Here is a 114795-nt window from a genome sequence, read left to right on the forward strand (position 1 = left end):
CAAGAATAAGTCTCTAAGAGTGAGAGACTTTGTACCACTCCGTTAAGTGGGATGTCTTTATCAAATCCCTCTTCTAAGGGCTCAAGAATCTATGCAGAAGAGGTGGAAAGATTATAAGAGCCAGAGATGATGGACCACTCCTGGAAATATTGTTTTCCAGACACAACACAATTGACACACATATGAATTCATAGATACTGTGGCACCACACACAAGACCTGCACAAGTTCAGGCCAGATAGGGTCCCAGCACTGAAAGTGAGAAGTGGATTAGGATCCCAAGTCTAACCAGGGAGATACCTGTAACCAATACTCGATGGCAAAGGGAAAAATCAGTTTTCTCCAGATATATCAACCACATTTCAGAGTAGGTCTCATGCCCAGTAGTAGATGGCCAACACAAGACAAATTCAATAGTATCTTTGTAGACTTTTTGTCTCATTTTTGTTTTCTTTGGGCATTTTTCTAACCTTATTGATTTTTGGCCTCTGTATTTTGGTTTCTGGTTTTTATATTTTTGTGGTGGAGGGGTGTTGTGCTTCTTATTCTTATTTGGCTGCTTTTGTTTGTTTTTTAAAGAGGGGGTCACAGAGTTGAGTAGGAAGGTGGGGAAGATCTGAGAGGAGTTGAGGGAGGGGAAAATCATGATCATGATGCATTGTATGAAGAAAAATTCAGTAAAAAAAAAATATGTTTTTTAAAGTAACAAATGAATGGCCAGATCTAAAAACAAAGGTAAAGCAAAACAAAATTCCTGAACTATGATGCTCTAAACCAGGTCAAAACCTCTTGGCTGGGGAGCTCATAGAGGGGAAGAAACGGCTGTTGTTTTGCTAACGGAACAGGATGTGCCCATCAAATTCAGTTCTACATAACTGTTTATGTCTGTGGAGGAATGCTGCTGTCAGCTTAGGTCAGAGACCTGCCTTTTGCAGTCATCAGTGGTGATTGCGGAGACTTGTAACTGGTCAAAATGCAGATAACAAATTTCCTTGTATTTATTTATTTCTATTTTATGTGCATTGGTGTTTTCGCCTGCATGTATGTCTGTGTGAGGGTGTCAGGTCTTGGAGTTACAGACAATTGTAAGCTGCCATGTGGGTGCTAGGAATTGAATCCATGTCCTCTGGAAGAACACTCAGTGCTCTTAACCACTGGGCCATTTCTCTAGCCCCCAAGATAACAAATTTCTATTGAGTGAATACTGAGCCATGAATGAAACATCTCTACCAATCTCCCACTCACCCAAAGATCAGGCAACAAGGCAGAAGAAAAATTATAACAGATAAAGAATCAATGTGGATCACTGAGTTCTGGTCCAGACCTCACAGCAACTGTGATTGCCTGCACAACATCTGCATACAATTAGGCCCATTAACACATTGCTTTAAAAGGGAAAAAGGTTCGTGGTGCCCTATCCCTTCCTGAGGATTTGTATGTAATTAGCAAATAATGAGGAGGAGAGATCTTCTTCAGCCTTTGCTAAGGTATCCATACTCCTGTAAGCAATCCTTTAGCCATGGTCCTGTGATCAACACTCATTGGGTCAATGAAAATTTTAAAAAATTAAAGATATGAAAGAATTACAACTTTTGTTCTAAGTGAAGGCTGCAGGACTCAGACTTCAGGCATGCTCTGTGCCATGGGGTCATTTAACCAACATTTGTTTGGGGCCTACTAAGAGGCAGAAACAATCCCAGAGAACAGAAAACCAGGTTCAAATCCCAGGCAAATCATGTACCAATTCCAAGGCCACTGGCAATTGACAATCTCTGAAACACCTGTCAGGCCAAGTTGTTTAAGGTTTAAAGTGACCAATTTAATTATGTCTAGAATACACTTTGTTCAGTAAATGTCTGTCATTTATTATCTGCCTAAAACTCTGCTAAAGTTCTTATCACATGCAGCAAGAAGGAACATAAACCAAGCTAAGCTAGATGTTTCTACATTTCAGTGCTTCCATCTGCTGGCCAAAATGAGAAAGCTCCACTGGGGAGAGAATAGCAAGATGCTAAAGCCAGGCATCCCTCTGCTGGCTACCCAAATCCCTCAAGGAGGCAGATGTGGTGTAGCAAGCATAGCCCCGGCTACCCAGCAGCAGGATAAAGGTACATGCAACCCTTTGCCTCTCTGAGCCTGTCTGCTTAGCAGTAACATGGAGTGGCAATCCCAGAGATACTGTGAATCCCAAATGATGATGCCTCTGGGACACTTTGGAAACCCTAAGCTAACCTCAAATACTCGTGGTCAAGTAGTTTCAATGCTTCTTCTCCCACCATTCTGGCTACTGTGAAACTTCAGGAAGATCTGACAAGTTGGCTCTGCACTTGAGTAGTTCCAACGCAGTGGAAGACGTAAGTCACACTTCAGGGAGACACTTGGGCAGAATGGAGACGGTGTGTGCCCAGAGAAGTCAAGGAAGGCTCTTCTGTTTACCAGCCTGCTTCAGGGCTCCCAGTTTTTCAGCCCCTCCTGGGCAAAGGCCACATCCAGAAAGACCTGTAGGTGCACAATCATTGTACCTCGTATAGTAATTCTTCAAAAAGCATACAAAGTTCAACTCCAAATCTGTAGCTGGGGTCTGTGGTGAGAATATGATCCCTGGGGGGATCAGAGCTGAGCTATCTGTCACTCCTGAAACCAGGAAAAGTCTTAACTCACACCTCCTAAGTTGCCTGAAATGGTAAGGATTTTATAGATATATAGAGATATATTACAAATGAATAAATATTCTTCAGACCTTTCAAAGACCTACAGAATATGGTACTTTAAATGGCTTGGGGTTTTTCTTATCAGTGAGGCACAACTGCTCCTTGCAACACCACCTACCTCACAGCGGAAGATGGACATCGAAGAAACTGGTTATAGAGTTTACTTTTAATATGGCAAGGCTAGCCATTTGGGTAAGAAACTGCTCTTGTCTGGACTGTTTAACTTTATGCTGTATAAACTGGACATGCAGGACCCACAGAAAAGTGACTGCTGAAACAAGGTGGACATTGCTGTAGGGTTCCTGCTTCATGGAAGAGTCTGCCAGACATTCTACAGGACACAGAAAAAAGTGACTAACAAACTTCAAATACAGATGGACAATTTAAAGTTCCCTGCTTTGCTGAGGAGTCTGCCAGACACACTATGGCCTGTGGGCTGAAAATGGATGTGCCAATTTATAGAAGAACTTTGGATGACTATCCAGGTAGTGAGATGTCACTATCATTTCTAGAGTTTATATATTATCCTTCTGTGGTCTTTAATGGAGTTGAAGCCAGATAGAGTTATAGTTTTCTTTAGTTAGGATTAAAGATAACTTACATATAAGACTTTAGACTCAGAAAGATAGGATAGATTATAAAATATTTTTTAATTCTTGATAATGTCAATAGGCAAAATATTGTTAACTATAGTTCTAATTTGATAACTGTTTTGTTATATATTTTACTATGTTATAGTTAAAACCCTTCTTTTTATTTTAGGCAGAAAAGAGGAAATGATGGGAGATGTCACTCTGTAAATATGTTTCTCTTATTGGTTAATGAATAAAACACTGCTGGCAAATAGGAAGGCAAGATAGGCAGGACTAGGAGACAAGGAGGATGCTGGGAGATATAGTAGAGGAGATTCAAGATGTAGGAACTTGAGAAGAAGGTCTGGACCCTCTCTCCAGTAAGATAAGACCACGTGGAAATACTTAGATTAATAGAAATGGGTTAATATTTAAGACAGAGCTAGCCAGTAAGAAACACTAGTAACTAGCCAACAGATTTATATCTAATACAGTGACTCTGTGTGTTATTTGGGGCTGACGAGGCTGTGGGACCAGGCTGGTGGGAAAACTGCTCGGGTAACAGGAAAGAATGGGAGAGGGATGAATATAGTCAAAGTACATTATATACTTAGGAGAAATTGTATGAAACTCAACAGTGTGTACAATAAAATACACTAATAAAATATTAAAATTAAAAGGAAAACAGAAAAAGCAGCAATGAACAATATTTGAAAGATGCCATCTGTAACAGCAAACCAATTACTGTTACTCCCCAACTCAATGTTCCTACACCTCAATCACTAAAACCATCACAGGTTGAAAATGTTAAAGGTTTAAAATACACAATACTCCTATCCAACTGAGTGTCCTGGTTCAGCCATAAAGACAACAACAGATTATTGGTTCTTAACACCTGTGATCCTATAGCTAACAGAAGTTAGAACTTATTGTCACTACATCATCAAAAGAGAATACCAAAGCACACAACACAATCTGTGATATGATTTGCACTGGATGCAAATCACTGTCCCACCACTGAAAAGTCAAATATAACAAATTGAACCTTCCTAAGCTGGCAACTGCCTATATAAAATAAATGGGCATATGTAAAACAAGCTTGTGAATGGTCTATCTACAAGTAATTACAATGCAGTACAAGGAACTTTCTTAGTTAGCCAAGTCATCAAGGCTAACATCACCCATAATTAGAAAAATGTTTTGTTTACCCTTAGCTAACATATCACTGATACAACATTCCTGCCTAACCTGAATCTGTCATGAGGTTATAAATAATTGTTGACAGGATAGTAAAGAGACCAAATGTCTTAAATCCAAATTGAAAGAATTTAAAAGAAAAAATAGCTATCCTGTACTTTCAAAGATGTCATTGGGGTCTGGAGAGATCTCTCAGTGGTTATGAGCACTGGCTGCTCTTCCAGAGGACTCAGATTTGAGTCCCAGCACCATCTGTAACTCCAGTTCCAAGGGATCCTGTGCCCTCTCCTGGCCTCCGCAGGTACCAGGCATGGAAGGGGTGTATAGGTATATATGCACACAAAACACCCACACACACAAAGTAAAATAAAAACTTCAAGAGTATTTCATGAAATCCAAACCTTATACAGACCACTAACAAGCTGAGTAACTGTTCCAGATTAGAGGAGAAAAATAAACAAAGCAACTGAATACAATGTGAAATCTTTGATTGGATCCTGAAGGACATAAATGAGACTTGGGGGTGTATTAAAGAGTAATAATGAATCAGTGTTAAATTTTCTGCCTAGTAAGTATGTTATAGTCATTCAGAAGAATGCCCTTCCAGCTAGTGTAAATTTTATAATACTTCAGAATAAAATAAGATACTGATATTTATATGCAAGTAGAGAGCTAAGATAATGTTGTAGGAGTGTGTGGGTGTTGGATTTAACTCTTATAAATAGTCTATGGCACTAACATTTTCCACAATAAACAATTGAAGGGGAAACTATTGAACGATATTAATGAATGGTTAAATAAATGAAAACAATGTTTCTCTCAAGTTTGTAAACACATGTACTTAATATAACTAAACATTGACTCAGTCTCAACAGTAGAGAAATGAAAGTCAAGGACTCCAAAAAAAAATTCTGGTTGCTTTGATTCAACGTACAAAGACTAAGAAGACTGACAAAGCCAATTAGAGACTAAGTTGACCATTCTGCACCACTATATATTGTGTTATGCACTGACACAATTTATTGTTCTTACAAAGTTGAATTAGCACTAACTAAATATTGCAGCCACTATGAAGATCAGTGTGAAAATCCTTCAAAAAGTTATCAATACATCCACCATATGACCCAGCTATACCACTCCTGGGAATACACCAAAATAAAAAAATAAAAATAAAAAAATTCTGTATTCTCCTACAGAGATACATGCTCATCCATGTTCATCACTGCTGTACCCACAACAGCTAGGAAATGGAACTAGCCTAGATGCCTGCCAACTGATGAATAGATAATTTAAAAAAATGTAGTGCTTACACAGAATAGAATTTTTTTCAGCAGTAAAAAAATGAATTTTTGAGATAAATAGATGGAACTGGAAAAATTATACTTAATGAGGCAGAAAGACAAACACCACATATGCTGATCCTAGAGTCAATGTGTGTGTGTGTGTGTGCGCGCGCGCATGTGTGCGTGTGTGCGTGCATGCGTGTGTGCTGTGTGTGTGTATGCATTAAGCTAGAAAGGAGCCATGGGGGGGGGGATATCATAAGGAAGGTAAAATGGGAAATAAGAAGGAGGGAGATTTAAGTGGGGAGAGAGATGGGAGAATAGAGACTAGAATGGAATAGGGAAGGGATAATTAACAGTAGTGATGTTTGAAAATGCCATATGAAAACTTATTTCATAAACTTCATAGACACAAACATTTGTTTGTTTTTAAGAGAGTTTAATTGGAGTTACCCTGCATATGGGGATAATGCTCCTTCCAGAAGCCACAGGTTGACAAATTAAGAAGCCCAGTGCCAGGTATGAAATAAATCCTCTTGAGTTATTGGTCATGGATGTCCTAGAGACTCCCAAAACAATATAGGCTATTGCCATTGTTCCTGACTGCCCACCAGAACTAGATAATAAAAACCTATCCCTGAAGACACCACACACTTGGGTCACAGCACGTGGAGAAATCAGAGTGGCACAGATCAGGAAGCTTCCCCACTGCTGGCTAGCTTTCATAGTATCAGAAGGTGCTATGTAGGCAGCTGTGAGAGAGAAGTCACCAACACTTTTACCCAGCTGTAAACCCTGTGAGCTACAATAACAACTGGCCTGGCAAGGCATACCCACACGTGCAATAGGAGTTGCACTCCTTGAACTATAGGAGTGACCAACTACTCTGTTTAGATTTAAGGCCCACTCCCAAGAGGAAATGAATGCCTGGTACTGTAAACATGACTAAGAATATATATGGCTTGGAAACTCATAGACCCTGCTACTGTTAATTTACTAAATGGGCATTGTGAGCCTGCTACTGTTAATTTGCTAAATGGGCATTGTTTTGTGTTCTGGTTTATATCTCCATGCCCACAGATGAATGCAATTTTTAAACATCATCATAGAACTTTCTACAGTGGATGCTGGCTAATGTAGGAATGCAAAAAAGGACAGGAATTAGTACCTATGGCATGCTCAGACACAAGTAGGACAACTGTATCACACTCTCTACCACCAATGTTCAGGAAATATCATAGAAAAAAAGAGCAGAAAGGTGCAAAAGCCAGATGTTAAGAACAACTAGGATTAAACAGTATTTAGAGATATAACAAGACCAGAGTCCTCATCAAGTCACAAAAGCTGTGGTTGCCTGTTTAGGCCTTGTACAAGATCAAGCCAGTCAGCATTCCAGCATGGAGGTGGGAAGTTTCATGAGCCCTGACTCCTACTAAGGAACTATTTATTGGTGGTTGATGGTTGCTAGGGGGTAGAGGGTCTGTCTTTTTTTTTTAATGGATGCAATCCCTGTTGGGTGGGCCATGCCCCATTGGGTGGCTCCACTTTCATTTATATAGAGCAGAACAATTTTTTTAAGTTGTCATGAAGTTGAGAGGCAGGTAGATGATAAGAAATGGATCTAGGAGGAGTTAGAGAAAAGAATGGAAGATGAATATGACCAAAATACATTGTATGCACATATAAAATTTTACATAAATACTAAAATAATACATTTTAAAGGATATGCATACCAAGGAACATGTACAATCATACTTTATAGCTGATCTACTTATAGTAGCAAAATAGTGATGACAACATTGATGAATGTCCACTGACATGAAAATAGTGATATATTTATACAAAAGAATATTTTCTGCATATCAGAAAAAGTGAGTGGACATAACAACTTAATATTGGTAACATTTTGAAATAAAAATGCAAGTCACAGAATAATGAATACAACAAGATACTTTTAATAACATCAATAGAATCTAAAACAAAAAAATGCTAGGAGTATATTATTTTAAATGAAAGAAATTGCAAGTGCAAACTTCAAGGTGGTGTTTGCCATGGGAGAAGGTACTGAATGCTCAAACATAAATTTGATTGGTTGATATTAGTTGTTGCATTGGGTTAAAGTGTTCTCTCTCTCTCTCTCTCTCTCTCTCTCTCTCTCTCTGTGTGTGTGTGTGTATGTGTGTGTGTGTGTGTGTGTGTGTGTGTGTTTGAGAGTGGAGAGAAGGGAAGGGAAAGGAAGGGAAGAGACAGGAGAAAGGAAGGAGTGGAGAGGGAGGGAGGCGAGAGGAAGAGATCTATGTAAGGACCAGTGGAGACAATTTCAGAAGCCAAGATTGTTCATAGTATCTGTTGTAATTTTTAAAAAGCAGCAAAAGAGAAAAAGATGCCATGCTATGTAGTTCAATTGCAGGGGTTCCTTTTATCATGGAAAGGGATAAAAGGGGGAAAGGGAAGGGAGGAGATCAGCCTCCAGGGAGAGAGGAAAGTTAAGGTGGAGAGAGAAAAAAGAGACAGAGAGAGAGAGAGAGAGGAAAGAAGGGAGGGAAGGAGGGAGGGAGGGGGAGGGAGAGATAGAGAGAGGGGAGAGGGAGCCGAGAGGATGGGAGGTAGGCAGGGCCCTTTTAAAGGGGAATGTAGTGAATGTGCATAGGTGGTGCTCTCAGTGGCTACAGCTCAGGGCACACCTTGTCAGAATCCCAAGGACAGGCCAGTACAGATGCCTGAATACTAATAGTATCAATTAACAAAATAAAAAAAGACACCCAATTAACCTTGGAGTAAATAAGGAAGTTGTCCCGGGGGGGGGGGGAGCGCACTATGTCTTAGTCATATGAAGGGAGCCTAAAGAGACTTTCCAGGAAACACTCACATACAATGGAAAATTGCTACTGATCTGAATGGGAATTAAGCATCATGAGAAGCAAGACTAAGTAGCTAGCCATAGTGATATTTGGAGCCTAGGAAAGTGACTATGTCTGAGCCCCACAGTTCCCTTCCTCAGTCTGTCTGACTAGCTGGAGTCCATCCAAACAACTATGTCCTGGGGAATATGCATAGAAATGAGGCCACTACATATCCCTCAAGTCTCTTTACCATGTTACCAAGTCTTAAAGTCTCTGAGCAACACATCATCACTAGGTGATGCTCGATTTGTTGATTCTTTACCAGTCCTAAATCTGAGAGAGGACTGCAGGTTTGGAACTTACTCGTCAGCACCATGGATAGATCTCCCCCTGCTTTGACTCTGGAGGAGCCCTGGGAATAGGGAAAATCCCAGATTACCTTGCCTTAACTTTTGCTTCTTACTTGACCTCCAGGTCTGTCTGCAGGCTCTCTATACTCTAATCTCTACCACACTCCATGCTGACAGAGTATACCTTCTAAATTGTCAATCTGACCACAATTCTATCATTAGAAACTCATCATCAATGCCTCTAGCATTGGCCCCAACAGGAATGGCACTATTAGGAGGTGTGAGTTTGTTGAAGTGTGACCTCATTACAGAAAGTGAGTCACTGTGGGGGTGGGCTTTGAGGTCTCATTTGCTCAAGCTTCACTCGGTGTGACACTCAGACCACTTCCTGTTGCCTGTAAGATGTAGAACACCACATCTGTCCACATTGCCATGCTCCCCACTATGACAATAATGGACTGAACCTCTGAAACTGTAAGCTGCCACCTCAATTAAATGTTTTCCTTTATAAGAGTTTCTGTGGTCCTTTTGAAAATCAGTATGGTGGTGTCTCAGAAAATTGGGAATCAATCTACCTTAACACTCAGCAATATCACTCTTAGGCATATACCACAAAGACATTTGCTCAACAATGTTCATAGCAGCATTATTTGTAATAGCAAGGATCTGAAAACAACCTAGGTGCCTCTCAGACAAAGAATGGATAAAGAAAATGTGGTACAATTACATAATGGAGTACTACTCAGCAGTAAAAAATAATGGCATCTTGAAACTTGCAGGGAAATGAATAGAACTAGAAAAAAACATCCTGGGTGAAGTAATCCAGCTCCAGGAAGATAACACAGTATGCAGTCACTCATAAGTGGACATTAGACACAAAGGATAACCAGCCTACAGTCTACAACCCCAGAGAAGCTAGGTAACAAGGACATTGACAGAGACATACATGGATTTCCTCTAGGAAAGGGAAATAGACAAGATCTCCTGAGTAAATCAGGAGTGTAAGGAAGGAGGGATGGGGGAGGAGGAGGGAAGGGGGAGGAGAGCATGAAGGAACAGGATGGTTGAGTTGGGGGGAGGGATAGAGAGGGAGAGCAAGGAAAGATATATCTTGATAGAGGGGACCATTATGGGATTAGTGAGAAACCTGGCATTAAGAAAATTCCCAGAAATCAACAAGGATGACTCCAGCTAAGACTCTAAGCAATAGTGGAGAAGGTGCCTGAATTGGTCTTTCTCTATAATCAGATTGATGACTACCTTAATTGTCATCAGAGAACCCTCATCCAGTAAGTGATAGAAGCAGATGCAGAGATCCACAAATAAGCACTGGGTCGAGAGGGAGGAACAATAATATGAGCAAAGGGGTCAAGATCATGATGGGGAAATCCACAGACAGCTGTCCCATACTAGTGGGAGTTCACTGACTCAGGACTGACGACTCGGGAGCCTGAATAGGATCAACCTGGGCCCTCTGCATGTGGGTGACAGTCATGTGGCTTGGGCAGTCTGTGGGGCCCTTGTCAGTGGGACCAGGATTTATCCATAGTGCATGAACTGGCTTTTTGGAGACCATTCCCTATGACGGAATACTTTGTTCAGCCTAGTTATGATTGAGGAGGGAGGTCTCAATGTGACAGACTCTGTGGACTCCCCATGGGAGGCCTCACTCTCTCTGAGGAGTGGTGGGGGTAAGGAGAGCAGGAGGAGGGGAGGGAGGGGGAACTGGGATCAATATGTAAAATAAAAAAGATTATATATATGTATATATGTGCATATACATACATACATACATACATACATATATATATTAGACTTGCCATGGTCATGGCATCTCTTCACAGCAATAGAAACCCTAAGACAGAAATGAAGACCCATTAGGACACCCCCTCCCCTATTTCCTGCATTATGGATAGTTTCTGTTCCTACATAGTTTTGTTCAGGGCAAAGCTTTGTATTCTACCTCTCTGATGAATTCTCCTTTCCCTCTCCCCTGTCCCCTCTCCCCTGTCCCCTCCCCCTCCCCCCTGTCCCCTGTCCCCTCCCCCCTGTCTCCTGTCCCCTCTCCCCTGTCCACTCTCTCCTGTCCCCTGTCCACTCTCCCCTGTCCCCTCTCCCCTCTCCCTTCTCCCCTCTCCCCTGTCTCCTCTCCCTTCTTCCCTGTTCCCTCTCCCTTCTCCCCTGTCCTCTCTCCCCTCTCCCCTGTTCCGTCTCCCCTGTCCCCTGTCCCTTCTTCCCTGTCCCCTCTGCCTTGTCCCCTCTCCCCTCCCCCCTTTTCCTTCCCTCCCAGTTCCCAAGCTGAGAATTGGAGGATTCCCAGGGCTCAGTTCTTAAATGTGTGTCCTTTATACCCACCTATCTCATCAGTGGTATCATCTCATCCCTAGGTTTAAATGTATCTTGAACTTAACTGTCTGCCCTGAACTTTAGACTTTCACCTCTAACCATTGATAGGTCCACTTGAAGACTCAATAGTCGCCTCAACATTAACACATTGGTAACACACTTATTTGTTTTCTTGTTTTTGTCCTGTGATAATGATTAGGAATTTGGTACAGTTTCAAATGGGAGCAATAAGAACAGACATCCTCGGTTTCTCCCTAACCTAAAAGAAAAGTATTCTTTCAGCATTCAGTGTGCTATCTAGCTGTAGGCTTTGTATGCCCATCTTTTGCCACACTGTGGAACTTCTCTGCTTCAAAGTTACCAACTGCTTTTTTTTCTCTTTCTTTTTTCTTACATATAGTGGAATACTTATGTAGTTTTCCTACATACAATGTAATGAGCAGTTTTGATTTTCAAACCTAAAGTACATCTTTCATTTCTAAGATTAACCTCATTTGGTTCTGTTATGCCCTTTTATATATCACTTTGTGTCTTTTTTCATAAGAGAACATGGATTCTAGTTTTCTTCTCTTGTAATGTCTTTGTCTGATCTTATTATCAAGTTAATAGTGGCCTAAAAATATGGGCTTAGAATATAACCCAGTGTTTAACTGTTTGCCTAGCATGTGTGAATATGTAAGGCCTCCTAAGTTCAATTCCTAGCATACACACACTCACAAAATTTGGGAAATTTCTTTCATGTTTTTTTTTTATCTTTGTTGTATTGTTTGTTTAAGGGGGTTGGAGACTTTGAGGGTTGGGGAAAGAAAATGGGTTTATTAAGTCTACCAAAGGGACAGCTAGCTGGGCAATAGCAAGGGTCTTTCTCACCTTTTTGGATCTTATTTTTCATTATTATTATTTGGGGAAGTGAGAATTTTGATAACAGTCTTACTTAATAATATTGAAGTCACCCATCCCAGCCCCAAAAGTTTTAGTAGTCTGTGCTGGTCAAATAATTTGCCCATTTCATCTCTAAGGTGTCAGATTTACTGGCATTAAGTTTTCCAAGAATATTTTTCTGTCCTTAGCCTTCCTGAAGCCTCGGTTATAAATATATGAGAATATTTTGTGCTGACCTGCAGGTTCTAAACCTCTGTTTTGCTCTCATTGCTGCTGCCATTGTTTCTGTACTGCAGATGGGATGTTTCCTATTGCTAAGTCTACAGGCTCACTGATCTCTTCTTCTTCAGCACCTAATCTTCTGATAATCTGAATACTGCCTTTTTTTTTTTTTTTTTTTTTTTTTTTTGTTCAGGTGCTACAGTGTTAATCCTTGCTTCCATTGTCATGCTCAAGTTTTCATTCAAATCTTTTCATGTGTATTTAGAACACTGGATTTAAAGCCGTGTATTTTAATTCTATTATTTCTGTCATCCAAGGTCATGAGGCAGTGTGTGCATTTCTGTGTGTGTGTGTGGTGTGTTGCATGTGTGTAGGTGCATGTGCCCATGTGGAATCCAGGAGCCAACATCAGATGTCTTCTTCTATTGCTTTCCATATTATCTTTACAGATAGGGCATCTAACCAAACCAGGTGATCACCAGTTATCTAGATTGGCTGTCCACTGAGCAGCAGAAATCTGCCTGTCACTAGCCTCCCTGCTGCCATAAAGTCCAGCTATTTGCATGGATGCTGGGGATCTGAACTCAATTAATTCCTCCTCATGCTTGTGCAGGAAGCACTTTACCCATGGTCTCTATTTCTGTGAAGTGAATTTTCTCAGAACCGTAAGTTATGTTTTCCACCTTCTTTAGATTTCATGTTATCACTTTATTGGGCACTGAACATTGTGAACATGCAGAAAGCTCTTAGCATCATGTTTCCTGTATTCTCCTCCCTTGGATATCACACTCCTCTGCTAACTAACATCCAATGTCTACATGGTTTTTTGTATATTTTTCCAGTTTCTAGTTATTTTTGCAAGTGAAAGCCCTGTACCTGTTGTTCAATAGTGTCAGAAGCTAAGCTTCCTCTCCCTTGGATCATTATTCAAATGTTACCTCAAGCGTTGCAGTCTTCCTAGCAATATTCACCATCCTCCTTTTCTGCTTCATTTCTCTCTAATTCTCATCATTTATTGCTTACGTGTTTATCCATCTCATTTAATAATCATTTTTCTTTGTTGGAATGTATGCACTACATAGGCAAGAATTTTTTATCTTTTGTAGATTAGAAGAAAGATTAGAGCTCAGAATATATTAGGTGATGAATGAATTAAGAATAAAAGTTACCATTTGAAAATTTTCCTGATGCCATCCCTGTCTTTTCTGTATCTTGTATCAAAATATTGATCATATTTCTATTGTTGGAGAATGTGTTTCTCTTTCACCCACACCCCACACCAGGAGTGCTTAAGCAGTTTTCATTGTATGAGAATGGGAATTATTTCTCAGTGAAGTGCAGTTGCCCAGGAAAGCAGCAGAGGGCAGCAAAGGGCTACCATTCCTGACTCAAATTGCCTTAGGTCAACAAAGGATGTTGTTATTCAAGGGTACCTCACACATTCAGTGTGATTGGATTTATGTTGAGGTCTTCGATCCATTTGGACTTAAGTTTTGTGTATGGCAATAGATATGGATCTATGTGCAGTCTTCTACACGCCAGCATCTAGTTGTGCCAGCACCATTTGTTGACGATTCTTTTTTTTTTTTTTTCCCACTATATAATTTTAGCTGCTTTGTCAAAAATCAGGTGTTCCTAGGTGTGTGGGTTAATATCAGGGTTTTTAATTCAATTCCATTGGTCTACCTGTCTGGTTTTTGTGCAAATACCAAGCTGTTTTCAGAACTATAGCTCTATAGTAGTGCTTCCTGAACATAACACCAGTAGCACAGATACTGAAATCAACAATTAATAAATGGGACCTCCTGAAACTAAGAAGCTTCTGTAAGGCAAAGGACACAGTCAACAAGACAAAATGGCAGCCCACAGAATGGGAAAAGATCTTCACCAACCCCACATCTGACAGAGGGATGATCTCCAAAATATACAAAGAACTCAAGAAGCTAGTCACGAAAACACCAAATAATCCAATTAAAACATGGAGTACAGAACTAAATAGAAAATTCTCAATAGAAGAATCCAAAATGACAGAAAGACACTTAAGAAAGTGCTCAACATCCTTAGCCATCAGGGAAATGCAAATCAAAACAACTCTGAGTTACCATCGTACTCCTGTCAGAATGGCTAAAATAAAAAACACCATGACAGTTTATGCTGGAAAGGATGTGGAGAAAGGGAACACTCCTCTACTGCTGGTGGGAGTGCAAACTTGTACAGCCACTTTGCAAATCAGTATGGCAAATCCTCAGGAAAATGGGAATCAGTCTACCACAAGATCCAGCAATTCCATTCTTAGGCATATACCCAAAAGATGTGCATTCATGCAACAAAGACATCAGTTCAACTATGTTCATAGCAACATAATTTGTAATAATCAGAACTTGGAAGCAACCTAGATGCCCCTCAACTAAAGAATGGAAGAAGAAAATGTGGTACATTTACACAATAGAGTACTACTCAGTGGGAAAAAACAATGGAATCTTGAAATTTTCAGGCAAATGGATGGAACTAGAAGAAACTATCCTGAGTGAGGTAACCCAGTCACAAAAAAAGAGGAACATGAGCCCTCATCCAGTAGCTGATAGAAGCAGAAGCAGACACCCACAGCTGAACACTGAGCCAAACTCCTGAAATCCAGTTGCAGAGAGGGAGAAGTGATGAGCAAATATGTCAAGATCAGGCTGGAGAAACCCACAGAAACAGCTGACCTGAACAAGGAGGAGCTAATGGACCTCCGGCTGATAGCTGGGAAACCAGCATTGGACCTACTCAGTCAGACCCCCCTGAATGTGGATCTCAGTTAGGAGGCCTGAAAGTCTATGGTACCTCTGACAATGGAACCAGAATGTATCCCTAGTGCAGAAATGGACTTCAGGAGCCCATTCCCCATGGAGAGATGCTCCCTTAGCCTAGAGACACGGGGTGGGGGGAGGCGCAGGTAGGCCCTACTCAAAATTATTTGACTTTGATGACCCCTCATGGAAGGCCTCACCCTCCCTGGGGAGTGGATGGGGGGTGGAATGGGGGGATCTATGGGAGGTATGGGAAGTTGGGAGGGAGAGGAAACTGGGATGAATATGTAAAATAAGAAAAAATATTAAATAAAAAGGAGGTAAAACCACAACAAAAAATAAAACCCTACATATATATAGAGAGAAAAGAGAGATGTTATTTATGACAGGTAACTGAACCTGAGACCAGCAGAGCCAGTGTGGTTCCCTTAGAAAGAACTCAGGGGGCCTAGGAGGTCCCACACATACCTTACTAATTCAGTATTTCCCACCACTCACTGGCACCCACAAACATCATTCAGGCTGCACACACACACACACAACACACACACATGCATGCCCAAATGCACACACATAGTGCAAGGCCCTTACTCAGTTAGAATAGCCCTCCCTTTCTGACCTACTCCCATTTTCTCTAGCTTGTGCCAAGTTCCCTGGTTCAAATGAGATTCCCCAGAAGTTTGTCTCCCACCTTCCCAGCTCACTGACTGTAGATAGCAAACCTCCCGGGGCCCTTTAATGCCACCTCTTCAATTAAATTCTTGCCACAGGCACTGCCAGAAAAAGAACATTGCTAGTTCCAATTCATGGATGAGGTAACAGGCTCTAAGAGGAAGAGGAATGTGCCTAAGGTCACTGAGATGAACACCCAGTGCTACTTGCCATTCGTAGTCCCAAGTCCCAGGGGACAAGCCAGGTGCAAAGTTGGATGGATGCCTTGATACAGGTTCTTTTCTCCCTGAATTATTATTCTCATCCTAAAGTAAGCTTAACCATGACAAGCTTGCTACACACACACACACACACACACACACACACACACACACACACACACACTAAACCTTTCAGTGGCATGTACCCTAAGGTTGTGAGATGGGGCCTTGCCTGCTTCCTGAGAGTACACGCATGGCACCAGTGTACTCAGTGCAGCATACAAGACCTTGCAAACAAGGAGCAGCTCACTTGGAACAAGATGTGTGGGTGCAGATGGGATCTTAAGATCACTAACAATACCTGGACATTCTTTAGTCTCATGGACTCCAGTTGCTCACTTCAGCAAGCAGCCCTGAGACTCTCCCACTGGACTTGGCTCTAGATGCCAAAGACACAGTTAACAGATGAGAAAACCACAGTTAATGCTGAACAGAGGCACGAAAGCTTGTAGCACTTGAAGGAAGACTGTATAGAGTAGGAGCATCCTCCTGGGCAGTCCTCATACCCACCCCCAATAATGCTGGGAACAAGCTGCTGCTTCCAGCTGCCTGGGGTTCATGGGAGAAGCCATTGTTTAGCTTGGTACTTGTTCACTTTCCTACTTTTCGGTCCTTCCCCTTCCCATTGTCCTTAAGCCCATCATCTGGGTAGAGGATGCAGCTGTTGGCAGGAGAAAAAAGATGGGAGGGGGCTGGGAAAATCCAAAAGGCCTGGGAAAGGTAAGAGGCTTTGGCAGCTGGCATCTTTCCAGATGAGCTGCAGACAAAGGTGCCCAGCAATAATCTCTGCTGTACCTGGTGCAAAAAAGTCAGGCTTCAACAACCACTGTTTTCCTGTGTGTCCCTGAACAAGTCTTTTTTCCATTTTTGAGCATCAGTTTGCATCACAGTTAGATCAAAGATAAGATACTTATCTAAAGAAGAGTCCCTTACTGCTGTGAGTACTGATACCTAAGTACTTTAAGATATTCATCTCTATTGCTTCCTCCCACTACAACCATAGCAAAGCATCAAGAAAGATAATGTCAAACAGGGATTTTTGCAACAAATGGAAGTTCCTCTTTCTGTTAGGTAAAAAGAGATGTATCCCCATAGTGGAAGTGTCATCAAAAATCACATTTGATGAATGGACAATATATTTAATAATTTATAATCACATTAATGGAGCAGCTGATGTTTGTGAACATTTATAATGTGTCAGACACGTGACTTTGGCACAGCTACCCTGTGGGGTAAGTATAGTAGAGGCCAGTTTGATGTGAGGCCGTGTGAACACACGGGACACAGAGGACCTTACATTTGGGGCCTATTGTTCTGCTTCGGTCATCTAAAGATTAGGAATTATCATACCCTGAATATGTTTTATGTGTGCACAGGGTTATGTAAAGCCTCAGCTCACACAAAGAGCTACCTCTTATTCCCTCTAAACTTCCACCTATGAGATAGATTCCTGGGTGCCTGCCTCATCCTTGCTCCACAGACACTCCTGCCTTCCACTCCTGTGAGGCCTCAATGCAAAAAGAAGGAGAGAAAGGGAAGTGTGTCTGCCCAGAAACAGAACAGGGTCCTATAGCTATCCACACTGCACCCATGCCATACTTCCAGGACAATAGCACTAAATGGAGAACAAAAAACAGCAGACACACCAAGAAAAGTCACAGGAAGAGGAAAACTAAGGCCTGAAATGAAAATGCTTTATTCCTCATAAATTATGTAGCCAATTGTGAGTGCTGTTAATTAAAACCACTTGACAGAAATAGATATTGAAGTTGAGAGAGGCTCAGAGATTTGTCTATCACACAGCTGCCAAGTAGCAGCATTCAAATGAAGACTTAGGTCCTGGGAAGAGGATGCTGTTAGAGTCTGAGAGAAACCCCCAAGAAAAGACCAACAGCCACATACATAATAAACAAGAGTGCTTTATTTATTCAACATTGGGGTGGGAAATACCAACCCCCAAAGAAGGTGGCAAGCTCATTTTAAATGGAGTTAGGGGAATTTCAGGGAGGAGGAATTAATCTGGGATTGGTCTGGAGGACGATTGGTGCGAGGCTCTGGTGGTTAGGGACCTTCCAGAGGTAGGGTACAGAAAGCTATCTTTAGCTAGCAGAAGGCTAGGGAGTGCTTACTGAGCCACCAGAAGTGGTTGTGGGGTGCCTGAGCTAGCAGAAGGCTATGGAGTGCCTGCTTATTGGTTGCCCCTAAGTTGTGGTTCAACCCAAGAACTGTTTGCTCAGCTCCAGCCACCTCCAATAAACTGAAACAAAGGCCTGGGCCCTGGCAGGGGCCATTAGAAACACGTCATGGCTCTGGTCTGGCTCACTGGTTTTTCTCGGATGCTAAGATCTTCAAGAGCTTCAGCTCAGGAATTAGGAGACCTGCATCCAACTTGTGACCAGAATCCAGGGCATGCTGTCCTCTCTCCTCTTTCCCAGATGAAAAAGACTCCCTCTGGGGAGTCTTCCAAGGCAGTGCGGCTCTCAGGTGTGGATTCGACACTTTGCACAGGCAGTGATTTTTTTTTTTTAACTGCAATGATCCTGCCTCTCCTTACCCCACCCCAGAACTGTCAGAGCATGTGGCAGGTAAGTCACCCATTCTACATGACACATCATGGCATACAAAGCATTTATATGCTGCTCCCTCATCAAGACAGCACTGAGTTGAAGACTGGACAAGAAATATTAGTATTCTCATTTTACAGACAAGAATGTTGAGGCCTCAGAATGGCAGTGGCAACATCACCACCACACATTCACATTGCTTTTCAGAGAAGTTTTAAATAGATCAACAGGGATCCAGAGTATCAAGTTGACAAAATGACCATCCCCAAAGGAGAAGTAGCCACCTCCTTGAAAGTTCTAGTGAAGCAGGTCAGCATGGGCCCCTCGGGACAGGAGCCCATGCTTGATCTCTGAACATGAGGGTCCAATCTCTGAGGAAAATGACCAGAGAAGTAGCCAAATGCTCCTGAGAAAAAGAACTACTAGGTATGCAGTGTTTGGACAGGTGACTCAGCATCCTAGGGGATGTTTGCCCAACACAGGTGTGGTCTCCAGAACAGGGACAGACAGAAGAGCAAACAGGCAGAGAAACCAAAAGCAGACTCAGCAGAAGGACCAGCTTCACCAGCAGCAAGGCTGGAGGGCAGAGCCTCCTTGGCTCCATCCCCATTGCCCTGAGATCCTCAGCCACAGTTCCCTTGGTAAGAACTGAATGTCTTACCAACAGAAACACTTCCCGTCCTGAATAGGTACCTTGCTTACCTCTGGTGATCATGGATAGGATGTGTCTATGAAAGGGTTCATGAAGTTGGTAACCTCATCTGTCCATTTCCAGTCCATCAGGGAAGCACCAGGGCTGAACTGACCAATAAAACTATGATAGTAGATTGAGACTTATGATAGTAGATTGAGATGACCCTGTGCTCCCCTATAGCCACTAGCCACACATGGCTACTGGGCAAGGAGCCAGCGATGCCAAGGGAACAAATGGAACCTTTTCATTTCGTTTCAACAGAGCTAAACTGTACATTTGACGTATAAGGATAGTAGCTACTATGCGTGGTCAGAGCAGCTCTAGAAACAAGTAAGAACAATAAAAATGGAGTATCTGTACCACAAAAACATCACCACTCTCACTGTCTCTTGCCATCTACCCTATGAAGTAAAGTCTTATTTCAGGTACAGCGTGGGGCAGGGGTGGAGGGAGGGGGGACAACTCAGGAAAGTTAAGCAGCAGCCATCTGGACAGACCTGGTATCACAGGAAAGATTTAACCACAGATCTCATGATTCCAGACCTCTGTGCAACACTGTTCCCTTACGTAAACACGTCACCTCATATCTACTGGATGGTTGTGATTGCTGGGTTAAACACCTAAAGACGAATCAAGACACACACCTAAGCTGTGTGGGAATCCTCAGAAAAAGTTAGTGCAATTGCCACAGTAAGAATATGGGGGTTTAAATTAATTTGATTTTCTTCCAGGTAGCTCAAAGCACTATGTTATAAATATTGATGTCTGATGAGTTTCCAGTTTATATTTCAGGCCACAGTTCCTACCCAGAATTCCCTATGGAAATATCAAGCAGCCTACCGGAGTCCAAATGTGGATATCAGATTGGCTTCCTGAGTTTGTCCCAAACCTTCTCCCTCTCAATAAATGACAAGGCCATTGGAAGCTTCTAGAATCATCCATCACTCCCCCCCCCATCCACTTTATTAATCCCTTTCATCTAATCCACCAACAAATATCCTTAGCTCTGTCTCCAGGAGGCCTGCAGAATACTAGCCATCCCCACTGCTGCCACCCCATCTAACCTCTTCATCTCTAGCCAGACCAGAGAAACTCCTGGGATCTGCTCTTCTTCCTCCTCTTCTCCCCTCCTCCTCTTCCTCATTTTTCCACACAGTAACCAGAGTCATCTTTTGTAAACTGAAAAATCAGGGCATGTCCCTCAGTGGTTTCTCAAACTCCTAGAAGACCTGCAAGGTCTAGCCCCTGACATCTCTCTAACTTCATTTCCTGTCAGTCTTTTTGCTAAAGCAGATATTTCTGACCACTCCTTCCAGAAACCAGTATTTTGATCACCCCCTCATTTCCTAAGGACTTCTGCCTAAAAATCTCTTTATCAAAAAAAAAAAAAGAGCAATCTTTCCCTTATTTGTTTCAGTTTCTCTCACAACACCCATCAACTTCTAATGGTAATAAGTGTGCCTAGTATTGCTTCATGCTAGAATACAGTCTGGAGTAGGTAGGCAGATAAAATAGAGGAAGAACCGTTGAACTTGAACTTCAGATAAACAAGTAAATCTTGTTATATATTCTTTTTTTTTTTTTTTTTTTTTTTTTCAAGACAGGGTTTCTCTACATTAACTCTGGCTGTCCTGGAACTCACTCTGTAGACCAGGCTGGGCTCAAACTCGGAGATCCACCTGCCTCCTCAGAGATCCACCTGCCTCTGCCTCCCAAGTTTTGGAATTAAAGGCCAGTGCAATTATTTTTCAGTATGTGGTTGCAATTGATATTGGAGACCTCTTATAATTTTTTTTTTAAGGTAGCTAAGCCAGGCATGGCAATGCACATCTTTAATCCCAGCACTCAAGAGGCGGAGGCAGGCGTACCTCTGCAAATTCAAGGCCGATCTTATCTACATAGACAGTTCTAGAACAGCACAGACAACATGGAAAGCCTCTGTCAAAAAAACAAAAACAAACAAAACAAAACAAAAAACACCCGCTGTTTATTCTAACTTTACTAGTGTTCTGTGTTTGATTTGCCAAACCTGGCAATTTTACACAGGAAGGTTATTGGTTATCCACAGAGCTATAACAGTCTTGGAATGTTGCCCTCAATAAACATTTATTGGACGGATGGATGGATGGATGGATGGATGGATGGATGGATGGATGGGTGAATTATTCAGCTGGGTCATTAAAACGACAAGCCTAAGCAGCCTAAAAATAAGGAGATAGGACCTCTGAAGAACTTTTCAGCTGGTGGAGCATGAGAGCCTCGGGTGCCAGTCTCCACCCCTGCCACTCTGCAGGTAAAATTCCACCTCGCTCCAGGGAGCTGCAGTCTCGGCCTTCGTGTCCCCACGCCCCCAGGAGGCGGGGCCTATTTAACCTGACACCAGATCCAACGCGGGCCAGAGCCGCGGCCCCTTTAACTCTCCACCTCCCCAGAACCGCTTTCGCACTTCTGAGTGACGTCACCAGGAGCGCCCAATGGGGGCGCGGCTTACTGGAAGGCTGTGCCCGGGGCCGCTGCCAAAGGGGAAGTGAGCTGGGGCTGGAGCGATGGCCCGGGTCTGGAGCCTGCGGCCGCCGCCGCCGCCACCGCCAGCGCGTCCTGAGCAGCCGCGGCCGGAGCTGGGGCCGGAGATGCGGCTGGAGTGGCCGCGGCGCGTGTGAGTTGCGGAAGTCGCCGGTGGCGGGACACCTCATACTCGGAGCACTTCAGGCTGGCCAGCGGTGGTCGTCCCTCATCACCCGCCCCCCCCCCTCCAGGCCCCGGCAGCAGGGCTTGAGTTTTCCCCAGGCTCCGGCTCCTCTCTCGCCGGTCTTTCTTACTCAGGACAGAAACTACAGAAAGGTGATCATCCCTAATCCCAGTCGGCTTCCTGGCCTGGGCGTTTTCTAGCCGCCCAGGCAGTGCCAGTGCCCTCTCCAGTCGCCACCTCTCCAGCCAAGGATTAGCGAGTACCCACTGCCTGCTTTATAAAGTCTCCTGCCCCCCCCCCATTCGAGGACAAGTTTACTTTTCCCTCTGCATTGGGAATCTTGTCCCAGAGATCCAAAGGTACCTTTGTTTTATGTATCTTTCCCCAGCTTCTGGAGCACTCCTAGAAATACTGCCTGCCTACAGGGCTAAGAATCTTGTCCTTGCCTTAGTGGGTTGTCTTGTTTTGTTTTATTTTCCTTTTGGCGGGTAATAGTTGTTCCAGGAATTTATTCATTTGGATTTCCTTGGCCATCTCTATGTAATTTCCTCACACCCAAGTCCAGCTTCCTCTGGGCTCCATTCTCCACCCCCCACCCCCAGTAGATCTGGTCAGTCCCACCTCTGGGTGGGAGTGATCAGGGGGCTCTGGCCCAGGATTCCCAACCCTGGAAGGCAGTTCCAAGGCAGCGAGAGAGTTGGGCGTCGGGTACGAACCTGGCAGCTCAGGAGTGGGCGCTCCACTCACCCCCCACAAGAAGATGAAAAAACGAAAAGAGCTTAATGCGTTGATCGGCCTGGCTGGTGACAGTAGGAGAAAGAAGCCCAAGAAAGGCCCGAGCAGCCACCGCCTGCTTCGCACTGAACCTCCTGACTCAGACTCAGATTCCAGCTCAGATGAAGAAGAGGAATTTGGAGCAATTGGAAATCGCTCTCGTTTTGTCAAGTGAGTGAAGTAGTGGCGGGAGCTGAAATGGGCGAAAGGCATCTTGCACTCAGCTGGGCAAATAATTGAGAAGGAGAGGGGAGTCCTTAGAAAAAAGGAAGTAGGCCTTGGAAAACAGAGAGAGGAAGGGTGTTGGAGAAAGCAAATCCTGAAGGAAGAGTAAGAGGTCACTTTGTAAGAGATCTATCATGTCTCAAAATCCAGGGTGGAAGTGTGAACTTGAGGAATGGGCCCACAGCCCAAGGAGGAGTGAAAAGGTTACTAGCGGAGACAGAGAAGAGAGGCGCAGGAGCCTAGGCATTTTTAAAAAGTAGGTCAAGGGACCTTAAGACCTGTAACTATTTTGTGTTTTCTCAATGAGCTTGATACTGGTGATGGGAGAGTAGAATGAGGGGGATACTGTAGAAAGTGTGAACCCTACAAATATGGAGGGTACCAGAGAGAGAGAGGGCGCCTTCTTCCTCCAAACCAACCACTAAACAAACAAGCTTTGAGGATTTGGGGGGAGTTAAGAGATTATTTTGTGAGCCAGCTAAAGGAAACTTCAGGGTTTAGACCTTGGTCCTGTCAGACACCAAACTAAAAGAAAAGGCAATTCTGTTGGGATGTGGAAACAGGTGTTAAACAGAGGACCTGGGTGCCAAAAGAGTTCTGATCTCTTCGTGTGTTCATAATCTCTATGTCTTTTTGTTAAGACTTTGGTCTCTTTACCTGACTTTGTCAGAGAGTAGTTAAGGACCATTCCGAGTTTGTTTTGTGAAGGTGATCTGATATCCTGCTAGGTTCGTTTAGGCCTGCAGGCTAGGTGAAGTTTGGTGTGAAATCTAGCATGTTTCTATTTCTGTCCTCCTAAGTCAGTAGGTTAAAAAATATCAGGTATCCACTTAAGCCAACAGGTCTTGTCTTCTTTATTCCATTTGCAGTAAAACTTGGTTAAAAGTTTATGAAGTTTCAGTAAATAAAACAAGGTCTTCTAGGGCAAGTGAGCATATATTTGAGAGAGAAAGAGATAGGTAAATTACCATGCCAGGGATAGAATTACATAGAACCACACATCTTGCCCTTCTTTCCATCTATTCTTTTTTTTCTTTCTTTCTTTCTTTCTTTCTTTCTTTCTTTCTTTCTTTCTTAGTACTATTAAGGATTGAGCTAGGTTCTTATGTATGGTAGAAAAGCACTCTCTCTTCCATGAAGCAAACACCCCCCCACCCCCGTTTTGTAAGGCAGATTTTACTAACTTGCTCGGGCTGACGTAGAACAGCCTCCCAGTACTCAGATTATAGGCATGTGCCACTATGCCTGTCTTGTCTTTTACACTTTTCAAACTGAGTTCAGCTCCAAAGACCTCCCTTCAGAATTGACGGCAGTGATCCAGAACCCACAAATGCTTCCCATGACCCATGGGAACTCCCTGTTTCCTGTGCGGTTGGTTTGAAACCTTTGTACCCAATAGAACTTTTCATAGGTCATACTGTTCAGTCATTTTCAACCTCCTGCTATTAGATGTAAATATATTTTCCTGTGTCCCCTGGTAAATCTACTTGTTATTCATTAGAGAAGATAATCACGTAGCAACACATACTGCTGCTAATAAAGCTGTTCTTAAAATTAATTTCTCACTCATGATTGAATGTATTCTTATGATAGAGGAGACTACTTACGATGCTGCAAGATCTGTTATCCCCTCTGTGCTTTTGTCATCCTCGCCGCCTGTGTTGTGGCCTGCGTTGGCTTAGTGTGGATGCAAGTGGCTCTCAAGGAGGATCTGGATGCCCTCAAGGAAAAATTTAGAACAAGTAAGTGGCCAAGTTTTAGAAAAAAAATTGGTCCATGCTGAATTAGGAATTTGCCCATTCTGATAAGCAATTACACATTTTGTTCTATGTACTTTCTCAACTGTCAACTTGACTGTAATAACTACTGGTTTTCAATGCATAAACACATTCAGTGCTCATGTGCCACCAGGAGTAGCATCTGAAATTATGATGTTGTAGTCAACTCAGTGCAAAGGGGAAGAACTGTAGACCAGGATGTACAACTGTCATTATAAGAGCTACCATTTGTGACTGTCCATTTGTGCCAAGTCACAAGTCTCTCTCTCTCTCTCTCTCTCTCGTGTGTGTGTGTTTGTGTTCCCACACATGCTAGTAAAGATGATTATTACTATTTGTATTCTAAAAAGGAAGAAGGAGGGTGGGCAGAAAACCTCCACAGGTATAGGTACCTGAGTTCAGTTGCAGAGATCATGTGTACTAGAAAGAGAACACTGACTCTTGCAGGATGTTCCCTGACTTCCATAGACACCCTGTGTCATGCACGTACCCACCCACCTATACACACTGAGTAAATAAATATGTAATAAAAAGTTAGAAACAAAAAAACAGCTGGGAATGACAATGCACATCTTTAATCCCAGCACTTGGGAGGCAGAGGCAGGGGGATCTCTGAGAGTTCAAGGCCAGCCTGGTCTACAAAGCAAAGTCCAGGACAGCCAGGACTACACAGAGAAACCCTGTGTGACCCAAAAATAAAAAACAAACAAAAAACCCAGGCCAGAACAATTAAGTAGCTTGTTTAGCAATTAAGTGTTTACCTGGTCCTTGTGCCCTTTTTGCTCAAATCCATACATATAGCCATTGCAGTACTACATTACTCTTCCAGTGCCTATGAAAGCTTCAGGAATATCTACAAGTGCCCACAAATTCCTTCTGTACAGCTTGAATCAGTAGTCTATGAAAAGTTTAGTAGATGCTGGCAGAGTTGATTGTGTGTGTGTGTGTGTGTGTGTGTGTGTGTGTGTGTGTGTGTGTTTATGGTATTCAAGCACAAGTCAAGAATTATTAGGTAGCCCATAGGCTTCTTTCCATAGGATGCTTGTTTGAATATCTGTTTCTAGGGGGAAAAACTTTAAATATCATGAATGTCGCCATTTTAAACTTTTAGGAAACTCTTGTGATCCTTTGAAATATATTATACATCCATGAAGAAGTATAGTAATCATAACAGTACTTACCTTAAACATAATACAGCTCATAGAGATATTTGTCTCATGAATGAGGTTTTTGTTTTAAGAGCCCATATGTTCTGATTCAAAGTTCAGTTTTATACATCCAAACTTTTTATTGAAAGGTGTGTTCATATATTGATTTTGGCCAGATTTAACTTAACAAATTTTCTCTTTCTTTTAACAACAGTTTAATTTTTGGTTCTAGATCTCAAGAATTGATTTTCTAAGCCAAGGAACCAGTTTCAGCTTAATCACAGACCTCAATACCAATAGCACACCAGAAACTGACCACAAGTTCCTCAAATACCTCTGACTCCAGAACCGGATTTTGAGCCTTACTTTGCCTCTTAAGCCTGGGAGATCCATACTAAGCCTAAAAAATCACAATGTCCTGCTTTCCTTCACTCAGCTTCTCTTATGTATAGCCATTCAAGTTAGGGACGGCTACTCCTCAGGGTGTTAAAAATGTTTTAATATTCACTCTGGTTTTCTTACTTCTGGTTCAGGGATGGGATTGGCTAAACCCACAATTCGTTTCCATAATTAATCATCCTGACCTATAAGGTTGAATCAAAGTACAGCACAAAAAAAGAATGTACATCCTGTAGGGTTTCTCACTGTGTAATTCTTATTTTTGCAATATTGCAAATATTTTAAGCCTATATTTTTTATATGTAAATAATAATCATAACTTAGAAACCATGTTGAACTGTGTGTGACCACTGAACACACCTTTATGTCAAATGAATTCTCCATAATTAGTAGAGCTTCCTAGGCTTGTGCCACACCTTGTTTTGGTTACATACAGTGATTGTATATTTATGTATTTCATACATTACTCAGTTCTCCCCTCTAAAGATTGCTTTCTGCAGCTCTTCTGTGTCTGTATTTACAGGATACCAAAGTCATTTATTCCTTAGCTGGTCTTGCCATGATCTCTTTACTTGGAAAATGTAAGACATGTAGTAGGCTTGACAGTCAGTCGATAAATATTTGTTAAGCATTTGTTAATGCCAGTCCCTAAAAACATTATATTCAGGAGATGCAACGCCATACACCTGGACTGTTGGGTGGGGTCAGCTTCATGTCACTGAGGGAGATTTTTCTGGAGCTCAAACTGCATTTGTCAGCCAGCTGAGTAAAGCAGGCTTGAAATTGTCAATCTAGTGGTCACTGAGATTGCTTGGTGGGTAAGGGTGCTTGCTTACCACCAAGCCTCTTGACCTGGAGCTCAGTCTCTGGAGCCCCTGGGGTGGAAGGAGAAAACCACTGTGGTGAGTTGTATTCTTCCCTCCATATGCATGCTATGACACAGGAACACAGAGAGAGGGAGAGGAGAGGAGAGGGAGGGAGAGGAGATGGGGGAGGGAGAGGAGGCGGGAGGGAGAGGAGGCGGGAAAGAAGGGAGAGGAGGATGGAGGGGGGAGAATAAAAATAAGCAAGACTTAAGGGAGGAATGACTGGGGTCTGGCATATTCATAAGCTGGGTATCTATGGACTGACTCTGTGTGTGTGTGTGTGTGTGTGTGTGTGTGTGTGTGTGTATGTGTGTGTGTGTGTGTGTGAGAGAGAGAGAGAGAGAGAGAGAGAGATTTTGTTTTGGTTTTTTGAGACAGGGTTTCTCTGTTTATCCCTAGCTGCCCTGGAACTTGCTATGTAAACCAGGCCAGCCTCCAACTCAGAGATCTACCTGCCTCTGCCTCTGCCTCCTGATTGCTAGGATTAAAGACATGTACCACCACTGCCAACTGCTCACTAGTCATTTTGTCTGTCTTTATGAAATAAGTTATTTAATGAAATGGAGTAATTTTACTATGATTAAATAATTATACTTTTAATTAAAATTATATGTCTATTTTAAACACATCTCAGTAAGTTAATTCTTTTTTCTTCTTAATCCAACAAAACAGTGGAGCCCACTGACTCCGATAAGACCACTTGCTTGCTTGACTTCAATGCCTTTTGAAACTCTCCCAGGAAGCCTGTGAAGAAAAGGGTTACTGAGAAAGCACCTGAAATAGGAAGCAAAGCAGATGGCTTGCTTTTTCTTTGCAGTCAAGAAGTAACTTGATCTTGAGTAAAAGACTGGCTAGCTTAGAACACTTTTTCCTTTAAACCATGTATTCTCATGTGTGGATGTTTTGTCTGCATGTGTCTGTGAACCACATATGTGCAGTGCCATGGAGGCCAGAATAGGGTGTCCAGTCCCCTGGAGCTGGAGTTATAGGCTGTTCTGAGTTTGTATTTAGATGCTAAGAACTGAACCCAGATGTTCTGGAAGAGCAGAACTATCTCCCAGCCCCTGGCCTTGAAACTTAATTTAGTATTCCTTTTTCCAGGAACAGTTATTTCAGAAGACTTCCACAGTTATTCAAAGCAAATATCTCCAATACTTCCTTTCTGTCAACAATAAAACATTAGAGAAAAGGAAAAGAATTTGGAAGAGAAGGAAAGTACTCATATGTCAGGCATCTCTTTTTCTTGTCATACAAGGAAAGTAGTGGCTTGAAAGTAGTACAGATAGATGCTTTTGTGTGAATACAGGTGCAAAGATGTATCCCTGACATCTTAAGCATACAAGAAAGAATATTGGGCCTGTGACCACATGGTTTGACTATTTGCTTCTCATTGCTCACTATAAAATTAGAACAATTACATATTCTTACGAGCCCATATTTTCTTAACCATGACACATGAAGATGTATTTTCTGCCACCAAATTTCTTTGGTCATTACTGTGTTACCACACTTGTCAACATTTATAATAATCCTCCCTTCACCTCTTGACTGAGAACTTTAGGGTCTTTTGTGTAAGATGTTGTCAAGTACAAGGCTGGCACATGGTAGAGGCTCAGTAACCATGTCATTTGATTATAATTACACAAAAATGCATGGCAAATTATAAGGGTACTATATGAATACAAAACATAACTACCTACATTGTGTATATTGTGTTTGAAGAATGTGTGTGGAAATTTCCATTTCCTAATCATAAAAAAGAAAAAATAAGACCTAGGTAAATTCTTTTGAGAATCCACATATTAAATTTTAAATGAGTTGCTTTCCATGGTGAAAGAACATGAATAAGTAATAAGTTGTTTGTTTGCCATACTTGCATTTATATAACAAAAGTGCCTCAACTTGGCTTGTCTCTCCTAAAAAGACCACATCAGATAATGGTTAGGACCCCCTCTTGGCTCATAGACTCCTTAGGATCCAGAGTGTCCTCAAGACTTGGCTTTAGGTGTTCATTAGTTAGTAGTTATGACTTTGTCTTACGTCTTCCACCTCTAAGTCTTATTTCTTGCATAGAGACTTCAGGAAAGAGAGACTCTCCCTCCTGAGGGCGTTTGACCACCTGACTATGGAAGGCATTCTCGGGATGGGCTTTTCTTTACAACCCAGCTGAAACTATATAAGCAATTCAGTGACATGGAGCTGCATTGTTTAGAATGAGTAATGAAATTTTCTTACTGCCTGAGATGGATGTATTCTGCAAACCATGTGTAAATCAAATACTACACTAAAAGCACTTAGGGAAGTCTATTATTTAGATGCAGTCCTTTGGCAGCCATTTCTAAAAAATAAATGAGAATACCTAATTTCATTACTCTGAGTTGTTCCAAAGTGGGCTTGCTTACAGAGATCTTACCTCTGCCCTCAGTTTCCATGGGGCTTTGTCACTGTTAAGTGTGCTTGCTGTCTGGGTGTTTTACTTTTTGTGTTTTCTTTGTTGGATTGAAAAAGAGGATAAAGTACTGAGAAATGTGGTGGGGGTCAGCAAAGACCAGGCTTATTTAGGTAACAAGTATTTACTGAGTGCTGAATATTATGTTCTCAGTGCAGACCATACAGAAATGGACAGAACCAAGTCATGGAGCTCTTGTTTTAGTAAATTATGGCCCTATATGCCAGATATAGATATAGATATATTAACTAATCAAGAAGTCTGTGACCTGAAGAAAAATGATATAGGTTTTATTCTGAAGGAACAGCCATTATCAATATTTTATTTTCCATTAAGAGGAAAAATGCTTTTTAAAGAAAGAAGAGAGCGTACTTTCGGCTTCTGCCTCAGGCTTTGAATCCCTTCACCACACAGGAATTGTTATTTCACAGAATCCTAATGTCCCCTTTGTGATTCACCTAACATGTTTATCTTCCTTTTCATCTTGAGCTTTTAGGTTGGTTTAAGAAAACACTGCCATTTATGAAATAAAATAGGAATCTTAGCCCTCATATCAGTATTTGAATACCACCTCCCAGTCAGCCAACTTAAAGTAGAAGAAAATAAACATCTAAAGATGTAGTTTGTAATGGCACCTTGAACATCCATGGAGTCATAAGTCTTAATTATATGAAAACTGGTCAGACTTAACATTTATTTATCACCTACTGTATTCCTAACCATTGTCTCCCTTCATCCTAACACTTTTGGGACATGAGTCTTACAACTTTTCCAGATTTAAAAAAAAAAAAAGAGCTCAAAAGAAGTTGAATAATTTATTCAAAATAATTGTAAGCTATAAAGGTGAAATCATCTAACCCTTTCTGCTCATGGTTTTGTTACAGTATTTAGTCACCTGTCTTCGTTGTCTTTGTTGTTTTGTGATACTGGGGATAGAACCCAGTGCCTTGCACTTGCCAAATATGACTTCTATCATTGAGCCACGTCACCTAACTTAAAGTTTAATATTAAAAGTGTTAAGGATACACATTTACATAAACAGAATAGTAGCCCTGCCCTCCCTTTCTGTTTTCAGTGTAGCTAGTTAACTGAACTAAGTCATTATCATCCCAGAACTTAAATTCACTAATCGCACAAATCTCTCTTCTTTCTTACCCTGTGATTCTCCTCCCTTTCTTTTTTCCTTCTTGGGACCAGAGAGAATGTGATGTATATTTACAATTGTTCTTATTTTGCTTTCAGTGGAATCTAATCAGAAAAGCTCATTCCAGGAAATCCCCAAACTTAATGAGGAACTTCTCAGCAAACAAAAACAACTTGAGAAGATTGAATCTGGAGAGCTGGGCTTGAGTAGAGTCTGGATCAACATCACAGAAATGAATAAGCAGGTAGTACAAGTGTGACTTTATTCCTGTGTAAGCTGTGGGAATGGATTTATATTGGTTCTTTGGCATTTAGTATAAGTTTGTAAATTCAAGCTTTTGTCTTTTTAAATTGGAGTTTAAGTGCTGTGACTAATCATGTTAAAATAGTAGTTATTCTCTTAAATTTGAAATGCCTTCAAGTATTTAAAAGGTTAACCCTTTCTGCACATGCACAGAGTCCACAGAGGTAGAGCATTAGAGAGGAAGCTGTAAACACTTGAGCCAGCTTCTTCTACAGAGTAATACAGGTATCAAATAAGGAGTGCCATCCAATTCCCAAGGAAAGGAGCTAGCCTACAGGTAGCAGATGAGTTTTATTTTGTTTAAGAGAGCTTACACTTAGAGATTTAGCACTGGAGTATAGTGTTGTAGATGGGAAGTCACACAGCTCACCATCAGCTAAAATAGCTCAGGAGCAGGCGGTAGAGTCAGGTAAATGTTTTGGTCGGACAAGCAAGTCTAGACAAACATGTTCAACCTCAGAGTTGTGCAGAGCTCAGTAGGCATTGCTTCCAAAAGAAGAAATCTACCAGAGAAGCGGTGTTTATTCTAAGAATGTTGCCCAAGTTTTGCCCACATGTTAAGAGGCATAGTTGCCACTGGGATCTATAGCCCCATCCTCAGATCTAGGTTTTGGGTTAACCTGTTTGTTGCTGTTTTAGTTTGGCTTTTTGCTGTTGTTTTCAGTTTAGTTGGGAAAAGATATAGTCATTGAGAAGAAAAACTCAAGTACCAAATAAATAATACACATGCAAAATACTTAAAATTAGGTTTGTCATTTTTGTTGGGATGAAGAGAACACTCTTTTCAGGGTGGAGTCCACAGAGTCCTAGAATGAGCCAGTAGGAAGCCCTGTTAGAAGAAAGGACTTGTAGATATTTATAAAGTTACACCTTTCAGCCACATTTTGGAAGAAGCATAGTTCAGCACTTAAGACTGAAACTCAATGGTCTAGAAAGTTACTTCTGCCTGGAACCCACAGTAAAATTGTCTACATTGCCCAGTAGACAAGCATGACAATATGCTGTGGTTTGAACATGTCCCAGTACAGTCTCCAGGTCTATGTGTCAAGGGTATACGGAACTGGAGCCTTTGGTGAGTAGTTAGCATTCACCCCAAAATGGCACTAGAAGAGAAAGAGAAGGCGTGTTGGCATACTTGTTCACTCTTATCACATGCATGTGTTGTGATGAAGCAAAAATATCTTCATCTCATGTAGTCATGTGTTCTTAAATGAGCTAAAATAAGCCCATTTGTAAGTCACCCACCCTATGGTATTTAGCGGTGGCCATAGGAAGTAGACTAAGATACCATAAGTAGCTAAAATGAAATTTTCTGAAAGCAGTGGCTCACCTGGAAAATGTTCAGTGCCTTATTCATTCCCTATTCATTCCTATTTAGGGATTTTGTTTTACTTTGGTTTTGGTTTTGGTCTTGAGATAGAGTTTCATTATGTAACCCGTGCTGGCCTGAGTGCTAAGATTGTGTGAGCCACCGCTCCTGGTCTATTTTATTTTTAATCGCACAGGGGGATAGCAACTAGGATTTACTACTTATCACTTATTCTTAGGCTCTCAGGAATTCAAGAAAAGCAGATATTCATTCCTCTCGTACACAAAGACTAGAATCAACTATGGCCCTGCAGTCACACAGCAAATGAGCAGTGTGGACAGAGATGACATCAGATGCAGGTAGCACTGAATCTCCAAGAGTCTGTGGATTCCATTTTGCAGAACAGAGTCAGCCATTCATAGACAAAGATAACATTGCTTTGCATGGAAAGGCAGACAAACAGCAACTCTCTTTTTCCCATGTCCTCCTCGTACATTGGCATTCTAGGACTGCTCAAGGAGAGAGCTGGCACTTAGTGTGGTGTAAGAAGTCCCAGGGCTTTGTGTGTGCACCTGGAGAAGGTTAGACTGAAACTCTTCGAGGATGAGTAGCACCATGCTTTGTGAGATGCCAGACCGCTTTATAAAGTCAAGCTAATACAGAGGAGTTCTCTGCTAGCATAGGCCCAGAGGATAGAACGGGGACAGGTAGATCTGAATGTTGTTTCCTAAAGGGGTTTAGCAGTCTGGGTGGTTCTCTAAAGTTAATGGTACTCTATTTGTCTGAGGTAAAATAGGAATAAAAGTAAAATTAATATTTAATCATGGTTTCTATAGCTAATGGTAATTATCAACTCAGGTGCTTCTAATGGCATTTTTAAACAATTGAAAGTGACTTAAACAACATGAAAATATATTCTGTCATTTAGCAAGAATTTACTACCAAGTAAGCTGAAGTTAATTTGGGCTGGGAAAAGAAGGCCGTCTGGCTGGGAAAGTTAAATTCCAACTTTGCCTTGAAAATCTTCAAGCTAGTATGTGAAACATCATTTATACTGTTTTATTCATGAAACCTCTGATGTTATGCCCACTCCCTCTTGACGATTACAAGGGCCTCACTTTCTGTAGAGAACAAATGTTTACAGAGCTGCTTTTATGGAGTTAAGCCTTTGCCTCTGTCTTAGTCTATTCAGACTGCTCTAACTAAATGCTTTGGACTAGGTAACTTAGAAACAATAGGAATTGATTACAGTTCTGGAGGCCCAAGAATCCAGGATCAGGGCACCAACGGGTTTGATCTCTGGTGAAGGCCCATTGTCTGCTTCATGCATGGTGCCTTCTTGTTATATCTTCATTAACATAAGGGGCAAAGTAGCGTCATTGAGCCGTTCGTGAGGGTAGAGCCTGTTGTGCCTGAAGGGCCCCACTTCTTACTGCTACCACTTTGAAGATTTTGAACATGAGATCTTTAGGGAAGCACCAACATTCAGACTATAGTAGATTTAGAACCAAAATAGATGCAATTCCTTGCCCCAGTGCACATGAAGCATATGGTTCAAATGCTGAGTGCATTTTTAAATGAATATTCAGCCCAGACTGGGATCAGCTTTTCCAGAAACATTGGGCTAAGTCCTGAAGGGGAAATGGACCAGGTGGAGAAAGAGAGGAGTTTACACCCTGTAGGGCACTATAGCTGGTTATGCTTAGTAGGACAGTATAGCTGACCCTCATAATTTTATCTACTTGCTAAAATCTATTTGTAACTTCAAAATCTGTAAGTATGAGGCTTTTTCGGTCATCCACTAATGTATACACAGCGATAATAACCCTGAGTTACCCACAGATACCAATAGCTAGAGTAGAGCAAAATAGAACCCTGCTTTCTATTCTGTTCTCATACGTAAACAGGTGGGACTCTGGTATATTTCACTTCACCTTTCACATTGTTGTGCCCATTGTTGGTGATTTCACTGTTAGGTAGGCTTCCTTCAGGCACCACTTTCAGTGCTGGTGGCTGTGTGTTCTGTGCTAATATGTCAGCAGTATCGTTAAATAAGATGTTTAAACAGGAACACATATAAAACAAGATTATATATTATATTGATAAGTTCCTGATAATGTGACCAAGGAGCTCGCAGGCACCCAGCCCCTACACCTAGGAACAGTGGTTTAGCATTCACTAATTCAAAATTTGCTGCAGCTTTTCAGAAGATAACTACCTAATAACAAAAATGGGCAGCATTTGTAAAAGAATAGATAAATGAAAAGACTTTGTACTGAGGAAATTTTAGTCCTTCCTTATAGCTCTAGTTGGGCACAGAAAGAAGCCAGAGATAAAGTAAGTCAACAAGCATTGTTGTCAAGGACCTTAGGTGCCCTTCTTAGTTCCCTGCTGCTCTCTTGTAAGCACTTGTACGATGGTCGTTTGTAAATGCCCCTAATTGCATTAGGAGATTGTACACTGTTTTCAGCCCTCAGGCATGGTAATGAAAATCTAGGTGGTAATGGTGATAATTGTTATACATTAAATGTTTTCTTTGTGCAGGCCACTCTATTGGCTGTACTGCATGTATAATCTCCTTTTTCTATGTCCTGAATCACATGAAATAAGAAGTGATACCCCCAGTTTGCAGATAAGAAATTTGAATCTTCCTGGGCAGTGGTGGCGCATCCCAGCAATCAGGAGTCAGAGGCAGGTGGATCTCTGAGTTCAAGGCCAACCTGGTCTACCAAGTGAGTTCCAGGGCAGCTAGAGCTACACAGAAACCTCTGTCTGGGGAGTGGGTGGGAATAGAAAGAAAATTGAGACTCAAGAGGTAAAAGAGCCTACCCGAGGTCACAGCTGTATAGCAGTCTAACATTGAAATCCTTAAGTCTTGAGAACCTGTTTTTCTTCCATTTTTATAGGATTAAGTAGGACCAGGTGCACATCTTTAATTCCAATACTTTGGAGACAGAGGCAAGAGTTTAAGGCCATCCTAGTCTACATAGTAAGTTCCAGTACAGTCAGGAGTATGTAGGAAGTCCCTACTTGTAATCATCATTTGTGATTATCTGTTTTCTGAACTTTTTCCTCACTATTTAAAGAATAGAAAGTTCAACCCCAAAGAAAAAATAGCATTCCTACTTTTGAAGTATAACATTTATATTAAGTAAATAATCTAAAGTGGCTTTTTTACTTTTGCTGATTTTTTTCAAAAATCATATAATATGCATAGAAGTCATAACATCTTTTGGCTAAAATGTGGTTTTTTTTTTCTTTAGTGGTGTTTATTTAACTCAACTTTTAGTGTTTTCAGATTGTGAAATGTCATGTTTTAATAAATTCTGTAATGCAGAAACCCTGTCTCAAAAAACCAATAATAATAATAATAATAATAAAAGTTCTGTAATACTTGGATCCAGTCTCACATTCTAGAATGTCTGTTTGAAGTCAGAGATAATGGGAGAGTACACCCTTGTCTCTCCAGTCCCATTGCACATGTACATTTACTGTAGTTTCTCACACAGTTTGGCTCTGCTGAAGAGGGGAGGTCCAGGGTGTGTAACTGAGCTGGTGACCAGTTTGTGATCCAGGTCCTTTAGATAAGAAACACTATTTGTGTGACTGGTAACTGCAGAGTTGGCAGTCAGCTCTCCAGAACACACTCTCAGGGATGCAGCTGACATTCTAGAATCCCGACCTACAGTGTTTGTGACACAGAGAGAAGACGACCTAACCTGGTCCTCCTGTGTTGGCTTTTATTACTTCCCTAGTTTTAAGTTAAATGTCAGCTTCCAGCAGCCATGCTAGCCTTCTCTGAGACCATAATGTTCCTAAGATACTTCTGACTAGCTCAGCCATAGCCTCAAGATGTTGGATAGCCTTCTCTGAGACCATAATGTTCCTAAGATACTTCTGACTAGCTCTGCCATAGCCTCGAGATGTTGGACAGAATAGTTTCTGCCCAGATCACACAGAACACAGTATGTGATTATCCCTTTAGGGTCTAGCCAGTTGTCAGTGAAAGAAATTTATTCACATATGTCTGAAAGATACTACATAATAAGCATGTAGAATAATTGTAATACATACGGAGAGGAGTCCCTTCTCTTCATATTTGTACATGGTTGTCTCATGTCAGTAATACCATCTGCACCTCCTATGTATTTGTAAACTATCATATATGTACAAGTTTGTGGTTTATACCAAGTACATGTAAGTAAATGGAGTATGTGGTGTACTATAGTGTTCTTTGTTTACTGAATATATCTACACATCTAGTGATAGGCATTTAAATCATTCCAGTGTTTTACTGGTACAAATAAGAATGACTTGTATTTCTTTGTGCCTGTGAGCAAATAATCTTCAGGATGGGTTTCTATAAATGAAGTTGCTAAACAAAGAATATAAATATTTCAGGTTTTGAGGGTTATTCCTTCAAAACAATCCTTTTCCAGTTCACATTCCCCTAACAATGCACGAGAATGCCTGTTTCCGTAGGTTCTTTGAACCCTCAGTGTTATCCATAGCTTCTTAAAGGAATGGCACAAAATCAAAACCTTCTTGGTGTAATTGCCTCTCTGAGAGGTTTATAGCTTTCTAAAAGTATTTCTCAGTGTGGACTGAGGTGTCTGATCTTCCTGTTTTGAAATGGGTAGAGTTAGAACATTAGTGAATGGCCTGCATGTTTGAGAACACTTAGGTAGTATGGCATGTGTAACTCATTCAATTTCACTTGTAAAGAACTGCCACTGGTTTGATCATTTGTGCTAGATACTGTGGTGAGCTTTAGTCACTTGTGTCATTTAATTCTTGGAACCTATATTAATCACCTGTTATTGGGTTACATTTAATCTCCAAATTTAGTGGCTCAACACAACAATCCTTCATTATCTCACACTCCCTGTATGCCAGGAATTGTGAAGCAACTTAGCAGAATGTTCTGGCTGAATCCCTAGGGTTGAAACTAAGGTGTCAGCACAAAAAAAAAAAAAAAAAAAAAAAAAAGCCAAATACTTGTTGAAAGAATGAAAAGGAATCTGGTCGTGCTTTGTCTTACACCCTCTGGTACCTGCCACAGTGCCCAGAAAGTTGGGTGTTTGTGAGGCTACTCTTGTTACAATTATTGGTAGACCTCTATTCTCATCCTAAAATTTAGAATAGGAAAGAGGTGTGGCACCAAGACTCTTTGAAAAGTGTTTTGAGTCACACTGCAGGACTTTTTAGAATGTTAACTCAGGGCCTGAAATTGCATGTTACACAAGTTCCCCCAGTCCCCATTCAGATAGGAGTCCAGCTACTTAGATCCTACCCCTAAGTAGTAAAAAGGAAACCACATTTTATTTTGATTCAATTCCTGTTTTAATACATTCATTGCATCCTTCAGTGAGTCAGTGGGTATTTATTGAGATCCTTCAGGGTACAAAGTAATGCTTTGGTTGAGCTATTGAGTTTGAAATATTAATCACATTATTAAACCAAAACCAAGTCCCTGAGTAATTGAAAGTGCTGTTCAAGTTGTCAGGATACAGTTCCTGTGGACTATATTTTGTGATGATGGGCTTTTCCTTTATAATATATGTTCCCACTCGGACAGGAACAAAAGTTCAGTTAAATAGGTGTTCTATTTTACCAAAGTGAAGTTTTGAAGTGGTCCTTGATCATCATTTTTTTTTTTTTTTCCTGTTCAACTATTGAAGGATTGTGTGGTAATCACTGCATCTTTTGAGTAATTTAAGAGTTTTGGGCCTTGCAGCTGCTAGACTAAGGTAAAGAATGATGCTCTGCCTCCTTGGCATCAATTTAAATTGGGCACTGACAGAGGGGGATTATTGCTGCTTCCTGATTCTCAGCTCTTTCCAAAACACTACAGTTCCTCTACTTCTGAAAGCTGACAGGTACCTTGACATTGTGAGCTGTAGAGTTTGTGAAGGAAGCACATTACTCTACAAATTCTGTTTTTCGTGTTTCTCAATCTTTTTCAGATTTCTCTGTTGAGTTCTGCAGTAAATCACCTGAAAGCCAATGTCAAGTCGGCTGCAGACTTACTTGGCCTGCCTAGCACTGTAGAGGGACTTCAGAAGGTAAGTGCCATGTTTGAGCACTATGGTTACCCTTAATGCTGGAATTCTTAAAAGTTCACTTTGAAAGCCTAGCATCTGAAATCAGCTGCTTCAGAAGAGCAGTGTAAAGTGTGCCGTTGTGTTCTGTGCAGTTCAAAACAACTTTGATATTGGGCCTTTCATTTTCAGCAGGTTACTTTATGGTTTCTACAGTTTTTCATTTGTCTGTCTGTGCTCAAGAGTTGCTCTGCTGGGACAACTGTGTTAGCAGGTAGCAGTTTACTTTTCAGTTTGTCATTATACTGTCTTCATGAGCCCAGACCAGTTGTGGATGGGAGTACACCTAACTTCTACTTTTCCATTATTGGAAAGGAGTTGAGTTGTTTGTCTTATTTTGCTGTTTAAAGATAATCTAAGATGAAATGCAGAAATTAAAAGTTAAGGAGCAGTTGTGTGACAAAGGATACTTTTAAACACTCTCAGGTAGAAATTGAAAAAAAATTACTTTGGAAACAATTTGATATTATTTCCTAAAGATGTCTATATAAGTTCTAAATAATTTCTTGTGAGTACACAATAGACCTCAGGGCCTGTGCAAACAGCAGTTCGTAATTTGTTTATTTGACCCTCTAGTATGTAGAGTTAACAGCAGACAAGTAGAAGCCAGAAGGACGAGACTCATGAATGCCTAGAGCTGGGTGGGGACATTGAAGAGAGGTTGAAAGGGAAAACAAGGTGTCTGATTGAACACACAGAGCATCGCCCCCACAACAAAAAATGAAAGAAAGGTTTTAGGAATAAGAGCTCCTTGCACAGTGAATTGTAAATCTAGGATCCTTGGCTTTTAAAAGTTAGCCAGTGATGTTTGATTCAAGTATATGCCAGGCTCTGTCAATAAATGTCTAAACTGTTACACAAAGTGAGAAATTACTAAAACACAAGCAAAAATAAAACTTGATATTTTACAACCAAGCATTGTGAGTAAATTGCTACTTGTCCAGTATGGTCATCTGCTCTTGACATTTAAATTTAAAAAGTTGAGGCAATTTTAATGAAGCAGATCCTTGCTGTCATTCCCAAGAATCAAGTTGGAAAAGGCAGGCCTCTGAAGCCTTGCAGAAGCAACATTTGCAGTCTTATATTTAAAAAGGAAACTGGCGTGTTCTTGCTCTCGCCATTCAGTGAACACTTGTGGAGCTTCCTCCAGTGTGTACCAGGCACTCTGCAGTTGGTAGGAATACTAGTTTCAGAGTTTCATTCTAGGATTTACATGATCTGTCAGCTGCTTTCCTAAAAAACAACTGCCAAACAAGAGCTCACTATCTTCCTGACGGGCTCAGCCAGCCAGCCAGTGAGGACTCTCTAACAGTAGGTGTCTTTGAGTATCTGGTGGCTTTGTGCAACAACAGTGCTTACATAGCATAGTAGCTTAAGAGACTATCCCAAATGTTATCTCTTTGGAAATCCTGCTAGGCACTGCTTATATTGCAAATGATAATGTAGTTTTGAAATAGTAGTTCCTCTCCAAAACCTAACTAGCTTTCAATTATGTCATGAAAATGTTATCGTCTCCTGTTCTCTTGAATTATTGTTTCAGTGTAATTTTAAAACATTGTCGAATGCTGGGAGGCAGCTCTGTTGGTGGAGTGCTGGCTAGCATGCACAAAGCCCTAAATTCCCAGCGCTACATAAAACCAGTTGTGGTAATGCAGGCCTGTAATCCCAGCATGTGGAAGGTGGAGGCTGGAAGATCAGAAATTCAGAGTCATCCTTGGCTTGTAGCAAGCCTGGGCTACATGAGACCACCTCAAAACAATAAAATAACTTTGGTTAAAAATACTGTTGTCACACGCTAATTTTTAGTCAGTATGTCTTAATAAAAGGATAAAACCCTACCAAATAATAATATTCTTTTAGGTATTTTTTTTTTAAAGTAATGAAGGTGAAGACATGGACCATTGGTTAAGAGCACATACTGCTCTTGCCAAGGTCCAGGGTTTGGTTCCTATAACTCTAGCTTCAGGGGATGCAAATGACACCTTTTGGTCTCCACAGGCACTTCCATTCACATGAACATACCCACACATATACTCATACAAATATGCCTAGTTTCTTAGTTTTTTAAAGATGACTTCTGAATCATTCCCTCTGTATGTTTGGGTTCTTTAGGACTACTAAGAGCAAAGTAAGTAGTTGCCTAACTATACTCATTGCCGACAAAAGTCTACTGCCAGCTGGGTTTCCTAGAGCTAAAAATCATACCCATCCAGTTTTGCTCAAAAGTCATCACTTAATACTCCTAACTGTTGATACTCAACAGCATTGACTCTAGCCGTCTACAGCACACTTAGTTTAGGGGTAGGCATATTATCTGTGAGTCCCAGATTCATTCTTTTTATTTTCAGAATATAACTCTCATAAATAATTTTTTTTTTTTTGGAAAATAGATTTTATTTAGGAAAGGTTATGGTTTTCCTTAATTGAAAAAATACCTTGATTTTTTTTATATGTATGGAAAACTATTCATAGAATGAATGTTTATATTTTTGCTATAAGTTACATGGAATTCATAGCTTGAATATAGTTGAAATAATTATAGAATATTGACCTATACTTAGTGAGTGCTTTAGTCTAAATTAAATCACAGCATATCACAACACTACCATTAGCATGGGCATTTTTTTTTTTTAAATTAACAGCACCTGCATTTGTGGATTATGGAGGAGTAGGAGCCCTCTTAAATACCATTAATGGCACTGTAAAATGGCACAACCATTTTAGAAGATAGCTTGCAAGTTTTTTTAAGAAGTTAAGCATAGATCTGCCATATGGTCAGCTGTTCATGTACGTATTGTGATAATGAGAAAGTATGAAGGGATATGAGGGCACAAGTCCACATGTGGGCTTCCACATGAATATTTAGAGCAGCTTTATTTGTAATAGTCAGATGCTGAAAATAACCTGAATGTCCATTAACTGGTGAATAAACAAGTTGATAAAACCATACAATGGCATGTAACATGCTAAGCAGGTTAGATATAACTGAATCCCAGTTGCACTTAGTAAAAGAAGACATATTAAAAAAAGATTTTAGAAAGTATGTACTCATTAGTTCCCTTTATGTTAACTTCTAGAAAATACAAACTGATACCAAGTGACAGAAAGTGAATAAATGGTTGTCTTGGGAAGTTATAGAGAGGCATGAAGAAATTGGGGTAGGAGTAATGCTGTTGCTTTTTTTATGGAAATGGTTTCACAGATTTATTATTTATTCATTTTGAATATGTGTGTGTATTGAATATCAGTTATAATTAGTAAAGCTCTTAAAAGGGGAAACTGATGTTCCTACATTGTTTCTTTTCAGAGTGTAGCTTCCATTGGCAATACTTTAAACAGTGTCCATCTTGCTGTGGAGGCAATACAGAAAACTATGGATGAACACAAGAAAACCTTGGAATTACTGCAAAGCAATATGGTAAGATCTGTAAACACTACAGAAAGGCAGTATGCACCTGGTCACCATTTCCTGTATCAGTCATGATTCCAGAAAAAGTCTGACAAGCAATAGCAATGTAAGTCAAACCATTGAGGTAGATAGTATTGAAGGCTTTTATAAACATGGTATTGGGGGCTGGAGAGATGGCCCAGGGGTTAAGAGCACTGGCACTGGCTACTCTGCCAGAAGTCCTGAGTTCAATTCCCAGCAACCACATGATGACTCACAACCATCTGTAATGAGATCTGGCGCCCTCTTCTGGAGTGCTGGGATACATGCAGACAGAACACTGTATATATAATAAATAAGTCTTTAAAAGCAAACAAACAACAACAACAAAAAAAAAACATGGTCTTAGAGATGCTCATAACACATTTACCGAAGATGGAACAGGTAGGATAGGAAAAGAAGATCAGCAGGTATCAGAAAAAGGGACAGGGAAGTAGCAAATTGTCTCATTTTTTGCTGCAATGCAAACCACTCCAAGTTATTGTTTCTCACTCTTCTGAGCATCAGGGATTTGAGCAGGGTTTTTATACCTGGTTGCTGAGAGACCAGCAGAAGAGATGATCTAGAAGAAGAAAAGTCATCTAGATGTTCCAGCTCCCACCAGGTGTCAGTGGAATGTAGCCATATGTATCATCTCACACTAGACCATGTGGAATTGATCCTCCATCACCCCCTCAATTGAACTCAGTAAACCCACAGAATAGTGATAAATAAAACATTTTTGTTGTTTCAACCCCAAAATTTGAGGATGATTTGTAGTGTAACAACAAATAGCTGAGATGGAAGCAAAGCCTTGCAATTTTTAGACATCTTAGTCTCCTACTGAAGCTGCATATACAAGCTCTCCACAGTCATCCTGGCAATAACTGCTTTGTAACAGCTCCCTGGAGGATTTATGAAGGTAGAGAAAAGGACGGCACAACCCTTGCTATTCTGATGGAGAAACAAGTTGACTTCAGTTTGTACCAAGGAACCTGAGTTGCATCAGAGAGTTCCAGAAAGGAGGGTGTTTCATTTGAACTAGTACTTGCTGTTATTTAGTGAGCCATTGTTTGATGTTTAGTGGGGCTAACCTAAAAGGAAAAGTTTCAACATAGGTGTCCAGATACCTCGCTTCTAATTCCATCTTCCATTGAGGACCTCTGTACCCTATAGTAATAAAGATATAACTTACCAATTTCTTTATATTGTGCATGCTCTCAAGTAATGAGCCATCTTCTAAAATACTTTTCCTAACTGAATATCTTCTGCTTCCTAAAACCACAAGTGTTATATCTTTTTCTTTTTAATTTTACCTTCAATTTGTATGAAAATAAGGTTGATAAATGTCTAGGATTTCAGATTTTAAGGAGAACTGTTTTGCCAGTTGCACTCTTATAATCGAATTGGCATCTTTTAACCTTCCATGACTACCGATAGTAATCTTCCTACTAGCACACTGTACTAAACCTTAGCTGTGGGCTTCAAAGGAATCAGCTATATAGTTTTTCCCAGGAAAGGATGAAAATGTGTCTAAGCGTATTATATTTAAGTGTTGCACAGAGAGACCAGAGCAGTGGGGAAGAAAGGGAAGAGTCAACTTCTGATGTAGATATCAGCATATATTAAGGGGAGGCCAATCATGTGCATGCTCACTGGCTGTGCCCTTGATTATGCAGTTTCCCTGCAGCTCAGGTAATGAGGGAGGGGAGAGAGGAATTTCTAAAGAATTCATTCCATTGAGAAAAAGACGCATACTAGGAAGAGCTCAGATTCCTGGGGTAACCTGGGTGCTGCTATCCAGCCTCTGCTTCGCTCTGGGTACCTTTAAAATTCCATGATAGCCTTGACACCATTCAGATGGTTCATAAGTTTTGGGAGACTCCTGTAGATTAATCCATGGCTACCTCCTGTTGAGGCAAGAGTGTTCCAGGACCATCTGAGATGGTTAAGTAACCTAGTAGTTAGTTGTTGCTTATGTACTAACTTTCATTTGTGTTAACATTTCTTAAAGGAGACCAATAGAAGCAACAAAATCATGACATCAATGACGTCAGAGCTTGATAATAAAACCAACAGTGAAAGTTCAAAGCAGGTACTTTTTGGTTGGGACTATGATGGGCTATAGAAGTAGTCTGAGGAATGTGAACTTAATATACATGGGAAGCCTTACTCTCTCTGAGGAGAGAATAGGGGTGGGGGGGAGGAGGAGAGGGAGTGGGAACTGGGGTTGGTATGTAAAATGAGAAAAGACTGTTTTTAAAATTAAAAAAAAAAAAGCAGCGTTCCCCAGTAGGTACCTCATACATCACCCTCCTGTCTGAGTAGAAAGGGTGTATATTGGCATTTGGGAACCCTGTCTCTTCTGTGGTACTTTGCTTTCTTCCTCATACGTCAACCAGTGAAGTAAATTCCTTTTCACGTTTTGAAAGACATAGAATGATCAGATTACCCTGAAACTCTATGGCAAATAGCAATCTGGGCAAATGAAAGATGGATGCAAAATCCAAAGTGATGGCTGTTTTGAGCCACAGAAACCTCTAAGAATGCTGAGAAACGTATCCTTGAAATTTGGTGTTTTCTGAAGTCTAAAGACAAAGGGCAGGAGGGGAGGAGAGGAGGAGTGCTAGGTTCAGATCACATTAAAGAGAATAAAGGAAATCTTCTCTAAGAAGAATTTCTGTCCTGAATTTAATGCCCTTAAAAACCTGTAGTCATTATTCCTTTTTAAGTAGCAATCAGTACTAGAAGATGTCAATAAAAATAATTGAATCTTGTACTAAATAATGCACTACTTGCTGTGCTTTTGTTACACGAGCCAATTCAGTAATTGGTATTGTTCCTAAGGTAGTTTTGTTCTGACCAATTAAGTTAATGGGACTTCAGTTAATAACCGAATGTGCTCTCCTGTCAACAAGTGAGGTAAACAATGGGAAATTAATTCCCAAACTGACCGCTTTGAGGGCTCAGAGTGGGAGCTTGCAGACAGTTCTCTTCTTTACCCTCCTGTCTAGATGAAGCCAAACAATCCAAGAGAAGGCAAATTGGGACCAGTTTAGAGAGGGAACAGCAAAGCAGATCTAGGCAGTTGGGGATCACCTCCAGGAAAAGTACCTTACCTTGTTGACACAATAATGGTTGCTGCATTGCTCCTATCCTACTTGTCTAGTTGCAGTATTTAGGTGGATGCTACAACTCATTTGTTTCCACTCTAGGATATCCTGTACCTTCACAACTCCCTAGAGGAGGTCAACAGTACTATAGTGGGATACCAGAGACAGAGTGATCTTAAATTTGAGGGGATGAATGAGACACTCAGTAACCTGACACAGAGACTCGGCCTGATAGAAAGTGATGTAGCTGCACTGAGCAAGGCAGAAAACAGAGCAAACCTGACCTCCAGCATGGTAAGTCTTTTCAGATCTGCTGTGGCATGCTGTGTGTTGATGTGTGTTGTCTGTACATAGATGTAATTCCCCCTCCTCATGTGAACAGTAGCTGTGCTTACCTTACTCCTGCTTAAATCCATATAACAGCTCTGTGAAATGCACAAGGTATGTGTGTTTGAAAGGGTTGCCTTAAACATGCCAGCTCACTACAACTTGTTGGCAGGAATGACAAGTCTCTTACAATGTTGCCAGTGGTCTATCATTTAGGGAAACTTGGACATGTTTTTTCCAAAGGAGGTCTTTTGGTCTTTGGTCTCCTCCCCCCCACCCCACTTAAAGTATTAGAAGTGGTAAAAGTAGAAGATATAACAATCTTGTACCATTTTTTTAACCCTGAACTTGGCTTTCAGATTCATCCTGCTCCTGTCTGTGTATTAGAGGAAACCTTTTGCATATAATGTTAGGAAAACCATCTAAAACAGATGAGGTTACTTCTATAAACAAATCCTAATGAAACCAATAGGGTCACACAGAATATAATAGGAGAAGGGAGGTTCTATATCGATAGGAAGGAGGAGATTAGCAAGAAGTGAGAGAAACACAGAAGGAGTAATGGGGTGATTATGATAAATATGTATATGGATAAAAATATAATAAAACCCATCATGATATATAACTAATATTTTCTAATAAAAACATTTTTAAAAAGATGGAGTTGGGCCAGGGGGTGGTGGTGGCACATGCTTACTGACTCTGAGGGTCACTGGTTTTCATGATCTCATGAACAGAGTCTCTTTGTTTTTAACCACATTTCATCTGTGCATCTTGCTGGGATTCATGTGGATCATTTCGTTAACAGTGACAGGTCTCACTTTTAAAGGCTCAATAGAGCAAAGACATGGTACATTTTTTGATGGAAACCAAATTGAGGAAACTACACTGTAAATTCAAATAAAAGCTAGAAGCTAACCCACACATAAAATCGAGGCCTGGCACATGGTAAGGAATGCTTGAGCTGCCTAAATATGGCTTTGAAAGGTAGGGTAGAAAGACCTGTCCCCCTCTGCCTGGCCCTCCTGCTTTACAAGAGTGTGTAATTTACTACAAAGCTGTGAAGATTAAAGGAGCCCTAGTTTTTAAAGCCCTTTTGAACTCAGCTAAGCTAAGTAGGAGCTGAGAACGTTGAATGATTTGATGAATAATGTGCCTTGAAGGGTTTTCAAGGCTTATTGTGAAAACTTAGCACCCCAAACCCCTTGCTGTCTCTGCCGTCCCCTTCTTATTTTATCCAGCAAAGATAATTGGTAATAGTATCCATCTGTCCTATTTCTTCCAGTAGCATTAGACTGAGCCTGGATCTGGGTAGAAGTTCTGTCGCCTTTCATACTTCAGTTTTAAAGTGTGTGACTAAAACATTTAGAAGCCTCTATTTACACTCTGTCTCCTTGTGCCCATCTCCACTCTCTGTCCCTCCCACTCCTTTGCCATTTGTGTTTAGTGTTCAGATCCTTTCAATAAATTTGACCAATTTGTTTAAGAAGTATTAAGTGTCAGGGTTGGAGATGGCTCAGTTGGTGAAGTGCCTGCCACACACTTGAAGACTTGTGTTCAGATCCCCAGCATAGTGGCCTGGATCTGAAACCTATTAGTTCTGGGAGTAAACAGAAAGATTCCTATAGCTCATTGGCCAGTCAGCCTAGTCAAAATGGCAAGCTCTAGGTTCAGTGAGAGACCCTGTCTTAAAAAGAAAAAGGTGAAGAATGATTGATGATTGTCAGCCTCTGCCTACACACAGACGCACGTACGCATGCACGGATGCACACACGCATACATACACACATGCAAGCACACACACACACACACACACACACATACACACACACTATGAACACATTATGTAAAACACACAAAAGTATTTTAAAAAAGTATTTCATGTCATTTAAATTTTAATGTTTCTCCTTAACCTTTCCCTCTGTTTTCTTTACTCTCTAAGATGGGCAATAGGGCTTCTACTCTGAAAAGAGAGAGTCTTTGGTTAACAACAGAGCTGCTACTGTAAAGGCCCAGAGCATAAAGATAAACAGGAAGCTTCTGTAAAGTAATAAATGCATCAGCATCTCCATGCTGTCTGTCTAAGAGGAGCACTTTGATCTTTTATATGGAGGAATGCCACTTACTGAATTGTTTCCTCTGGCTTGCTCAGCTTCTTTTCTTATACAACTCAGGCCCACCTGCCTAGGATTTCACCACCCTCAGTGGGCTGGACTCTTTCTCCTATATCAATTAACAATTAAGAGAATGCCCCATATACATGTCCACAGACCATTGTAATGGAGGCAGTTTCTCAGCTAAGGTTCCTTCTCCCCAGGTAACTCTAGTTTGTGTCTAGTTGACCGAAATTAATTAGCACAGATATCTAAACTAACAGTAGGGGGCAGGGGCATAATCAAAAATGGTGTTCAGCTTAAAACTCGTTTCGCATTTAGATTGCATTCTCAAGGCTTTCATAGTTCTTTTTAAGTTAAGTCCTGCTGAGATAAAGGGAAAGCCAGGAAGAGGTGAGAGAGTGACTACAGCGTCATCTGAGGTGCACACAGTGTTTGCGTTCAGAGGACGTGACGTTCATAGAAGGTGGCCTTGGCTGAAACCATATTGTAGAAGCTTTTGATCTACAGCTTTCTAGCTTTACTTTTTCATTCTTAGCAGCTATCTGGATAAAGTCACGTATATTTAAGATTTTGATGCATTATAAGCTGGGCTTTTATTGATTTTTTTTTTTTTTAACTACTTCTGAGCATTTTTCAAACCTCGGAAAATAGCAAGCAAGTTCTAAGAACCAGATTTAAATGTTGAACACACACACACATACACACACACAAAAGTAAAATTAAAAAAGAAAAATAACAGATGGTTACTATTAGAAAGTAGTAGTGGTTTCAACAGTAATTCACATTTTAACAGTCAGGTCATAACACAGTGCCACATCCCTTATGTTTTATAACTTCATGCCAGGCCATCAGTCTCTTCATGTTATCCCATCATAACATCCCAGCCAGATTAGTTTTCTCCTGGCAATAAGCATTTGATTTCATTCACATGTCCATGTTGGATCTTTCTAAATAAACTAAATATCCAATGTACAGTAGCTGTTAGGGTAGGAGTAAAGATAGGAAAGGGATGTGTAAACTTACTGGGTTTGAGAAATGAGATGCAGTGGTACTCCTAAACTCAGGACCAGGCCTTTTCATACAATAAACAGATACAGGAAAATCGGGCTTCTCTCTTTACAATTAAATCTATTTTCTATATGTCATACTAGATTAAACTGGAAAAAAGCAGTGGAGTGGGATAGGGAAGTTGTTAAACTCAATTAACAGTTTGAATTAAAAATACTGCAACTCCTATTTTGTGTCTCTTGACAGTTTCTGCCACCAGTTGAATCATTACAGTAGGGATGTTGGGGTGGAAAGGGAATACTTGTGGTTTGACTGAGTTCCTCTGCCTTCTTTTTTTTAAAGTTTTGCTTCAGATGACATGGTCACAAAGATGATATCTGAGGCAGTTTTTTTAGTTAGTATTAAATAGCTCCAGAAAACAGTGTCTCCCATCATCTAGGAAGCAGGTGTGACACAGGCACCTGAGTAAGGGCACATTTTCTTTACTGCTGACACATGCATGCTTTCGTCTATCAGTGGAATGTTCACGGTGAAACAGATCATGGAGAATGTAATGTCCCTTTAATGGTCTAGCCTTAAATCCAGCTACACACTCATCAACACTGCCCCAAAGACAGCCCTAGTATTTGTCCATCCTTTCAGTGACCTTAGAGGGGCCCTGGTAAAGGTCAGTCTCTACATGTAAAATGTGTTGTGGGAATGGGAATGCAGCAGTTTCCAGTTAGGTGTCACTTCTACCTTAAACCTATCTGATCTCTGTTTTGGGCAGAAAGAAGATAATTCAAATTCTCAGGTATCTAAGCTTCGAGAAAAACTGCAGCTGATCAGTGCTCTTACAAACAAACCTGAAAGCAACAGGCCTCCAGAGACTGCAGAGGAAGGTGAGCAGCAAGCTGGCTTTGGAATATTTCACGCAGGCTTGGGCAGCCTGCCTCCCACACAGGGAGTAGGGATGGGGTGGCCAGCTCTGATGAGACTGAGTGAGTGATGCCTGAGCGCACCGAGATGGCCGATGCACTTCACTTTCATTTAGCAAAAGCCCATTTTGTACTTGATTTGCACTCTAGTCTATTAAGGGGAGAATGGGTAATGTTTAGCTGGAAATAGACTTCTCCATGCTGTCTGCATCCAATTATTGGCAAAAATGTTACTGTCATAGCTTATATTAAACCATTCCTAAATGTTCTGTTTCTGTGAGTGCATAAAATTTACTTAAAAATAAATATTAGTCCTCCTGAAAGTCATTAACATGTAATGGTGGAATTATTCAATTTTCAGGCCACTTGGCTCTAAGTAAGGACACACTTAATCAATATTATTAGATACATTAATTAACATCTACTATTTAGACTTTATAAGGCTAGAACAATGTCCTAGATAGTATTGTCTTTGACCTCCCTGCCTCAAGCATTCTTCAGCTCTGGAGATATAGGATAGCTTCCCTGAGATTCTCTCCTGAGAGAAACAGAACTACGTTGAAGGCCTTCCCCTAACATTATCTTATGATAGCATTCTTACGGTATCATGGCTGGTGGCTCATACCCCCAGACCAGACTTAGCAGCCTACTTCCCAAGAAGTCAAAAGACGACTTACCCAACTAAAGCCTTAGCATCTAAACATAAATGATGACATCTGTACTATAACTTGAGTATTCTTTATCCAAAACATGTGGGGCCCAAAGTATTGTCAATTTGAAGTTCTTTCAGTTTTTTGAATATTTGCAGGTTATCTTTGAGTTGGTATTCAAGTCTAAATACAAAACTTCTCTCATGTTTCATATATACATTATCCATGTGGCCTGGTGTTAATTTTATTTGGTATTTTTAAGTCACCTTTATTTGATTATGACCCACCACATGAAGTTACATGTGAAATCTTTTGATTTAGGGCACTTAAGATTAGGGCTACTCAAACTGTGTAAGGGTTCTGTTTCAAACCTTAATGTAATACTGATTCCTCCTTAGTTGTCCACAAACATCCCTCAGTCCACACCTTTAACTTCATATTTACTGGGCTTCTTTAACTCTCAGCTACTTCTCTTAAGTTAAATATTTATGCTGTTGTCCTAAAAGGTAACTTTCAATACTAATTTAATTTGGTGTGACAATTGATTGTAATAAAGGTGTATGTGTTTGCTACAGAGCAAGTACAGAACTTCACATCAAATCCGTCAACATTGTCAAAATTTTCATACTTTCGTGGAGACCAAATGGAGACCCAGCTAAAACCTATCTCCTTACCAGGGATTTCTAGCATCAAAGGTAAGGTTAATGATGGATGTGTTCAACATTGTAACTGTTATAACTTTTTGATGTTTTCTTGTTTAAAAACAAAGACTATCTAATGGACTAGAGAGATGGCTTAGATGGTAGACTTGAGTTCAATCCCCAGAACACATGCAAAAAACAAAACAAAAAAACCCAGGTGTGATGGCATACAGTCTTATAATTCCACGCCCGGGGATATGAAGACAGATGGATCCTACTCAACGTCCAACCATCTTAACCTATTTGCTAAATTCCAAGATAGCAAGAAGCACTTTCTCAAAAGCAAAAAGGTCAACAGGGCCAGAAAGATGGTTCAGTGTAACAGCACTTACAGCCTGGTGACCTAAGTTCAATTCCCAGAACCAACTAAGGTGAAAGAAGAGAGCTAATTCTTTGAAGTTCATGCATACATATACAATGTAATAGTAATTAATTTTTAACTGAAGTTGTCCTGTAGCCTCCACATGCCTGCAAACACACAGAAACATATCACACACATAATTTACATTCAACATTATTGGTCCAGCTACAGAAAACTGCCTAAGTCTGAACAGCAGATAATTGGTTGAGAAGAATTCAAACTGAAACTGACTCCGAAGCTTCCATGCTGTCTTTCAGAGTTTTTTAAGGTCTTTGCTCAAAGAATAGGAATACACTTATAAGATACAGTCTCAACCAGGCACAGTGGCTCATGCCTCTAATCCCAGCACTTGGGAGGCTGAGGCACAAAGATAAAGAAATTGAGGGCAGCATGTGGTATATATAGTGAGATCATGTCTCCAAAGAAAGTCTTTCTTTCCTTGAGGATATGGTGTCTAATACAGAGGACAGAAAAGGCCAAGACAATTCTGTGAGATTAGCAAAATAAGTCTAAGTTGACTGTTTTCAGGGCCCTCTGGGATCCTGACAATGAGTAAAATAAATACCCATAGAAAAGCTATATTTCATCAAATGATGGTTGCTTTGTGCCCAGTAATGTCTTCTATCCTTCATTGTGATGTTGAGGCCTCCTGGTGTTCTTTTGATTGAAAAATCACCCAGTTCTGATCACATGTCCATAGGCTCTTCCCTTTGGCTTAGATGCCTTTGTACATAGGAGTACAAGCTTCCTGTACGTGTGATGATTTGTTTTGATTTCTCCTGTTTAGTGTATGCTACTCTGTTAAAATTTTCTGGGGAGAAACAAAGTTTAGCTTCCGTGAATAAAGTCTCAGTCCTGTTCATTTCCTAGCCTGCATCTCAGAGCCTGGAGACATGAGTGTGCAACTGAACAAATGAGTTGCTTGCATGCTTCAATTAATTAAGGCTTAAATTCTCTTCTTTTCCCCTCCCCTGTTTTCTGGAGAGGAAGGAGAGTCATTGTATCCTTGGAGCTGGAGCAGTTGTGAGCCACCCATCACGGATTCTGGGAACTGAATCTGGTCCTCTGGAAGTATAGTACACTCCTCACCACTGAGCCATCTCTCTAAACCCCTTTCCGTTTTGTTTGTTTGTTTGTTTGTTTGTTTGTTTGTTTGTAGGTTGATGGGCTTGTGTTTGTTTGAACTTTTTGGGGGGGTTGCTTGTTTGTTTGCTTGTTTGTTTGTTTGTTCGTTCCTAGACAGTGTCCCATATATCCCAAATTGACCTCAGTACTCTGTATACCTAAGGCTTGTCTTGAACTCTGGGTTACAGGTATATACCATACAACTGGCTCAGATCCTCTTTAAATGTTAAAGGCTTTTGTTGGAAACTTTCTAGTCCCACTTCTGAAATAATCTTAGTTAATTTTTTAATTCAGATTAACTAGTGCCATTAACCACCGAAAGATAAATACACAGAGGCAAACAGGGTCCTATGGTTTTTTTTTTTTTTTAATTGAGGTGTAATTCATATTCCATGTCACCCTTTTAAAGTGTATACTTGTGTAGGCCTTAGTACATTCTCAAGGCTATGCTTCATACTCAGTTAACAGTTCCTCCTGAGGCTTGCCAGACGCCTTGGGGCTTGGCATCAATCAAGCCTGACAACCTGAGTGGATCCACACGATGCAAGAAGAAACCCACTTCTCCAAGTTTGTCCTCTGATCTCCACATGTGCTTTGATATGTACACATGTGCATTTTCACACATACACACAGTAAACAAGTAGGAGAAAAATTTAAATTGCTCCCCAGTTTCCCCATTCTGGTTCCTGGCAACCACTGTCTCTGAATTTATGTATTTGGGATGTGTCCTTTGTAGGAATGGAATCATACAGTATGTGGCCTTGTGTGTGCTCTTTTGTCATATTGCTCTTTTCATATTGTGGCATGAAGCAGTGCTCCCTTTCTGTGACTGAGCAGTAGTTCGCTGTATGGTATACTCACTCATATTTGGTTCATCCATCCGTATAACTAGGTTGTTTCTACTTTTGTGCAATTAATAATGCTGCTGTGAACATGAGTGCATAGATTTTCACAGAAACATGTTTTTCTCTTGACTCAATGCCTAGGAATAAAATTGCTAAGTCATATAATTCCTGAACTGCCAAACCATTGTTCAGCATGTGTCTACCATTTTAAACTCTCATTAGCCATGTATAAGGATTCAATCCACTTTCCCTACATACTTCTTGATGGTGGCTGTCCTAGTGGTCATAAAGTAATTTGTGATCTTGAGTCTGTCCTTTTTTAATTTCTCTTATTTTTGAGGTTATATTATAATTACATCAACTCCGCCTTCCCTTTCCTCCCTCCAAACCCTCCCATCTCCCCCTCCTTGCTTTCTTTCAACTTCATGGCCTCTTTTTTCATTAACTGTTGTTGCATCTATGCCCAATCTATATAATGTTATTCATACATATGTTTTTCAGGGCTGAACATTTGGTATTAGATAACCAATTGGTGCACTCTTCCCTGGGAGAAGCTACTTCTCCTACTCTCTGCATTCCATAGTTGCCTATAGTTCTTTGTGTAGGGTTGAAGCCTCATGGATTTTCCCCCTCCACTTCAACATGTCTGTTGTTGTTATCCTTGTTCTATTCATATTTAGTCAGTCTTACCTGTGAGACTTCATGGGTGTATCTTCTGACATTCCTGAGAGACAAAGTCTCAAAGCAAACTCCTTGATTCTCTGGCTCTTGCAATCATTCCACCCTGCCTTCTGCACTGTTCCCTGAGCCTCAGATGCAGAAGCTGTGTTATAGATGCACCCATTTGGGACTGGGATCCACAACTCTGCATTTTGACTACTTCTGGTTTTCTGTAATGGTTTCTGTTTGTTGCAAAGAAAACGTTCCTTGATAAAGGACATTTCTACTACCCTTATCTGTGTCCATAAGGACAAATTTTTCAGAGTGTTTTTAGGATTTATGCTGGTTGTAGGTTCTCCAAGATCCATAACTTCACTAGGCCTGGATAATTGGTTACATTTCCAGTACTAGGCATAATTTCCCTCTTATTTTAAGTGGGTCTTAAATCCAATTAGAGAGCTAACAGTTACTGGCCAAGGTATGCATGCCACTCCTGCACTTCTAGGGTTACTGTGCCATGCCGGTCTTGATTGTGTTTCATAGGCATCATAGCAGGGCAGCACTCTTGGATGCTTCCCTCCTTTGGAACCTTGATTGACACCTTCTGATCCCAAAAAAGCTAGTGCTTAGGGTAGAGGCTTTCAGGTCAGTTCCAGCTCAGGGGCCTCTGGACTCTGTGTCTGAAATCCATGGTGTCTTCAGCAATAGGGACTATCTTCTGAGCAGCCAGGGCAATAGCAATAGCTATGTTTGGGGGAGATGACCAACAAAAAGAGGATTTCTTTGGATCTTGGAGAGAGCATTATCAACCCAGATGAGAAAAATTCACTTAAATGATATCTGTATATTTATACACCGACTTATGTATATTAGAGGGTTGGGTTTTTTTTTGTTTGTTTAGGTAAATAGTTAATAGTATGATTCCTTTTGACTTGTTCAGATGTCCTTATTTTAACTACTCCCTCTTTTTGTGTTTATCTCCCTTCCAAATCCCTGATTCTTGAGTTACTTAATTTCTGGATCCAGAAAGGCAACATTACATAGTAGAAAGAGCCGTACTAGGTAATATGAAAATTTGTAGCCAACGATGTTTGATACACTTCAGTGTTTTTTAAAGTTGGTTGATCTTTGTATTTTATAATCAGCAGTACTTAGAATGGCACCTCACATAAATATGTAGTACAGTATAGCAAAAGTATCTTTAGGACCATTTCAGAAATTGGAAACTCAAGTCAGCAACACAAATAGCAATTTTAAAAAATCAAACATTCTAACACAATACAATCAAAAGATGTACTGATTTGATGCTAAAGAATAGTGGCAAGAAAACATTAAAAGTCTTTGTTTTCTACAAACCATTATGTTTCTATAAGAAGAGCAAGCTTGATATATACAATAAAAACACTGTAGTTCACAGCCTACAATTGTCTCAAATCCAAAGCAGAGTGCTCCAGGCAGTATTTGGTAGTTACATGAAGACATATGCACTGTAAGGTGTACGTGTTATGTGTCAGTGCAATTGGGTAGTGCAGGCTAACACTCCCGGAAACACCTCAGACTTGTTAAGCATATGACTTTTATTTAACATTTGATCACTAAATGTTAAGGAGTCTTATTGTTGCCAAACTTTTCATGACCCCCACATTCAGGTACGTAACCCCTGTGGGTTTGCAGCTCATAGTTTAAGAAGCTATGCCATGTAGTATTCCTCTCATTCTTAAAGGATCAAAATTACTCTTTCTCATTTTTTTCATGTCTATGTGTGCATGCGTGTATGTGTATGTTGTGAATGTCTAAGTACATGTTTACATATGTAGGTGCTATGTATGAGTGTGTGCGTGTTTACACATGTGTGGTCTTGTACACATAGGTGTGTGCACATATTTTCAGAGGTTCCAGTTTGATGTCAGAAATCATCCCCATTGCTATTCCTGCCTCACTGAGACAAAGGCTTTTGGTCAAACCCAGAGCTGGCCAGTAGAGCCAGTGTCAATAGCAAGCTTGTTCTGTCCCCTGTCACCACTTTCTGAGGCTGGATTAAAGAAAGACCATCATGCCTTCATAGTACTTGCATGTAATGTGGGGATCCAAACCCTGGTTCTCAACTCTTGTATGAGGGTATGCACTTTAACTTCTGAGCCATCTTCCCAGCCTGGTCATTCTGATTTAATGAGATCTTAAATGTTATCTTTTAGAGTCAAAATCTCAACTAGTACTGGGGTGGGTAGGGGAGAAGAGGAAGGAAACTGATTGCTAGGTATTGGAGGTGGGTACCCTTTAGAGGCTAAAAAGGGGCTAAAGATAACATTTTTTGAAGCAAAGTTTTGGGAGAGTTTTGTTTTGCAAGGAAGAGGTTTGTTTACATGATGACAAGGTCTCACCATGTAGCCTTGGCTGGCCTAGAACTTACTGTATAGGCTATTCTCAAATCTAGAGAGATCTACCTACCTCTACCCATCCAGCCCCAAATGCCGAGATTAAAGATAGTAGACACCACACCATCTAAATGTCTTTTTTTTAATTCCTGTTTACACAGATCTTCAGGATTTATTCCACAAGGCTGGTCAAGATATGGATGGGATGCTGACCTACCAGGAAATCTGGAATTCCCTAGGTTCTGCCATGCCAACACCAGAGAGCTTGAGAGCCTTTGATTCCAATGGCGATGGGAGATACTCCTTCCGAGAGCTAAGAGTAGCATTAGGTATCTAATATTGTCAGGCATATTTTGAAAAGGATGTGTACTCTGCACTACCTAAAATCTACTTATCTTAAAAAAAAAAAAAAAAAAAGAAAAAAAGAAAAGAAAAGAAAAACTTTTGACTTAACCCATCAACCCTCCAGCCCTTCACAAAACTGTAGCAGACACATTGCCACCTTTTAACTTGTTTGAAAAATGCTATCTGGGGGGGGAAAAAGTTATTTTTTTAAAAAAAAATTACTTATAATATGATGTTGTTTGGAAATCTATGATTTCCTGAAGCCAGTAAGATCTTGTAACTTAAAAGTTGCCAGGAGAAAAATAATAAAGCCCTCTATGTCTCTCCTGTTTTGAAGGGAAGAGAACTTATCTTTTGAAGCTGGAAAGTATGTACATAGAGTTAATAAGTCACTGTTTATATTTCATATGAATTTGCCTTAAATTAGCTGCACTTTATAGAACCTCAGAATGTCTTTTCTTTGAAAGATGAGTCTTTTCTGTTTGTAAATATATAAAATGAAAGATTGTGCATATTGTGTAGAAAGTCAAGAGAATGACTTTGGACAGGATAACAAGTGACTTGTAAGTAATTGACAGTCTGCTCTGGGTGGTAGCTGAAACTGTCTGCATCTCTTTAAGGCAACCCTTAAGACCATAGCGTTTGTTTGGCCTGAGAGCTGGGGCATCAGATCAGGGAGTGGATGCTGTGCAGAGGGTGCCAGCTCCAGACTCAGGAAAGTCAGATTTGGGGTCATTGCTCCTATTCCTAACATAAAAACCAGAGAAGTCTCCTTATGATTTCCCTCACTTTTAATTATCTTTCTTCAATGTTTATGAGCATTAAAGTTATTCAGTGGGGAATTATGTTTTCCCCTCAAGCAAACTAGATTGTCTTCTCTACCCACCCACTGGGGACTACCTTAAAGTCATGACTGCCTACCTTTGGCATCATGAGAAGGCTCATGTCCTTGGTCACTTTGTCAAATTAGTTGTCCAGAACATTCGAAAAAAGCTCTGAGTTTTGACTCGGGAAACATTATCCTTTGGGATTTTACCTCTGGACTAACCATGAACTTTCTTGGTTTTATTTCTTGGCAGGAGGCCAAAGACAAAATGTGGTCAAATGACATGTGAAATCATATTCTTTCCACACAGTTGTCTACTCAAAAGTAGCTATAGGTTTTCTGTCCAGAGGATGCCACAGTGAGCAGGCAAGCTTAGAGCAGGGCTGTCCAGTGATGGTGGCAGTTTTTCTAGACCTAGAAAGCAATTACAGTGCTTGTCTCTTTATGCTCTTTGTGGGCAAGTCATGAAAGGTCTGACTAGAAGGAAATCACCAACGTCACTTATGTTGAGAACACTTACAGTGTTCTTAGGCGTCCCTGGGCAGCATGAAGACCCCACAGAACCTCACTTCGCCGAGCCAGTCAGGGAACACTGGAGGAGCTGTGATGCAGGCCTCTTTAGTACAGATCATTCCTGTTTAATTTTCTTCAAGTTGTCCTGTCAGCTGTAGATAGTCGTACAGTGCCCTTAAACCTGGTTTGTTTTGTATCTTATTGCCTTTACATGACGTTCAGCTTGGTGTTGGCCTCTTTTTTCCCTAGACATATTAAAACTCAGTGAAGGCAAGATAAAGTTTCCCTCTGCACGTGTCTTCTTATCTCACGTTTCTCCCTCTTTAAATTTTTTGCCTTAATGTTTGCCTTGCCCATCTATGCTGTCACTTTCTTGGAAAGGTTGAAAATACACTTCAACATTATCCTGGCACTTTAGGTAACTTGAAAGTAACTCTGGTTCTTCTGGCTGCCTCCTGTACTCCCCCTCTTTTTAATATATAGATATAAACCCATACAGATTTTGTAACAACCAAATAAAATTCTAGCAATAAATTGAATTATTCTGCTATATTTGTATATATTGTACCGTAAATATTATGTCTGTACCTGGAAGGTTTTTTTTTTTTTTTTTTTTTTTTTTGAGAACTGATTTATATGAAATATACTGAGGGTAATGTAGCTTGTCCTTTTTAGTTTCAAGTTTTTATTTGTAGGCAGATACTTTCATGACACCTTAACTCTTTGTGGTATATGCTTTTCAGTGGGGAAGCAGGGTTTATTTCTTGGTCTTTCTTCTGTTCTTTCCCCTTCAAGCTTGTCTGCCAGCATCGCCCCTGAGCCATGTGTTGTCCCCTCCCCTCTCCTACCAACTTGCCCATAGGTATCCATAAGTGTCCTCTGACCTGTAACCCTCTTCTCATCCTGCCTGAGGCATTACCAGATCTCCTGGGCAGAGGTAGGTATTATCCTCTTTTGCTAAAAATTAGACAGTCTGATGGCTGAGGAGCCGCAAAAGCCTGTCACTCCGTGCAGATTGGGGTTTCATTTGTACATTGTCTTAACTTGTGCATCCAGTGCCTTGTGCTAGTCAAGCTTCACCAGCCACAGACCACCCCTGAGAAGAACTGGATGGCTTTGGGTTTAAATCCTTTGGCCTTGTCAGTCAGCAGCTCTCTAGTGCTTCCCACCTTGGTTTCTTAAAGCACTTCTCCTTGGCCCTTTGCTTTATGGCTATGAGCCATGTAGCATAATATATACTGAATAACCTTCCTCAAGCTAGTCATGGTAGCACATGCTTCTAATCCAGCCCTTGGGAAGCTGATGCAGGAAAATAATGAGTTCTCGTCCAGTCTGGGCTACATAGTGAAATCTTGTCTCAAAAAAAAAAAAAAAAAAAGTACCTAGCTTAAAGATGACTTCGGTGGCATTTAAGGAGCAGAACAGTGCTTGCACTTAGAATGAGTCGAGTGCAAAAGAGCTAAGGAGAGTGGACAATCGTATTTCACTACCAGCTCCTTCCCCTTCCATTGCACTTTTCTCTTTGTTGTTTCTGGACACAGCCCTATCAGCCCCCCTCTCTGGTCCCAGTGTCACAGTTGAAGATTTTGACTGTGACAGGCTCACACTCATAATGGCCTATTGAGTTGTTTTTAGTGACAGCTTTTGTTTGCTACACACCTCATTGGCTTGCTTACCAACCATCTAGATGTGGTCCCTTCTCTCACAGTCAAGCCAGAATACATATGGGTATTCCTGAGACTTGAAAGAGCGTGTATTGTTTGTTATATGAACCTAACCTACCTTGTTGTTTTTCTCATATTAAGAAATGTAAATCTACTTTATATTAATGGAGCTATTTTGGTAATGTATAAGCAATTTTGGTTCTGTTTAGGGAGTAGATTTGAGGTTTCCATGACTTCATTTGAGCTGTATTGATTTCCTATAATATAGCTACTTTAACTTATCTGAATAAAATATTTCCTTTCTCTCACTGTGTCTGACTGAAATCTTCCCTGCTTCCCCTGGTTACTAAAGGGGGAAACTTGCTTTAGTCCCTATTTTTATGGACTGCGTGCTACGTCCTCTTGAAATCAAAGGCTGTTAGTGTCACCAAACAGTATTCAAGAATCTGACTTAGGAAAACAATGTTTTATCAAGAAGGCTCCTGAAGGTAACCAAAAAGCAAAAGAAACAAAACAAAAACCCTCAAGAACTGTCTCTATGCTGTTGGTTGCCTGGCAGACCGCTTTGTTAAGACCTGCATGTAATACTCCTTTGCTGAAGTCACCACACACTTTGTTCACAGAAACTGGGAACTGGGCAGGAGGCTTCCTTCCAGATGGATAGCCTTCATAATGCATGAAGGTGCTCCCCAGGCTGCTAGAGGAAAAAAGTCATCAACAGTCAGCTGTGGACCCTGTGTTCAATACTACTGGCCAGCCAGGCAAGATATGCCCACTGGTACAATAGTAGCAACTCTATTACAGGACTAACCAGCTATTTTCTGTTTGGAATTGAGGCCCGCTCCATAGCAGGGAATTCATGATCTAGCATCATAAGCTCAATCAAAAGCCTGTGGTTGGGAAGGTTAGAGGCCATACTACAGAGACTCATAACCACTCAAGTAAGGGTTGAATGTTCATCCATAAATGAGACCTTTAGATAGCCCCTCCATGTTCAGGGCTCATCGCAGAAGAAGGGGAGGACAGAATAGAGGAGCTGGAGGAAGGAGTGGGGTGGTGTAGAACACTGATGCTGAGCATGACGAAGCTGTTACACTCTCAGACCCATTATAGTTGTGATTACCTGCACAAGAAAGACAGCCTGACAACATCCAGTCATGGGCCAGGAAGGAGCTCATGAAGCCCCACCCCTCCCTGAGGACTTAAATGCAGTTAATGGTTGTCATGAATGGGAAATTTATTTTAAGTAATGTAACCACTAATGAGCAATGAAATTCGTTGTTTTTTGTTTGTTTGTTTGTTTTGGTTTTGGTTTGGTTTGGTTTGGTTTGGTTTCGGTTTTCAAAAAGGACATAGAAGAATTTCAGTGTTTGACTTGAGTAGTGAGGGCTGTAGGGCTCAGGCTTTAGGCATATCCAGGATGAGAGGGAGCAAGGTAAGGGTGAGGAATGAGGCTGCTCTGATGTCCATTAGAACCTCCACTTAAGGACTGTTTTATATTTTCAGATTCTATTTAAAGAGCATGGTCTTTAAAAAAAAAAAATTCTATTGACTTGTGGGGGTAGAAAAGAGCTTAAAAATCCATTGCTAGAGAGAGTTTTTATGGACCAGATGAGGGTTTTTCTATGTATTTACCAAGTTTCTGGGCATCCCCATGTCTCTTCCTTACCATACATACACAAAATCTCAGGAAAGTTTATACATAAAGCTTATACCATTTACAAACATGTTTGGCTCATTTACCTAGTGAAAGGTCTGGGAATAATATATAAATGGTAGAGCACTTGCTAGGCATTGAACAAATGCTGTGTTCAATTCCCAGCGGGGGCTAAGGGGTCCAGGAGATGAAAAGAAATTCCTATTCTATGGCTGAGCCACTCCTTCTAATCTTAAAACTGGACTAAATCGGTAGTATTAGTCTTTGTCAGTCCTTTAAGGACTGTTTTTCAGGAGATACTAACATCCCCATGTAATGGATCTTAATTTTTGAGGAAGAAAGATTTAACGGTGCTAGAAAGATAACTCAGTGATTAAGAGCACTGGTTACTTTGCCAGAGGATCCAGATTCAATTTCCAACACCCACATAAAGATTCACAATTCTCTATAACTCCCGTTCCAGGGAATCTAATGCCCTCTTCTGGCTTCCACAACACAGACATACATGAAGGCAAAACATCTATACACATAAAATTAGGGAAGAATTTAAAGATATAAACAATAAAGCCAAATATAGGGATACAAACCTGAAATTCAGCACTCAGAAGACTGAGGCAGGAGGATCAGAAGTTTAAGAGTAGCCTAACATACACAAATTCCAAGCCAGCCTGGAGTACAGTGAGCCCCCATCTTGAAAGAAAAGAAGAGAGAAAAGATACTAACTAGTTGTAATTCTAGAAGATGCTCTGACTAACCAGTCTGCCAGTCAAGTTAATGACAACCCCACACACTAATGCTTCTAACCAAGCTGTTCTAACAAGACATGACCAAGTAATACACCATGGGGTATGGTAGAAATACCAGAAAGTTAGATGCCAGGAAAATGTGAACTGGAGGACAGCTAGCTGTGCAACAACGAAGGCACAGGCATGTGAACCCGAGTCCGCATCTCTAACGGGACAAAGCCAGCTAAGAATCAATACATGGCAAATAACAGTCTGGCTATTCTGTAGCGTCATTTATTAGACCTATGACATAGGCAGTGTGGGCCACCATAGCCCTCAACAGCTGTCCTCTTATGGCAGCTGTGATTCACATCCTGCTGAACAGTAGTGTCTGGAGGCCTAGCTCAGAGCCTGGTACTCGTTTGGGTTTGAATCCACGATTATTGGTTCAGTGCCTCCCAAATAACTAACCTGCAGTTCCCAGATCATGCATCGGTGAAACCCATGGCCAGATTGATTAAAGTGCTATAACCACATGCTAAAGACATTGCTCTTCTAGGAACAAATGAGACAGAGGAGAGACTTGGACTTTTTTTTTCTTTAAATCTTTCATGATGTGATGTCCAAATGGCTCTAACCTCCTTGTCAATACCACTCCTTGAGGTTATCTCTGTTTTCTACCAAAAGGAGCCTTTGATACCTACAGCTCCCACCCTCAATGAGAGGAGACTACAGTTCTGAAGCAAAGGGCTTGGCATTTAAGCAGTTTGTTCCATGGGCCAGTATGGGGAGGGAACAGAAATGGACATTCTTTTCAGGGCAGTTGGCCAAAGGGTAGGAGACAGAGTGGCTCAGCATGGGAGGTAGGTTGCAGAGGGACAGGGCAAAGGGCACCTCCTCAAAAATGGGAAGTGGGTGCGGGGAGTCAGTCCGAGGCTGTGGCATTGTTGAAGACAGGGGCTGCTTTGGGCCCACCAGAACATGGTGCAAGGGACCGGAGGCTTCACCTCTGGGACTGCTGTCTTGCACAGCATAGTTCCCACCTTCAGAGATATCCAGCTCCCACAAAGAATCTGGATTCTGATCTTCAGTCTTGGTGAGAGCAGGGGGAGGGCCGGTGTTAATGGCTGCATTCAAGCCATGGTGACGCCGCTTGTTTATCCAGTACAATAGTGGGCTGTAGGTGAACATGGCAGCTCTCATCACTTCCACCCACTGCTGGGCATGTTCTTCTCTCTGCAAGTTCTTCTTCCAGTGCAGAAAGATAATGCAACTGCCTATCAGCGAGGAACACAGCCCCAGGAATCCAATGCACAAGGAGATCCACACTAGGGCAGTGAGAAAGAAATCTGATGTGCTCATGTAAGGTCTGCACTGTTCCTCATTTCCCTCCTTGACCTCATCACCATTACTCTTTCAATTCCTTCCCACCCTCCTCATTCTCTTGCTCAACACTAGACTTCCAAGTTACTTAAGGGATCATTTTAGCTATTTACAGATTAGTAACACTAGGTCTAGAAATGGTAAGAGCTAAGTCAGCCTTCCAGGAGTCCTTATGTTTCCAGGAAAGATTATCATCTAATTGCTTAGCACTCCAAGAGACCACCACTCCTCCACCCATGCAAAAATATTTTCCCTACTTATTTGTCCCCCATGCCCAAGAACACAAAGTGAGGGGCAGGGATTAGAGATGGTACACTTACTGCCAGGGAGTCTCAGGTGCTGCTTTTGGGAATCCATAAATGTCAGCCTTGGCACCCTATCACTCTGGGGAAAGGAAATTCATATCTCTCCACCAATAGGAGTTCTCAGAAGGCCCAGGCCTCATTGTTCTCTAAAGGAAGGGTCACCGGGTTCTGTCCACCGGGCATTCCAGGGGCCATGTCTGTGGAGTAGTCTTGTTAATGAAGGGAGGTACCCATCGTGGCATCTCATAAACGATTACCTGCTGCTTCTACCAAAGACTGAGCCACCAGGAGAGTTGTCTGCCCTCATCCTTGCAGTGAACCAGTAGAGCAAGACCCCAGGAAAGGACCCTGGCACTCTCAAGGAGCTAACCATGTGGTTAGTGATTAAGGAAACTCCACTACATACCTTCCCGATTCCCATTGGGACAGACAGCACACAGAGCACTGGGCATGCCTGCCCTCAACAAACCTTGGACCAAGCTGTCAGAAGAAAACTGGCTCAGGGTAACCAAGAAGTCAGCACATCTTTTATTTCTGTTTCATTTCCTTCCTTTGACAAGTGCTGGCAAGTGTTATTGGGCCCTGTGGGAGCTCTCCTCTGTCTGGTCCTGTGTCCATTTCCATCCTAATCTCCCTCCTCATCCTTCATACTTCATTCCCAACAGACATTCCCCACCCCCACCCCTGCAGTCCCTGCCTAACTACACACACACACACACACACACACACACACACACACACACACACACCAGTCAACTTGAGAATTTTGTTTATGCTGCTTCCTCTCTCCAGAGTGTGACTTCTTTCATTTTACCACTGAGAACTTTCTAGGCTCAGCTTAACCCCTGCTGTGTAACAAATAATCCTTTCAGTTCCCTTCCCAGATGTGATGTAAGAGTTGTCTAGTCCAACTCCCTTCAGATGCCTGAGCCCTGTGGCAGCAAATCTCACCTACCCAGCAACCAATCCCCCAGGATTTATTAAAGTCAGGACCTTGCTTACTACTTTTTAAGGCAGCTTAATCCATTTATGGGTAGCTTAGTTAGAAAGCCCTTGGGAGTTAAGCCTAAATTAACTCGTTGGAGGATATACCAACCGGTCCTAACTTAAATTCTTACCATTTAGGTTTTTTCCTATTTATAGTCTCCCATTGTGCCTTGAGACACTTCTGGTTACTTTTAAATTTCTGACCTAAATACCAGACAGAAACAATGTAAAGATAAAAGGTTTTATTTAGCTCCTGGTTCAGAGGGTTCAGTCCATAGTTGCTTGGTCCCATGTGGGTGGGCAAAACATCACAGCCAGGAGAAACATATGGCAGAAGACCAGCGCTCGCTCACATGCTCACATCGCTCACATCGCTCACATCGCACCAAACAGGAAGCTGAGTACAAGGCCAGAGGCAAGGTCTGAGCCATAAACGTTCAAAGTCCTGCCCTTGTGCCTTTCTTCTGCCCAACCTCTTCCATTTCCACAGCCTCCCAAAATAGTGCCTCCAGCTGGGGACCAAGGTTCCAAACGCCAGCTCATTGAGGACATTTTAGATTCAAACAAGAGCCGGCCCTGTTGACAGATTTCTTTCCTAGAATGTCTTTGCCTTTGGCTGTACTTTATTGCTGCTTTTCCTCCTCCTTTGTTGTTTTCCTCTTTCTCCTGGTCTCTAAGTGTTTGCATGCTCCAGGGCTCAGTGTCTAGCATTCTATCTACATTCCCTCCTCAGTGGGCATACCCATATTTATAACATTAAAGGACACAAATACACTGATGATTCACAAATTCATACCTCCAGCCTGGAACACACCCCAGAACTTCAGATTCACATACCCAACAGTCTGGTTGACATCCTTGCTTGCCTATCAAGTTATACTTAATCTTGGGTTTTAAGGGAGGAAAATGATTCACCTTTGGAAGTTTCCATATTTACTTCACACACTGGAGCAAATTCTAGCAGTCAGGATGGTCCTTTGAAGAGCAGGCCATGTTATTCCTCTGCTCAAAGCCTATGGCAATTACCCATCTCATTCCAATTGTAAGCTAGTTCTTAACCACAGCCTCCAAAGCCCTGAGCAATTTAACCACCCAACTCAATGTCATCTCTATCTCTGTTCCCTCACCCACTGGGATAACTTTGTGCTGTTTCACAAAAGTATAATCATGTTTTGCATTTGCTGTCCCCCTTGGCTAGTCTGTTCCTGCAAGTCTCCATATAAACTATTCCCTCATTTTACTCAGATCTTTTGCTTGGGTGTCCCTTGTCTTCCTTTGATTTTTCTTCATACAAGCATTGTCACCTACCTTTTCCCACTAAAATGTAAACTCCATGAATTCATGTAAACACGGTGCTTGCATTACTTACTTTTCCGTTGCTGTGATAAAAATACCATGACTGAGGCAATTTACAGGACAAGGATCTTTTTTGGCTCCTAGTTCCAGAAAGGGCGTCAGTAATGACAGAGGAGGCATGGCAGCAGGTGGATGGGGCAAAAAGCCAGGAGTTCACATCCTTATCCTTATCCACATGCAGGAAGCAGGAAGCAATAACTGGAAGTAGGGCAAGCCTACACACTCTCAAAGCCACCAGCAGAACCCACCTCCTAAAGGTCCACAGACTGAGTCTACAGGGACATTTCTCACTGAAACCACCACGGATGAAAAGCTTTAGATAGGAATAACTTCTGGGGGGCGGGGAGGAGTGGGGAGATAACAGGGTGAAGTAGAGTAAAAATAGACTCTAAGAGGGACCGGGGATAGTATGGTTAGACACTTGTCATGTGAGCCTGGTGACCTGTGTTGGGTCCCTAAAACCCATGGAAAGGAGGAAGGAGAGAACCTACTCCACAAAATTTTCTTCTGCCACACAATTGTCTGCCCCTACCCCAACACACATAACTTTTTAAATGGTGGGGAAGTTCATCCAGAGAGGTTTCTCTGAGGTGCTGAGGTGTGAACTGAGTTCTAGATGATGATGAGGCCGTATCTGAGCAGAGGAAACAGCACATGCCGGAAGCCTGAACCAGATACAGGACAGCAAAAGGAGACTTTCATAATCACCTACTGCATTGTCCCAGCATTGAGAGTCTCATGTCTAATGACAGGTTGTGTCGAACAGTTTGGAGGCTCTGTTCCTGTCTCAGTTGGGGTTCCTATCAACTGAGACCCAGGTAAGGACTCCACGTGACTGTCCTCATATAGGGTATACTCATGCTGGCAGCAGGTGTGACAGAGACGATGTCTTCATTGTCCCTAAGCTCACATCTGGTTCATCGGATGAAGAAGATGGTGGCATTTTAGCCTGAATAAAGATTTGTCAAGGACAATTCCTAGTGTCTATGAGTAGTTCGGTTACATGCCAAGAAACAGAAGGAACCCAGCCTTCGGAGTCACTATGTTTTAAAAAGAGCTCAGCTCTTAGGTAGAACTTGGTACCTCAATGATTTGCAGCCAGTTTAGCTTCCCCATCTGTAAAATGAGGGTAATGCATGCTTCATAGGGTATGAGGCCAATGAGACCTTCTGCAAATAGAAACCAAAAAAGAGAAGCGTCAGCTGTGATGTTCAAACATCCTTTGCTGCTAAAAGAATTGTTACAGCTAGTGCCAAGTAAATTTAGCAAAGGGGCAAGCCCAGTGAGAACCCGAATATACAAGCCAGCTTTCCAGAAGCTTGGCGCGCAGAGGCTGCTGGTCCCTGGAGGGAGGACGTGAATCCCGGCAGACTCCCAGGAGGAGACGCACCCCTACACCCACAGAGCGGGTGGGCAGAGAGCCACCAGGCCTTAGCGTCGCTGCCCCTTCTCCTCTCCGGCACCCGGAACCTTGCGCGCGCGGAACCTCGGTGGCGGAACACCGGCGACGCGGACCTTGAGGGCGATGGAGCACGCGCGCGGGCCGGGGGCCGAGGCTGACGCTCCGGAGGAGGAGGGGGAGGCGCGGGCGGCCATGGCGGCCGTGGTGACTGCTGCGGGTGGAGCGTGCCCCGCAGTTCTGCAGGTGGCCGGCCTCTACCGGGGCCTGTGTGCAGTGCGCAGCCGCGCCCTGGGGTTGGGGTTCGTGTCACCAGCTCAGCTGCGCGTGTTCCCGGTACGCCCGGGCTCCGGCCCGCCCTCTGGGGGAGCAGATGGCAGTGGGGTCAGCGAGCTGGAAGCTAACCCCTTCTACGACCGCTACCGGGACAAGATCCAGCAGCTGCGCAGGTGCGGTCCTGACCCGATGGGGGATGGGGGCGGGGACTCGCGACGCGCGGACAGAGCTTCCGGCGGCGTATACTACAATACTACCCTGCTTGGTGGGCTTGTACTGCACCAGTAGTTTGTTTCCAAGTTCAGAGAGGCCAAGTCACTTGCCTAAGGTCACATCGCTGGTCTCTGCAGAGCCTTTGAATCTTTCCAAAGTAGTTTTGTGCTCAGGTGCAGAGCGCCCAGGTGAGCTCTCACCTGTGTAGAAATGTGAACATGATTTGCTCAAGGTCACATGTTGAATCAGCCAGCCGACGCCTGACCAAGAGATCAGGTTCCCAGGCTCCCAGCTTAGGGCCCTGACTGCATGGAAAGGAGACTGGGAGTGGGAAAAGCGCTGCAAAGACTAATAGTGCTACGTTAGATCGCCCGTTGAACCTGCTCATTAAGACAGTGTTAGTGGGGGGGGGGGGGGGGGGACACAGGGACCGGACTTGCTTAGTATGCTCAGGGCCTTGAGTCCCATCCCCAGCCCTGAGGGGGGCAAGTGGGGTAGGGTCATGGTTGAGGTAGATATTGTGGGCACCTAGTTCCAGGTTGGAGGTCAAAAATGGAAAGGGGTTTTGAGGGAGAGTTTGGTGGTATAGGAAGACAATTATAAAAGGAAATGGACATTGAGGGCTGTAAATTCTCTGCCTTTCATCTCATTTTAATTCCACTCCCTTAATTTTTTTCTTCATCTTCCTCTAACTAGTGTCCACCACTTATTGTGTGGGACCCCTCCACCAGTCCACTTCAGTGTGAACGTAGATAGTCCACACCTTATGAAGAAATGATGGAACAAATGAATGGCTACTTTTGATCTCCTTCAAACATTAGCTATTCTCAAATATTTGTCATCTTAAAATAGTGGTTTTGACCTACAATTCTCTCCACCCATTTCTCTCTGGTCCCCTTTACCCACGAGCATCTCCAAAGATGTGTACTCACACTCTGGATACTTGTGGTTCCATTCACACTTATTCAAGAGCCAATGATGGTTTCTTTCTTTCCTCTAGGTCATTGCCATCGATATGTATACATACTGACATTTCAGAAAGTGTCCCATTGGATTCTGTATAATGTCCAAACTGCTTAATGTTCCACATAAAGCTTTCACACCCTAGTGTCTGCCAGTCTCTCTAGCCTGATCTAGTATCAAAACTTCAAATAGTATGGTCTAGGTCTATCTGTAAAATAACTGGAGGGAGGGGAAGGGTGGAATGTTCCAAATATGGGAAATAATACAGTCAGAAGTACAGTCAAGAAACCACCTCAGTCATTCAAGGATGTTTGAGCACATTTTTGTTATAATTACCAGTAGTGCTCATGTACATAACTATGTGTCTCCAACTAGATAGTAAATTTCAAGTAAGGACAAGTAGTTATTTTCTGTGCCCCTGGAGCCTAGGAAGAGCCCTGCTACCCAGGATGGCCCTGTGCTCTCTATGAACTCACTGTGGCAAGCTCAGGTACATCTGTGGCTTACCCAGTCCTTCCAAACAGAAAGATAAAGATCAGCCTGCTACATCATAGCAATGAAAAGAGTGATATTTGGTGTCATATCCTAATAGAATGGGGTACCCTATAATGTTTTGATTATGAAGATCTACTAAAGGGTTATACAACATGTCTTGTTTCCTCGCCCATGGTGGTGTGTCTTCCAGCCAAGTAGCTGGGGATGTTTTCTTCTCAGCATACAAAGCCAAACATCCCATGGTCAGCTACACATTCTGAAATATTTCTAATGATGATGGCAACCCCAGTCTGGCCTCTAGGCCTGAAGAGCATCCCCATTTTAAAATAAAAGATGAATTCTGATGTTCTGTCTGAGAGTTCTTTGGAGGCTAGGTTAGGGAGATATTCAGGCATTAACTATTCTCCCAAAGGACCCACTCAGAGTCCAGGATCTGAGGGTGGGGACAGAGGGGAACACCAAGAATTATGTGAATTATAGGTGTGCTGTAGGGTTCCTGCCTGCAGAGCTGACCCAGCAATATGACTTCAAAGTATTCTATCTGGAGTAGTCTAAGTACCTACAGTGTTGAAGTACCTGAGAAACCCAGCCTTGTGTCACTTGATAATAACCTGCCAGAGGGCTGGAGTGGGGGGAGGGGGAATGTACTGGCTTTGCTTTCTACTTTCTTGACTTCCAGGCTTATACCCAGTTCTTAACAGCTGAGAGCAAACCCTACACCCTCTTAATGCCTATGTCCTTTCTTTGTGGACATGGCCTATGATGCTTTGTTATTTCAAAATCCAGAAAGGCCCAGGTGCTTTAACCCTTTGCTTTACCTTTGGTCAGGTCTGACCCAGCTGCCTTTGAGTCCCGCCTGGAGAAGCGCAGTGAGTTTCGGAAGCAACCAGTGGGGCACTCCAAACAAAGTGACTTTATCAAATGTGTGGAGCAGAAGGTAAGGCCTACCTGGTCCTTTTTGGGTGTGTTTTAAGTTTACCAGCATTAGTCCTGGCCCTTACCCTTGAAGTGATCTCATTGATGGATGGTGGTTACCTGGACATCTGATCTTCACCCATTCTCCCTCCATAAATGTATATCCTCTTCTTTCTGGGCAAGATCCTGTAGTCATGATGGAATGTAGAGGAATGAAAGGATGGTCCCTGCTCACAAGGAATGCAGTGAAGTGATCAAACTGAGGCACACATGGCACTGGGCTATAGGGAGCAGGGGAATGTTCACAGTGGAAGTCTGGGGTTTAAAGACAGGGTCTCACTGTCTATCACTGGCTGAACTAGATCTTGCCATGTAGGCAAGGCTGGGTTTGAACTCACATAGATCCTCTTGTCTCTGCTTTCTGGGAGGTGGGATTAAAGTTATATACCACTACATCAGCAAGATTTTTTTTATTATTATTTTTTGTTATGTTTAAGTGTGTATGCATGTGAGTATGTATACATGATTGCAGAGACAATTGAGTTTAATAAGTAGAGGAAAGGTAACTTAACTGCTGAGAAGATAGGCTCTAGAACCACATGCCAGGGACTGAATCATAGCTACCAGCTAGGTAGTTATGAACAAATTATATAACTTCTCCGTGCCTCCGTGTTGCCTATATGTGAATTAGAAACAAATAATAATAATACCTAATTCACAGAATGATGCTAAAGACTGAATGAACAAGTATCATCAGAATTCTTCAGTTCAGTCCCTGGCACATAAAAAGGACTTAATGTATCATTAGTCATTGTGATCCTTGAGCAGTCAAAGCTGGAGAAAGCATGTGGATAGCTGTGTGTATAATAACCTAGGATAAGGCTTTCCAGACTCTTTGACCGTGACCCACAGTAGGAAATAGATTTACATTGCTACTTAGACTATGTTACAACAAGCACATTTTTTATGGAACAGTGCTTGTCTATTTTTAGACTGGTTCTCACTCTGTAAACCAGTCTCATCTGGAACTTATTAGGTAACCCTCTTGAGCTGTCAGTCAGTAGTCCTCCCACCTCAGACTCCCGTGCATTCAGGCTGCAGGTGTGAGCCATCATGCCTGGGGAGTGCATTCTTAATATTTCATTTTCTGAAAAGTTCTGATAACAATCCACTGAATTGATTTCATAGCATATAACTTGAAAACTGCTAAGCTGGGAGGTGCATGGAATGAATTCTTGAGAGACTTCAGCCAGGTTGGGGCATTTTCGGTTATCTCTGGCCTTTTTCAAGGGGAAGTGTATTTTTGTTATCATGCTTCTGTGGCAGAAGGGTTAATGAGGAAGGGTTGATTTTGACACATGGTTTCAGACATGTCAGCACATCATGTCACGTGGGGTGTGGGCTCAGGAAGCAGAGAAAGGGGACTATAAGAAAAGACCAGGATAAGATGGAGCCCTAAGGACATGCCCCTAGTGATATACTTCCTCTAGATAAACTCCACATCCTACCTTCCATCATTTCCTAATATCATGATAGTGTGGATCCAGCAAAAGATTAAACCATCATTGGGTCAGAGCCCTCATGACTAATCATTATGGCAAGTACCATCACAGACTTACCCAGAGGTATATTTTACAAATCCTGTAGGCATCTTTCAATCTAATCAGTATAACAAGGAATATTAACCACCACAAGAAGTCTAATTAATAAAGGAACTGAGAACTCAATAGGACTCCATTGTGCTGAGGGTACCTACCACTAGAAATGCTATCAGAAATAATCAGTTTTAGAAAATACATCTCTCCATTTCTCTTCTGACCTGTGGCTAGTGTGGAAAAGTCAGAGAGCCAAGCACAGAACGCCCCAAAAAGAACAAATTGGGAAGGAATCCTTCATGTTCTTCACACTCCTTCATAGTGACAGGTGTAGAATGAACTTCCTGTACCATCATTCAGTAATTACTAACAAACCCTTTCTCACCTTTGCATCTCAGAATCTTGGCAGAAGGAAAATTGTCAATAAACAATAACTCTTAGAATAGTATAAAGAGTGTTGTAAAGAGTGGATAGAAGTGAATTCTTGGGTACAGAATTACTTAGTGAGATTGGCTACTTCAGTGACTTGGTTTTCTTTTTTTATGAGGAAAGTATAGTTTAATAGCCTGTCTCATCATGTATTTCAGACACATGCCTCAGGGAAACAGCCTGTGAGCAAAGGATTCACTAAGGATAAGGTAGGTTTCTAATTAAATATAGAAATCCAAGTCTGAAGTCATATGGGACATCTATAATAAGAAGCTGCAAATTTGAACATATTTATTGTGCTCAGCGATTTGTGTGTGTGTGTAAGGTGATTTTTTTTTCCCCAACAGTGGAGACAAGAAATATTTCTCTAGATTTTTTGTGTCCTTGACATGACCCCTAGCTTAAGTATGTATCCAAGGATGCTACAAGAAATTTGAAGGAAATGGAGTGCATTCCTTTCTATAGAAGCACCACATGTAACCTTTCTATCAAAGAATCATATGTAGCCTGTACTTTATTGTGCAAATAAGGAACTCTCTGGTAGAACAGTAGCCAGGGTTTCTCCTTTTTTTCCCAGCTGCAAAGTGCTGCAGAACTCACTGTTGAGAATGAAGCATTTGGGGTGTACTTGATGACCTAATAGATATTCCCCAGGAATAGAACTGTGAAGGTCTGTGTGGGAGCTGAGACCCACATTCTCTGAGTGTGAGTGTTAAATGCTTATTCTGTACCTGCCAAGCTCTGCTTCACAGTGCTGACATTCTTTTCTACAAGGCTTTAGACAGAATAAAGCTGGGATTGTTGTTGTTGACTGTAAATGTTAATTGCTATTTCTTCTTTGAAGACTCTCAGTTCGATCTTTAACGTTGAGATGGTGAAAGACAAAACTGCAGAGGAAATAAAACAGGTAATGAATGAAAATGAGTAGGTATACTCCCTGAAAGTATTTGCTCTGATAAGCAAGTCTGAGAACAGAAAAGGTCATATATTTTTCTGACACCTTCTATCCCAAATGAAAAATAGTCATAAGGGACAAAAGTGATGAGTCACATAAGTAACAGTGACGTAAGAAACATGTCTTTCTTTGTCTTGCTTTTGTATGTCTCATCAACTTAGGTTTACCTTTCTTCTTTATTCCCATTGCCCAAATCTTATTTTACATCATCAGAACTCTGTGCCTGAGCACTGTACTACCTTTCCAAAGGCTCCCTGGTGTGGTCCTGCCACATAGTGGTGAGCAGAGCTGCCCTGCAAGTAGCTTTCCCTGCTCCCATTTTGCCTTAGGTTAGCTGAGTGCGCTTACTCTTCTTCCAGCCTTGCTGATTAAAGTGGAAACCTTCGGGAAAAGCTGCCCTTTTTAAGTCCTAGCTCTGCCACTTATTTGATTAGACAAGTTCATTTTTCAGGGCCTCAGTTTCCCCACTGTAAAGTGATAACAACTATATACCTACTTCTTGAACTATTTGAGAATTAAATGAGTTAACATTTGTGAAACACTCAGAATAAATCCTGGCACAGAGTGAGTGTTATAGCTGTGTTTTAAAATAAATGAAAAAATATTGTGTTGGGAACTTATTTGTAGATTTCCAGGGACAACCCCTCCCCTAACCCTACATTCACTTCCTTAGCATTGTGACTTAAGGACCTTCTGTAGAAGTTTCCTGAACATTTCCCTTGAAAGCGTTCATGATCTCTTCTGCCTGTTTGGTCATTCTATGTGCCTTGATTTGCATGGCTCATTTTTTTTGTTTGTTTGGTTGGTTTTGGTTTTTCAAAACAGAGTTTTGAAAACAAGACAGTCCTGGCTGTCTTGAAACTCACTTTGTAGGCCTCAAACTCAGAGTCCACCTGCCTTTGCTTCCCAAGTGCTGGGATTAAAGGCTTATGCCGCCACCACCTGATATATATATATATATATATATATATATATATATATATATATATATATTTATTTATTTATTTATTTATATTTCCTCTCTTGTAGCAGGAATTCTAGTTGGTCTTAGTAATAAAAACTCAGAGACAGATATTGAGGTTAAAGCTGAAATTCAGAGAAGCAAAACAGCCAGCTGCTAGAAAGTTCTCACTTTCTACCAATGCTCAGACTGAAAGGGGCAATCCTGTCCACAGACGGCATCTCCAGACTGCGTCTGTCTCCACCAAATCTCAAACTGTACTGAACTCCTGTCTCCTCCTGCCTTATATTCCTGTCTGGTTCTGGGATCCCAAGTGCTGAGATCACCTTTGTGTGGGCTTTGTTTCTCTTTTAGACTGGATCAATTTCGTGTAACTCAGGGTGGCCTTGACTTAACAGAAATCTGACTGCCTGTGTCTCCTGATTGCTGAGATTAAAGCTGTGTACCACCACTGCCTGGCTTCTATGGCTAAACTAGTGTGGCTAGCTTTGTACTCTAATCTTATGCAAGCTTTGTTTGTAAGGTCATAAACAAAATATCACCACCCTTTCTAGCTTGTATTAATCTACTTGAGCATTCTTTATACTTCTGTGAGTTATATTTTAGGTGTATATGCTAATTAACAACATATTAGTAAAAGGAATAATAAAAACAGGCAGCCATTATTCTTGTTTGCTTCATAGGTTTTTCTTCAATACATTCTGATGTCCACCCTGGGAAATAGATGCTGTTATTCCTAATTTAAAGACACAGGATTAAAAAGTAAATATGCAAAGCAGTGCACTAAAATTTAGCAGTTATAAATTTTAAAAAATCACCTCTGGAAAATATTGAAGATTCTTTATATCTTACAATATCAAATTCTAGCCAAGATTTAGTTCTTTGTTTAAAAATAAGCACACCCTCTCAACAGAATGCACATTTACATTTGTCTTTAATAAATGGTAAAATTATATGTATGTGAAAGAATTATTTTGAATATTTCTTTATGATTTATTATCAGTAAATGTTTGAAATGTGTGCCTATTTTATATTGCACATAGCCATATTCAAATTTCTCAGCCAAAAAGGAAAGTAAAAGTGGGAGAGCTTTTTTTTTTCCGAGACAGGGTTTCTCTGTGTAGCCCTGGCTGTTCTGGTACTAGTTCTATAGACCAAGCTGGCCTTGAACTCACTGAGATCTGCCCACTTCTGCCTCCCAAGTGCTGGGATTAAAAGCGTGCACCACCACTGTCTGGCTTGCAAGTGGAAAAACTTTAAGACACCCTAGTATAAACCAAATTCCCTCTGCTTGAAATGCCCCTCACATGCATGCCAAGCATGTGGTCTGCCACCAAGCTGTCCCCAGCATCACAGTCATCTGATACTGTTGGATTGCAGGACATTGGTGACAGCACAAGCAGATATCCTGTCTACAGAGAGCTTGCAAATTAGTGAAGGAGATGCATTCATACACTAATGACCATTTTATAGACTAACATATTTGTCTTAGTTTTCTTTTGCTGCAGTAAGACACCATGACCAAACGCATCTTGACATAAAACTAGCCAGCACAGTCTTTAGAGAGATGTGAAATGCAAAGACATTTCATAGGAAAACTTCTGACTGAAATGATGAAGGAAACGACATGGGGGAAAAAGCATATAAACTTAGTCTTAAATGTTAGGAAGAATAGATGGAGAACAAAATCAGAGATGGGAAAAAGAAAGCTTTCCAGTGAAAATCAATAACATGAAAAGCCATGGAAGACAATTAAAATAACAAGTAAAAAGTGTGAATCATATTGCATGTGTACTTTATATAATATAAAAATATATTCCTGAGAAAAACACCAAAATAATTCTTTTAGCTTATTAAGACTGGATTTTCCCCCTTTCCCCTGTTTGCTAATTTTATACTATATAAACCTACTCACCACTTTTGGGGATTTGTATCATGAAAGTCAACCGTACCCTCTTGTTCTTTGATGCCAGACAGAGAGGTAGGACTTGTGACTGCTCTGTACTCTAGTCCAATCCAGCAGGCTCTATCTGCTCCTGATATGTAGGACTTTCTGGAAGTGAAATTTTAAGAGCTGTCTGAAATATAGCAATAAAAGCTAACATGATTTTTAGGGTCTATTCTGCCAGTCTCAGGGTTCTGTTAGTTCAGTTAGTCTTCATAACAATCCTGTGATATCAGTGTCACCACTGTTTTATTGATGTTATTTCAGTTTCAGTGATTTGCCCAAGGTAGAATAGCTAGTAAGTGATTGAGGCTAGGATTTGCATCCCAGGCTGTTGAGTCCAGACCCTAAATTCTGAATGGCTCTCTGAGAAGGTCCATAGTTGGCTGGGGAGGTGTGAATTTGGGGAGGGGATAAAGAACCTGTGAAAAACTATCACCAATAAGATATATCCTGAAAGCAATTATGTCAGAGGTCATAGAAGTCATTTTTTGACTGTTATGTTTTAAATTTTTTTATGTGTATAAGTGTTCTGCCATCATGTATGTCTGTATGCCATCTGCATGCAGTACCTGTGGAGTCCAAAAGATTATCAGATCCCCTGGAACTGAAGTTACAAATAGTAGGTAGCTGCCATATGGGCAGTAGCAATTCGATCTGGGTCCTCTGCAAGAGTGGCCAATGCTTTTAACTGCTGAGCTATCTCTCCAGCGCCTTTTATTATTTTCAATTGTCTGTATGTATGGGGTTATGTGCACATGAGTGCAGGAACCTGCAGAGGCCAGAGGCATGGGATCTCACTGGTCTCCTAGCACTGAAGTTACAGGCAGTCATGAACTGCCTGATGGACTCTAAGAATCAAACTAGGTTCTCTTCAAAAAGCAGTAGATGCTGTTAACCACTGAGCCATCTCTCCCGCCCCCAGAGTTTATTGGGGTCTTGGAGAGATGACTCAAAAGTGAAGAATGCTTTCTGCTCTTCCAGAGGATCTGTGTTCAGTTTCCAGGACTCACATCAGGTGGCTCACAACTTCCAGGGATCCAACACCCCTTCTGACCTCCAGCTTCCAGGGATCCAACTTCCAGCTTTAACTCCAGCTTCCAGGGATCCAACACCCCTTCTGACCTCCGAGGACATCTTAATAATGTTATATGCACAAACATATACATTAAAAAATGAATCTTGCTAGGTGGTGGTGGGGCATGCTTTTAATCCCAGCACTTGAGAGGCAGAGGCAGGCAGATCTGTGAGTTGGTGCCAGCCTGATCTACAAAGTGAGTTCCAGTACAGCCAGGGCTATACAGAGAAACCCTGTCTTGGAAAACCAAAAAAAAAAAAAAAAAAAAAAAAAAAAAGAAAAGAAAAGAATCTTAGAAAGTTTTAAAGATTTATAGTTTAGTCATTCAGAAGATCTCAAGTTATTTATAATCATTTTAGCTGTAAAAACATTGCAGTGGAGTTTTACTCCCTATAATCAGATAGAATAATACTCTAAGAATAAAAGCTATCACTACTATTTCTTGGTGTACTCGAAAAGATTACCCACGTTATGGATTATTTATTTGTTTGTTTATTGCAGATTTGGCAGCAGTATTTTTCAGCAAAAGACACAGTCTACGCAGTTATCCCTGTAAGTAACTTGGAGGGGAAGCAGAAGCATTAGAGTATGAAGGTCAGCGCTCTAGCCCTCTCAGGCAGTTGCCCTTACTTTCCCGGTGTTTATGACATCTTGAGAACTTACACTTTACAGTTCTGAGATTTTTTTATTATGCCCTAAGCACCAGAGATTGGAAGCTCCATATGGTATATTTATGGCTTTTCTTTCCCACTTTCTGGTCTAGAAATATTTCCAAGTCTCTAACCAGGGAGGCTAGTTAAGTTCATGTTTCTGAGTGATTTCCAGGTGCATTTTATTTCATTTTCATTTTCCAACCAAACTGCTGGGATTCAAGACACTGCCTGCAGCATGGCTTTCTTCCCTTCTTGTCTGTAAATGGCAGGTGCCTGAGCCAACCTGGAGCTCCCTCCTGGCCTTTCTCCAGCTCCGCCCATAGCAGGAGGCATTTTCTTTGTCTTATCTTCTTGAAATTGTCTTAGAAGTGATCACTGGCCTTTGCCTTACCATTAAGGTCTATGACTAAGAAAGGATACAGCTGTCTTCTCTAATTAAGATTATATCTTAGTCTAGATCAGGTGTGATGGCAAACACCTTTAATCCCAGTGCTTGAGAGGTAGATAGAAGCAGAGGCAGGCAGGTGTCTCTGAGTTTGAGGCCAGCCTTGTGTACATAGCAAGTAGAAAAAGAAGAAAAAGATTATATTTTACCTTAAAGTACACTGAAGAACAGTTTTATTCTCAACTTACATAAGTATAAGACTAAGGAAGAAAATGCATACAGAAGAAAAAGCCAGGCCTTTTGATTTTGAAGAAATCCCTATCCTTGTTTTTTAACCTCTTATACATATATACTCCTACCTTCATGAACTCCACAGTCTAAACAATCTGTACTTGTCATTATGTTTTAGATCATTCATACCAACTCATTGCTTATACAGGCCTTCTCAAGTCTCCCTTGGATTCATAGGGTTCCTTGGAGACTTTGAATCATTGGAGCACTTCATCTTCACACATAATTTGTAGCAATGAGCAGCAAAATGTACATATGGTTTATCCTTTCTTTTTATCATAAGAATGATTTTTAAATGATGGAATAATTAAAAGACTGTGTTAGCCATAATATAGTTCTAGAATTCAGTCTTGAAAAATTCAGTTGATGTGACTTTTTGTGTTTTTCTATTTGTGAGTTAACTTTATTCTTTCCTAATTTGCAGAAAGAGAAGTTTGATTTGATTTGGAACCGGGCTCAGTCCTGCCCAACAGTAAGTCTGTGGTAACCATCTAGAATTGCTTATAAATGCTACCAAATAGTTCAAATAAGTCCTTCTCATGATATAATGCTCTCTTAACAAAGGTGTTCACATGTTAATTGTACTAATAAGTGATAATTTCATTCTTATGGTGTTTTATAATGGCTCTCTATCACATGTTAGGCCTTTTTGATATGGATCTTAATCTATCAGTGTATGTACATGAAAAGGCCCAGTGCAATAATGCACACCTTTAATTCCATTCAGCCTGGTCTATATAGCATGCTCCAGGCTAGCCAGGACTACATAGAGATACCCTGCCTCAATAAATTAAAGACTGACTGGATGATACTAGAAGGCACCTAAGACCTTAATCATTGCAACCTCCTTCAGATTCCTGTATTAGAATTTTCTTTATAGTTTTGTCCATATTATTCTGATAATATGTGCCAAATTAAATTCTTTTGTTATTTAAGTAGTGAAATAGATAGCTGATATGACAATGAACTTGTCAGCAGTGGTTACTAGGGTTTTTCTTAAATGTTGTTTGCAGAAAATAAAGACACCTAAGTAAACTGGAGACATATTCTGTTTGTGTGTTGGATGGCAATATTGCTAAATGTCAGCTCTTCTCAAATTTCATCTCTGATGCTTTCCTTCTTAGATGGGTTTAGAAATGTGTGGGTGTTTGTCATGCTATCACATAATTAATTTCATAATTAAAAAAATGTTTTTAAAGCTAAGCATTATGGAATGGGGATGTAAGTCAGTTGGTAGGTTACTTCACCTAGCATGCACAAAACCCCAGGTTCAATCCTCAGCACCCTGTAGACTGGGTGTAGTAGCACATGCTTAGCCCAAGACTTGAGAGATAGAGGCAGGAGAATCAGAAGTCAGATCATGCTTGGCTGTAAGTAAGTTTGAGGCCAGCCTGGGATCCATGAAACATTGTCTTTTACAAAAAGGGAGGCAGAGAAAAGAAGGAAGGAAGGAAAAAAGGAAGAGAAATTTAAAAAATAGACATTGAAGAAATAGAGTAAGTGATTAGACATTGAAAACTGCCTTCATTTATCCATCTGTCTGCTTGTTTTTCTGTCTCCCGCAGTTTCTTTGTGCACTACCAAGAAGAGATGGTTATGAGTTCTTTGTAGGACAATGGACAGGTACTGAGCTCCACTTCACTGCACTTATAAATATTCAGGTAGGTAACATGCCCTACAAAACACAGGGTAGAAAAAAGGACCCTGTCCTTTGGTGAGGCTAAAAGCCTTCCTGGGGGCTGGGGTACAGTATCTGCTGACTCCAGCCGTACTTGCTGTGGCACTGATGACAGTTTAGGCTAGTTTTCTAGGCTTCACTTAACACCAGAAATTTGAAGTCAGAATACCATTAGCTTCACTGTCTTTCTTTTGTCTTCTCCCTAGACCTCTATGGCATCTATTGTATGTTGCCTACTTAATAGACATGGATAAGTCAAGATGTTATATTCTTAACCCAAGCTATAAGCCCACTGAGGAAGGTTCCATGTCTCACCTGTGTTTTAGTAACCAAGAAAGCCTCTTCCACACTGGTAGATGAATAGTTTCCATTTCATAAATATTAATTTATTTTCTTTTCTTTCTCTGTTTTATTCCCAAAATATTTATTAGAGTGAGAAGTATAACTCAAAATATACTTGAAGCTCTTTTAAAAGGAGGTTGGTATTTTATTTCACAATAACTGGGATTGGCATTCTATATTTGGAGCTCACATCTGATAAAAAAAAAAAAAGGCATGTATTATTTTGGCTTTGACATTGAGGCAGATGGCACAAAATAGAATAAGGAGCAAGTTTTTACACTGTTGTTGGATAATTTGTTGAGTATATGCCGTGTTAACATTTGATAGATATTATACAATAGGTGTTTTATACTTGTCTTTTATTCCTCTCAAATGAAGTAGCTACTATTATTCTATTTATAGAGAGGTAAGTTTGTTTGTATTACTAATAAATAAACTATTTTGAGTCCAGGTTACCTGACTCCAAAGTCTGTAAACTTAGATATTTACCACTGTCTTAAGAACTCTGCTAGGTCCTATAGATGCATGAGAAAAGGAAAGAAGGAAGGAATTCATAGAGAAGTATATGATAGAGTCCGTAGCTAAGTATAAGAGAAGGAGCCAAATACAGAGTGGATGTTAACTCTAAATGTCCTTTTTAGCTTTCTTTTGCTGTAATAAAACACCATTCCAAAGCAACTTATGGAAGACAGGGTTTATTTGGGCTTACAGTTCCAGAGGGAGGCTCCATAATGGCCAGGCAGGCATGATAGCAAGTGGCCAGAGCCAGAAGCTGAGAGATTACTGTACTTCAACCATAAATGAGTGAAGCTATAAACTCTCACAGCCTCCTTCTGCCCCCAAGATGTGCCTCCTCCAGCAAGGCTCCACCTCCTAAAGATTCCCTAACTTTCCCCGAATAGTGCCACCAACTGGGGAGCAAGTGTTCAAATATCTGAGAGTTTGGGGGACATTCTTCATTTTAACACCAGTCTGTAATGCTTTCTTTCTTACATTGGTTGAGAAGTATATGTCTGTCTGTGATATGAAATTCATACATGAATTCATGTATGAATTTCATAACTTAAACTTATTGAGGTTTAACAAGGATCAGGAGAAACAAATAGGCTGAATAGATGTTTATTCAGGGAGAAATAACAAAACAGACAAATGAACACCAGTAGGTTCCTGGTCCCAAGGATGCCTCCGGATGGTCTCCTGTCCCCATGCTGCAAGCAAGAGAAGCTCTGGGGGGACAAAGTGAATATCTCACTACATAAACTCTCAGACAATCCTTCAGAAACATAATGATCAAAATAAGGAGTATTTATTAGGAATGTAGCCAGAACAATCAGTATACTAGAAGTGTATGTGAGGGAACTGAGAAGATAAACTGTTAAGAGTGCCTTAGCAATAGTTAGGTACAATAATTAAAGGATGCTTGCTAAAGCTTTAGGGATCAAGCCTGGGATTTGTTATTGAATGTATCTGTTTTCTTTCGTACTATGTAAAGGCATTGGCTTTACATTCAGCTTCTCTTCATAGACTGTACTTGAAGTCTGGTGACCTCACTTGGGTAACTTCTTCATGAAGTTACACAATTCCCATTATTCCTCCTTCCTGCACCAACCAGATAATATTTTAAAGCCACACAGTAGAAATCAGGCTCATGTGCAGACTCTACAGTGCTTTGCTGTAGCTTAAAAGAGCTCAGACTTCAAAGGAGCCATAGGCAGTGGATGAAATGTGCTAGTCCATAGATGTGGCAATTACACATAGGCATATCACTTTCTTTAGAACTTGACTTGGTAGCTGCCTGTACCATTTTGTTTTTAAATGGCTCACCACAATGAAGGATTCACTGCCTCCATAAACATTCTCTGGGAAAAAAGCCAGATCTTTTCCAATCAAAGATACAAATAACACCATGAAAACTGTCAGTTCACCATACCTTTGCAGGCCTGACCTTGCCCCTACATACCAGTGCTCTAACTCACTAGCTACCCAAAGGGCTATTAAGAGCTAGAATTTTCTCCAGACTCTGTTACTTTGAAATTGCAGTTTGTCGTGTTGGTACCATATTGAACTTTGATAAGTGTTCCTCCATGCAGACCCGAGGGGATGCTGCGACCAGCCAGTTGATTTTATATCACTATCCTGAACTTAAGGAAGAAAAAGGCATAGTGCTGATGACAGCAGAAATGGATTCCACTTTTCTGGTAAGAATCTGCATTTACCTCTTTGCATTTGCCTAGTAGTCCTGCAGGTGTTAACTCTTGTCAATGCCTCAGATCTAGATTAGGGAAAGATACCTTTGTGCATTTTGTTTCTCATGGTTGAAAATAATTTTGTGTTGTTTACATGCATCTAAGTTGAAGTACAGTTATCCACAGATAAATGGATGGTTTTATTTGTCAGTACTGGTTTCGTTTTACTTTTTAAGGGTGTGTGTGTGTGTGTATGTGTATACTCGCATGTTGTGGGTATGGGACACATGCCAAGACATGTGCGTGTGTATAAAAATCAAAGGATAATTTCTGGAAACCCATCCTCTCCTACCATTCAGGTATCAGCGGTCAAATTCAGGCCATCAAACTTACAGCAAGCACTTTAACCCACTGAGCCATCTCACTGGCCCTGAAAGTAGGTTATTTTATTTTGTTTGAAACAGGGACTCACTATGTAGCCCTAGATGGCCTGGTACTCACTTTGTAGACTGGGATGGCCTCAAACTCACAGAGATCCACCTGCCTCTGCCCACTGAGGGCTGGGATTAAAGATGTGTACCACCATGCCTGATGCTAAAAATAGTTTTACATTCTCATTTGATCACAAAATTTTACCTTTTGGAGATTAATTTTCATTTAAACTTACATGAGGTCATTTATAGTCATTATTCTCATTTAATACAGAATATTATTCATTTATTAAGGAAGTATGAATGTGTTTGGTTATGGGGCAATAATACACAGTTATATAGTATCATCACCTATACCTTTTTAAAATCCAGTAATACCAAAACCAAGACACATCTGGCCCTGGAGATTTCAAGTAAGACTATGGACACTTAAGTGACTTCTGAAGTGTAGGATGAGCTCAAAATCTAAAGTAGTAGTTGTGTCTTTATCTTCCTCTACACTGTTCATGGGTGTGAAACATTCATGATGGGGTTTCTTTTCCTCCTTTTCCATTCCCAATTATGTCACTAGGATAGAACATCAACTACATGCCCATAACTAATGCTGCCCATTGTGTTTTCCCAGGTACCAGAGACAGTTTTATGTCTATAATGCTTGCTTGTTTCCATTTCATTTGTCTGACAGAGGTTGACTGGGCTTAAGGATCCACTTTTTCCCTGACATTGGCTTTTCTGTAGGACTACTTGGGTATCTTTTTGATATGACAGCTTCCCAAAAACAAATGATTCAAGACATATTCTTTTATTCCCCAGTGTTAGAAGCAGCTAACTAAGTCCAGCCTCCTACTAGGAATGGAGGTTGGTGTTGATGGAGTTTCTTTCCCACCTTTTTGGTTTTGGTTTTGTGTTTGTGTTTTTGTTTTTTGTTTGTTTGTTTTGTTATTATTATTATAAACTGTTTGGCCAATCACTTAGGCTTCTTACTGGCTAGCTCGTTCTTAATTATTGGCCCATAACTATTAATCTATGTATTGCCACAAGGCTGTGGATTACCTGTAATCTGGCATGTTCCTCCTTCAGCAGCTACGTGGCGTTCCTTTGTGGCTCCTCTCCACGCCCTCTCCCCAGAATTCTCCTAATCTCGTTGCCCCGCCTATGCTTCCTGCCTGGCTACTGGCCAATCAGTGTTTTATTCATCACCAATAAGAGAAACATATATACTGAAGGACATCCCCATCAGGTTGGACTCTTGGAAAGAAGAGAGGGCCATGAACATGTGGACATTTTATAACCGTAACAACTAGCTTTGATACTGTTTTCCTGACTAGGTGCTTTTGATTACTGGTTGTATTGAAGAATGTCTAATTAGCCAAAAACTTAGTACTTGCAAACTGGTTCTTAGAGTTGAGTACTCTTGCCCCTCTCCCTCCTATGGATGTAATGGTTATTTAAGAACTAGATTAAAAGAGAAATTGTGAACATATGAACTAACTTACCTAGCAAACATCATGCCACTATGTGTAGGAACACACAAACAAGTCATGATATCTATATCTTTGAGGAATTTATATTAGAGAATGTAGATCAAAATGACAAATATATGAGAAAGCGATAACAGTGGTAAACGAGATGCCTTGACTACATGAAGAAGGAACATCTAACCAAAACTTGAGAAATCAGGGAGTCATAGAAGCTTTCCAGGAACAGTGTCTCTACTACAGAACTCAGATACAGAGCTTTGGCCCTGGGCAGGAAGGTACCTCACTACTCTCATTGCCTTGCAGAATGTCGCTGAGGCACAGTGCATCGCAAATCAGGTTCAACTCTTCTATGCCACTGATCAGAAGGAGATTTTTGGGCTAGTAGAGACCTTTAACTTCAGACCAAATGAGTTCAAATATATGTCTGTCATCGCTGAATTGGAGCAAAGTGGACTTGGAGCAGAACTGAAATGTGCCCAGAACCAGGATAAGACTTAGAGACATCTTGATTGGCCCTTCACTGAGTCATCTCAGTCCTGGCTAGCCTGAAGCCCACCCAAACCCTTGACCTCCAGAGCTCAACATCCGCAACAAGCAGTCTGTAAAGATACTACAAGAAGTGATTGTGGGCATGAACCCTAATACTTGATATTCAGGAACAAAGGTATACAAATATTCTGATAATTATTACCTCTCAGCCTAAGGGTTCCTTTTATGTGTTTCTGGGCATTTGAACAAGAAATATTTAGGGATCTACAAGACTATGGGCTGGGTTTTATTCAGTGTAACAGTGAAGTTGACTTAATAGCTCCCGGTTCTATGTCTTCGTAACCCTGTAGCAATAAGCTTGAGATCTTAGAGATGTCAGCTTTATGTATTCTTTCCCATGCACCAGTGAGCTGGCTAAAAATATAACCCAAAAATCCTGGCCAGACTCAATACAGCCAGCTATGCTACTCAGAAGGAAAATTTCTAGAAATCCCTCCAGAGTTGCCCTCCGTGTAACTCAGCGGCTTTCAGGTATAGTTAAATAAATAGGTACAGTGCCTGCATACGTTAAACCAACACTTATGGCCCTACTCTCTGAACTGTGCCTATGAGAAGCTGTGAGATGAATTAGTTCAGTATAAATAAAGCCTTTTTTATAAGGAGATCATTCCAGATTTGCATGATTAAAAAAAAATAAAAAACAAAAGCATTACATGAAAATGTGGGTAGAAGCAATGTCCCCAGATTGAGTATGGGGAATGCAGCAATAAAGTCTGGTTTTCAGTCTTCGTTACACAAAATAGTGGAAACTAAGCTGTGCGATGTTGGTGGCATCAGTGCTGTGGGTTAATTTTATCAGAACTCATCTTGGGGCTCAATGATTTCTTGAAGTGTCACAAATAAGCAAGTTAATTTGCCACCAGAAACACATGTATCACTCTAAAGCTCCAAGTTCACAGGTGAAAAGAATGGTGGGTCCATACCAGCCTCATTAACTCAAATTCCCAGGTGCCCCCAGTATTATTGCGGATCCCTGTACCATACCTCTCATTTAATCCAATATGCTCCACCTTCATCTGCCCCCCCCAGTCTGATGTTGGATGCCACCAAAAATGAATAGAAATGTGTGTATGTTCTTCATTATAGATTTGTTTTTTAGGGATGGCCTCTCTCAAAACTTTTTAAGTAGGTGTGGTGGTTTGAATAAGAATGGTCACTGTAGGCTCAGATATTTGAATGCTTAGTAACCAAGGAGTAGAAGCATTTGAAAGGAGTAAAAAGATGAGGAGCTGTGGCCCTGTTGGAGGAAGTGTGTCACTGGGGGTGGGCTTTGAGGTTTTAAAAGCCGATACCAGGCCCAGAGTGTCTCTCTCTCCCTCTTTCTTTCCTACCTTCCCTCCTTCCCCTCTCATCCTCTCCCATTTCCTCCCCTCCACCTCTTGGCCATGCAGGTCAGGATGTAGCTCTCAGCTACTTCTCTAATACCATTCCTGCCTGCTGCCATGCTCTCTGCGGTGATGATAATGGACTGAGCCTCTGAAACTGTAAGCAAGCCTCCCCAATTAAATGATTCATTATGAAAGTTGCCTTGGTTCATGATGTCTCTTCCCAACAACAGAACAGTAACTAAGACAGTAGGGTTGGCCACCCCATTGTTTTCTAGATGGAGAAACAGTGTTTACTTAAACAGAAGCTATGCTGTGCTTTCAGTTTCTCTAAAGGTTGAGTTGTTTTCTGATGCAACTTCTAGGCCCTCCGTGGGCCCAATAGTGTACATTTGAGAACTTGAGTGCTATCAGTACTGCAGTTCTCCTTAAATGCCTTCCACAATTCTCAGTGATACACATTTCGGGACTTGGCATTGGGTAGGGCTGCTTTTGTGGGTACCCAGCATGAGTATTTGTTTTGTTTTGTTTTTCTTCAGATAGACCCATTTCTCAGTCATAGAACATTTTCAAGACATCTATACTAAAAGGTGAAAAAAAAAAAGATGAAAAAAAACATTTAAAAAGAACTAGCCATTTATTTCATAGCTCCTCCCAGCTTTGCCCTCAATCCCATCTTGCCAAATAAGGATGATATATCCATGGCTAATTATATCAGATGTGACTGAAGCACCACCTGACTGTTAATATTTATTTTACCAAAGAGATGGAGCAAGTAATAAATGAAAACTATAGCAGTTAGTCTGTAAATGTCTTCGCTGATCCAAGCATAGTGTTTCTAAGGTGGGCTTTGGAGCTCATTGAATTGGGTTCAGATGTCAGCATTACTTTCATTAGCTTATTAGTGATGTTACTTAAACTCTAATTCTTACCTTCTGAACATGGGGATGAGATCTAGCTACCTCATAGAATTATTTTGAGACTTCAGTTAGTTTGTATATAGACTACAATAGAATTCAGTACATGCTGGGTCCCTTCCTCTTCTTTACTTCTTCATTAAAGACCAGCACAGGGCTAGGAATAGCTCAGTGGTGGAACTTTGTTCCCAGCACGAATCAGGCCCTGTGTTTGGTTCCCAGCACCAGACAGGAAGAAGGTTAAGTCAGCATTTCAGAAGCACAGATGATTCTTCATTTCAGCTTAAACAACCAACTCTGTCTCACTGGTTCTCAACTTAAGATACAGTGGGATCACTTAAGACACTTAAAAGACGCAGTTCCTGGATGCTGACAGACTGAATCAAAGTGAGCAGAAAGCACTAACAACCTGCACTTTAGCATGTATTCTAGGTAATTCTGATGTGGGTAATTAGTGAGCCTAGTGAACCATTGCCTTATCGCTTATGAAAATGTCCACAAGACGGTCTTTACTCACCACAGACATTCACATACGATGTAGATTCCTCAGCTCTTTGTCTTCCTAATAGTCCTTTTATGTACTCTACTTACATTACATTATATTTATTTTTGTGTGTTTACCCCACTAGACTGTGAGCTCCTTGAGGGACAGGATTTATCTTTATTCTCAGTGCCAAGGACATGACATGAACCACAAAAGAAACTCAGCTGTTGAACAAATAAATGATATAGATTTTAGCCATAAACTCTTATTGACTTACGCATTTTTCTCTGTTTGAGTTCTGTAATGTTGTGGTACTCTCCACACTCCTATTTTTGAACATTTGGTCCACTGCTGGTGGCACAATTTGGGAGGGTTGTAGTACCCAGATGGCAAAGATGGCCTTAAACATTATGCCAGGTTCTAGTTTGAGATTACTGTTTCCTGATCCATGGCCTCAATGTGAACAAGTCTCAGCTACCACCCTCCCACTGCAGGGAACTCTGCCAGGCTTCCCCAGTCCTGATGGACTGACTACACCTGCTGAAAGCACAAACCCAAGTAAATCCTTTCTTAAGCTGTCTGGTCACAGAGACACAAAAGTGACTAGAGACTCACTTGAACTTAAGACTATCTATTGACCATCTATCTCTCTCACATTCTCATACTCATTCTCACTCTCTCCCACTAGTCCCACCCCAGAGAGGGGTTTTTATTATCATCATTATTATTATTATTATTATTATTATTATTATTATTATTATTATTATTAAATTGTGCTGAGCCATAATGGCACACACCTTTAATCCCAGCACTTTGGAGGTAGAAGCATACAAATCTCTAAGTTCAGAGCCATTACACAAAGAAAAAAACCTGTCTCAAATAAACAAAAACAAACAAAAAATTAAATGTATGAGCATTTTGCCAATATGTATGTTTGCACATCACATGCATGTATGATGCCTATGATGGCCAAAGGGGGGGGGTGTTGGGTCCCCTAGAACTGGAGTTCCAGGTGGTTGTGAGCTACCATGTGGGTGCTAGGAATCAAACCCAGGTCCTTTAGAAAAGAGATCAGTGTGCTTAATAACTAAGCCATCTCTCCAGCCCCAATGCCTCTCAGATGTTTGAGACAGGATCTCATATAGCCCAAGTTAGCTTCATTATATGGCTAAACCTAGCCCTGGTCTGCCTGCCTCCACCTCCTAAGTAAGCACTGGGATTACAGACATGCACTACTATTCCTGACTTTTCTCTCTTTTAGGTAGTAAGGCAGAGTTGTTTTAGTGCTAGGAATTAAGCCTTCACACATGTTAGTCAAACACTCTGCCAGGGAACTATATCCCCAGCTATAGCAACTCAGCAGCTGCTCACATCACAAAGCACCTACTGCTAGGTTCAGTGCTGCACATGGGAGGTGGCGGGGCGAAGAGGGGGGCGGCAACCCCTGTCCTCAAGCTTTGTATCCGCCACTTGTTTCTTGCCTCTGATTCTGAGACTTATATCTAGAACCTGGTCTTACTTTGAGTTATCCTCAGAATATTCATACTTATTTTGTTTCTCTTCCAACTTATTTAGAAGGTAGAGCTAGCTATTCTATACAAGAGTATAGTCTGGGAGAAGAGGCACAGATGCCCACTCCCCCAGGCACTTAATAAAAGCTTATTTAGGCAGTTACACTTACCAAGCACTTGCTTATATACTGACCACTTAAAAGGAGAATATATCAGGTGACAGGACAGAGAGGACCTCTACTCCCAGCAGCTTATATTCCCATAACAAAAACAAGTAAGTCAACTGGTAAAATTATCTCAACTCAAATACCAGCAGCTGTAAAACATAATGGACTGTTGAGTGAAAGCAATAACGTACTAGCCAGGAAAGCTATCTTCACAGAGGCCACTATTGAATATGTGAGCTGAAGAGAAAATAGCAGGTGTGAAGATTTTGAAGCATAACCATAGTTGTTTCTGGGCATAGGTTGAGTCCCTGGCCTTGAGCAAGACACTGACATGCACAATGACAACACAAGGCAGTAACCAATGCCATCTCAGAGAAGGGCAGGGAGGGCTTGCCCCTATCTGTTGTGTCAGGAGGCACAAGGCTTGCTAGAGCATGGTACCTGCTAAGATGATAGGTAGCTTATAGCCTAATAGAAAATAACAGGTAAAGATTACTAAAGTCTCAAAAGATGTGTTTTATGTGTATGCTCATATTTACACGTACATAAAACACAAAGGGAAGAGTGAGGGATTTTTCAGGCAAAATATAGACGATCCTGAGCCCAAGTCACAATGTGTACATGTTAACAGTAGCCACTAGCATTTTCTGAGGACTTACCATATGCCAGACACTACATGGGTTACCTTAGTCCCACCTGGAGGTCAGCAAGAACCTGCTGAACTGGGAGAGAGATGCACTGCCTACTCTCCTGTCCTCCCCCACCTCCAACTCAGAAGAGAGCAACCTCCAATCCCCTCAAACTCTAGCCATAGCTATAAGCTCATGTCTCCAGAAGGCAGTAGTAGTAGCAGGGCCAGTCCAAAGACACTTGTCTGCCGAATCTCCTGGGGATAAAACAACAATGTGAATGTTTTGAAGGACACCCTGATCTAACTGGCCAGAACCCTTCTGGTGCATTGCTTGATGCTCATGCAACAACTGGTCCTCTCCTCTCCATTCTACTGGTATAACAGTATGGTGGCATTTTTATTTCTGCTAACAGACTTCGAGCAAAGGAGAGAGGTGACTTAAAGGTTTCCTTTTTCATATCCATTCACACAGAGTTACTTCAGGGCTACTTGGGCCTCAAGAACTGGGATATAGCGGCCCATCTATCTTTTAAGTCAAAAAAATAAATAATAAATAAAAATACTCAATAACTATAAGAAAAAAGATTCACAAACAAACATGCCTCCTAGGATCCTCAGAGCATTCAAGACAGAGTTCCTTTGCTCAGCTCACAAGGGCTTTGGGATCTGGTACCTCCTGACTTCTCCAGGCTTCCTCTTGTCTCTTTCTGGGCTCCTTAGCTACAGCCATTCTATTGACAGTTCCTTGATCACTGTGCTCTGACTTCCTACCTCGGATCTGGTCCCTTTTGTCTGTCTATACCCCTTTCATCAAATTATTTCCTGTCTTTCAAACTCCCACCAATGCATCTCTACCCTCTTTCCCCAAGTCCTATTGTCCCCACGTTGCTCCTGTATGGGTCACATTTCAAGCTTAGCCTTTACAAAGATGATAGCCTTTAGAGACAGAATTATATTCCTGTGTTCCAGCATGAAATCCTACAGAGAGAGAGGAGGTCCTGAGGATTCTGAATAAATTCTCAGGCGACCACTAAACTCAAACCTGCCTGCATCTATAAGCATCCCTGAGGTCCAGCCCTAGCAAACATGGTAATTGTGTCCCAGTCTCAGACAGTGGCTATTTTGCTTACTCTAGAAGCTACATGTAGAAAACAAAGGCAAGGGGCTGCCATACAAACCAGCCAAGTCTAGAACTGCTAAGCAGGAAGAACAGAAAGATATTAAAGCAGCAAACTGGCTTATTTGAGTTCTTGTCCTACTTCACTATGTCTCAATAGTAAAAGACTCTTTAGAGATTGTCCTTCACAAAATTCCAAGATCTCCTAAGAGGTAGGCAACTTGAGAGTCTGGTCCTTACCTCCAACTCATCCAGAGAATTAATGTTTATTTACTACTAAGTTTAAGGGCTGGAGAAATGGCTCAGTGTTTAAGAGCACTGGCTACTTTTCCAGAGGACCCGGGTTCAATTCTCAGCACACAGATGGCAGCTCCCAGCTGTTTGTAACTCCAGTTCTAGAGGATCCTCACACAGACCAAATATAGTCAAAACAACAATTCACACTAAGTTTAAAACATTGCCAACTTGTCTCTCTAGACTGGTGGTTCACTGTGACCCCAGATCATTTATGGCGTGACATGATCACCATCTTGCATTCTTATGTCTTCAACCATTTCTCATTCTGACCTTGTCTCTGATCAGACAAAGGATAGCAGACATGTCTTTTTTATTTTTTATTATTATTATTATTATTATTATTATTATTATTATTATATGAAGAAAGAGGAAGCACAGTGTTTGCTGAGACTTGTTTGACGTACAAAATCCCAACAGACTCCAGACACTTTTGCTTCCATGACCAGATTTCTTTATTTGACCTTTTCAGTAGTACAGAGAAGGTAATATGTAGAGAGCCACCAGTGCCATTCCCGAAGATGGCGCCAGTTTCCTGTCCATAAGCCAGCAAGGCGCGGATGCGCGATCCACATCATGGGGTGACCGTTACGAGCGGGCTGCAACTGTCAGTAATGGACACGACTCCTCTGAGCATATATAAGCAGAGCCCTTTTTCCTCCTTGGGGTCTTCCCTCAACTTGCTGTAATGAGCCGCGCAATAAACATAGCTGCAGAAGAATCCTGTTGTTGAGCGTCGTTCTTGCAGGCAAGGCGATAGCGCTCGACAGTAATATTAAGTTCCCATTTTATGCAGCCTTATAGACTACAGCCAGGATTTCTGAATCTTCTTCGAATCCCCCATGAGAGTGCCCCTTACCAGCAGGAAGTAGTTTGGAAAGAACAACGCCCAAATTCCCAAATATTGTGTATAAATGTTTGTTTTCATTTAATTGGACTTTGTTATATAAAATAAATTTTAAAAAATTAAAAAAAAGTTCCCATTTTATAGATGAGAACACTGGGGAAACTGCATTGTAAATTTTGAGTCAGATCTAAATGAAAACCCCAGCTTTGTCTCTTACTACTTATCTAATCATACACTCTGAGTCCTTGAGTTCTCATCTATAAATGAAATAATAATCCTGTCTCCAAAGTTAAGAGATAATAAAAACAATGGGGTATATATAATGCCTAACACTCTAATGAAAGTACAAATTAGTAGCTGCTATACTGAGCCTCTGACCAACTCAAGGTGCATGTCCCCATAAGGAAATAGCACTTCTGGAATGTAAATCTTCCTTTAGAATATAGGCCTTCTATTTCAGGAACATATATTTCTATTCTGCTATTTCCTATACCATGTTGGCATTTTCTGAAATCCTTTCCTGGGAATTTTGGACAGTTTGAGCCCTGGTCAGATGAGGAACATGTGTTGAGAATTTTGGGAGTCTTTGCTGGACTCATAAGCTGGGGTGTAGAAAGAAAGAAGAGAAAGCAGATTAAACTCAGGTCAGATCATACAGGTTAAGGTAATGACCTAGCACTCACTAGTAGGAGTCTACTGGACCCAGTGCCTGCACTTAGGCAAAGACAACAAGAGGACAGGGAGTAAGATGCAGGCAGGCAGCCCTACAACCCGCAAGCTAACATCTGGGTCAGGAGCTGATTAACACCCAGAATTTGGGATCAAGGTATATAAGCTTGTGCCGTTATTTATACGTGGCTTATCTAAGTATTATTTTTGTCTGCTAAATTTTAGTTGTAGCTTTTAAAGTAACCTGTTTGTATGTCGAGTTGATAAGGAGTAGAGTATGATGGTTGCTTTTTTATTTTGATTTGTTTTCTGAGACAGGATCTCTCTATGTTGCCTTGGCTTTTCTGGAACTCACTATATACACTAGGCTGGCCTTGAACTCATGGAGATCCTCCAGCCTCTGACTTAGTGCTGAGATTAAAGGCATGTACCGCCACACCTAACTTTTTGATGGTTGCTTTCAGTGGTATCTTGCTACAAATTAGAGTCACCTGAGAAGCTGAACCTAAAGAATTGTCCTGAATGCCTCAACGGATATGTGAAGACCACATCAGCTGTATAAGCTACCTTTTGGTAGTAGGCCAGATTTTTTTTTTCTTTAAACAGGTCTTGCCTCAAGTTTATTTGTAAAAACTGCATAGGGCACAGATCATCTGCAGAGTGTGTAGGTGGCAGATTGTGGCTGCTTAGGCAACCAGCCCGTGGGCTGAGCAATACTGGGCTGTTGGAAAGCCACTATGGGACTACTCCAACTGCTGGGCATCTAACCTCTAGGACCAAGCAACAACCAGGTTCTCAGCCTCATTGGTGTGAGACTAGTGTTGTTACTATTTAACATAAACTGACTTCATTATATGGATTACTTCTTTTTGAATTGTTGACTAGTGGCATAGACCCGCCCCGAAAAAAAACATTACAAGCTATAGCTAATGGTCTTGGTTACTCTCCAGAGGTTGATAAGACTCTATTACTGAAGACACCACATATTTGAGTCATATAACGTGAAGAAATCAGGCTGGCATTTGTGTGGAAACTTTATCCCTACTGGCTAGCTTTCATAATGCTGGAAGGTGCTATGTATAATACTATAGAGGGAAAGCAATCCTCATTCTTACCCAGCAGCTATTACTGCATGCATAAGACCTATACAAACTCAAGCCAGACAAACCCAGAGCGTGGAGATGGGAAGTGGATACAAATCCCACACTGTGGTAGTTTAAATAGGTCTAGCCCCCAATGACTCATGTGTTTGAATGCTTGGCCCATAGTGACTGGCACTATTAGGAGGTGTGGCCTTGTTGGAGTGGGTGTGGCCTTGTTGGAAGAAATATGTCACTGTGGGGGTGGACTTTGAGGTCTCATATGCTCAAGCTACACCCAGTGTGGGTTCTAGTTGCTTCTGTTGCCTATGGATCAATATGTGGAACTCTCAGCTCCTTCTCCAGCACCACGTCTGCCTGCCTGCTGCCATGAAGATAATGGACTGACCCTCTGAAACTGTAAGCCACCCAATTACATGTTCTCCTTTATAAGGGTTGCTGCAGTCATGGTGTTTCTTCACAGCAATAGAAGCCCTAACAAGACACACACCTAGCTAAGGAACTCTTGACAACTGATAGCTGATGGGAAAGTGAGAGTCAGTTTTCTTTAAGATGTGGCCTCTGGTAGGCTAACCACACTCCAGTGGAAGGCTATACATCTAACATGCCCAGTTGTGGGCAGTACAAACTGGATTTGATGGCTTAAGAGAAAGGAAGCCACAAAACTGAGTGGGTAGGAAAGGAGAGGTAGATCTGGAAGGAGTTGAGGGAAGTCATGAATATGATCAAAATATGTTGTACAAATTCTTCAAGAAACTAATGAAAATAATAAAACAAAGATTTGCTAATTGTCTGCCTTTAGGAAACTTTCCCAGAGACTGAAACACTATTGCCAGGATGTCTTGAGTGAGGGCCTCAATGTTGCATGAAAGGGGAACAGGGGCCTTTCCAGACCTGTGGGGCCCAGATATTTTCCGTGTTTGACTTTGAGAGCAGAGACATCCAGTGGCTCATGATCCCTGGAGCCAAATGCTGGATTTGGACCTGATCCCTGTGGCTGTGTGAATTCAGGGTTACCTGTACAGGTGGCAGCTCTCCATCTGTCCAGTATGCATTTGTCCTGGCCTGTGTTGAGCAAGCAGGGGAGAATGAAATATGGAAAACCAGGCAAGCTATGGAAGAAGTCAGGGGATTGATGGGAACTCAGCTTCAGAGCTCATTGGGAAAACTCACACTCCATTGGCGCTGGGATGGATTGGCTGAAATATCTCATTTTCAGTTTGTCTCAGAGCAGCAGCCTGCTGTGTTCTCCGGAAGTTCCTATGGAGAGGAAATTGCTGTCAAGGTCAGAGAAGATCTGAGTTTCTTGGTGGGTCACTTCAGGCCTTCTTTCCAGAAGCAAGCACTCTGCATATAGAAAGCAAGTATCCTACTTCATCTTTCTTCTTTCCCTATATGCTCTCCTTCCCGCCCACCTCTATCTTCTTTTGACCCTCAGCTAAATGATTTTCTCCCTTGGGTGCCATTTGTGCATTGTGTGAAATATGATCTGTCCCAGATCTTATGATGTCAAAAGAGTAGGAAATCTCAGTGGGATCAAGGTCACTGAGGATGTCTGATGTATTTAACTCTGTTATTTGCTTTAACGAGGACCTAGGCACTGGTGACTATTCTCTACTTTCCCAGGAGAACATTTCTGGAGTGTCTAGCCCCCTTTCCAGCCTCCTGGTGTGTCAAATGAGATAGCTCTCTAAGCAGTGTACTTGCTAAGTACTTGGGTGGGAAGGAGCATACGTGCAAGCCCTGTGACTGGGCCTGAGCTTGAGTCCCAGCTGTGCTTCTTGGCCAAGTCGTTTCCTCTTTTGAAGTCAGTATTCACTTCTCTAGGCTGTAGACAGATTCAGAAGTGATCAGAGCCTGGAAAGCATTCTCGAAGACAGGAAGTTCCTTACAGCTCTTAGTGTGGCTATGTATCGTGGGAAGTAAAATAAATCAGACCCTACTTTAAGGGCTTACAAAACAATGGGAACATGGCTGCAAAGCACCAAGAACTCTGCTCCACGGGTTCCCACTGTTTCTGGGTAGCTGAGGCTATTCAGGAAAACTCTAGGAAGAGAACACACACTCTTGCAGCACCGCCCACCCCAGCCATTTCTCAGTAGAGCCTCACATGCAGCCCCGTGACAAGCCAGATAGCAACTGCAGGAAGTCAGAGGCTACACTTGGCATGGAACCTAGACCTCATGGGGTACAGTTGGGTCTGCACCAATAAGTGAACCCCACCACTGCTGAATTGCTGCCAGTTAGCTGCAACTAACAGTTTCCCATCTTCTAGAAGTAACCGCAGGAGGGGACAGAGGGAACTGCAGGACAGTTTGGGACCTTATCCAAGTGTCCAGGCCCTGCTGGTGTGTATCTTTCTGACTCCTCCATCCTCCCTCTGAAGGGAAGACAACTTTAAAGCTCTAAAGATGAACTCCCCAGGTTGCTGAAAGGAAGAAATGAGAAAAAGTATCTTAGGCACCAAGATAGAGAAGTTTTACTGGAGGATTCTTTTTTATGATTTAGCATTGGAACAGTTCATATTTCCCTGTGCCTCAGTTTTCTCAAGTACTCCAAGGATATGGGACTAAGTTGATGGAGGGGGTGTCCTAAGACCCTCCTGTAAGAGCCACCCACTTCCCTGATAACATTCACTGATGTCCCACTTTTGAACTAGGTGGTAGGACAACTAGACCAATGAAAGTTCCTTAGAAGACTGAGTCCTACCAGGTAAGGACAAGGTCTGCTCCTAGTCCTTTATAAGTTATGACCTTTAAAGGGCCCTTATAAATACTTGTTGAATGAGTGACAGATGAAAAGTGGCAGTTTTCATACCAACAACTCAAGCTGTTAAAACTGCACCAATTTCCTAGCATTATAACTAAAAGATACCACTCTAGCCCCAAATGGACCCCCACCATGTCATCAATGGTGATTCTAAGGCAGATGTTATGGGACACACCCAAAGAAAGGAAGCTGTGGAAGGAAAAAGAGGTGGGGTGGGGACTGGGGAAGTGTAATGAGACTTCCTGTAAAAGGATTTGACTCAGTGCTCTAGGCCGGTGGCCCTAAGAGCTAAGACTGAAGGACCACAGCAGCATGGGGCAGGGGATTGGACATTTTTGTGTAGTTTTCATGGTTGGTACTTCAGAAAGCTGAACTTGGAACACTGGTGAAAGCTCTTTCCAAACAGTCACCTCCACTTCCAGAGTGTCCTTGGCTGTGAACTAACCCCAGGGACTGGGGTACACCCTAACCCTAACCCTAACCTTAACCCTAACCTTAACCCTAACCCTACCAGAGCCATCCTGAGGTCCAGGATGTTGTGAGATATTTGTGTACTATGTGAAGATGTATTGATGTGATTGGTGTAATAAAAATCTGAATGCTAATAGCTAGGCAGGAAGTACTGGCAGAATTTCCAGGGAGAGAAAGGAAGAGGAGGAGGAATGTAGCCACACAGGGGAAGCCAGGAGATGCAGAGAGGAAACAGAAAATGGAAGATGGAAGAGAGGTAATGCATGTGGCAGGACATAGATTAGGAACAAGTCTAAGCTATAGGCTGAGCTTTCATAATAAGAAGTCCATGTCATCCATGTCATTATTTGGGAGCTGGCGGGCAGGACAGAGCTTTCTCTCCTACATATGGTGCCCAATGTAGGGCATGTATTTCCACATAGGACCTGAAAAAAAAATCCTTCCAAACATTCACATACAGAGCCAGACATGGCTTCCTAGTTTCCTAGCCCCACAGACTCAGCTCCTGACCACTGCCTGTAGGCTTGAGCCAGCCAGCATATAACAGGTTTACAGCTTAGCTTACATGGCCAGAGAAGGCTGCAGGTGCATGGTAAAGTGGTCCAGACTGAGAAAACCTTTAAACAGAAAAAAAAAATGGGTATAGACAGTCATAAAAAATAAATCATTTAAAAATAATAAGGTCTTTAAAGAAAGAGTAAAGTAATATTTTAAAAAGCCACATAAGGATGGAATTATACAGGAAGTCTGGAGCCTGCATGGTGCTTTGTTGAATTTGAATTTTTGGATGCTGATGAGAGACATTGCATTATGGATGGGACTGCTGAATTAAACCAGCCTATGGAAGTAGGAAAATGTATTGCCCTGGGGGAAAGGTTGTGTTTTTTGTTTCCACGGGAAACAAGAAGCTATAGATTCCTTCAAAGTTATTCAAGGTCAAATTTGACCAGGAGAAACTTCCTGAGGATTTTGTCTGCAGACATGAGGGGAAAAACCAGGAAAGACTACAGGACAGGTGATGTATATGCTGATCCCTTGACATGAGAACATCTCTGAGACTGAATGAGACATGATAAATCTTGGTGCCTACTTGAGTCCTCATGACTTATTACATTCTATCCTTTCATATAACATGGATGGAGATTTATATTACAGTTTTGTTATACAGTCAAAACGAACTTATAAAGTTGATAGATGCCATTTATCTGCTCAAAAATTAAACAGAAATCATCTTTAGCTAACTTGTGCATATCACACATTCTAAACTTATGTTAATACAGATAATTATGTTACCTTTTAAAGACAAATACTCCAAGTGATCCTGCCTCACAGACTATCCAGCCAGACTTCAGATAATCCCTATATTTCCCCTTAACATCAAGACTAGACAACAACTAGCTCTCCCAGGACTTGACCATTATTCCAATTTTCTCAGGGTCCCCTAAAGATGCCATCACCACCACCCCCGCCCCAGACAACAGGAAGCAGTCTAGAAAACACAATGCCCACATCCCCAAGAGGTGAGGTAGGTAGTTTTTGATTGTTCAGTGGATTGTAAATATTTGTCATTATTTAGGGGGGGTTGTTACAAATGGTTATTGATCATGATCAGAGAGAAAGCTGAACAAAGGAGATTAGATTCAGGGATCTCTTTCAGAAGGGAAAAGGGGGGATATAGTATAGAAATGATGAGATAAAATGATGGATTGTTGAGTCTACTTTTAAACAACCACTAGTCTCAAATATTTTACATTGTTATGGATTTTTGTATATTGATACAAATTTAAGGTTATTTTTGTTATGCTGTATATATGTTTCTATGCTTGTTTAAGGTATTGTATCTATGCAGCTCATTTTAAAATGTAACATAAGTCCTAGTAATTGAAAGCTATTGTTATAGACTGTTTACAATAATTTAAAATGCAGGTTAGTAGTGAGTCATCTATAACAATCAAACATGTAGTCATGTTAGATATGCTTTCAATGTTAAAAATATATATTTTAGATAGATAAGTGGTCTTCAAACATTTCAGAGGCCTACAGAATATGACATTTAAGATATTTTAATAGCATAAGGCTTTTGATGACAGTGAGACATGTCTGCTCCTGGTAGCACCAATCTATTTCAAAAAGGGATGTTGGGCAACATAGAAACTCCATACTGCATTTTCTTTCTTATGACAATGTCAGCCACTGGACAAGAAACTTCTCTTGCCTCTACTGCTGACAGTATGCTGTCCAAACTGGACAAGCAGGACACAAAAGAAGGTGACTATCAAAATTTGCCAAGACAAAGTAGGACAGTTCTTCAAAATTTTTGCTTCACAGGAAAGTCTGTCAGATATTATGGGCCTGTAGGCTGAAGATGGTTGCCCCAGCATTGCAGAGGAACCTTGGGTGACTGTCCAGGAAGCCAACTGTCTCTGTTGTTTCTATAGTTTTGGAAGTTGTTTGCTTTGCACTTCCTGTTTACTCAGGTAATATTATATCCTTCTCAGATCTTTGATTGGGTTGAAGACTAGATAGTTATAGTTAGTTTTCCTTGTTACCAAATTCAGAAAAGAAACTCACAAAAGAGGTATAAAGAATATAATGTTTATCTTAAAAAAATGTTTTGAGGTCTAAAAAGATAGTTTTGGGTTGGTAACACGAGTTAAAATAGAAAAATAAATTAGGTACAAAACTTTAGAGTCATTAAGATAGGATAGACAATAGAGAATTTTCTCCAAAATTGCCAAATACAAATTGACTGGGCATTGTGGGTGTAATTCTTACTTGATAATTATTCTTAGACAAAAAGGGGAAGTGTTGTGGGATATTTGTATACTGTGTGAAGACATATTCCTGTTATTGGTGTAATAAAAAGCTGAAAAGCCAATAGTTAGGCAGGAGGTGTAGGTGGGATTTCCAGGGAGAGGAAGAAAGGGGAGGAGAATCTAGGTGTGCAGGGAAAGCCAGGAAACATGGAGAGAAAACAGGAGGTGCAAGATGGAAAGGAGGTAAGACCACATGGCAGGACGTAGATTAATAGAAATGGGTTAATTTAAGTTATAAGAACTAGTTAGGAACAAGCCTAAGCTGTAGGCTGAACTTTCATAATAAGAAGTCTTAGTGTCATTATTTGAGAGCTGGCTGGCAGGACAGAGAAAGACTCATTACACCAGCGGACTATGAATTTACCCCATTTATGCAAACTGGGCTCCTATAAAAATCTACAGAGATCTTCCCAAGACAAAAGACTCTAAACCTGGAGAAGTGAAAGCTCGAGGGATGAGTGAGGAGTTGGAAGGGAAGAGGACTTTGGAGCAAAGAACATAGCACTCTGAAATTCTCAGAGGAAGTAAGACCCTGAATACGATATCACAAGGCCTGGTTCACCTCTGCTGCATATCTCCCTCCCCACAAGGAACACAACCATGGAGGTGTTGTGACTGGCCAGCTCCAATGTGCCAGTCTCTTCTCATTGTCCAAAACCTTTGCTACTGTCCCCCTCCCCGAACAAGCTCAGTTCTCCTACAAAAACACTCAGAAGGCAGTACCCCTCAAACATCCTGGCCATTGCCTTCTGCTGTTTGCAAGAGCTATCGCATTTAATCGTAACAGCTCTTCAGAGGAGCAGATGGTGTTTCTATTTTAGAGAAGGGGAAATAGGCTCAGCAAGAATGTGTGCCTTGTTCAAGGTCACACTAAATCTTAATGTATATCCTTGTCAATCCTGTCTTCTCTGGTCATATCTCACTGAACTTTGTCTTCTTCGAGCTAAAGGAAGCCTCACCTCAATTCCTCTGATTGCCAGGCTCCCACTAATAGGCTACCATATGTGATCATGCCTCCTGGGAAGGGCAGAGGCTAATTTAGAAACTACAGTGAATGAGGAGAGGGTTGGCCCTAAAGGCTCCAATAGATGTCAGATGCTTGGTAAAGTGAAGTGGGGGTGCAGTAGCTCATTTCAGGAAGGAGATGATAGCCTTTTCTAGCACGGGAGGGGCAGGGAGTCCCTAGGAAGAGGCCTAGAGGGAGGCATCTGAGAGCTAGTTCTGATAAGGCACTTGGAGAACACTTGGTGTGGCTACAAGATGCTTTGGTGGTACAAGTGAAGAAACTGAATCCCAAAGGGGGCCAAGGGCTTTCCCAGAACACCAGAGGGTGTCATGGGGGGAGTAAGGACATGAGTCCAGCTGTCCTGAACACACGGTGCAGTGGTTTGGATCTGCCAGGTTGTGCAATGGAAGAGAGCACATACCTTCCTAGGTCCTTGCTGGCTCCCACCAACCTGAAGAGATGGGCTCTGTCTGAACCTTCTGGAGCCACTTACCACATTGAAGACACGGGGAGAGAACAGTGGCTTACCTGGATAAGTGTACAGTGAATGCTGGAAGGCTGTAGAATGCCACCAGAGAGGGTGAGACTAACCCAAGATCACACAGGAAATGCACAGTGAAGCAGGAACTTGTCTGCACAGTCTGGGTCCTCTCAGCCCCAGAAGGGCCTCCTGGAAGAATACGGTCTTTCCAGCCCAGACCGAGAGTGGCAGGAAGGCAAGCAGCCTTTAAGAAATCTGAACCATCCCTGTGCTGCCCCCACCCCAACTCTTCCTATCTTCTGCCCTGAAGACATCCAAGACTCTGCAGACGAGCCTGGAACTTCTAAAATTCCTTCAGAATGGGTCACCTACATTTCCCACAGAGTGAGAGTCTGTGCTTTTCGTTCTTCATTAAAGCCTGCCTTTCCTATAAAACCTAGCTCAGAGGCACAGAAAATGGCCATGTACAAAACCACAGAGGAAGTCGTATCAAATTCCAAAGAATCTCATAGACCAAGATCTCAGACCACAAGGCTATGTAATAAGAAGTGAACAAGAAAAATATAAGTCTTCCTAGGTTAAGAAACTAAAAAAAAAAAAAAAAAAACCACTTCTAAATCATCCAAGAGTTGAGAGGAAATTATAAATGACATTTGTAAAATATTTAGAACAGAATGACAAGAAAAGCACAAGCAGTCTCTAAGTCATTTCCTTTGTGAAGTCATCCCTGACCCAACACTGTTCCTCCAGATAACTTTCTACCCTCCTCCCAGCTCCGAGGCCAGGGGTCTGACCTCTGGACTGTGGCAACAGGTTCCCTTGTCCTTGGCTTTTAATGGGACTCAGCTATGGGGAACTTGGCTACAGATGAGAGGAAAATCAGAGGGAAATGAGGCCCTTATTGGCCGGTAAATTTCCCTTGATTGCTGTGAGCTGGGTATGCTGATGGCTATATGCAGCCTGCTACCTCATTGGTGATACAGTCTCTACATGGCTTCCCTACCCCTAACTACACCTGTATGCAGCACCACTATCAAACACTCAGGAGGCTCTGTGTTTTCCTTGTAGACATCCCCACTCTTGCCTAGTGTTTAACCATCAATGCATTATGTTGCCCCACTTCCATTTCTGAATGCCTAGGCTCTGATCTGTATATGTTGTGTCCTGACTGCTGACCTATTGGCACCTGAGATCAGAGACTGATTCACCACCTTGATTTCAGCACCCAACAACGTGCATTGACTACTATATCTAATTAAAAGGAGCAAATGTGAAACCCATCAATGCAGTGTTTATTTATAGGAGATTTGGGGCAGATAAAGACTTGGGCACAAGACAGTAGAGAATTTATGCTGGCACAGAAATAAGCCCAAGAATGGATGCTTAGTTCTGACCTAAATTCCTAAGGATTTAAGTGTGTTCTCCTGCAATCGAGAAAGCGGGCCCAGGCCCCAGACACAGGGAATCCCAATGGAGCATTTGTGCCATAGTATAAAACCACCTGTGGCTGTAGTGGTTCCCCAGTCACACCAGTACACCATTCTCTTCCTCCAGGGTGACTTCGGCAGCTCAGTTGTCTGCCTTGACCTTCAATATTTGTGGTTTTTCGTGCTTTGGCTCACACTCTGAGAGTGCAGACCACCATGGTAGGGAAAGTATGGCAGGAAGAGCGGCTCTAGGCTGTGGTAGAAGGAGCATGAGGCAGCTGGCCATACTACTCCCAGACAAGCGTCTCCTTAGCAGTTCTGAAGCCAGTGAAGCTGACGATGAAAATTAGCCATGATGCTTGTCTAGTCTAGAAAGTCTTCAACTCCCCCTTCCCAGACAGAGCCTGCAGTCTGCTTTCTGGGGTCAAGCGTGGTATGCATTGAACCCTGATGTGCGTTATCAGCTTGCTTTTGGGAGAGAAATGTAGGTAGAAAAGTGGACAATGCAGATCAAGTATGGAAAGGTTTGAAATCATTTGGAAAGGGCTGTGAGAGAAGCCATTCTGGAGTTCCCAGATATCTGCCTGCCTGGAATTAAGACATACTCCCTCCACCACCACCAGCCTCTAGTCTTGGGTCTTGAGAGCTGTGTGTGGCAGTGGGCTGAAGCTGAACATAGGCTGCTAGAAACTCTATTGAGCTCAGAGACAAGTGAAGCACAGACCACTGCAGAAGGACTAGGGAACCATTCTAACCACATTTCTTTTCTTTCTGCTTCAGGGAGAAGCTGGACTTGTTCCCATTCTACAGCCTAGGGATCTGGGGAAGATCCAGACGATCCCCTGGGGCAGTAAGTCCTTGGCCCTAGGGGAGGCTGCGAGCTGCACCGGACTTCCCACTTCCCGGAAAGGCTGGAGTGAAGTGTGTGTGTCCTGGGACGGGGGAGTCCCTTTCCCCGCCCCTCCCCGCCCCGTGGCCACGGCGTGTCTGAGCCCGGGGCGGAGCTGGCGTCTGCTCGCGGACGCGCGGCGGGACGGCGGCCGCAGCCCGGGGCAGGCAGGCGGACAGGCACGGAGACCGGCCCGGCGGGATCACCCGCAGGAGGACGACCCAGCGCGCGGCGGTGTGGCCGCACGGACAGAGACCGGGAGCTGTCCACCTAGGCGGAGCGCGTGAGTGAGAGCCGCGTCTCAGCGCCCCTCGCGGCCCGGTCTTGCTTCCACTTTCAGTTCTTTTAGGTCTTCTCGCCTGGCATCGGGAAGCGACCCGAGCCCGAAAGCAGGCTGGCCACGGTCCTCAGCCCCGGGTCCGAGGCTCAGCGCCCGAAAGCCGGGGTGGGGGTGGCGAGGGCTGGTGAGGGGCGTGTCTTCAGGAGCGGAAATGTCAGGCTGGCTCCTCTGGGTCCTAGGACCTGTTTGGCACTAACAGCTGGAGAGAAGGGGAGGTTCTTAGGGGCTGGAAGGAGGTAGGGCCGGCTCTGGCTGTGTCAGTCAACCTTTGCTCCTCATCTGGGAAGATTAGATACTCAGTCACTGAGTGAGCAAACCACTGGCCACCCACCCAGTAATTAAAGTAGAGGGTCCACTGGGAGAGGGCACAGTGGCTCTGTAAGAAATTACCTCAGTGATGGCATGAGGCTGGGCAGAGAACAGCAGTAACAGACATAGCTAGGAGGGGACCTGCCCTCTTAGCTCAACTTCCAAGTTTTCTCCTTCAAGGAAAAGTCCTGCGCCTTAAAATTCTACAGCCAGGAGGTGGGGCCTCTCTACTCCCTTCCTCTCCTCTTATCTGCACCAGGCCAGTGGCCAGGCAGAGCAGGAAAGGGGTCCTTTGTACCTTATGACAGGCTAAGTCCCTCTTTCTCCCAATCCCCTACTTCTTATAACTTTCTATGCAAAGTCAGGCTCCTCAAATCCTGATTCTGGGCTTCAGTTTCCCTTGAAGGTTGGGCCACTTGATTTCTCAGAGCTCCAGCTTGAAGACTTGTGTTCATATATGTGTATGTGTCTGGTATTGTGGGTAAGTGAAGGTGGGCATGCAGGTATGGAGGCTGACATCAGTTGTCTTTCTCGGTCACTCTCCATTTATTGAAGCAAGGTCCATGTTTAAAAAAGTAATTACATTTGTGTTTAAGCACACATTAATATGCAGTACATATACACACTCATGTATGTACCACAATGTACATGCAGTAGTTAGTTTGTGGGAGTTCTGTCCTTCTACCATGAGGGTCCCCCAGGCAAGCAATTTTACCCATTGAGACATCTCACCAGCCCAAGGCAAGGTCTTTCTGAACCTGGGGCTTCTGGGGGTCCCCTGCCTCTACCTCCTAAGTTCTAGGGTTAAGGAAGGCTGCCAGGTCTTGTCAGGGTTTCCAGGGCTTCTGGAGATCAAAACTGGCCCTCAAGCTTGCACTACAAGCTCTTTACCCACTGAACCATCTCCCCAGCCAACTCTAAGTCTTCCTAGTCTAAGCTCTTCCGAAAGCCTGGCCACCAATGCTATGCCAGTCTGACTTTATCTAGAGAGGACTAGGGACAGAAATGGTCAAAGAGGGGTCACCATACAAGGTTGAGATCTGGAGGAGGCTGCTGAAGGAGGTAGCATTCGGAAAGGTGGAATGAGAAATCGGGAATTGAACAGCAAAAGGCACACAGGCAGGAGAGTGAGGGCATGCTCAGGGATCAAGGAGAATCCCAGGGTGGCTCCTGGTGGGAGGTGGGGTGGGGAAGTTGGGGTGTGCAGTTGGAAGGCAGAGTCTGTAACAGGCAGTAATGGGTGGGCATGCCAAGGAGGGGGACCCAGAAACCCCACTGATTGCATCAGTGATTTTGGAAACCCTGCCCCAGGCAGAGCTCACAAGGGAGACAGCAACTGAAGTGTACAGAGCTCTTCATTCAGGAAGTTCAGGCCCCAGCCTGGCACTTCTTTGGGAAGAAGCTGGGGGTGGGCAGAATAAATGAGAGGACCTTCCACACCTTCAAGCTTCTCTCAAAAGGTCAGGAACTCTCTCTACCTTCCAAACTACTCTCATTTTTCCTGATTGATCCATTCTGCCTGCCTTCTGTGATGAGAAGGAAAAACTGTTCCAAACATTTCTGTAAGTTTGATTTGTTGCCAGAAGAATATCCCTCTGTGCTCTATGCCTTTGGTTACACTAACCACCTAATCCCCACCCTCTCTTCCCCAGTTATCAAAGATGTGAGAAAGGAAACTGCATCAAAGTCAAGGCAGTCTGAGGTGAAGAATAAGTTTTGTCTGCCGCTGTCTCAGGCCTCATTCAGTGTGGAGCTAGGCTCAGGGCTTAGACTAACCAAGGTTGAGAACAAGTCAGAGTCAGAATAGAGCCCAAGCTCAGTGCTTAGGTTATGCAGCCTAGTGGTCAGGGTCTGTGATCGGTTTGTTCCAATCTTGGCCATTGCCTAGATCTGTGTTCCCCAATAGTCATGTACTGGGGGAGATGAAATGCCTGAGATGCTCAGAAACCTAACTATATCAGAGTGTTCGAGGATTTACAAGGACTAAATCCGTGGTGATGTAAGCAAGCTATTTTGAATCAGGGGCTGGACCCCAGGACTTTGGGGGCTCTGATTGATGCCCCCTGAAGTCTGGTCTGAGTCTGGGAGCCTTCCGTTCTAAGAGGCAAAGCAAACACCCAGAAGGACCAGCAGGATGGGTCTGGCTACTCTCCCCCTGGCCAGGGGTCCCAGGTACATAGTAGGCATGCTGGAAATCATATGGAGTGTCAGGTGCAAAGGGTGGCTTATTCAGGTTTGGGACTGAAGAAGGTTGGCTTAGAGGGTAGGAGCAATATCATTTGTCAGAGGAAGTAGCACTCTTCTAGACCTGCCACCCTCCCCTTCCTGTAACGCCTGCAGCCAACTTAAGGCCACCCAGATGGCCATGTGAGGGCCCTTTCCTCTTTTGGTGTAAAGAGAAAGGAAAGGACATTTTTGGTAGAAAAGTCCCTTCTGCACCGGGAATCCCCGGTGGCCGGATGGACTTCGGGATATCCCAGAGGAAATTGAAGTTCAGGGCCTACCCTTGTACCCCTTGCACAGTGCAGCCAGACTCTCTCTCACTACACAGCTGACCTGTGGGGCTTCCAGAGAATATCTTACCTGGGGTCCCTGTTCCCTCTGTCTCTTCTGCAATGGTCCAAAGAAAGCAGGGAGGAAACTAAGCACAAGGGAAGGTGTGTGGGGCTGCTAAGGAGCCAGGGAGAAGTGCTAAAGTAGTCCACACAAGATTAGATACAGTTAGGGGATGAGTGTCTCAACGGGGTAGAGAAATTGCCTCAAGGCTGGCAGCTAACAGGAAAATGATGTATTGGGAAGTCAAAGGCCATTTTCTAGGTCCCTGAGCACCAACTTCCCCTGCCCTTGTCCCTGGCAGGGTATCTTCAGGTCCCTGGACCTAGACACCGAGCTCTACTAGGCCTGGCCATGGCACTGTGCCTGAAGCAGGTGTTTGCTAAGGACAAGACTTTCCGGCCACGGAAGCGCTTTGAGCCTGGCACACAGCGCTTTGAGCTATACAAGAAGGCACAAGCCTCCCTCAAGTCTGGCCTGGACCTTCGAAGTGTAGTAAGGCTGCCACCTGGGGAGAGCATCGATGACTGGATCGCTGTGCATGTGGTGGACTTCTTTAACCGCATCAACCTCATCTATGGCACCATGGCTGAGCACTGCAGTGAGGCCAGCTGCCCAGTCATGGCTGGTGGGCCTCGCTATGAGTACCGCTGGCAGGATGAGCGCCAGTACAGAAGGCCTGCCAAGCTCTCGGCACCCCGCTATATGGCATTGCTCATGGACTGGATCGAAGGTCTCATCAATGATGAGGATGTCTTTCCTACACGTGTTGGTGAGCATTGGCTGGCCGGAGAGTTAGCCTAGCTGGGGGTGGGGGTTTTTTCCCACACAGCAAAGAGGAAACTGGTGGAGGCAGGGTCTTGGTTACAATCAAACATTTACCAAGGACAAGCTGACTCCCATTTGGGGCTCCTCATGTCATTCTCATAGAGGCAGGACTCAAACCCTCTCTACAAAGCAGTACCTCTCGGAGATAAATGATACAGATCCTGCCTGGCCAGGAAAGGTGAGGAGAACCATGGGAAAGGCAGTGTGTGCACAGACCCCACTAGGGACTCTCCCAACAAAACCACAAACACTGTTTCTTCACTTTCCAGAACAGGTAAAACAGTGTTGTTTTTGGGCTGATCTGGCTTCCAGCCTCTTGAGAGTCCCCTCTGAATCCTGGCCCCAGAAAGGGAAGCTAGATCAGCACAAAAGGTACCTTTTCCTCAGGCTGGCACCCCATAATCAGGTCCAGGCCATGGGGCCTTTTCTAATCTCAGCTGGGCCTGGGCAGGGTGAGGAGGGGAGAGGAATGATGTCACCCTGGCCCAGGTTCCCCACCTGCAGCCTGGGTCCCAGCACCCATCTGGCTATAGGGATTCAAATGGGTGGGGCAGATGGCCAAGCCCAGAGGGAAGGGTGAGTGCTGAGGAAGGCTGGGCAGAGTCACAATTGAAGCCCATGGCTCCTCCCCAAATGTGGCCTCCACTTCCTGCACTATTGTATACAACAGGTCCCTTCATTTTACACAGAAGGAAACTGAGGCCAACAGCAGGAAAGCACACTGAATAGAAAAGGTTTCAGAACCGGAACTCAGGTGTTGTGGGCTCCAGGTGCCATAGTCTAGATGGGTTGGACAGGAGTTGTGGGGATCAGGCTGGGCTCTCAGAGGCAGAACACAAGCTCCAAAGAGCAGTGGGAAGGAAAGGGGTTGGTGGAGGCGTGTGGACTAGGGCTAAGTCTGTTCCAGGCTTTCATTCTCCTCTAGCCTACATCCCTGAGTTTGTGAGCCCTGGGTAAACTTTTAACTGGATGACTGGATGATTTTGTCATAGCAGAAAAGAGGGTGTAAGAGGATCTCTGCCCTGGATTGGGGTCTGTGCACACACTGCCTTTCCCATGGTTCTCCTGACCTTTTCTGGCCAGGCAGGATCTGTGTCATTTATCTTTGAGGGACTGCTGTGCAAAGAGGACTTGAGTCGTGCCTCCAGCCTATACTAATTAATAATTATGTGTCCTCGGGCAAGTGGCTTCACCTTTACACATCACCTGCATTTTATCATATCTAGAATGACTATCAGACCCATCAGCACAATTGTAAAGAGCAGAGCACAGAGGTACAAAGGGCCCAGCTCAGGGCTGGACTCACAGAGGGAAAGTTCTTTATGTTATTGAATATCTGAAGGAATGAGTGATATCAGAAATAGTTCTTGAGGTGTTAGCATGGGGTGGGGGGAGTATGAGCTAGCTATGAGGACAGTATGCAAAGGAATCGAGGGTGTAGCTGAAGAGGGCAATCAGGATTGGTTCATAAAGGCTTTGCTCCATGTCACGCTGAGATCTTAAGGCACACAACCTTCACATTGGACTGTATAGGAGAGAGAGAGATGTGCATGTCTCTGTGGGTGCACAGGTTTCTGGGGGGGGGTTAGGCCATAATTTGTATTGTGGTCTTCAACAGACTGGCCAGTGACAAGCTTGAAAAGCCCTTCTCCAAGCAGTGGGAAATGTGGAAGGTGATCTGTGTTACAGCACGGGGAAGGCACCTTCAGATTTGTGCTTCATTAAAAAGAAAAGATGGGGACTGGGGTTGGAGCTCAGGGATGTGAATGAATTCCTGGGTTCAATCCCAACACTACCTACCGCCCCAAAAAGAAAACATGGGAGAAAACCAAGGCCTTGCTCTGCCTTCCTCTGTGAGTCCTGCTGAGGAGAGGTGAAGAGTGCCTGTGGGGAGGGGCTGAGTGCTAACCCTAGGACTTTGACCCTTCTTCTATCCCTCTCCCCCCCCCAGGAGTTCCCTTCCCCAAGAACTTCCAGCAGGTCTGCACCAAGATCCTGACCCGACTCTTCCGAGTCTTTGTCCATGTGTACATCCACCACTTCGATAGCATCCTCAGCATGGGGGCGGAGGCACATGTCAACACCTGCTATAAGCACTTTTACTACTTCATCCAAGAGTTCAGCCTGGTGGACCAGAGGGAACTAGAGCCACTGGTAAGGCCAAGTCTCTCTTACTCATCACTGCCAAGGATCTTCCCTGAAAGTTCAAATCCAAAGGGTCCGTATGAAACTCCCATACCCAGGTGGATGAATGAGGGGAGACCACTCATTTAACAGTAAATTCTGAAGTCTCATAGAGAATTCATGGAGGTGTCAATTTACAAACCCAGATCTGTTCCCAAGGTTTTCAGCTCTAGTGGGGAAAGAGTCAGGCTCAATAAACCCCCTGATTTGGTAAGGTGTTGCCCAGCAGGCTAAGCTCAAACTAACCCTTCTTTACTTTGTGTTTCTACAGAGGGAGATGACAGAACGGATCTGTCACTGAGTCCAGATCTGGATGCTGTTGCCTATCAACTGGACCATCAAACACTATGCAGCTTGGAGAGGGGACCCCTAGGAGCCTGGTGGTAAAGAAAGCTGAAGGCCTATAGGACCCCTCCATATACCCAATCCTCTGGGCTTCTCAGAAATCTGCCTGTGTGTCCCTGATTGCATGGAGAAGGGAGGGCTTCAGGTGGGCAACAGGAAGAAAGGAGGAGTTTAGCCCCTCACATTAAGTCCAAGAGTAGGGTAAGCTACCAGGTTTCTGCTCTGATACATACCCTTTCACCCTGCCATGGTGGGTCCAAATCCATCTGGGGAATGTGGATGTGGCTGAAGTGATGGCAAGAAAATTATAAGAGAATGGGTGTCTGTATCTGAGCAAGCAGGTAGGTGTGTGTATGTGTGTGTGGAGAGGTGGGCGGGGGCTTTATTGTGGGATTTATCTAAGAGATCCAGGTCCTTCTTGGCACATAGTAGGTCCTCATGTTGGGTGGATGGATGGACAGACGGATGCATGCATGCATGGATGGATGGACAGACTGACTCCTATAGGAATAATGACAGCTTAGCGCCCCATCTCAACTCTGACCATAGGTACTAGTGTACAGAATGTGCATGTAGATGGGGTTGTACCTCTGAATCTTCTAGACTACCGTTTTCTGTCAACATTAGTACCAGGCAGTTGAGTAGAGGTTAGAAAGTACAACTTTGCTCTGAGTTCCTTAAATCCCTGACCTACCACCATGTGGGCTGATTTACTCAGCCAAGGATGCCCATGAATTGTTATTTCACTCATCTCTCTGCTTCCAGGAGGGCCTGAAAACAGTAAGCCTCTAAGATAGGCAGTGGTGACATATCCTTTAATTCCAGCATTCATGAGGTAGAGACAGGAGGATCTCCAAGTTCAAGGCCGGCCTGGTCTACAGAGTGAGTTCTAGGACAGCCAGGGTTACACAGAGAAACCCTGTCTCAAAAAAAAAAAAAAAAAAAAAAAAAAAGTAAGCCTCTTGAGGATTGGGATTGATTCGTGTCCACAAAGGTCCCCTGGATCTTGAACTGGAACTCAAGACACTTCAGTTTCACACCCAGAACCTACTGACCTGACGGAATCGGAAGGACAACATCAAATAGCCCTCTAGACTAAGAGAGCCACTGGATCTTGAATTAGGGAATCTGGAGTCTTTTTTCCTATCTCAGCATCCTAAAAATACCTGCCTCCATCCATCCACCTGGAGACATCCCACCTACTTGGATCTCCAAGCACAGCTATCCAGAGAGGCTGGGATGCTCTTTTAGTAGCCATTACTCAATACCTCCACCCTGAGCCCTGTGCATACTCACAGAAACAGGTTTCTGCTCTCCCAGAGCCTTTATCCTGAGAGGCCAGGATGGAGAACAAAAAGTCACACAAGAATCCCGTCTGTTTCTCAGTGTGCAGAGGAGGAAACTGAAACCCGGAGGCTTCTCTTGACTTCTCCTCTGGACCCTGCTGATTGTGACACTGAGATGCATGTGGAAATGGGGCTTGTGGAACACTCTCCAGGACACAACTGTTCCTGCTTTGAGCAGTGATTTCTAGCCTGATGCCAAAGAGCCTTATCACCCCTGGGTTGGGTCGAGTTGGCTGCTGAGACAAACCTCCAAAACCAGGCCCATCTTTCTGGCCTAGGAACTGCCTGCCCTCCAGAGAAACAGCTGGAGAGCTCTAGACCAGCAGGACCTGGACCTTCAATCTCTGCTGGCTCCAGAAAAGTCAAGGGAAGCATGTTTTGGCAGTGGTTCAGAACTGAGGAAGGTGGGAAATTCCCCCACAGTGGGCTTGCAGAGTATACTCTGAAATCTAGGCTGTGAAAAGGGATGATGGGGGAGGGAAATATATTTTTGTGAAAGAGGGAAGAATTTTCTATTTTTGGTAAAATAAAAGACACAAACTAAAGCAATCACTGGTGGGAAGTTGTGGTCTGGGTGCCACCCAGGTCTTGGCAGATTGTAGGAGAGACCACCAGAATGGGATTCAAAAGACTTTCTGTCCTCAGCTCCTGACCATACAGGCATAGTTTCCAGTATAAGGACACCTAAGTTCTCTCAGGGCTCTGAATTCTAGACAAGCTAAGTTAGGAGCCTTGAGAGGATAGGAGGAGAGGGCAAGGCAAGCCCCTGTCTTTAAGGAACTCAGTCTGATGGGGGAATCTACTTGTTAAGGCACTTGGAACTGGCTATCCCCATTCAGACCTGGATGGTTTGGAGGAACCAATGGCTAAGAGTGCAGTGGAAAATTCAGCCATAATCCTAATCACAAGAGAAGAAGTCGAAACCTCTCTCAGGACTCAACGTAGGGGAGGTGTGGCAAGTTTTACTCTAGAGCTTATTTCCCAGGAGGCCACTAGATCTAGAACACACTGCCTCCACACCACAAACCACTTAGCCAAGGGTTAAAAGTAGCTTGGTTGTGAAGAATTAACAACGGCTCTCCTAGAGTTCCTCCTACACCTGCAAAGGAGCCAACAGGGACTCTCTGCCTAGGAGATGGAGGCCTAAATTCCAGCCCCAGCCAGCCCCCAAAATCTCATGGCAAATACCTTCCCTCTGTAAAACCACTTACCTATTTTATGGTCAGAAGTGTCGAGATAGCATCAGTGGACGAAGGCACTTGCTGCCCAACAATGCAGGCTTAATGACCTGAGTTCAATTCTCAGGACCCATGTAAAAGGGTGAGCAGAGACCACTCTGATATGCATACCCACACACATAAATCACACACACAGTAGTAATATTTTTTGTTGTCTTGAGACAAAGTCTCATTATGGAGTGCTGGCTAGCCTGGAACTCACTCAGTAGACTAGGCTGGCCTCAAACTCATAGGGATCCCCCTTTATCTCCTGTGCTTCAATTAGGGTATGTACCACCACATTGATATTAATAAATTAAAATAAAGAAGAGTGAAGGCCCAAATGATCTCTAATCTTCTGCAGTCTCAGCCCAAGGACATGCATGATAATGACTTAGCTAATACTATGTCCCTGGTTTGGCCTCTGGTGCTTGACTCAAGTCTCCCTTTAGCCAGCTCTCTGGCCTCCCAGCCCTCTCCCCCCACCCCCAGCATCTCTCTCTTCTTTTTACTTCTGTAGAATCTTTTTGCTGCTCCTTCTAATGCCTAAAGCACAGCATTCTAAGAGTGGTGTTTCCAAACCGATTACAAAGCACTATCTCTTCAATCATTTAACAGTCCAACTGTTAGCAAGTCTGTGTACATTATGAAAGTAAGAGTTAGATTTATCTCAAAATTGAGTTGTCTGGAAATATATGAGGAAACATACACACACACACACACACACACACACACACACACACACACACACACACTTGCCCTGAGAGACAGGGATGGTTAGAGGAGGAAGAACTCCAACCTCAGTAACAACAGAAAAGAGCCTTTCTCACCCAAACGGGCAAAACCTAGCAGAAGCCTACCTGAAGGGACAGGCTGGGCTTTGCTGTCCCATTGCTCAGGATCTGCATCAATCTTTGTGGCAGGGAACAAGGAATAAGCTATTCGCTCCACCCTGGGGTAGAACATCCCTCATTGAGTAAACAATGCTGCATAACCTGTGGCCTTCATAAACACCACAGCCCCTTTAATGTTCCCTGCTGCCATGGTATGGAGTTGTGGAATGTTGTAGCATAAGCCAAAAGAAGGCCTAGGTTCTATACGGTTTGCCTTCCTTCCTGGGATTCCCCCAGAGCCTTTATCCAGTGTTAATTAACGGTGATTACCATGTGTGTGGGAGAATAGTAACTTTGAGAAGCTGGAGCACAACCTATGCCTGAGTGACTCAGGACTACTTGGCAATTGAGAGTTGGGGAATAGGCTAAAAAGTTTGGTGGTTGGAAGACATTGGGATATACAGCCTTTGAGTAGGACTCAAATTCTGGAAGGGACAAAATACAAAAGCCTACGGGAAAGACTGTCTGTCCTTTCCTGTCTTTATCTAGATTGGGAATCTAGCAAAGTCTTGAATACTCCCACATCCTTCCATCATAGGGTTGAACACATAGACCAGAAAGATGAGAACAGATGTTTTGAGGTGACTGATGGGGAAGCCGAGATGCTCTTTAAACTCCTTGCTCACCAGATGCTCACAACAATACTGAATGGGATAGGGATGTTTACTTCCGTCACACAA

The 114795-nt window shown here is 42.3% G+C and overlaps 4 protein-coding genes across 4 annotated transcripts; 3 read left to right on the forward strand and 1 right to left on the reverse strand.

The window, feature by feature from the left end:
• The first annotated feature begins 22563 nt into the window (after window positions 1–22563).
• Window positions 22564–58421, forward strand: Efcab14 (EF-hand calcium binding domain 14). The gene is made up of 10 exons (XM_051188489.1): window positions 22564–23021; window positions 24669–24817; window positions 30958–31103; window positions 38438–38536; window positions 41880–41990; window positions 44014–44094; window positions 45215–45406; window positions 49334–49445; window positions 50707–50826; window positions 56360–58421. Exons 1-10 carry the CDS (start codon window positions 22837–22839, stop codon window positions 56533–56535), a joined length of 1371 nt encoding a protein of 456 aa, XP_051044446.1. The 5' UTR covers window positions 22564–22836; the 3' UTR covers window positions 56536–58421.
• Window positions 58422–62511: 4090 nt separating this feature from the next.
• On the reverse strand, window positions 62512–63675 carry Tex38 (testis expressed 38). The gene is made up of 2 exons (XM_051188299.1): window positions 63632–63675; window positions 62512–63256 (listed from the first exon to the last, which is right to left on the reverse strand). Exons 1-2 carry the CDS (start codon window positions 63666–63668, stop codon window positions 62658–62660), a joined length of 636 nt encoding a protein of 211 aa, XP_051044256.1. The 5' UTR covers window positions 63669–63675; the 3' UTR covers window positions 62512–62657.
• Window positions 63676–67270: 3595 nt separating this feature from the next.
• Window positions 67271–88167, forward strand: Atpaf1 (ATP synthase mitochondrial F1 complex assembly factor 1). The gene is made up of 9 exons (XM_051188490.1): window positions 67271–67807; window positions 70134–70242; window positions 72403–72453; window positions 73089–73151; window positions 77685–77735; window positions 78937–78984; window positions 80078–80173; window positions 82623–82730; window positions 84934–88167. The coding sequence occupies exons 1-9, from the start codon at window positions 67485–67487 to the stop codon at window positions 85126–85128; spliced, it is 1044 nt and encodes a 347-aa protein (XP_051044447.1). The 5' UTR covers window positions 67271–67484; the 3' UTR covers window positions 85129–88167.
• Window positions 88168–104239: 16072 nt separating this feature from the next.
• Mob3c (MOB kinase activator 3C) lies at window positions 104240–112550 on the forward strand. Its single transcript, XM_051188491.1, has 4 exons — window positions 104240–104383; window positions 107607–108074; window positions 110082–110284; window positions 110586–112550. Exons 2-4 carry the CDS (start codon window positions 107657–107659, stop codon window positions 110613–110615), a joined length of 651 nt encoding a protein of 216 aa, XP_051044448.1. The 5' UTR covers window positions 104240–104383; window positions 107607–107656; the 3' UTR covers window positions 110616–112550.
• The last annotated feature ends 2245 nt before the right edge of the window (window positions 112551–114795 follow it).

This window comes from Phodopus roborovskii, unplaced genomic scaffold, assembly GCF_943737965.1.
Source record: "Phodopus roborovskii unplaced genomic scaffold, PHOROB, whole genome shotgun sequence".
NCBI lineage: Eukaryota > Metazoa > Chordata > Mammalia > Rodentia > Cricetidae > Phodopus > Phodopus roborovskii.

Excerpts from the sequence above, each read along its gene's own strand:
- Tex38 (XM_051188299.1), bottom strand. The coding sequence starts at position 63,668 with ATGGATTCCCAAAAGCAGCACCTGAGACTCCCTGGCA. Across the intron at positions 63,257-63,631 it reads GCACCTGAGACTCCCTGGCA|TGTGGATCTCCTTGTGCATT; the intron begins GTAAGTGTACCA and ends TCACTGCCCTAG.
- Atpaf1 (XM_051188490.1), top strand. The coding sequence starts at position 67,485 with ATGGAGCACGCGCGCGGGCCGGGGGCCGAGGCTGACGCTCCGGAGGAG. Across the intron at positions 70,243-72,402 it reads TCAAATGTGTGGAGCAGAAG|ACACATGCCTCAGGGAAACA; the intron begins GTAAGGCCTACC and ends CATGTATTTCAG. Across the intron at positions 72,454-73,088 it reads AAGGATTCACTAAGGATAAG|ACTCTCAGTTCGATCTTTAA; the intron begins GTAGGTTTCTAA and ends TCTTCTTTGAAG.
- Mob3c (XM_051188491.1), top strand. The coding sequence starts at position 107,657 with ATGGCACTGTGCCTGAAGCAGGTGTTTGCTAAGGACAAGACTTTCCGG. Across the intron at positions 108,075-110,081 it reads TGTCTTTCCTACACGTGTTG|GAGTTCCCTTCCCCAAGAAC; the intron begins GTGAGCATTGGC and ends TCCCCCCCCCAG. Across the intron at positions 110,285-110,585 it reads AGAGGGAACTAGAGCCACTG|AGGGAGATGACAGAACGGAT; the intron begins GTAAGGCCAAGT and ends GTGTTTCTACAG.
- Efcab14 (XM_051188489.1), top strand. The coding sequence starts at position 22,837 with ATGAAAAAACGAAAAGAGCTTAATGCGTTGATCGGCCTGGCTGGTGAC. Across the intron at positions 24,818-30,957 it reads CAAGGAAAAATTTAGAACAA|TGGAATCTAATCAGAAAAGC; the intron begins GTAAGTGGCCAA and ends TTTTGCTTTCAG. Across the intron at positions 49,446-50,706 it reads TCCAGAGACTGCAGAGGAAG|AGCAAGTACAGAACTTCACA; the intron begins GTGAGCAGCAAG and ends TGTTTGCTACAG.